Source organism: Podarcis gaigeae (genome assembly GCF_964106915.1).
Source record: "Podarcis gaigeae genome assembly, chromosome: 12".
NCBI classification, from domain to species: domain Eukaryota; kingdom Metazoa; phylum Chordata; class Lepidosauria; order Squamata; family Lacertidae; genus Podarcis; species Podarcis gaigeae.
The window spans coordinates 4,834,358-4,948,932 of record NC_139688.1 but is presented as its reverse complement, the minus strand read 5'-3'; the positions used below and the strand labels follow the sequence as shown (position 1 = coordinate 4,948,932).

Sequence of the window (114,575 nt, the reverse complement as noted above, 5' to 3'; positions counted from 1 at the left end):
AGGTGCTACAGAGCAGTGGCATAGCGTGGGGGATGCAGGGGGGGGCTGGTCGCACCGGGCGCAACATCGGGGGGGGCACTCGCAGTGCTAAAATCAGTGCTAAAATCCACGGGTTAGGGGGCGCAAATTACTTGCCTTGCCCCAGGTGCTGACAACCCACGCTACGCCACTGCTACAGAGACATCACCTTGCCAACATGGGTCCATATAGTTAAAGCTATGGTTTTCCCAGTAGTGATGTATGGAAGTGAGAGCTGGACCATAAAGAAGGCTGATCGCCGCAGAATGGATGCTTTTGAATTCTGGTGCTGGAGGAGACTCTTGAGAGTCCCATGGACTGCAAGAAGATCAAACCTCTCCATTCTGAAGGAAATCAGCCCTGAGTGCTCACTGGAAGGACAGATCCTGAAGCTGAGGCTCCAATACTTTGGCCACCTCATGAGAAGAGAAGACTCCCTGGAAAAGACCCTGATGTTGGGAAAGATGGAGGGCGCAAGGAGAAGGGAACGACAGAGAGGAGATGGTGGGACAGTGTTCTCGAAGCTACCAGCATGAGTTTGACCAAACTGCGGGAGGCAGTGGAAGACAGGAGTGCCTGGCGTGCTCTGGTCCAGGGGGTCACGAAGAGTCGGACACGACTAACCGACTAAACAACAACAACAACAAAGGTGCTACTGGAAGGAATTTATTTATTTTGTTTCGACTACGGCAGACCTACCTGTAACTTTGTTATTCCTGTTATATCTTCCGCACTGAGCAAATGTGTGGCAGCCAGAAGCAGGTGGTGGTTGTTAAATAGACTGACATCTTGAAATCTCTTTGGTTTTGTGGACTTGGGGGGCTGGGAGCCCTACGCACTCACCCCGTTTCCCCAAGAACACACCCACCCCTTCTGAACAGGCAGCTTTGGAAAGATGTAAGGGCGAGAAAAGATGTTAAAATATACATTTGTAAAGCAACCAGAGACCTTTCTTTTAGGAATTACAGGGAATGAAATCAGAAGAAAAGACTGTAAACTTTTTCAATATGCAGCCGCAGCAGCAAGAATCCTACTGGCCCAGAAATGGAAACAAGAGGAAATACTGACAATAGAAGAATGGAGACGGAAGCTGACTGACTATGCAGAATTGGACAGATTAACCGGGAAAATTAGATATCTCCAAGACCAAAAGTTCATCGAGGACTGGGGGAAATTTGTTGAATATCTGAAAAGAACATGTGATGTGCAAACAACACTGGTGGGATTTCAAGAAGCACTGTGAAAGCAGAGATATATTGTTAAAAAAACAAATAGGAGTGGGAGGGAAGTTTAATGGCAATATAAACAGAGGAATGCGTAAACTGAGAAGTAATTATGGATGATTGTCAGAGAAGCCGAAGGAAGTCTAAAAAGAATCAAATTTGTGAAAATTTGACAGAATTGTATATTTGTGTTGGAAAATAATAAAAATTATTTATATATATATATATAAAAGGAAAGATGTAAGGGCGAGGGAGAGCACTGGCTGTGTGAGGGTCGTAACACAAAGATTCCGGGACTTTAAAGGGATCCAGCCAGGGGATCATAAAATTCTAGGGCCCTCTCCTTCCCGGTGGGGGGGGGGGCTGACCACACAGCTGCCTGCCTCTGAACTTTCTCAATGACCCTCCTTTGAAGTGCCTGAACAACTCCTGCCTATTCTTCCCACCAGCGGAAAAATATATACCATTTGTTAATCCTGCGGGTTGGAATCGGGGGGGGGGGGGGCTCGGCAGGTACCTGGGAAGCACTTGGGGGGGCATTGGAAAAGAGGGTCTACGAGGAAACAAGAAACCCACCTTGCTTCGTACTACAGTGGTACCTCAGGTTAAGTACTTAATTCGTTCTGGAGGTCCATATTTAACCTGAAACTGTTCTTAACCTGAAGCACCACTTTAGCTAATGGGGCCTCCCGCTGCCGCCGCGCCGCCGGAGCACGATTTCTGTTCTTATTCCGAAGCAAAGTTCTTAACCTGAAGCACTATTTCTGGGTTAGTGGAGTCTGTAACCTGAAGAGTATGTAACCTGAGGTACCACTGTACTTTTTTTTTTTTGGAATATTTTTTATTAAGAATTTCAGCATAACAAATGATCAAAAATACATCATCCTCGTTCATTCCCCCCCTCCCCATTTCCCCCTCCCCCTTCCCAAAAAAGAAAAACCCCACCCTTCCACACACACACCCCAGACTTCCCTCAGCTCCTCTCTCTGGTTTTTCAGAATTTGTTATTCTCTGCATGTCACAGAATTGTTTGTTGTTGTTGTTGTTTAGTCATTTAGTCATGTCCGGCTCTCCGTGACCCCCTGGACCAGAGCACGCCAGGCACTCCTGTCTTCCATTGCCTCCCGCAGTTTGGTCAAACTCATGCTGGTAGCTTCGAGAACACTGTCCAACCATCTCGTCCTCTGTCGTCCCCTTCTCCTTGTGCCCTCCATCTTTCCCAACATCAGGGTCTTTTCCAGGGAGTCTTCTCTTCTCATGTGGTGGCCAAAGTATTGGAGCCTCAGCTTCAGGATCTGTCCTTCCAGTGAGCACTCAGGGCTGATTTCCTTCAGAATGGAGAGGTTGGATCTTCTTGCAGTCCATGGGACTCTCAAGAGTCTCCTCCAGCACCATAATTCAAAAGCAGGTTCAATCCCAGAATGGAACACCTGCATCTTCCTGCATCGTGGGGGCTTGGACTAGATGATCCTCTGGTTCCCCTTCCAACTCGAGAATTCAAACCGGCGACCATGGCTACATCTTGTGGTGGCACATTCCACCGACTGGGGTTTTTTGTTTTGTTTCGCGATTTCTGAACTAGAATGTATGTACCGCTCGATTGCAAACAGGACCACTAAGCAGTTTGCAGAAATATAAAATATAAAAATGAAAACTAAGTTTATCAATAAAAGACCAGAGTTTTTTTTAAAAAAAGAGGAATTAAAATTCCCCAATATGATTAAAAACAAGAAAAAGGTAAAAAGGCTTCTTCTTTTTTTAAGAAACCACAACACTCTTGCAGGCCAGGGCAAAGTGCATCATTTAAATTTGTGTTTGGAAGATGCACGCCTTATCTTGCAGAAGGCATCGTTTCCAAGAGGCTTTCTTCCAATGCGAGGGGGGGGCGCCTCTTCTATTACCTGTGGCTTGGCTCAGAACTTGCATGAATATATAATATACAGAGAGAGAGACAGACAGACAGACAGACAGACAGACAGACACAGAATGCTTTCTTTCCTTAAAAAATGTTTAGGGCTTTTGACACAAGAAAATCACCATTTTCTAGTTCAAATTGGGGGAAATAAATACAGTAAATGGAGAAAGGTGCAAAGATCCACAAAATGTTTAGGAGTATATGTAGCCCTGTGTCCCCCCCCCCCCCGAAAAAAGCCACTCTGTGTGTGTGTGTGTTCCAGTTAATTTTAATTTTTATCACCTACAATACTGTCTTATTTATTTTTATGGTACAGTACACTGATTATCGCTTTCATTTTACGGATCAATGGTTTCGTTAAATCCATGTTAAATTGCTGTTTTAGGGGTTGTTTTTTTAAAGTCTGGAACGGATTAATCCGTTTTGCATTGCTTTGTATGGGAAAGCGCACTTTGGTTTTGGAACAGACTTCCGGAACAAATTAAGTCTGAGAACCAAGGTACCACATTCTCTCTCTCTCTCTCTCTCTGTGTGTGTGTGTGTGTGTGTGTGTGTATGCTTTCTTCACCGAAAAAACAGCTATGATATGAATTAGGAAACCCTTTAAGTGCACAAGAGGTGCTGTGGTGTAGTGGTTAGAGCATCAGACTAGGATCTGGTGGGAGCTCCGGGTTCGAATCCCAACTCAGCTCATTGGGTGCCCCTTGGCTAGTCACTCACTCTCAGCCTAACCCACCTCACAGGGTCGTCGTGGGCATTAAATGAGGGTGGGGGGGAGGGAAAACATGGTTAGCCACCTTTTTGCTCGATGGAGGCTGGATATAAAAGCAACAAACCCTTAATAATAACGTCTAAACAGACGTTATTATGGGTAGGCAAATTAAGGCCCGGGGGCCGGATCCGGGCCCAATCGCCTTCTAAATCTGGTCCGCAGATGGACCTGGAATCAGCATGTTTTCACATGAGTAGAATGTGTCCTTTTATTTTAAATGCATCTTTGGGTTATTTGTGGGGCATAGGAATTTGCTCAGGTTTTTCCCCTCCAAAATATAGTCCGGCCCCGCTGGTTTAAATGATTCCTGTCGTTTAAAACTCTTCTCAGAATGGTGGTCTTGGAAGTGTTGGAAAACCCAAAACCTACTCCCAGGCAGGTTCCTACAAAAGATGGGTTTGGGGGGGGGGGGTTTGGCCCTGAATAGACCAGGATAGTGTATTTGGAGAGAGCGGAGGCTTGCAAGGGGTATAATTTTGGGGCACCCCACAAGCTGTTTGCTGAGCAGGCCTGTTATCTAAATACCACTCATTTAGATAAAAGGGGGCTTGTTCATTCTTCCTCTTCCTCCCACTCTTTGGAATCTGCCAGGCTAAGGGGGTCTATTAACCCTGCCAGATGAACAGTAGCAGAGGCTGGTGCCTTTGATCTTGCTGGTATCCCAGCTGGATTTTAAAGAGCAGGAAACAGGCAGAACAGCCCCCCCCCCTCACCCCCTCCGCCCCCAGGCAATGTTGCTCAGAGAGCTCAGAGATGCCCAGGCAACTTGCAGTTCTTCGGTGAGGACGTCCCCTTCGCTTATTAATCCTTTCTGACTGTCTAGGTCGCTCTTCTGAATTTTGCAAGGCAGACTTGTCCGTCCGGAATGCATCTATTGCAGGGAAAGGACGCAAAAATATGGGGAAACAGCGAGAAATGACATCCAACATGCAAAGGGAAAATCTCTTGCGAAAAAAGAGAGAAGTATATTAGTCACACACAAATGTGTTTATTGTTAGGATCGTCCTACTCTCGTGTAGGACCCGGGCAGAGAAATCCACACTGGATGAATTTTCATGAGCGCTTTAAAAAATAAAATAGGGAGAACTAATTTGGGGGAGAAACTGAGGACCTGTGACAATCGATTCCAACCCTATAGTTATTTGATTCTATGAGATTTCCTGTGCAATAATGATGATAATAGTAATAATTCATTTCATTTATTCCCCGCCCACTCTGGGCGGCTTCCAACAAAAGATTAAAAATACATTAAAACATCAGTCATTAAAAACTTCCCTAAACAGGGCTACCTTCAGATGTCTTCTAAATGTCAGATAGTTGTTTATTTCTTTGACATCTGATGGGAGGGTGTTCCACAGGACGGGGGCCACTACCAAGAAGGCCCTCTGCCTCGTTCCCTGTAACCTCACTTCTCGCAGGGAGGGAACTGCCAAAAGGCCCTCGGAGCTGGACCTCAGTGTCTGGGCAGAACGATGGGGGTGGAGACGCTCCTTCAGGTACGCAGGGCCAAGGCTGTTTAGGGCTTGAAAGGTCAGCACCAACACTTTGAATTGTGCTTGGAAACATACTGGGAGCCAATGTGGGTCTTTCAAGACTGGTGTTATGTGGTCCCGGCGGCCGCTCCCAGTCACCAGTCTAGCTGCCGCATTCTGGATTAGTTGTAGTTTCCAGGTCACCTTCAAAGGTAGCCCCACGTAGAACGCATGGCAGTAGTCTAAGCGGGAGATAACCAGAGCATGCACCACTCTGGCATGACAGTCTGCGGGCAGGTAGGGTCTCATCCTGCATACCAGATGGAGCTGATAAACACTGCCCTGGACACAGAATTGACCTGCCCCTCCATGGACAGCTGTGAGTCCAAAATGACTCCCAGGCTGCACATCTGGCCCTTCAGGGGCACAGTTACCCCATTCTGGACCAGGGAGTCCTTCACACCCGTCTACCCCGTCTCCCAACAACATTCTCTCCGCCTTGTCAGGATTCATCCTCAAGTCCCAGGAAGCTTGTGTGTAGCAACGACAGTGTTAAGGACCCTTGTGTGTGCCTCTTGTTTTCCATGTTACTTTGGTGGTCCACCCTAATCCCCAAATACCTGATTCTCCTGTTTTGCAGACCTGCTCTGATTTTGCAGGGGCCGCCAGCTGGGTGTGTGTATTTGCATGGTTGCACTCTGAACGCGGCTTCATCCCCCAAAAAGTTCTCAGGTGATGGGGAACCTGCTTCAAAGCCTGAAGAACCAGTTGCCTCCCGGGGGTCACCACAAATTGACGATGAGCGTTCTGCAAACTCAGCAGTTGGGGCTGGAGAAAATTGTCGCGGATCTTGTAAGAGACAGGTGCCTGCTCTGGCCAAATCTTATTTTGGGATTTAGGGCGGGGGTGGGTAACCTCCCAGGAGGACCACATGTCAGAGGTGGGCGGGGCCAAAAGGAAAAAGTAGGTGGAGCACCAGATATGACTCTTCCCTTTGTATGGCAGGCTTTGTTATGGCTACCCGAAAGCTAAGCCTCTTAAGACCACAACCACATCACCACTCTGGTTAACAACAATCCTATTATTCTGGGTAGATTACAGAAGGGCCATGCAATAAATAGGGAAATCCAAACTTTATCAGTGGTATTCTGGTTTTTTAAAAAACAGCATTTTTAGAGCTGGTTATTTTACTAAATGCATGTGTGCTTCCTGAAGAAATCCCGGAGCCTGGATGGCCAACTGTCATGGATACTTTGGTTGAGATCCCTCCTTCATGGCCGGGGGTTGGTCTAGATGACCATTGAGGTCCCTTTCCACTGTACAATTCTATGATTCTGTGAAACGCAGCCCTGGATGGTGGCTCACTTACAAAGGCAGATTCTGTACTTGTGGCCAATATCAAGCAGAAGACATATTCCCCTGTCTGCTAATCTGCCCTAATACAGTGATCCAAGAGAGATTTCTGAAATCTTTGTTGACACACAGAAGGAATACCTTGGTAGAAACAGCACAGTTCTTTTTCTTGGGTGAAACAGGTGGCTTTGTGAGGAAGTGCCTGAAATATACTCAGAGTCGCAAAGTGATTTCATGCTCTTTATTCAGCTCATAGTGGTGAGGAGGAATGAATGAATGTCCCCTCAAAGTATCTGCTTTATATACATTATTTACACAATGGGCTGCACATGATTGGCTAATTCTGGAATTCTACTGTAAGCCAATCAGGTTGTGGATTCACTTCTATCTGGAGCATGATTGGGTGGTTCCTGCCAACCAATCATACTGCTGCATTGTTCTAAGACCAATCAGACTGCTGCATTCTGAATCCTATTGTTCTCGGACCAATCAGACTGCTGCCTTTTGGATCCTATTCAATTCAGTACATTACAGTGCCTCTCCTTGCAAAGGCTGCAAAGAAGATTAGAGATAGATACATAGCGTTGCTGCAAAGTGTTTCAGAGGATCATAGCACTGCAAAGTTGGAAGGGACCCAGAGTCTCATCGGGTCCAACCCACTACACTGCAGGAATCGCAGCGAAAGTTTTTGTGACTCTGGGGTTTAATGTGAAGTCATGTTAAGCGGGAAGCATATGAGGTGCTAGGGAATGTGACTATTCTGGATCCAATTCTGGATCCACACGTCCTTCCACAGTGGGGACATTGGTTTCCAGGTGGGAGTTGACCACGGTGTGGATTTGCCAAGCGTGCCTTCCTCTTAGCACGTTTCTCCCTTGCGTCCTGAGTTCGAGTGTCTTCAAAGCCCATGACACCTTCGGTCAAGGCTGTTCTCCAACTGGAGCACTCGCAGGCCAGTGTTTCCCAATTGTTGGTGTTTATACTGCATTTTTTCAGATTTGCCTTGAGAGAGTCTTTAAACCTCTCTTGTTGACCACCAGCATTACGCTTTCCATTTTTAAGTTTGGAATACAGTAGATCCTTTGGAAGACGATCATCAGGCACCCGCACAACATGACCAGTCCAACGAAGTTGATGTTGAAGAATCATTGCTTCAACACTGGTGATCTTTGCTTCTTCCAGTACACTGGTACAGTCATACCTCAGGTTACAGAAGCTTCAGGTTGTGTTTTTTCAGCTTACGGACCCAGAAGTACCGGGTTACTTCCAGGTTCCGGGGTTGTGCATGTGCAGAAGCGCTAAACCACGCTATGCGCAGAAGTACCGAATCGCAACCTGCGCATGCGGAGACGCAACACTGCGGGTTGCGAATGTGCATCCCACACGGATCACGTTCGCAACCCGAGTGTCCACTGTATTAGTTTGCCTGTCTTCCCAAGTGCTGTGTAACATTTTTTGGAGACACCATTGATGGCATCTTTTGAGGAGCTGGAGGTGGCGTTTATAAGTGGTCCATGTTTCACAAGCACACAGTAAGGTTGGTATAGCACAACAAGCATTTTGGTTTCTCTGCGAATGTCTCGGTCCTCAAACACTCACCTAAGGCCTCTCCGAGATTTGGGGTTTAACATTAAGGACAATCAAAAAGACCGGCAGAGAGGAATTGAGAGAGAATTAAGAGCCTCGGATGTGAGATCTCCAGGCTAAACAGTATATTGAGACTGATGGACATTTCTTGGGGACTGAAACCGGGAAAAGGGTGGGTGGAACCTGGGAATCCAAAGGGTATATAATTATAATTTGTGCTGTTTTTATTTGGTTCTGCTATTTTTATGGAAATTGGGAAAGTCGTGGAAGGGAAATTTTGGTCGACTTTAGGAAAAATATTTAAGAATGAATAATGAGGTATAAGTATTGATGTTGAAATTTGGATAAGTCAAAATTGGTTTTTAAAACGGTCTAAATTAAATGACAATAAGGTTTGCAAAATAAATTGAGGAAATGGAAGAAAGAAGAAAAGTAAAATAACAATATGTTAGAATAAATTATTAAGTTAAACTGGAGAAATAAGTTAAGCACTTGCTGAGCTGATAATTTAAATTGGAATACAAGAAGGCGAGGTGTGAGGAGGTCTGAGAAACAAGTTAAAAGAAAATAAGTAATTGAAATTTTATGTGTTTTTAAACTGTTTTTAAGTTTTGGGTTTTTGTTATTTTTTGTCTATTTTTGTTTTTGTGTGGTTTTTGAAAATGCTAATAAATATTCATTAAAAAAAAACAACACTCACCCAAGAAGGGAGACAGAATTGCCATCCTCTCACTCTTCCTATCAGCCCTAGCCCAGTTGTTATTGATTTCAGAGAGGCTAACTTTGATCGAGGCTGAGAAGCCCAGAGCCCGCAGTTCAAAACAATTAAAACCAGAAAGGAGATTGGGACACCCCCACTGCTTGGGTTTATTGCAAGGAGGGGAAGGGAGGGGGAGAGGGGAGGACATAAACTTGCCCTGGCCCCAGGGAGCTGACCTAACAGGTCTTTCTTTTCCATCCCTTGATCTCTGGAAACCCCCCCCCCCGGCCCCTTCCCCCCAGTCCAGGAAGGGCCTTGTCTGCATACATCCCTCCTGACAAAAGCGACAGCGGGATGCAGAGTCAATAACCATTTTTACAAGCTGACTGTGAATGTAGAGATACTGTTGAAAGGGGTGGGGGTTGGGGTGGGAAGATGGCATTGGCAAGAGAAAAAGAGGGGTTTTTTTGGGGGGGGACGTCTGCCAAAATTGTATATGGCGTGCTATCGGGTTTTTCTGGAAAAATAATAATAATAATAATAATAATAATAATAATAATAATAATAATAATAATAATGAAGTTTTTAATGTTTGATGTTTTTAGTATTCTGTTGGGTGCTTCCCAGAGTGGCTGGGGAAACCCAGCCAGATGGGCAGGGTATAAATAATATATTATTATTATTATTATTATTATTATTACGGTGATTCCAACTTTTCATTTCCTTTTTCCCACAACTGAGACCTTTTTCACTGTTTCTAAGCAAAGGTTCATCCCTTTATGATACAGGAAATTGTGTTCTTTTCAAGAAGAAAAAAGTTATAATATTAATATTATTAATAATAATTTATTATTTATACCCCGCCCATCTGGCTGGGTTTCCCCAGCCACTCTGGGCGGCTTCCAACAAAGTATTAAAATACAGTAGTCTGTTAAACATTGAAAGCTTCCCTAAACAGGGCTGCCTTCAGATGTCTTCTAAAAGTCTGGTAGTTGTTTTTCTCTTTGACATCTGGTGGGAGGGTGTTCCATAGGGCGGGTGCCACTAACCAAGAAGGCCCTCTGCCTGGTTCCCTGTAACTTGGCTTCGTGCAGGGTGGGAACCGCCAGAAGGCCCTCGGAGCTGGACCTCAGTGTCCGGGCAGAACGATGGAGGTGGAGACGCTCCTTCAGGTATACTGGACTGAGGCCTTTTAGGACTTTAAAGGTCAGCACCAACCGCTTTTCACAATGCTGTTCTCCGCAAGTGCCATTGAAATGAATGGAGCTGCGCTGAGCCACTGCTGCACTCCCACTCATCGCAAAGGGCAAGGAGAGATCCCCGTGACGGATCTCTGCCATCAGTTCTCCCCACTTTGCGGAGAAATCCGTCACCTGCCTATTTTTAACCTGGTTTGCCGAAACGCAACATTTCTCCAATGGAAATTGGGACGGCCAAATGGTCAGGGGTTCCTTTACCTTTACCTGGGAAGACAGCAAACTAATACAGCGGACACTCGGGTTGCGAACATGATCTGTGCGGGATGCACGTTCACAACTCGCAGCGTTCGCAACCCACAACGGCACATCTGTGTACGCGCGGGTTGCTATTCGGTGCTTTTGCGCATGTGCAAAGCATGACTGAGCGCTTTGCGCATGTGCGACCCCTGGAACCCAGAAGTAACCCATTCCGGTACTTCTGGATTTCGGTGGGTCTGTAAGCTGAAAAAACACAACCTGAAGCGTCTCTAACCTGAGGTATGACTATACCAGTGTACTGGAAGAAGCGAAGATCACCAGTGTGGAAGCAAGGGTTGCGGCGCTCATCTCGCTTTACTGGCCAAGGGAGCCGGCGTACAGCTTCCGGGTCATGTGGCCAGCATGCCTAAGCCGCTTCTGGCGAACCAGAGCAGCACATGGAAACACCGTTTACCTATTTATCTACTTGCACTTTGACGTGCTTTCGAACTGCTGGGTTGGCAGGAGCAGGGACCGAGCAACGGGAGCTCACCCCGTCGCGGGTATTCGAACCGGCAACCTTCTGATTGGCAAGTTCTAGGCTCTGTGGTTTAACCCACAGCGCCACCCGCGTCCCTTTCCCCTCCCCTACGCCCCTTTAAATTTCAATACATCCATTGAAAACTTTTATTTCTTCCACAGACCGCTGTCAATCTTGTGATTTTATTCTGCCCCTAGTAAAACCTGCTCTTTGCGTTTCGCTGTCTTCCTGGGGTCTCGAACCCTCCACGGTTTCAGAGATTATTCAGCGCTGCTGCGTTTTAATTTTGCAAGCTGTTTTGTGCGCCTCCAGGGAAAGAGGGGCAAGATTATTATTTATTTTTTTAAAGAGAACGTCTTCGTGGCCAAGCACCGAGCGAGAAAACAAAGCGCCGTCTTCGATTCTCCTTATTGGCTTGCTTAAGTGATGAATCGCTTTCCCACGGAGATGCCTCGAAGCGATTAGCAATTAAAAAAAAAGAACGCCGAAAATTAAAAACACGCACATCAGCAATAAAAGCAAGCAGCAGTTTCAAACCCAGTACAAATACTGGCTGCGATTAAAATCTCCCTGGTTGGGAAAAAGGAAGGTGCCCTAGAGGCGACGAACTGTCTACAACATTGAGAAGTCGGTCTCACTGATCAGAGGGCCTTACTCCCAGGAAAGCAGGTATATTGGGTTGCAGGCTTGCAATGCCTGCTCTTGAAAAACCCCACTTACCTGGGAGTTAAGTCCCTCTGGATTCAATAGGACTGACTCACTTCTTTCTCCATCGCAGGGGGTTGGAATAGATGATCGCGGGGTACCCCTTCCATCCCTACATTTCTATGATTTGATTGCACTGTAAGGCTGCGCTCCAATACTGACTTACTTAGGAGCAAGCCCCATTGAACTCAGTCGGATAGACTTCTGAGTAGACCATTATCGGATGACATGGAAAGGCAATCCTACCCCTTCTCCAGGGAGCTTGCTTCTGAGTAGGCTTCCTGAGAATCAGGCCCCATAGAGCAGGGGTAGGCAACCTAAGGCCCGGGGGCCAGATCCGGCCCAATCGCCTTCTGTCTTTTTTTAAAAAATATTTTTGATTGAATGATTTTATGTTACAAAAAAACATTACAACCATACAGTGGTACCTCGGGTTACATACGCTTCAGGTTACAAACGCTTCAGGTTACAGACTCTGCTAACCCAGAAATAGTGCTTCAGGTTAAGAACTTTGCTTCAGGATGAGAACAGAAATCGTGCTCCGGCAGCACAGCAGCAGCAAGAGGCCCCATTAGCTAAAGTGGTGGTTCAGGTTAAGAATAGTTTCAGGTTAAGAACGGACCTCCGGAACAAATTAAGTACTTAACCTGAGGTACCACTGTACTACCACAAAATATAATTGAGAATTGAAAATTACATACATCAATATTTGTTATTTACCATCTTATCTCCTGCCAAACATTCCATACAAAGCACACACACGCAAAATAATAATAATAATGATGATAATAATAATGAAAATAAATATTTTCCCCCTTTTATCTTACACCACTTCTCAATCCTGCCCGCAGACGGTCCGGGAATCAGTGTGTTTTTACATGAGTAGAATATGTCCTTTTATTTAAAATGCATCCCTGGGTTATTTGTGGGGCATAGGAATTCATTCATATTTCCCCCCAAAATTATAGTCCGGCCCCCCACAAGGTCTGAGGGACCGGCTCCCTGCTGAAAAAGTTTGCTGACCCCTGCCATAGAGCTTGGTGAGGTTTACTTAGGAGTAGGCAGATTGTACTGCGAGTGGCGCACAAACACATACACACACGCCTTTGGAAAGCAGCCATCGCTCTAATTTGTTAACACCTCTTAATAACTGTGCCATCTTCAAAGAGATTTAAAACACAGAATCATAAATCTAGCAGAAGAGAGGCAAATTCGGCTCCTGATGTTTTTGGCTTTCTTTGTTGTTGTTGTTTAGTCGTATCCGACTCTGTGACCCCCTGGACCAGATCACGCCAGGCACTCCTGTCTTCCACTGCCTCCCGCAGTTTGGTCAAACTCATGCTGGTAGCTTTGAGAACACTGTCCAACCATCTCGTCCTCTGCCGTCCCCTTCTCCTTGTGCCCTCCATCTTTCCCAACATCAGGGTCTTTTCCAGGGAGTCTTCTCACGAGGTGGCCAAAGTATTGGAGACTCAGCTTCAGTATCTATCCTGCCAGTGAGCACTCAGGGCTGATTTACTTCAGAATGGAGAGGTTTGATCTTCTTGCAGTCCATGGGACTCTCTCCTCCAGCACCATAATTCAAAAGCATCCATTCTTCCGCGATCAGCCTGCTTTATGGTCCAGCTCTCACTTCCAGACATCACTACTGGGGAAACCATAGCTTTAACTATACGGACCTTTGTTGGCAAGGTGATGTCTCTGCTTTTTAAGATGCTGTCTAGGTTAGTCATTGCTTTTCTCCCAAGAAGCAGGCATCTTTTAATTTTGTGGCTGCTGTCACCGTCTGCATTGATCATGGAGCCCAAGAAAATAAAATCTCTCACTGCCTCCATTTCATCCCCTTCTATTTGCCAGGAGGTGATGGGACCAGTGGCCATGATCTTCATTTTTTTGATGTTGAGCTTCAAACCATATTTTGCGCTTTCCTCTTTCACCCTCAGAATTGCAGAGTTGGAAGGGACTTTTTTCTAAAAAAAAATGTTTAGGGCATGTATCCCCAAACTCGGCCCTCCAGATATTTTGGGACTACAATTCCCATCATCCCTGACCACTGGTCCTATTGGCTACGGATGATGGGAGTTGTAGTCCCAAAACAGCTAGAGGGCTGAGTTTGGGGATGCCTGGTTTAGGGGTACTCTCATTTTCCTACTCATATGGAAATACTGCCCCTCAATGAGGCCAGATTTAGATTCACAAAATGTTTTGGGGTATGCGTAACCCCAGAAAAAAAGCACTGCTTTTGCCCACCGTGGGGCTCAAACACACAACCCTGAGATTAAGAGCACTTTACATTAACCCAGTAATCTTCACTGCTGCTACTATTGCCTCTCACGGCGATGAACACATTTCTACGTCAATAAATTTAAATAAAATCCTACTGGGGGCCACCACAGGAACGGCCCTGCTCCTAATAGATGGACAGGGAACCCACATCAGTCCGAGGGCTGCATTTTTCTTCTGGGGTCCAGAAGTAAAACCGGGAACAGCAACAAATGTGCTTACCTTTGTACAGTAGGCTGGTTTCTCCCTGTTTCCTTCGTCTAGGTACACAAGAGGTGCTGTCAGAGTTCAAGGACATATTCAGACAAGGAAAAACACCCAAGGAGGTTGTGCGGAGGACGACTGGCAAGGGAGGTGGCCTGGAGACAGTCCCAAGGGCCACAGAGATAATTATGGAGGGCCACATTTGGAAACCCCCCTCCCAACCTGAGGTTCCTCACCTCTGCGGTAGATGGAAACATAGGAATCGGTTTTAAAATGCATCAAGGAAAGTTGGTCCATCTAGGGGTGATAATGCCTGCACTGGCTGGCAGCTGCTGTTCCAGACATTCTGTACTGCTCCCTCGCACTTTTTGCATTTGTACATCTGTTATTTTTATCGTATTGATTTGAACTTCAATAAAAAGTGTGTGTGTGTGTGTGTGTGTGGAGGGCAGGGAGAAAGAGGACAGAAGATGAGAGAGAGAGAGAGAGAGAGAGAGAGAGAGAAGAAAGTCAAGCAGGGCCTACGGAACTCCCTGCCACAGGAGGCAGTGATGGCTGCCAAGTGGTTTCCTTAAGTTCTGATGGAACCTCCAGTTTAGAGGCAGTGGTGCTGTGGGTTAAACCACTGAGCCTAGGACTTGCCGATCAGAAGGTCGGCGTTTCGAATCCCCGCGACCGGGTGAGCTCCCGTTGCTCGGTCCCTGCTCCTGCCAACCTAGCAGTTCGAAAGCACGTCAAAGTGCAAGTAGATAAATAGGTACCACTCCAGTGGGAAGGGAAACGGCATTTCTGTGCACTGCTCTGGTTCGCCAGAAGCGGCTTAGTCATGCTGGCACATGACCCGGAAGCTGTACGCTGGCTCCCTCAGCCAATAAAGCGAGATGAGCGCCCCAGCCCCAGAGTCGGCCATGACTGGACCTAATGGTCAGGGGTCCCTTTACCTTTACCTGCATTCCTAAGTCCTTGGGGGCAGGGGTGCCAGGTGAATGCACACTATCTGAGTGGCAATGCCCATCAACTGTGGCCATCAAATGTGGGCCCCCTCAAATATTTTATTGGGGAGGCCCCTTGGCCCCTCGGAGTTGGCTCCTAGGCTTGGGGTATTTGGCCACTGAGAGAACAGGATGCTGAGTTTCCTCATGGGCATGGGGGGGCAGACCCACAAACATTACTGAAAAGCATTGAAAGTACTCAATTATCAACAACTTTGGCGGCTCCCCTCCCGGTTGTGGGCTCAGTGGCAGAAAACCTGTTTTCCAGGGCCGGATTTAGGTTTGATGAGGCCCTAAGTCACTGAAGGTAAAGGGGGCCTTTATAAAGTTTTTGATTTGAGTTTCTACTGAAATGAGGCCGCATTTTAATGTTGTATTTTAATCTTGTTTTAAAGTTGTATTTCAATTAATTGTTTTTATACCTGGTGTCAGCCGCCCTGAGCCCGGTCTTGGTTGGGGAGGGCAGGGTATAGATAACATTTATTATTATTATTATTAGTCCAGCTGTCTTTTGTCAACAACAAATTGTGACTGCTTTTTTGTCTTGAATATATGCTATACAGTGGTACCTCGGGTTAAGTACTTAATTCGTTCCGGAGGTCCGTTCTTAACCTGAAAATGTTTTCTTAACCTGAAGCACCACTTTAGCTAATGGGGCCTCCTGCTGCCGCTGTGCCGTCTGAACAAACTGTGGGAGGCAGTGGAAGACAGGAGTGCCTGGCGTGCTCTGGTCCAGGGGTCATGAAGAGTCGGACACAACTAAACAACTACAACAACAATTTATGGACCTAACACAACACAAAACACTCTTGCTGTATGTAGGTTTTATTATAATTGTTTTTTTATGTTATATTTTGGAAATGTGCATCCAGGTTTTCTCCCCTTTAATTTTTTTGAGGGCCCCCAAGAGAGTGGGGCCCTAAGCTATAGCTTGTTTAGCTTATAGTAAATACGGCACTGCTGCTTTCACACACATATTGATGGAACCTCCCGTTTAGAGGCAGTCTACCTGCATCCCTACGTTCTTGAAGGATGCTGGCCTAGAAGCGCAATTGCCCTGATCCTGAAGTGCTGTCCTTATGTTTCCTGAGGTTTTAAAAAATTATAATAATTTAGGGAGGTGGGAGAGAAAGGAAGGAAGGAAGGAAGAGAGAGGCAGGAGGGGGAAAAGAGGGAGGAGAAGGAGGCGAGACCGGGCGCGCCCACCTCTGGGAGGAGACGGGCGAGTCAGCCGCCAGGGAGCGCATGTTGGGGAAGAGGCGCGTCCCCGGCCGTTGCAGCAGCTGCTCGCGAGGAGGAGGCGGAGAAGGAGAAGAAGAAGAAGCAGGAGCCGGGAAGGAAGCAGAGAGGAACCCCACTCGCAGCCTCGCCAGCCCCGGGCGAACTTTTCCACGGTGCCAGAGAGATCCGGGGAAGGAAAATACTGCGCAACGCCCAGCGAGGGATCCAGCGAGCGGCTCTGCGCCCTTTTGTCTCTCCTCCTTTTTTTTGCAAAACTGCAAACCCTTCCTCCTCGGGGAAGAAAGAGGCTCGGCTCCTCCTGCGCGCGCCGACGCCTCTGGAGCAACATCTGGAGCGACTTTCCGGGCCCTCCAGATGCCAAACGCAGCTCCGCACTCGCTCTCCCCAGGGGCCGCTTCGTTTTAGCAGTTGGGTTGCCTTTTTTTTTTTAATCGGGAGAGAGAGAGAGAAAGAAAGAAAGAAAGAAAGAAAGAAAGAAAGAAAGAAAGAAAGAAAGAAAGAAAGAAAGAAAGAAAGAAAGAAAGAAAGAAAGAAAGAGGGACAGGAAGGGACAAATCTGTACTCCTCTTTGGGGAGAAAAGTGTGCCCAGTTTCCCTGCGATTGCAGAGCGCGCTCTCTACCCAAATTTTTGGACCGCGAGAAGCGCTTGGTGGTTGGTAACTGTTAAGTAGTGGGCGGGAGGGGGCTCTGTATTTATTTATTTGTTTATTTATCCCCCCCCCCGGCAAAAAAAAAAACCCTTCAAGAAAAGAGAGGTTGTGCATTCGGATCGAAGCATTCCTGGCTTGCATTAAAAAAGAAAAAAGAAATATATATATAATTGAGGGGCGTGCAAGATGCATTTCCAAGGAGGAGACTCTGGTGAAACGGACGTGAATGTGACCAGAGCCACCCTTACCTGCCTTCTTCTGCTACTCCAATCCCTCCCTGCTCAGGTGAGTCTTGCCTTTGTCTTCCTATTACTAACGCAGCTTTCGTCTTCCACGCGGTTCCTGCGTTGTTGCAAGCGGGGGTTGGGCTGGATGATCCTTGGGTGCTCCTTTGCCGCTTCGCAATTCTAGGATCCTGCTCTCTTCTCCCTCGGAGCTTATTCCCTCCCCCCCAAAAAAAATTAATTCCGTGCCATTTCGACCCGGGAAACTGGAAACTTGGATATTTGGGGGGCGGAGATCTCTGCGCGCCCTTCGCTCCTTGGAAAACAACCACCTCTTGGATTTGAAAGTTGCGCGTCGATCTCTCCAAAGGAAATGAGCGGAGACTTGCGCGCTTTCTCGGGAGTAAGTCGCGCTCTTCCAAGGATCTCCGTCTTCAAGAAAGGGCGTGGCTGGGGTGTGTCCGGACAGGGACTTGACGATGAGTTTAAATTTGGCTGGTGCAGTTGGTCCCTTGGGTTTTTATATATATATATATTTGTGTGTCTGTGGGCGTTTGTTTAAAGTGCACGAGTTTGGAGGAATAGTTTTTTGGAGCAGCAGCGCGCTAGAGTGCCTCTGAGCATAAAGAGTGCCTCTGAGCATAAATAAGAGCGCGTTGCTCTCAGCCTGGAGTAGCGCGCATCAAACGCCTCACCTGACGCCCATAACTGGGGCTGGGTGTTTAAAATGCGAGAGTACTGCTTAATCTCTCTAATCGCATAAAATTTATGTACTGCTTGATTGTTGAAAAAATAATCTCAAAGCTGTTTACAAAAAAACCCTCCAAAAAAGCAGCAACAGTAATTTAAAGCTAAAGTATAACAATAGACTAAAAACAGATGAGGGGAAAAAACAAATTCTGATTGGTGGCATTCATTTCCCTAGCACTTACTGTGCAGATTTTGTTTTGCCATCCACCAAGTTATTTTGTATTGTTTTAGTATTATTTATTAAGAAGAAGAAGAGTTTGGATTTGATATCCCGCATTTCACTCCCATTCAGGAGTCTCAAAGCGGCTAACATTCTCCTTTCCCTTCCTCCCCCACAACAAACACTCTGATTACAGTGGTACCTCGGGTTACATACGCTTCAGGTTACAGACTCCGCTAACCCAGAAATAGTGCTTCAGGTTAAGAACTTTGCTTCAGGATGAGAACAGAAATCGTGCTCCGGCGGCAGGAGGAGGCCCCATTAGCTAAAGTGGTGCTTCAGGTTAAGAACAGTTTCGGGTTAAGAACGGACCTCCGGAATGAATTAAGTACTTAACCTGAGGTATCACTGTAGATATATATATACCACCCTTCTTCAAAAGATATCACAAGATTTAAAAAAAGGGGAGGGCAAAGTACAACAGCCCTGTGAGGCGGGCCAGGCTTGCAGCTGGCTCTGAAGCTTGGGCAAATAATTTCACTGCCCCACACCTTCTGGAAAAAGGGCGATACTGTAAGGTCTCAGCTCTCCAGAACTGCTTGAATTCTTCAGAACTGCTGGCTTCTAAAGGACTTGTCACCAGTTGGAGGAGTCGGAGAGTTAGAGTGCTAAAAACACATTCACCAGACTCTTTACTTGAGATCTCAAAATATAAAATAGTTGCCCTTTAAATTACCCAGTCAGCTTTGCTTTTGGGGGTGATGGGAAGTAAAAGAGGGGCCCTTCCTTTTCTCTGTCCCCACTTTTGCATAGATGAGGCTGTTTCGCAGGCATTGCGTGGGGATGTGTGTTCGAGAAGGAACAGAGATTTACCTCTGGAAGGCGTTTTTGCTGTGCATTTTGCAGTTTTTATGTTGTGATTTTGCGTCGTGAACCTCCCTGAGATCCGCGGACGAAGGGTGGCATGCAAATTTAATGCATAATAATAATAATATTTCGTATGCAATGTGGTTAATGCATTTCTAGGTATGATTGCTCCTGGTGCTTTTTAGTGACAGCAAACGCAAGGAGCCGAAATTTCGGCCCTTGACAGAAAGGTCTACAATTGCACAAACTCTGCACTCATACGATTCTGTGCAGTTCTACGATTCCCCAGTAAAACGGGGAAGGGCTAGGGGGGAAACAAGATCAAGAGTTCGAATTCCCAACTTCACCTTGGACTTCCAGCTCGCTGCAGCTCAGACTTGGTTCGCCTGTTGTGAAATGTGAACAGCAGTGGCCTACCTCACAGGGTTATTGTGAGACTCGAGGCTGCAATTTTATTTACGCTTAACCTAGCCGTAAAGCCCATTCGTGGGGCTTTAGTTCTGCAGTGATATTTAGGGGGTTGTGCTACGGATTAAATAGCATGTTAAAGTCCTAAGCATTCTTTTTGGGAGCAAATCCTGTCGTTTCTTCTCTGTATATGTGATTGAAATCGGTCTGTACAAGTGTATGAGCATCAAGGAATCTGGGGCAAAGAGCCTGCAATCTTTTCAGCTGCCCAGTATCTTCGGCTCGCCTTCGTCTTACTTATTGGTTAATTGGTTATAGCAGGCACATCCAACTCACAAGATTATTATTATTATTATTATTATTTATTTGTACCCCACCCATCTGGCTGGGTTTCCCCAGCCACTCTGGGCGGCTTCCAACAAAGATTAAAAATACAATAAAACATCAAACTTTTAAAAACTTCCCTAAACAGGGCTGCCTTCAGACGTCTTCTAAAAGTCAGAGAGTTGTTTATTTCCTTGACATCTGATGGGAGGGCGCCACCACCAAGAAGGCCCTGTGCCTAGTTCCCTGTAACTGCATTTCTCGCAGGGAGGGAACCGCCAGAAGGCCCTCGGACCTGGACCTCAGTGTCCGGGCAAAACGATGGGGAGACTATGATCTATATAAATCTGTATTTAAAAAATGGCAGTGACCTACCCAGAGTGGTGGAGCTTTTTTTGAGGGGGGTGGAGGGTGGATACATTCATTCCACATCTTCTTTAATCACGAGATCAACCGCAATCTCCAGGGAATCTACCTGTCAACCAGTTGGGTTATAGTACCGTATTTTTCGCTCCATAAGACACACCTGATCATAAGACACACTTAGTTTTTAAAGGAGGAAAACAAGGGGAAAAAATATTCTGAACGAAACAGTGGATGTTTGATTTTTGTGGTTCATGTGTGGCAGCCTCCTTTATTGCTAGAGTCCCTTATCTCCCCTCCCGATCACTTGCCGATCAGCTGCTCAGCGGCTTTGTTTCAACACCCCCTTCCCTCTTTCTAAAAATAAAGAGCACGATCTGCTTTTCGCCCCTGGACAATTTGGCTCCAGGGACCACGCATTTACTTCATAAGACGCACAGACATTTCCCCTTACTTTTTAGGAGGAAAAAAGTGTGTCGTATGGAGCAAAAAATACAGTATTTCACGCAGTAATGGCTCTTGACAGCAGTGTTACGAACTCATATACCGTATATAAGCTAGGTGCCAAATGGCCCCTTAAACCAAGGTTTGCAGTCGCCAAAATGGAAGGTCCAATTGCCATTTTGGGGCAAGACAGCTCTCAGCTCTTCTTTTTCAAAGGATGGACTGACAGTGATTGATCTCAGTTAAACATCTGGCTCAGTTCTTTATTTATATCTTTATTGTCATTGTCCCATACAGAACAATGAAATTGAAAAATCTACATAAGTCATTCAAAAACCCCTAAAAACTCTGAAACCCCATTTTAAAATACAGTGGTACCTCGGGTTACATACGCTTCAGGTTACAGACTCCGCTAACCCAGAAATAGTGCTTCAGGTTAAGAACTTTGCTTCAGGATAAGAACAGAAATCTTGCTCCGGCGGCGCAGCAGCAGCAGGAGGCCCCATTAGCTAAAGTGGTGCTTCAAGTTAAGAACAGTTTCAGGTTAAGTACAGATCAAATACAACCGATGGAATTCTACAGGATGTGGCATTAGGGTTTGAAAACATCCAAGGATACCCAGATGGAGGAGACATCAGTTACCATCCTGTCTCCCAGGCATCTTGACTCGGCCGAGAGCCAGGTTCAAAAGGCGCCTGGCGAATTTCGAACCCAGTGCTGGACTACATGGGCCGCTGGCCTGGTCCGGCAGGAAATGAGAAGGGAGATGAGGGAAGAATGACGCAGTTATGACCATTCTTTATCCCATGTGTTTGGTGCCATAGTTAGGTAAAAGACACATAAGTCTCTGCTTCCTAGGAGCTTACAGTGTAAACGGTAATGGAAGAACAGGCGTGACGAAGGAGGGGTTTTTCTTAGAACTGCAGTGGTACCTTGGTTCTCAAACGCCCAAAACCCGGTAGTAAATGTTCCAGTTTTCTTTTCTTTTTTTAAAGATATTTATTAAAGTTTTCAATATTAATACAGTAAAAATCAAAAAGAAAAAATAACAAAAATACAAAAATAAAAATAATTAAAAACACACAAAGTTTCCATAACTTATTTTCCATTAACTTATTTCCCAGACCTCCTCATACCTCCCTTTTTTGTATTCCAATTCAGATTGTTAGTTCAGCAAATCCTTATCAATAAGTTTTAACCTGCTTCTAAACCTTTTTTTCCATATTCTCTAAAAATATTACAGCTGGAAACCACTTAATTTCTATCCGACATCGTTCTAACATTCATTAATTTTACAATATTTCTGTAAATAGTCTTTAAATTTCTTCCAGTCTTCTTCCGCCGACTCTTCTCCCTGGTCTCGGATTCTGCCGGTCATTTCTGCCAGTCCCATATAGTCCATCACCTTCATCTGCCATTCATCCAGAGTGGGTAGATCCTGTGTCTTCCAGTACTTTGCAATGAGTATTCTTGCTGCTGTTGTAGCATACATAAAGAAAGTTCTATCCTTCTTTGACACCAGTTGGCCGACCATGCCCAGGAGAAAGGCCTCTGGTTTCTGTAAATGTTCCAGTTTTCAAACGTTTTTCGGAAACCGAACATCCGATGTGGCTGTTGGCTATTGTTTCCAGGGCGCCTGCACCAATCAGAGGCTGCACCTTGGCTTTTGAACATTTCGGAAGTCAAACGGACTTTCGGAACGGTTTAAGTTTGGCACTTTTGTTTTTGCTATTTATTTTGCCCTTTTGTTTTTGAGGATTTTTCAGTTAATTTGTTTTTGTGACTGTGTGGAACCCAGTTCAGCTACCGACTGATTGATTGTGTAACTTTGGAAATGGATTAAAAAACAACCCCATCCAAACAATGACTATTATCAGTGCAGGTCCGAAAAAATATAAATTTTTATTTTTATCATCTACAATACTGTCTTATTTATTTTATAGTACAGTACATTGACTCTTGCTTTCGTTTTATAGATCAGTGGTCTCGTTAGATAGTAAAATCCATGTGAAATTGCTGTTTCAGGGGTTGTTTTTAAAAGTCTGGAACGGATTAATCCGCTTTGCATTACTTCCTATGGGAAAGCGCGCCTTGGTTTTGGAACGCTTTGGTTTTGGAACAGACTTCCGGAACGGATTAAGTTTGAGAACCAAGGTACCACTGTAGCAAAGTTGGCTGAGGTTATTTTATTAACTCCACTTGATCTCTCTGAAGATCTTCCAGCTTTGACAAGGGTGCATTTAGTAGCGCCAGGTTTTTAGCAAACACAGAGAGCTGTGTTAGGCCGCAGATACAAGACCTTGAACGTGTGGAGCCAAGTCTGCTGGTGTTTCTTTGACGCTGGCTAGCTGCCTCTGCTTTTGCTCAGGGCTACAAGCCTCTGTGAGGTATAGGACTGTGGACTTTGCCTCAGGGTGTTTTCCCTTAAATGGCTCTGGAGAGATATTTGGAATTTTTGAGGGCGATGTGATCTAAATCTTCCCTCAAGCGCTTATTAAGCAGTACAAAAGACGGGGGAATGTGAATTTTAGTGAAACATGATGGGGGAGTACGGAAATACCCACAATTTAAGGGAAACCAAACATTGCCTCCCATTGATGTTAATTTACAGGCAAACACACAACATTTAAAGCATTAAACTGTATTTTGCTTGTTGGGTTTGGGTCTGTACTTTGTGAAGGAGGGTCCCCGAGAAAATAGATTTAAAAAGGCTATTAAACTTCAACTTCGTAGGGCACAATCGAAAGGCGAGTTCAGTTACAAAAGTCCCACTGAAGTGAATGGGGACTGAGAATAATCGCATTCATGTGAATGAGACTTGTGCCCCCAATAGTGTTTGTGAATCCAGGGGGTTAACTCCAGTAAGTACAAATCTGTTTTCCCTAAAATTGTGGGGTTTTTCTTTCTAAGTATTATTCATGTGAAAATCTGTGGTCAATCAAGGCTTGAAGACAGGCGTGTCTGGGCTGTGGGGCTGACTTTTCTCAGAAGTAACACAGAGCAGGTCCCAGATTTTCCTTACCGCTGTTTAGATTGTAAAAACGTGGAGTTTTGAACCTGGAACAGATGTGAAATAATCTAGGATGCCATTTTCATCTCTTGCAATGTTCTTAAACTAGGATAATTTCATGCCTAAATAATAATACTAATACTACTAATAAAAAAAATAAATTATTTATACCCCGCCCTCCCCAGCCAAGGCCGGGCTCAGGGCGGCTAACAAGCAATAATAAAAACAAGTTGAATGGATACAACTTAAAAACAAGATTAAAATACAACATCAAAACACTGAAACATTAAAATGCAGCCTCATCACAGGAGGAGAAAGGAAAAAAGAAAGAGGGGGAGGGAATCAAATTGACAGAATAGGTTGCATTTATGATTTTCTGAAGTGCCAATATGGCGTGGCAGGCGGCGGAATCCAATCCTTTGTCTACTCAGAAGTAAGCCCCCGTGGGTTCAATGGGGCTTACTCCTAGGTAACTATCCTGTGTAGGACTGCAGCCTGTCTCATGCAATGCATGGAATAATCTTTTTGCATGCATGCAGGTTGGCCGGAGGAGAAACTGCCTCTGAGCATGCGCAGAGAGATATTTCCTTACCAGAACCAACTTCCTATGCCTGTTTTTGATTATTCCATGCACCAGGAATTCTGTGTGCATGAGCCCTTGTGGGTTTGCATCCTGCATAATTCTTTGCCATGGCTTCTAAAGGCAGAAATAATTATGCAAAGGACAAAGAAATAAAAAAACAACCACAATGCAGTCACTGCAGATTTTTCCGTTGTCGTCTTTCGTTTTTAAAATGTGGAATACACAGAGGCCACATTAGGCAGGTCTTTTGCACACAGAGAATATGAAAGACGAAAGATGACTCTTGGGTTGGGTACACACCGTACAATTAAAGCAGAAACTTCTCTCCCCTGGGAACTGTAGTTTAAAGGCGCTGGGAATTGTAGTTCTAATTTAGGGCACTGCCTGAAGCTGTTGCCTCACTTTGCCTAATGGCAGAGCTGGCCGTATTGCTGAGCAGTAAAGAGAGTCAACTTCTATGTGTCCGATGGTCAGGCATGCTAGAGGTTTCGCCGTCTGCGCTAGGTCAACCTGAGCTGCAATTGCAGGGGGTTGGGCTAGATGACCTTTGGGTCCCTTTCAACTAGGTATCCCAAAAAGTTATTGAAGAGGCACCAAATGCCTAGTTCTTAGGGTCCGTGTAAGGCTAGCATGCCCTGCATCAGGTGAAATGGGCTGCCGTCCACGATAATGAATTTATTAGCCTTTTGCATGGGACACTTCTTAATAATAATAATAATAATAATAATAATAATAATAATAATAATAATAATTTATTTATACCCCACCCATCTGTCTGGGTTTCCCCAGCCACTCTGGGCGGCTTCCAACAAAATATTAAAATACAGTGGTCTGTTAAAAGCTTCCCTAAACAGGGCTGCCTTCAGATGTCTTCTAAAAGTCTGGTAGTTGTTCTTCTCTTTCACATCTGATGGGAGGGTGTTCCACAGGGCAGGCGCCACCACTGAGAAGGCCCTTTGCCTGGTTCCCTGTAACTTGGCTTCTCGCAATGAGGGAACCGCCAGAAGGCCCTCACAGCTGGACCTCCGTGTCCAGGCAGAACGATGGGGGTGGAGACGCTTCTTCAGGTATACTGGGCTGAGGCCGTTTAGGGCTTTAAAGGTCAGCACCAACACTTTGAATTGTGCTCGGAAACATACTGGGAGTCAGTGTAGGTCTTTCAAGACTGGTGTTATGCGGTCCTGCAGCTGCTCCCAGTCACCAGTCTAGCTGCCGCATTCTGGATTAGTTGTAGTTTCTGGGTCACCTTCAAAGGTAGCCCCACGTAGAGCGCATGGCAGTAGTCCAAGCGGGAGATAACCAGAGCATGCACCACTCTGGCAAGACAGTCTGTGGGCAGGGAGGGTCTCATCCTGCGCACCAGATGGAGCTGGTAGACAGCCACCCTGGACACAGAACTGACCTGCGCCTCCATGGACAGCTGTGAGTCCAGAATGACTCCCAGGCTGCGCACCTGGTCCTTCAGGGGCACAGTTACCCCATTTAGGACCAGGGAGTCCTCCACACCTGCCCACCTCCAGTCCCCCCAAAACAGTACTTCTGTCTTGTCAGGATTCAACCTCAATTAGCCGCCATCCATCCTCCAACCACCTCCAGGCACTCACACAGGATACCGGTACTTCTTCTACCGGTATTTTCCACGCATTGTGGGCTAACCTCAGTGGCAGAAAACCTGCTTTCACACGCAAAGCGTCCCTTTTTCCGGAACCAGTGTTTCCAAGTTTTTTTGGGGGGGAAAAGGATCAGTAAGTGTGCTATGTGCCCGAGACCCTGGAGGGCAGCTGCCAGTCATCATAGAGTTGGAAGGGACCCCAAGGGTCACCTAGTCCAAAGCAGGAATCTTTTGCCCAACGTAGGACTCGAATTCACCACCCTGAGGTTAAGCATCTCAAGATCTGATGACTGAGCTATCTCCATTCAGCGCAGGCAGCGCTGATGGACAAATAGTCTGAACTGGGATAAAACAGCGTATTATGAGACTGGGGTATGTCTTTTGTGGATTTTATCGCGGCTTTGGAATCTGAGGTCTGAACAGGGAAATGAGCCTTTTCCTTAGGAGCCATTTTTCTTATCAAGATGGCCCCTCGGGGAACAAGATACCAAGATAAAGAGATCATGGAAGGGGCAATAATGGTGGGGTTTTTTAGGCCCAAAGGGCAAGAGATAAGCAGTTCGGGTGATCCAGATTGCAATTCCTGCTGCTGCTTTATGCTTAAAAAACAATTCTTGAGTTAAAAGAGAGATTATGAGGAGTCGCCACGTACAGTTTGGAATCTGTGGGTGAGGCAGCCTCACTGAGGACTAGAGCGGGGTCAGCAAACTTTTTCATCAAGGGGCCGGTCCACTGTCCCTCAGATCTTGTGGGGGGCCGGACTATATTTTGAAAAATATAAATACAGTGGTACCTGTTTCCGGAGCCCCGTTTGCAACCTGAAAGGAACGCAACCTGTGTATGTGCACGCGCGGGTCACGATTTGCCGCTTTGCAAATTCCTGGAGGAGGAATGCACTCTGCACGCGCTCAGGAGCGCATCTCGGCACCGCCCACTCACCAGCGTTGTTGACTAGCAGCTGGCCCGACCCTGTGGAGCTCCCAGGTGGCGTGCATCATGCGCTGCGGCACGTCGTCCGAGGTCATGCACACAGAGCGCCGTGCAACTTGCCCTCCAGCTGCTCCAGCGCGGCCGCCGAGCGTGCCACCAGTACAGCACTGAGCCAGGGGCAGCAGGCGCGCCAAGCTCTGTGACGCACCTATCACGATGCCCATGGTGCTGTTGGGATGCGTTCAGGGAGACGGGGGCATTTCGCCGGCCCCCAGCTGGCTCCAGCCACCAGCCGTTCAAGTCCTCAACTCTCCGGAGCAGGAGAAAACAAGCTTGTTCCCTCTCCAGTGCGACAGCCCTTGAGATATTTGAAGATGGCTCTCACATGTATCTCCTCTCACTCTCCTCTTTCACCAGGCTAAACATTCCCAGCTCCTTCAACTGTTCCTCATCAGGCTTGCTTTCCCGACCCTCAATCATAGAATCATAGAGTTGGAAGAGACCACAAGGGCCATCGAGTCCAACCCCCTGCCAAGCAGGAAACACCATCAGAGCACTCCTGACATATGGTTGTCAAGCCTCTGCTTAAAGACCTCCAAAGAAGGAGACTCCACCACACGCCTTGGCAGCAAATTCCACTGTCGAACAGCTCTTACTGTCAGGAAGTTCTTCCTAATGTTTAGGTGGAATCTTCTTTCTTGTAGTTTGGAACCATTGCTCCGTGTCCGCTTCTCTGGAGCAGCAGAAAACAACCTTTCTCCCTCCTCTATGTGACATCCTTTTATATATTTGAACATGGCTATCATATCACCCCTTAACCTCCTCTTCTCCGGGATAAACATGCCCAGCTCCCTTAGCCGTTCCTCATAAGGCATCATTTCCAGGCCTTTGACCATTTTGGTTGCCCTCCTCTGGACACGTTCCAGTTTGTCAGTGTCCTTCTTGAACTGTGGTGCCCAGAACTGGACACAGTACTCCAGGTGAGGTCTGACCATAGCAGAATACAGTGGCACTATTACTTCCCTTGATCTAGATGCTATACTCCTATTGATGCAGCCCAGAATTGCATTGGCTTTTTTAGCTGCCACGTCACACTGTTGGCTCATGTCAAGTTTGTGGTCAACCAAGACTCCTAGATCCTTTTCACATGTACTGCTCTCAAGCCAGGTGTCACCCATCTTGTATTTGTGCCTCTCATTTTTTTTTTGCCCAAGTGCAGTACTTTACATTTCTCCCTGTTAAAATTAATCTTGTTTGTTTTGGCCCAGTTTCTCTAATCTGTCAAGGTCGTTTTGAAGTGTGATCATCTCAGCCACTTTCCTCTGCACACCTTCCAGCTTGTCAACATCCTTCTTAAATTGTGGTACCCAGTATTCCAGGTGTGTCCTCACCAAGCTAGAATAGAGTGGTACTATGACTTTGCTTCGTTGACCTGGAACAGGGGTCAGCAAACTTTTTCAGCAGGGGGCCGGTCCACTGTCCCTCAGACCTTGTGGGGGGCTAGACTATATTTTTTTGGGGGGGGGAAACAAATGAACGAATTTCTATGCCCCACAAATAACTCAGAGATGCATTTTAAATAAAAGGACACATTCTACTTCATGTAAAAACACACTGATTCCTGGACCGTCCGCGGGCTGGATTGAGAAGGCGATTGGGCCGGATCTGACCCCCGGGCCTTAGTTTGCCTACCCATGACCTGGAAGCTAGAGTTGATGCAGCCTAGAATAAAGATAAAGGAAAAGGGACCCCTGACCATTAGGTGCAGTCGTGACCGACTCTGGGGTTGCGCGCTCATCCTGCTCTATAGGTTGAGGGAGCTAGCGTTTGTTCGCAGACAGCTTCCAGGTCATGTGGCCAGCATGACTAAGCCACTTCTGGCGAACCATAGCAGCGCAGGGAAACGCCGTTTACTTTCCCGCCAGAGCGGTACCTATTTATCTACTTGCACTTTGACATGCTTTCGAACTGCTAGGTTGGCAGGAGCAGGGACCGAGCAACGGGAGCTCACCCTGTCACGTGGATTTGAACCGCCGATCTTCTGATTGGCAAGTCCTAGGCTCTGTGGTTTAACCCACAGCGACACCTGCGTCCCTTTTAGCCTAGAATAGCACCAGCCTTTTTTGCTGCTGCATCACACTGTGGGCTCATGTTCGGCTTGCGGTCCACCAAGACCCCTAGATCCTATTCACAAATACTGTCGTCTCCTCCATCTTCTTAGATGCTGACGGCTGCAGCAACACATCCCTGCATCTCAGCCAAGATGCTCTCAAAAGCTTTCGCTTTCACTAAGGTTCCGGTTGATGTGATGAAAGAGATCATAGCGCAAGTCGTGACTCAGTGACGGCCCATCTTTTCTGGCACCTTCAGGTACGGCTTGGGAAAACCCCTGCCTGAACCCCCTGCCAGCTGCTGCCAGCCAGTGTAGACAATATTGAGGTCGCTGGACCAATGGTCTGACTCTGATTTGTGCAGTTCTGAGGCTGAGGCCTGGTTCAAATTAAGCACCGACGATGGTTCTCATGTCAGAAGAGAGGCAGCTAAAGCCGTGTGTCCCTCCGTTCACTATTTCCAGCAAATTTCACGTCAGGGCTAATGTGAAACACATTTCCCCTGGTCTGGTATTAACATTTTTTCCCAGGCAGCCCCTGTAATTACGCGGTCAGACCGTATAAAAGCTGCCTTTATCCCTTGTACTTCCTGGGGAAGCTAATTAATGTTGCACAGCTTAATATTCTCTAGTCTTATTAAGTTGCAACTTTGGGTGGTGGCGCTCAGGCTCGGGGCGTTATTTAGATTTTTTTTTTAGATGGGATGGCAAAAAACGTAACGAATGCAGGAGTGGGATGGGGGTTGGAGGAAAGCTGATTTGGGTTCTTTGTTTCAACCCCAAATGTTTCAGGGTGAAATTAACTTTGTAGGAGTTTTGGGTTTCCTAGATTGTTTGAAGAGAGTAAGAAGGACATTGTCTTAAATAAAGGTAAAGGGTAAAGGGACCCCTGACCATTAGGTCCAGTCGTGACCGACTCTGGGGTTGCGGCGCTCATCTCGCTTTACTGGCCAAGGGAGCCGGCGTACAGCTTCCGGGTCATGCGGCCAGCATGACTAAGCCGCTTCTGGCGAACCAGAGCAGTGCACGGAAATGCCATTTACCTTCCCACCAGAGCGGTACCTATTTATCTACTTGCACTTTGAGGTGCTTTCGACCTGCTAGGTTGGCAGGAGCAGGGACCGAGCAACAGGAGCTCACCCCTTCGCGGGGATTCGAACCACCGACCTTCTGATCGGCAATTCCTAGACTCTGTGGTTTAACCCACAGCGCCACCCGCGTCCCTATTGTCTTAAATACCCTTCTGCAATTCATGGGCATTCCTGTGTTCCTATAAACACCCCTGTTCTCATGCCAAATATTGTTTCCCCAACCCTACCCCCCAAAAAAACCATTATATATCTTTGAAGGCTCTTCCCCTGTTGATAAACTGAACAGCCACAGTGGACAGAGAAAATGTTTTTTTCTCTCTCTCTCATATTTGTGGGCATCGAAGGAAGAAAAATGTTGGAAGTTACAGGACAGGGAGAAGGAAGTCCTTCTTTACACAGCACGTAGTTAGACTGCGGAACTGCCTGCCACAGGAGGCGGCGATGTCCACCAACCTTGTTGTTTAGTCGTTTAGTCGTGTCTGACTCTTCGTGACCCCCTGGACCAGAGCACACCAGGCACTCCTGTCTTCCACTGCCTCCCGCAGTTTGGTCAAACTCATGCTGGTAGCTTTGAGAACACTGTCCAACCACCTCGTCCTCTGTGATCCCCTTCTCCTTGTGCCCTCCATCTTTCCCAACATCAGGGTCTTTTCCAGGGAGTCTTCTCTTCTCATGAGGGGGCCAAAGTATTGGAGCCTCAGCTTCAGGATCTGTCCTTCCAGTGAGCACTCAGGGCTGATTTCCTTCAGAATGGAGAGGTTTGATCTTCTTGCAGTCCATGGGACTCTCAAGAGTCTCCTCCAGCACCAGAATTCAAAAGCATCCATTCTTTGGCAATCAGCCTTCTTTATGGTCCAGCTCTCACTTCCATACATCACTCCTGGGAAAACCATAGCTTTAACTATACGGACCTTTGTCGGCAAGGTGATGTCTCTGCTTTTTAAGATGCTGTCTAGGTTTGTCATTGCTTTTCTCCCAAGAAGCAGGCGTCTTTTAATTTTGTGGCTGCTGTCCACCAACCTAGGTAAAGGTAAAGGGACCCCTGACCATTAAGTCCAGTCGCACATGACTCTGGGGTTGCGGCGCGCATCTCGCTTTATTGGCCGAGGAAGCCGGTGTATAGCTTCCAGGTCATGTGGCCAGCATAACTAAGCCACTTCTGGCGAACCAGAGCAGCGCACGGAAACACTGCTTACCTTCCTGCCAATGTGGTACCTCTTTATCTACTCGCACTGGTGTGCTTTCAAACTGCTAGGTTGGCAGGAGCAGGGACCACGGAGCTCACCCCGTCGCGGGGATTTGAACCGCCGACCTTCTGATCGGCAAGCCCTAGGGTCTGTGGTTTAACCCACAGCGCCACCCGCGTCCAGTCCACCATCCTAGCTGCCTTTAAAAGAAGATTCTACAAATACATGGTTAGCGCTATTGACTAGTTCAAATCTTCCTTGCTGCCCATCTGAATCCCTTCCACCTCTTCTATCTCTCTTCCCCTTTCTCTGGGCATGTCCACACAGAGCTGACTGTGTATTGCAGAAATATTTCTCTCCCCCCCCCTTTTTTTTGCTGCATTCCAGGTGAGCGTTGTTGCTCTCACTCCATCCCTCCAGGCAGCTAGGGGGCCGGAGCTTCCCTGCCATTCATCCAGCCTCTGAGAGTTCATTCATCTCCCAGACGCCCTACCTTACCCTGAGGGGATAGCAAAGAGTGATTTGAGCTCTCTGGAAATCAGGAACCCAGGAGGGAGGAGGAGGAAAACAAGGGAGAAACCTTTGGGTTGAAAATGCAGCCCTTTGTTTGCTTGTCGAGACTCCGCTTTGCAACAACTGTCCCTTAAATTGCCTTCTTTGCAGAGGTTTTTGGCTCCCAAATCCCATCAGCCAGATGAAACACCTGGAGCAAAATGTGGCTCACTGGACATCACTGTACCAGAGGTATTCAACCTTTTTGGGTCCTCAGCTCCCTTGGCCAACTACAGTGGTTCCTTGGTTGTCAAACTTAATCCGTTCCAGAAGTCTGTTCCAAAACCAAAGCGTTCCAAAACCAAGGCACGCTTTCCCATAGAAAGTAATGTAAAGCAGATTAATCCGTTCCAGACTTTTAAAAACAACCCATAAAACAGCAATTTCACATGGATTTTACTCTCTAACAAGACCATTGATCCATAAAATGAAAGCAATAATCACTGTAAAGTACCCCTGACCATTAGGTCCAGTTGCGGGCGACTCTAGGGTTGCAGCGCTCATCTATAGGCTGAGAATAATGACTGTACTGTACTATAAAACAAATGATAGTACAGTGGTACCTCTGGTTACATACACTTCATGTTACAGACTCTGCTAACCCAGAAATAGTACCTTGGGCTAAGAACTTTGCTTCAGGATGAGAACAGAAATCATGCGGCGGCGGTGAGAGGCCTCATTAGCTAAATTGGTGCTTCAGGTTAAGAACACTTTCAGGTTAAGAATGGACCCCTGGAACGGATTAAGTACTTAACCCAAGGTACCACTGTATTGTAGATGATAAAAATTAAAAATATATATTTTTTCTTACCTGAACTGATGATAGTCATTGTTTGGATGGGGGGCTTTTATCAATTTCCGCAGCCCCAAAATCAATCCATCAGTAGCTGAACTGGGTTCCACACAGTCAGAAAAACAAACTGAGAAAGCCTCAAAAACAAAAATGCAAAATAAAGAGCAAAAACAGAAGCGCCAAACTCAATCCGTTCCAGAAGTCCGTTTGACTACCGAAATGTTTGAGAACCAAGGTGCGGCCTCTGATTGGTGCAGGCGCCCCAGAAACAATAGCCAACAGCCGCATCGGACGTTCAGCTTCCGAAAAACGTTCGAAAACTGGAACACACACTTCCGGGTTTTCGGCGTTTGGGAACCAAGGTTTTTGACTTACCAAGTTACCACTGTATATTCTTTCTGCGGCACCCCTGGGGGCATGTGGAGTCCAGTTAGTTCACCCCTTGCCTGCAGAGCTGGCAGCCTCTCGCCCTTTTTCGAACACGCTCCCTTATGGTATCCTCAGCCTCCTCCCTTCTCCCTTCTCCCATCTCCTTTGGAATCCTTTGCCCCCGGTCTCTGAGCTGCCCCTCCTGTCCCACAGACAGGTGCCTCCTCACACTGCCCCACAGGGACTGGAAAGAGGGTGCCCCCAGGCTTAGTGGCTCAACAGAGACAGGGCAAAGGTGAACGTGAGGCTAGCGCCTTACCTTGGCAGGTGGCAGTGGGCACTGCTGGGCCTGCATGGCAGAAAAGCTCTCCTTCAGCACCGGGCACTCACCTCCCAGACAGGCCTTGCACACACGAAAAAGACTATTATTATTGTTGTTGTTGGTGGCGCTGTGGGTTAAAGCCTCAGCGCCTAGGACTTGCCGATCGAAAGGTCGGCGGTTCGAATCCCTGTGGTGGGGTGCGCTCCCGCTGCTCGGTCCCAGCGCCTGCCAACCTAGCAGTTCGAAAGCACCTCCGGGTGCAAGTAGATAAATAGGGACCGCTTACCAGCGGGAAGGTAAACGGCGTTTCCGTGTGCGGCTCTGGCTCGCCAGATGCAGCTTGTCACGCTGGCCACGTGACCCGGAAGTGTCTCCGGACAGCGTTGGCCCCTGGCCTCTTAAGTGAGATGGGCGCACAACCCCAGAGTCTGTCAAGACTGGCCTGTACGGGCAGGGGTACCTTTACCTTTACCTTTACCCTGCCCATCCGGCTGGGCCTCCCCAGCCACTCTGGGCGGCTTCCAACAAAGATTAAAAATACATTAAAATGTCACACTTTAAAAACTTCCCTGAACAGGGCTGCCTTCAGATGTCTTCTAAATGTCAGGTACCGTATTTTTTGCTCTATATTGACTCACTTTTTCCCTCCTAAAAAGTAAGGGGGGATGTGTGTACGTCTTATGGAGCGAATGCAGGCTGCGCAGCTATCCCAGAAGCCAGAACAGCAAGAGGGATTGCTGCTTTCACTGCGCAGCGATCCCTCTTGCTGCTCTGGCTTCTGAGATTCAGAATATATTTTTTTTCTTGTTTTCCTCCTCCAAAAACTAGGTGCGTCTTGTGGTCTGGTGCGTCTTATAGAGCAAAAAATACGGAAGCTTCTTCTTTAGCGATCCCTCGTAGCCGAGTAAGATTGTCTTCCATAAACACGGTTTTAACAGTGAGTCCATAAATGATTGTGGAGGCCAATTCTGGATCCACACGTCCTTCCACAGTAGGGACATTGGTTTCCGGGCAGGAGTTGATCACTGTGAGGGTTTGCCAAGCATGCCTTCCTCTTAGCACGTTTCTCCCTTGCGTCCTGAGTTCGAGTGTCTTCAAAGCCCATGACACCTTTGGTAAAGGCCATAGGCGCCGACTCCATGGGGCCTGAGGGGGCCCGAGCCCCCTCAAAAATTCGTTTGGGTGGGCTCTGCCCCCCCAATAATTTAAGAAAATTATTAGTTATATTATGCTTTGTAAAATCACAAAATTATGTTGGTATTTTTTATTTTCCTTGTTTGACGATAGTAACCTTTTAAAATACATTCAGTAATGAGTTAAAACAAAGCCACTCCCGATCTAGAGAGGGGGTGGGGTTGCGGGCTCTCGACCCATCAACAATCTCGCGGGGCTGGCGTCAGCCCCGCGAGAAGCGGGGATTCCCCCTAGCTCATTAATATTCACCGCCAATTGGCTGCCGCAAAGGGCGGGCCCTCACAGGTTCACTTAAGGTCAGGGCAGCCCGGGGCTCGCCCCTTTCGTTCCCCCAGCAGCAGCGGTTTGGAGGTCTTGGGCCCCCCCAATATTTTTTAGAAGTCGGTATGGGCCCCCGCCCCCCCAATTTTTTTTATAAGTCGGTGCCCCTGGTAAAGGCTGTTCTCCAACTGGAGCGTTCGCAGGCCAGTGTTTCCCAATTGTTGGTGTTTATACTACATTTTTGGAAATTTCCCTTGAGACCGTCTTTAAAACTCTTTTGTTGACCACCAACATTACGCTTTCCATTTTTAAGTTTTAATAGAGTACAGTGGTACCTCTGGTTGCGAACGGGATCCGTTCCGGAGCCCCGTTCGTAACATGAGCAGAACGCCGCGTGCACGAGTCGCGATTCGCCGCTTCTGCACATGCGTGTGACGTCATTTTGAGTGCATGCGCGAGCGGCGAAACCCAGAAGTAACCCGTTCCGTTACTTCTGGGTCGCCGCGGGACGTATCCTGAAAGAACGTAACCTGAACCGAACTTAACAAGAGGTGTGACTGTAGTTGCTTTGGAAGACGATAATCAACATGACCAGTCCAACAAAGTTGATGTTGAAGAATCATTGCTTCCAGACTGGGGATCTTTGCTTCTACTAGTACACTGATATTAGTTCTCCTGTCTTCCCAGGTGATGTGTAAATTTCATCAGAGACAGCGTTAATGGAATCTTTCAAGGACTTGGAGATTTCTCCAGGCAACCAGCACCCCCTGGCCAGCGTCAGAGACGCCATTCGCCTGTGGCGCTTGTAGCCAGGGCTGCTGCAACAAACAGCTGTGCAAGCCTTTGGGAGGGAAATGAACAAATTCCTATGCCCCACAAATAATCCAGAGATGCATTTTTAATGAAAGCACACATTCTACTCATGTAAAAACACCAGGCAGGCCCCACAAATAACCCAGAGATGCATTTGAAATAAAAGGACACATTCTACTCATTTAAAAACACGCAGATTCCGGGACCATCCACAGGCCGGATTGAGAAGGCGATCGGGCCGGATCCGGCCCCCGGGCCTTAGTGTGCCCGCCCGTGGAGTTACCCTTTCCTTCACCTTTCTCAGTTTAGACTGGAGCCCCCTCGGGGCAGAGCCCTTCCCCTTTCTGCTTAGGCGAGGCTGCAAATTGCTGAATAGACTGACGGAACCCAGGGAAATGGAGACAAGAGCAATCTTATTCCAGCCTCTTCTTTCTCCTCAGGGAGCAATGGCCACCCCACAGCGTCTGATTTCTTGCACCCAGATTTATAAGGGTGAGTCAGCTGGAAACACTCCCGCAGAATAGGAGGGTGCAGCCTCTTTGCAAAACATTTTTATGAGTTGCAAAATGGGCGAGATAGCCTCTATGGATCTAAGACTATTTCGGTTGATTTTATACTTGACTCCCATATATCATTTGTTCCCCGAACTCTTCACTCAATTTTTGTCTTATCATATTCTAAATCATATTTCTTCCTGTTGAGTAGGGTTTTATATAGTGCAACTGTAGAGTTTTTTGCCCGCAAACCAGACTTTGGGAAATAGATTTTTGCTTGTTCGTTTCTGCTTTTCACATCCAAGCTTTGCAGAACAACTGCGGAGGTTAAGGCTCCGTGTCCGTTCCCAAACATTTAGCTGACCTTGAATTGAGTTTTATTTACTTACACCAGCCTCTTGCCAACCTGCCGCCCTAGAGACTTGCAACTCCCATCCGTTGCCAGACATCTGGGGGGCACCTGGTGGGCGAACGCCGACTTACGTGGCACCGTCCAGGCAACAAAAGTGCCATAGGTTCATGATAAAGGTAAAGGGACCCCTGACCACTAGGTCCAGTCATGGCCGACTGTGGGGTTGTGGCGCTCATCTCGCTTTATTGGCCAAGGGAGCCGGCATACAGCTTCCGGGTCATGTGACCAGCATGACAGAGCCGCTTCTGGCGAACCAAAGCAGCGCACGGAAACTCCGTTTACCTTCCCGCCAGAGTGGTACCTATTTATCTACTTGCACTTTGATGTGCTTTCGAACTGCTAGGTTGGCAGGAGCAGGGACCGAGCAACAGGAGCTCACCCCGTCGTGGGGATTCGAACCGCCGACCTTCCGATCGGCAAGCCCAAGGCTCAGTGGTTTAACCCACAGCGCCACCCGCGTCCTAGGTTCCTGATACCACTGAGCAAAATTAAGAGCAATAATTCACTTGGTTTGTAGTTTGACAGCGCAACGGATCCCCTTGAAAGGTGGAGAGCTCTCCTTCCTGCGCTGTTTTCCAACAGAGCTTGGACGGCCGTTCTTGCGCTGCGATTCCTGCACTGGAGGGGTTGGACTAGAAGACCCCTCCAACTCTGTGAGTCTGTGATTTTTACACCAAGAATGTTCCAGCAGTGGACTGGGAAAGACTTACTGTCAAAAGCAGAGGTCAGCAAACTTAGTCAGTCACACGGAGGGCGGGGGAGCCATGCCCATACACGTGCACACATGCTATTTCCAGCGCACTTCCGTGCACGGGCCTCCTCCAACCCGGATGTGCACAGGAAATAACACTTGCACAAGTATTGGAGCCTCAGCTTCGGGATCTGTCCTTCCAGTGAGCACTCAGGGCTGATTTCCTTCAGAATGGAGAGGTTTGATCTTCTTGCAGTCCATGGGACTCTCAAGAGTCTCCTCCAGCACCAGAATTCAAAAGCATCCATTTTTCGGCGATCAGCCTTCTTTATGGTCCAGCTCTCACTTCCATACATCACGACTGGGAAAACCATAGCTTGAACTATACAGACCTTTGTCGGCAAGGTGATGTCTCTGCTTTTTAAGATGCTGTCTAGGTTTGTCATTGCTTTTCTCCCAAGAAGCAGGCGTCTTTTAATTTCGTGACTGCTGTCACCATCTGCCGTGATCATGGAGCCCAAGAAAGTAAAATCTCTCACTGCCTCCATTTCCTCCACTTCTATTTGCCAGGAGGTAATGGGACCAGTGGCCACGATCTTCGTTTTTTTGATGTTAACCTTCAAACCATATTTTACACTCTCTTCTTTCACCCTCATTAAAAGGTTCTTTTAATTCCTCCTCACTTTCTGCCATCAAAGGAGCCGTTTGGCGCCTAGCTTATACAGTGGTATCTTGGTTTATGAACTTAATCCGTTCTGGAAGTCCATTCTTAAACCAAAGCATTCTTAAACCAAGGCGTGCTTTCCCATAGCAGCGGGGCACTCGATTTACAAATGGAACACACTCAACACATTCTGCTTCCAAGGCAAAGTTCACAAACCAAAACACCACCTTCTCGGGTTGCAGCGTTATTAATCCAAGTTGTTCATAAACTAAGCCGTTCTTAAACCAAGGTACCACTGTATATCTGAGTTTCTCACACTGCATAGGATCATTGTAGGGATTAACATGAACCATTTACCCCTTGGAGAAAAAGATGGGAGATTAATGCAATTAATCGGCGAATTTCTAACCCTGATTGCAACGTGGTGTGCTTGGCATTTACAAAGACCTGGACTACAGCATGCAAGGTGGTCTTAAGGCTCATATCTCTTTAAGGCTCCCCAGCCAGTTGCTTTATCCCAGGTTAGCTTAAGGTCACAGTCTTGTGCTTCCTCAAACTTTACCAGCCTGCCAGAAGGAAAAAAAGAAAGAACCGGGAGCCAGCAAACCAAAGGTTAACAGTCAAAGTCTGAACACCTGGTTGCAGAGAGGTGGGAATTGCAGAGACCTGTCTGGAGCTAATCTGCTTGGAACAGGGCCGCCTTCTGTTTTGCAAACTCCTCCGAAACATGCAAGCTGTTAGGAGAGGGAGCAGACCCCCCAAAACCACCTCACAAACACACACACAAAACATGCTGGAGAACAGGATTCCTGTCCCCTGCCTCCTTGTAATTTTCTGCTCTGCCTTTAAGAGAGGGCCTTGCAATAATTAAGTATCTCCAGATGTAAGGCTAGCCAATTAATTTTCTTTGTTCTTGGCTGGGGGGGCAGAGGGGAGGAGATATTTCCACGAGAGCCTCTTGCTGTTCGAGAGAGATGGAGGAGAGATTGGGGGGGGGGTCTCTCCACCCACCCACTCCTCCCCCCAACTCTGCGTTGTGCAAAAAAAGTATGGATCCGAGGATTCCTTGTAACATTATTCGTCTAACTCCGAAAACAGACGGGAGTGACAGGGCAGGTTTCGGCTTAATTGGAACAGGATTATATTTTATTTTTATTTTCATTTTTTATTCCAAAGCAGGCGGGGCGTTCCGGAATGGGGGCAGGATGCTTCCGCAGAGCAAAGAACACAGGGGTGTTTTTGTTCCACACTCTCTCTTTGGGATGGAAAAAAGTTTGGCATCTGCCAGCTGTGAGCCTTCGCATTTGCAACCGCCCAGTTCTGGTCTGAGAGAGGTGTGTCGGTGTGTAACATGCCTGCATTCCAAAGTTTATTAATAGAGACCCTCCGGGGGGGGGGGGAAGCCTAGGAAGAAGAATTGCCCCACAGTCTCCAAAGTTCAGGGGTTGGAGCCTGGCTCTGCCAGCAGGCCAAAGGGTACGCGGCGAGATCGGTTAATCCTCCCAGCAGATCGAGGAATCAGCAAATTCCTGGATCCCAGGAAACTAGGGTCTTGCTAAAAAAAAAAAGTTGGGTTTGGAAGTTATTTTCCTGCAACTTTTTTTGCACGCCGCATAGTTAAACTGTGTTATCTGCAAGAGGTGTACAGTGGTACCTCGGGTTAAGAACTTAATTCGTTCCGGAGGTCCGTTCTTAACCTGAAACTGTTCTTAACCTGAGGTACCACTTTAGCTAATGGGGCTGGCTGCTCGCGCCGCCACTGTGCAATTTCTGTTCTCATCCTGAAGCAAAGTTCTTAACCCGAGGTAATATTTCTGGGTTAGCGGAGTCTGTAACCTGAGGTGTCTGTAACCTGAAGCGTTTGTAACCCGAGGTACCACTGTACCGTGGTCACCAACTGGAAAGGTTTTTTTTAAAAAGGGGCATAATAATAATAATAATAATTTGTGCCCCGCCCATCTGGCTGGGTTTCCCCAGCCACTCTGGGCGGCTTCCACAAAGACCAAAAATACACTAATATATCATACATAAAAAACTTCCCTGAACAGGGCTGCCTTAAGATGTCTTCTGATTGTCAGATAGTTGTTTATCTCTTTGACATCTGAAGGGAGGGCGTTCCACAGGGAATGTGCCACCACCGAGAAGGCCCTCTGGCTGGTTCCCTGTAGCTTTGCTTCTCGCAATGAGGGAACCGCCAGAAGGCCCTCGGCACTGGACCTCAGCGTCCGGGCAGAATGATGGGGGTGGAGATGCTCCTTCAGGTATACTGGGCCGAGGCTGTTTAGGGCTTTAAAGGTCAACACCAACGCTTTGACTTGTGCTCGGAAACGTACTATAGAAACACATGGAGAATAATAAGCTAGATGACCATGAGACTTTTAATCTCAAGATTGTGGGTTCAAGCCTCAAATTGGGCAAAGAGATGTCTGGGTTGCAGCGGGTTTGACCGATGTGATCGCTTCCAGTTCTATGATTCTACCATTTAGGAGGCAGCTAACACAATAGGGACGCAGGTGGCGCTGTGGGTTAAACCACAGAGCCTAGGACTTGCCGATCAGAAGGTCGGCGGTTCGAATCCCAGCGACGGGGTGAGCTCCCTTTGCTCGGAAAAGCACTTGTTTCTGGTGGAAAATTGCAGCGCAAAATGGCGGCGCCCAAAAATGGCCACCGTCCTCTTGTGAGAAAAAAACGGGGTGTCCTGATTTTACTGGGACAATTGCGGGGGGTATGTCTTTGTGCTGTGGAGATGGCGGCCCGGCTCATCACATCCGTGCATCTCGCTTTCTACCCTATCCAGGTTTGGGCCCGCCAGCGATGCGAAAACGGGCGCTTCACCTCCGCCGGAGATTGCTGCGACCTTTGCCCCCCAGGTTTCGGGGTGGCCGCTCCTTGCGGGAGCACCAACACCAAGTGCGAGCCATGTCAAGAAAGTAAGTGGCAGAGGAATAATAATAATTATTATTATTTATTATTTATACCCCGCCCATCTGGCTGGGTTTCCACAGCCGCTCTGGGCAGCTTCCAGCAAAATATTAAAATATTCACCAAATATTAAAAGCTTCCCTAAACAGGGCTGCCTTCAGATGTCTTCTAAAAGTCAGAGAGTTGTTTATTTCCTTGACATCTGATGGGAGGGTGCCACCACCAAGAAGGTCCTGTGCTTGGTTCCCTGTAACCTCACTTCTCCCAAGGAGGGAATTGCCAGAAGACCCTCGGAGCTGGACCTCAGTGTCTGAGAGAGCTAAGCCTTCTGCAATGAGCCAACTAGATAAATCAATATGGGGAAAGCAAAATGTCCCTTAGAGAAGGACCTGATTTATTTCACTTGAAACTTGATTCTGTTTTACCTGATGTTTTAATGTGTTGTAAACAGGGTGGATTTGATTTAAATCAATTTGATTTAAAGCACAATTTAAATCACTAGTCAGTAAGATTTCATTTAAATCACTAGTCAGTAAGACTCGATTTAAATCATTTTAATTTTTTTACAGAAAGACTCTTTCTTGCTTGTATAATCTTAATATTTTACAAGCAGAGATTACAAACTCATAAAGATATGTACAGTGGAGCCCCGCAAGACGAATGCCTCGCAAGATGAAAAACCCGCTAGATGAAAGGGTTTTCCATTTTTCGAGGCGCTTCGCAAGACGAATTTCCCTATGGGCTTGCTTCGCAAGACGAAAACGTCTTGCAAGTCTTGTGAGTTTTCCCCCCTTCCCCCCCTTTTTCTAAGCCGCTAATAGCCGCTTAGCCGCTAATAGCGCTAATCTGCTAAGATGCTAATAGGGATGCTTCGCAAGACGAAAAAACCGCTAGACGAAGAGACTCGCGGAACAGATTCTTTTCGTCTTGCGAGGCACCACTGTATATAACACAATGATCCGTTACAAAGATATTCTCTTTTTCACTCGACAATAGTGTTGATCCTTATAACATATCAGCTTGCAGATGGAGACTCAGTTTCAGTCCTAGAGCAGGAGTCAATTGTGAATTAGAAGCCAGGTTTGTAATCTCTGTTGGGATCTGTAATCTTTATTTGAGTTTGTAATCCATGTCAGAATACATACTTTTGAATGGGTTCGTTTTTGTTACTATTGACTTGTGAGTAGGGACCACTCCCACTACTGAAACTTTCATTGGCCTGAGTTCTTGGTGTGCTTTTTTCTTGGTATGTTCACCATATTTTTCGCTCTATAAGATGCACCAGACTACAAGACGCACCTAGTTTTTGGAGGAGGAAAACAAGAAAAAAAACATTCTGAATCTCAGAAGCCGGAACAGCAAGAGGGATCGCTGCGCAGTGAAAGCAGCAATCCCTCTTGCTGTTCTGGCTTCTGGGATAGCTGCGCAGCCTGCATTCGCTCCATAAGAGCCAGTGTGGTGTAGTGGTTAAGAGCGGTAGTCTCGTAATCTGGTGAACCGGGTTCACGTCTCCGCTCCTCCACATGCAGCTGCTGGGTGACCTTGGGCCAGTCACACTTCTCTGAAGTCTCTCAGCCCCACTCACCTCACAGAGTGTTTGTTGTGGGGGAGGAAGGGAAAGGAGGTTGTTAGCCGCTTTGAGACTCCTTAAAGGGAGTGAAAGGCAGGATATCAAATCCAAACTCCTCTTCTTCATAAGACACACAAACATTTCCCCTTACTTTTTAGGAGGGAAAAAGTTATAGATAGGTAGCCGTGTTGGTCTGCCATAGTCAAAACAAAATAAAAAAATTCCTTCCAGTAGCACCTTAAAGACCAACTAAGTTAGTTCTTGGTATGAGCTTTCGTGTGCATGAAGTATCTGTGTATCTCAAGAAGTGTGCATGCACACGAAAGCTCATACCAAGAACTAACTTAGTTGGTCTTTAAGGTGCTACTGGAAGGAATTTTTTTATTTTGTTTTGACTAGGAGGGAAAAAGTGAGTCTTATAGAGCAAAAAAATACGGTAATAACAAGAACTCCTACTTATTTAACGTTAGCCTTCCTCTCTCCGCCACAGGTGTGACGTTCTCCTCCGTCGCTAGCGCCACGAAGCCTTGCCAGCCTTGCTCCATGTGTCCGGGCCACGCGCTCCTGTTGGATGCCTGCACCCCTGCCCACGACACGGTCTGCACCGCCAGCTGCCCGCGGGGGCATTACCTCCCTGCTGGAAACTGGAGCCAGGGCATTGGGCAGTGCCTCCCTTGCCAGGTTTGCCCCGAAGGCTATGGAGCCGCCAAGCCCTGTGGCCCCAGCAACGACGCTGTGTGCCAGAGGTGCCCGGACGGCTATTATTCGGAGTCGAAGAGCTCTCTGGAAGCCTGCCAGCCCTGCCGGCAAGCGTGTGGCAAAAACGAGGTCATGATCCAGGCCTGCACTCCTCTCTCCGACACGCTGTGCATGGGTAGGTAGGCGCGACCATAGCTGTCAAGCGTCCCTTATTTGGTGGGAAACTCCCTTATCCCAGCGCTGTGTCCCGCTGCTGTCCCTTATTGATGATGCCCCTTAAATTTCCCGGGTTTCAAAGGAAGCAGCTCCTCTCCCTCCCTCCGTGCCAGTCAGGGAGGAGGGAGGTTCCAACTGTGTTGCTTGGCTGCGTTGCTCACCCAATAAGGAGTCTGAGAACGACTGGGGGGTGGAGCTTGCATGCCTTGTGCCGATCAAATCGGCCGCGTTGCCTGGGGACTCGCCTTTGCTCAGCCCTTCCCAGCGGAGAGGGGACGGTGGTTTTCCTTGCTGCATCCCCTTTGCCTGGTTGCTGCGCTGTGGGAACCACCGCTTGAGGCTTTTTTGGCTGCTGGTTGACTAAAATCTCTTATTTTGGCTGCTGATCCCTTATTTTCGAGGCTGCTGTTCCCTTATTTTCAAATCTGTAAGTTGACAGCTATGGGCGCGATGGGAGAAAGGTCAAGCTGGTTTTATTTTATTTAGGGTGCCTCTCTGCACTCCGGGACACGGGTGGCGCTGTGGGTTAAACCACAGAGCCTAGGACTTGCCGATCGGAAGATCGGCGGTTCAAATCCCCGTGACGGGGTGAGCTCCCGTTTTTCGGTTCCTGCTCCTGCCAACCTAGCAGTTCGAAAGCACGTCAAAGTGCAAGTAGATAAATAGGTACCACTCCAGCTCACCCCCATCCCATCATTTGCACAGTGGCTGTCCAAAAGCCTCTTCTTGGAAGCACAAAAACTGGGGAGCAAGGCAGCTTCTCTCACACACAAAAACTTAGAATGGCATTTGTGCATTTTGCCTCACATCTCAGGTTCTACAGATGCTTATAACTTTTAAGAAACAAAAGCTGAGGATCTGGGTATTACTAATATTCCAGCTAGTAGAGCAATCTCCCCGCTGCCCCAAATGCACATACATTAAAGATTATTTTATAGAGAAGATTGCACTTTTATCAGCCAAACTTGCTCCCCCAAAATGAGGTTCTTATTCTGAGTATTGTCATTTCTGGATACCTGTTTATTAAAGGTCTTTCCTACTTCCTCTCTAAAGAAGCCTAGGGCTGTAGGCAGCAAAACCATACAGGTTGGGGGGGGGGTTGAAGGCAAATTGAAACTTTGAAAACATTGTAAAATGTTTGGAATGCCTAAATATTTTTTAAATGATCCTGTACACTCGGTTAATGATGTCGAAGGTTTGCCAGGAACATTTATCACTCAGCCGGAACAAGAACACAAAAAGCGCCTTCTTCTTCTTTTATATAAAAATTTATTTAATTTTCAAATTTACAAACAATCCTCAAGCAACCCAAAACAAAAAGAAGAATTCCATGATTTCCCATGAACTTCTCTCCTCACCTCGTGGATCAGGCTGGTGTCCCATCCTGTTCTGACAGGGGCCAAGCAGGATTCTGAAAATCAGGATTCGAACACAGGACCCCTTTTCCGTTCTGCGGTTTCCAGCAACTCCCACCAAGAAGCATTGCTGCTTTCAACCGTGGAGGTAGAAAATTGCCATTCTGGCTAGTAGCTTTCAATAGGCCTCTCTTCCATGAATTTCTTATTCAAATCCTTGGGGCTACAACTGCCATCAGCCGGCCATCGTCCCAAACACCTGGAGGGCGTTAAGTTGGGGAAAGCTCCCCGTGGAAGATTTGTACTGTTTTGGGGGGACGGGGGGTGGGCGGGTGTGGGGGTTTCCCTGGTCCTGAATGGGGTAACTGCCCCTGAAGGACCAGGTGCGCAGCCTGGGAGTCATTTTGGACTCACCGCTGTCCATGGAGGCACAGGTCAATTCTGTGTCCAGAGCAGCTGCTTACCAGCTCCATCTGGTATGCAGGATGAGACCCTATCTGCCGGCAGGCTGTCGCGCCAGCGTGGTGCATGCTCTGGTTATCTCCCGCTTGGACTACTGCAATGCACTCTATGTGGGGCTACCTTTGAAGGTGAGCCGAAAACTGCAACTAATCCAGAATGCGGCAGCTAGACTGGTGATTGGGAGCGGCCGCCGAGACCATATAACACCGGTCCTGAATGGTCTACATTGGCTCCCAGTACATTTCCGAGCACAATTCAAAGTGTTGGTTCTGACCCTGAAAGTGCTAAACAGCCTCGGTCCTGTATACGTGAAGGAGTATCTCTACCCACATTGTTCTGCCCGGACACTGAGGTCCAGATCCGAGGGCCTTCTGGCTGTTCCCTCCCTGCGAGAAGCGAGTTTACAGGCAACCAGGCAGAGGGCCTTCTCGGTAGTGGCGCCCGCCCTGTGGAGTGCCCTCCTGTCAGATGTCAAGGAAATACAGTGGTACCTCTGGTTAAGTACTAAATTCGTTCCGTAGGTCCGTTCTTAACCTGAAACTGTTCTTAACCTGAAGCACCACTTTAGCTAATGGGGCCTCCTGCTCCTCCGCGCCGCCGGAGCACGATTTCTGTTCTCATCCTGAAGCAAAGTTCTTAACCTGAGATACTATTTCTGGGTTAGCGGAGTCTGTAACCTGAAGCCTCTGTAACCCGAGGTACCACTGTAAACAACTGTCTGACTCTTAGAAGATGTCTGAAGGCAGATTCCCTGTTTAGGGAAGAGCCAGTGTGGTGCAGTGGTTAAGAGCAGTAGTCTTGTAATCTGGGGAACCGGGTTCGAGTCTCCGCTCCTCCACATGCAGCTGCTGGGTGACCTTGGGCCAGTCACACTTCTTTGAAGTCTCTCAGCCCCACTCACCTCACAGAGTGTTTGTTGTGGGGGAGGAAGGGAAAGGAGAATGTTAGCCGCTTTGAGACTCCTGAAGGGGAGTGAAAGGCGGGATATCAAATCCAAACTCTTCTTCTTCTTCTTCTAGGGAAGTTTTTAATGTTTGATGTTTTATCGTGTTTTTAATATTCTGTTGGGAGCCGCCCAGAGTGCTGGGGAAACCTAGCCAGATGTGTGGTGTAGAAATAATAGATGATGATGATGATGACGATGATGATGATGATGGTGACTTTGCTGATTTGGGTATCCATCTTGCTGCTCCTGTAGAAAAACTTTCCCCTGAGGGAGGAGCGCTTGTGTCCACCGCCGCCGTGAACTTCGCTGCTCTCGCTCTCCTGCAAGGCCTTTCAAGCTTTGTTTCAGAGCTACAGTTGCGGGTTTTTGTCTGCGAGAACAGAGTCTCCCTGGGTTGCGGCTAATCCACCTTTTGTCCGCAGCTCCTGCCCCTAATCCTACTCTGGCTGTCTCTCTCTCACATCTTCCTTGCTCAATTCACCCTCCCTGAGCACCCTGCTGTCCTGAGAAGGCTGCGATCCCTCACAGCGTGCGGATGGGAGAGTTTTGGTGGGGTGGGGGCCTCCGTGGCAAGGCCGCGGAGGTTTCCACGGCGGACCCCCCCTCCCTCTGCGTGTTCGTTCAGTCTTTCGCTCCTTAATGTTCGCCGCCTTTTGGAATGGCGTCTCTCTCCTAGCCGTGGGGCTGGGGGCGGTTTTGTGTGTGGTTTGGTGGGGAGGAGGGGGGGAAAACGGGGCTGTGAACGAGTCCCCGAATGAGACAGGACCCTTGTGGGATTTGCCGGGAGGACAGAAAAGAACAGCAGGGGGAACGAGTCTCCTATCGACAATATTGTAGGAATTATCCCTGTCGTTCCCTCACCCCGATATTTATTCAGTTTTTCGACAGCGTCTCTGCAAACCCCCTCCCCGGATTTTCTGTCCTCTCCAACTCAGCCCTGGTTTTCTCACTCCCCTAAACTTGAAATTTATTGACGGCATTGAAAGAGGCTTTGCAACCAAGCTGGAATCCAGTGATTCAGGGACACAACCCAAATTCGCAGAACAGCTGCGTTGAATGCAGAAGGCCCCAGGCTAAGCCTTGGGTGTCTCCCTGTTGTTGTTGTTGTTTAGTCATTTAGTTGTGTCCGCCTCTTTGTGACCCCCTGGACCAGAGCACGCCAGGCACTCCTGTCTTCCACTGCCTCCCGCAGTTTGGTCAAACTCATGCTGGTAGCTTCAAGAACACTGTCCAACCATCTCGTCCTCTGTGGTCCCCTTCTCCTTGTGCCCTCCATCTTTCCCAACATCAGGGTCTTTTCCAGGGAGTCTTCTCTTCTCATGAGGTGGCCAAAGTATTGGAGCCTCAGCTTCAGGATCTGTCCTTCCAGTGAGCATTCAGGGCTGATTTCCTTCAGAATGGAGAGGTTTGATCTTCTTGCAGTCCATGGGACTCTCAAGAGTCTCCTCCAGCACCAGAATTCAAAAGCATCCATTCTTCGGCGATCAGCCTTCTTTATGGTCCAGCTCTCACTTCCATACATCATGACTAGGAAAACCATAGCTTTTACTATACGGACCTTTGTCGGCAAGGTGATGTCTCTGCTTTTTAAGATGCTGTCTAGGGTGTCTCCCTAACAGCTGGGAAAGCCTCGCGGTCTGAAAGCCTGGGCCTTTGGCGCTGGTGCCAGTCACTACAATACTGGGTTGGATAGACTAAGGGTTTGAGTTACTTTTAAGCTGTCTTCCTGGGGGCTGCTGTGAGGATATTTTTTGAGTTAGATCCTTAGCAAACCACACATTATCAGACACCGTATGCAAATTGTGCAAAATATGAACTCAACGTAACAAGGTTTGTCTCCAGAGAAAAACAATTTGCATAAATAATGCAATACAGCACTACCGAATCCCCAATCAATTAAGAACCCCTAATTCTGCGTCTCTGGGACGCAGGTGGCGCTGTGGGTTAAAGCCTCAGCGCCTAGGACTTGCCGATCGAAAGGTCGGCGGTTCGAATCCCTGCGGCGGGGTGCGCTCCCGCTGCTCGGTCCCTGCCAACCTAGCAGTTCGAAAGCACCTCCGGGTGCAAGTAGATAAATAGGGACCGCTTACCAGCAGGAAGGTAAACGACGTTTCCGTGTGCGGCTCTGGCTCGCCAGGTGCAGCTTTGTCACGCTGGCCACGTGACCCGGAAGTGTCTCCGGACAGCGCTGGCCCCTGGCCTCTTGAGTGAGATGGGCGCACAACCCCAGAGTCTGTCAAGACTGGCCCGTACGGGCAGGGGTACCTTTACCTTTACCTTTTTAATTCTCTTTATAATGGCTCAGTCTTTCTACACGGACAGCACTAAAAAATCCAGCCACTATTAAAGTAATTTGATCATTCCTGTCCGAAAGCAGGTCCTGAACCGTTGGTAGCATAGAAATCTGCCTATTAAGTTGTAAGGCCTCTAATAATTTTCTTCTGGCATAAATGTCAAAATCACAGGAAAAGAAAATATGCTCCAAAGTGTCAGGTTCCTGTTTACTACATTTGCAGAGACGCTCTGATTCTGGGAGAGCTAAATATCTCGCTGTGAGGATATTCAAACCAGGAATTGGCTCTGATACCAGTTGCTTAGTGGAAGGGCAGCTGCCTTGCATGTAGAATGTTCCAGGTTCAAAACTTTGTATCTCTTAAGTAGAAGAATGTCAGCTGGTAGTGCCGGCGAATACTTTTTTGGGGGGTGAGGGCCTTAGATCAGTTGCAGAGCGGCACTTCCTTGCCTGCAGGTAAAGGTAAAGGGACCCCTGAACATTAGGTCCAGTCGTGACCGACTCTGGGGTTGCGGCGCTCATCTCGCTTTACTGGCCGAGGGAGCCGGCGTACAGCTTCTGGGTCATGTGGCCTCAATGACTAAGCCGCTTCTGGCAAACCAGAGCAGCGCACGGAAACGCCGTTTACCTTCCCGCCGGAGCGGTACTTATTTATCTACTTGGACTTTGACGTGCTTTTGAACTGCTAGGTGGGCAGGAGCAGGGACCGAGCAATGGGAGCTCACCCCGTCATGGGGATTCGAACCGCTGACCTTCTGATCTGCAAGTCCTAGGCTCTGTGGTTTAACCCACAGTGCCACCCGCGTCCTTGCCTGCAGAACACCCCAAATTCAATCCCTGGCCTCTGCAGGCAAGGCTCGCAATGTCCTCTGCCTCTCAAACATTTCCCAGGACGTGGGATCTTTGGTCAAAATCATCTTTTCACTTTCCCGGTGAGTAGACCCAAAGTTACTTCTGCAAAGGTGCGGCGATGCAGAAGTCCTTCTAGATCCCAAGACCCTGAATTCTGGCGTATGTATCAACCATAGAATCCTAGAGGATTTGGAAGGGACCCTCAAGGATCATCTAGTCTAACCCGCCGGCAGTGCAGGAATCGTAGCTTAAGGATCCCTGACAAATGGCTGTCTAACCTTTGTTTGGAAAGCTCCGATGAAGGAGAGCCTTCCCAGGTTACGAGGTTCTTCCCTCAGATGGAAAATCCTCTGTCCTGCTTTCTAAATTACTATGACATTCATACCCCACATTTCCTCTTAAGTAGCTCAAGGCGGTATACTTTGTCCCCTTCTGCATTTTATTCTTACAACAACCCTGCGAGGTAGAAAAGATTGATCGGCTCAAGGTCACATGGTGAGCTTGAGCGGAGATTTGAACCCAGGTCTCCCAGCGCCCTAACCACATTGGTGTAACCTCACCACCGCTTGCTTTAGACGGCAAATCTTGCTTATTCTTGCAAAGAAAAAGAAAAACTCGCCTGCTACATTTTGGGAAGCTGGCATTAAACTCTTGCTCAGAATGAGAAGAAAATGTCTGAAAGCTACTATACAAGAGAGCTTCTTATATTCTGAGAGAATAGCCCGAGCTTTACAGCAATCCCCCCCCTCCGATCCCCCAAAATGCTTTCATTTTCTCCTTTCTCTGCAAGAGAGAACAGATTCCCTTTCTTCACTTCGCTTTGGCAGAGACAACCGTCAAGATCGTCTCCTTTGGCTGTGAACGTTGAGAGCAAAGTGTGCTACACAGAGGCAGAAGAAGCGAGGCCAGATGGCTTTGAACGCTGGACTCTTGCCTTTCATACTGTAGATTTTGGGATATACGCATAGCTGTCAACCGTCCCTTATTTGGTGGGAAAGTCCCTTATCCCAGCGCTGTGTCCCGCTGCTGTCCCTTATTGATGATATCCCTTAAATTTCCCGGGTTTCAAAGGAAGCAGCTCCCCTCCCTCCCTCCCAGGGAGGAGGGAGGCTCCAACTGTGTTGCTTGGCTGCGTTGCTCACCCAATAAGAAGTCTAAGAACGACTGGGGGGTGGAGCTTGCATGCCTTGTGCCAATCAAATTGGCCGTGTTGCCTGGGGACTCGCCTTTGCTCAGCGCTTCCCAGCGGAGAGGTGACAGTGGTTTTCCTTGCTGCATTCGCTTTGCTGGGTTGCTGCACTGTGGGAACCACCGCTTGAGGCTTCGTTTGGCTGCTGGCCGGGCTTTCTGCCTTTGGCTCAGAGGGGCTCAGAAGTTGAACATACCTGTGTTCGGAAAATCCCTTATTTTGGCTGCTGATCCCTTATTTTTGAGGCTGCTGGTCCCTTATTTACAAATCTGTAAGTTGACAGCTATGGATATACAGAATAACAGCCACACTCAAAGCCGAGCTGAGGAACCTGTTCCCCCTGTCCTGGGCATCTCTGGACTACAACTCCGATCATCATGCTGATTTTGGGATAATGGCAGAGCTGGCCCTACCACTAGGTTCCCGCAAAGCTATTTTTCGACCATCCGGACAGGTTTAGATCAGGATCACACAAGAAATCCCTATTGGAGAAAACACAGGGACGTTAGTGCGCCTCCAGGGGTTGAGTCAAACCGCTGTGATAGTGGCAGCCAAGCAACCTCCAAGGGGTGCAAGTCTGGGCAGTGAGTCTGGAGGTCCTGGGCTGCCCAGATGACAAGACCACCCTCCATAGCTGCTAAATGTCTCGGAGCAGCGCTGGACGATGGGAGTCGGAGTCCCAACAATGTCCGGGAGGCCGCAGGTTTCCCATCTCTGCTTTCGGAATCGCAAGTCAGCTCAGGAGACCAATGTAATATTTCCCCAATTAGCAAAGCCTCCGAGGTCCGCAGAGCTCATTCTTAACGCTTCGTCATGCTTAAAGATGCAGAGGAATTTATTCTACACGCCTCCACCCCCCCTTGATTTCCCATCTCTGCGCATATCGCCTCCTTTCATCTCCACAACTCGAGTCAGACTTTCCGCTGGAAAGTGGCAGAAAGGAATTATCAGCGAGTTTTGCACATAGTGTTCCTGTTACTTTAGAGTCGAGACTCTTTTGCACTTCCTATGTCACGCCGAAATCAGGACCTCTTAGGATGTAACAGATTTTGGGGGACAGGAGGTGGGCAGGTGTGGAGGACTCCCTGGTCCTGAATGGGGTAACTGTGCCCCTGAAGGACCAGGTGTGCAGCCTGGGAGTCATTTTGGACTCACAGCTGTCCATGGAGGTGCAGGTCAGTTCTGTGTCCAGGGCAGCTGTCTACCAGCTCCATCTGGTACGCAGGATGAGGCCCTGCCTGCCTGCACATTGTCTCACCAGAGTGGTGCATGCTCTAGTTATTTCCCGCTTGGACTACTGCAATGCACTCTACGTGGGGCTACCTTTGAAGGTGACTCGGAAACTACAACTAATCCAGAATGCGGCAGCTGGACTGGTGACTGGGAGCAGCCGCCGAGACCACATAACACCGGTCTTGAAAGACCTACACTGGCTCCCAGGACGTTTCCGAGCACAATTCAAAGTGTTGGTGTTGACCTTTAAAGCCCTCAACGTCCTCGGTCCAGTATACCTGAAGGAGCGTCTCCACCCCCATCGTTCAGCCCGGACACTGAGATCCAGCTCCGAGGGCCTTCTGGTGGTTCCCTCATTGCAAGAAGCTGAGGTTACAGGGAACCAGGCAAAGGGCCTTCTCGGTGGTGGCACCCGCCCTGTGGAACTCCCTCCCACCAGATGTCAAAGAGAACAACAACTACCAGACTTTTAGAAGACATCTGAAGGCAGCCCTGTTTAGGGAAGCTTTTAATGTTTAATAGGTTATTGTATTTTAGTGTTCTGTTGGAAGCCGCCCAGAGTGGGCGGGGTATAAATAATAATTATTATTATTATTATTATTATTATTATTATTATTATTATTATTATTCTTCACACCTGGAGTTCGTGCTTCTCATGATGGAAAGGTGTGGCCAAACATCTGTTTTACAAACTAAATCCCAAATTGATCTCCTGGCACTGTCAGCCAGTGCCAGCAATACTGAGCTGAACTGGACAATGGGGTCGCATTCCAGACTGTCGCTATTTTGCAGGAAGCATTCAAATACATGCTGCAATTTTAGATTATAACAATTAAAAGTGGGTTAAAGCACTCTGTTGCAACAAATCCACTTTAAGGGGGGAAGGTATATATATTTCCCTTGATCCATAACCGGTAGAGAAGGTAGGAAGAAAACAGCGCACACAGTATAATACCATTAAATACACTATTAAATGTAGAATTAAAAGCAATGTAGAATACAAAAAGTGAGAAACACAAAATAATCACATTAAAATGATTTTTAAAAAGCAATGTAAGGTAGGGTTACCATATTCCCAAAAGTGAAAATCTGGACACAGTTGAGTGTTTTTTGTCTTCCTTGCCAAAAGTTTTTTGAGCTTTCTTTGGGAACATCTTAAAAAATCCCAAAAAACACCATTTGGGGGCTTTTTTTGAACTTTTTAAGCATATATATATACACAGTGCTTTTTTATGTGAGGATGCAAAGGTACACAACATACCCCTAAACGTTTTGTGAATCTTTGTGCTTTTGTCCATTTACCTTATTTAGTTTTCCCGATTTGAACTATAATATGGTGATTTTCTTGAATCAAAATGAGAGTACCCCGAACCAAAATGAGAGTACCCCGAACCAAAATGAGAGTACCCCGAACCACTGTGTGTGTGTGTGTGTGTGTGTGTGTGTGTTTGTGTGTGTTTTGCCCTACTTGCCATATGTCTGGCTTTTCCTGGACATTTTGCCGATTCAGCCAAAATCTGCCTGAGGTACCACTGTACACAGGTAATTGTTTCATATTTGAATTCTTTTGTAGTTACGCTGAAGAAGGTTCCGGCGAAACAGTCAGATTATCCGGGATCACTGTCCGTTGTTATTCACCTACTACTTCGGCACCATGAACGCCTAAAAAAAGTTTTATTGCTTAGCCCACAGGATAGCATTCTATTATTTTATTTCAACCATAGAATTATTAGAGTGGTACCTCAGGTTAACTACTTAATTCGTTCCAGAGATCCGTTCTTAACCTGAAACTGTTTTTAACCTGAAGCACCACTTTTTAAAAAATAATAATAAATTTTATTAGTATTTTCCAAACAACAACAATGCGAAAGATATCAAAAAATAACAATACACAACACACAAAAATCAACATTCAAAAACTAAAGAAAGCAACAACAAAAACAAAAAACAAATCCATATCTTACAAGTTAATATTATAAACACTAAAACACTAAAACAACAAGACATTGACTTCCACCAATCCCACAGCACCTCCTTTAATCTCTCATTGTGTTTTCCTGTTTTCTTTATCATTTCTATCCTATATAAATCCTTCTTTCATATCCTTTCACTTCACAAGGTTATTCCAGACTCAGCCAGATTTCTGCCCTCGAACCTTGACTTTTGAAGTATTCATTTAGCAACTCCCATTCTTTTTTTACTTCACTTTTTGGTTTTTGGCTCTCAGAATACTTAGAATTAGCCAAATTAACAGACATAATAAGACAAAAACCAAAAACTGAAGCACCACTTTAGCTAATGGGGCCTCCAGCTGCTGCGCCGCCGCTTCTGCACGATTTCTGTTCTCATCCTGAAGCAAAGTTCTTAACCCGAGGTAATATTTCTGGGTTAGCAGAGTCTGTAACCTGAAGCGTATGTAACCCGAGGTACCACTGTATACTTCTACGGACTTTCAAAGATTGACAGACGTGTGTTCATTCATTTCAAATATACAGTGGTACCTCGCAAGACGAATGCCTCTGAAGACGAAAAACTCGCAAAACGAAAGGGTTTTTCATTTTTTGAGTTGCTTCGCAAGACGGATTTCCCTATGGGCTTGCTTTGCAAGACGGAAACGTCTTGCAAGTTTGTTTCCTTTGTCTTGCAAGTTTGTTTCCTTTTTCTTAAAACCGTGCATTCACTTCGAGGAGCAACTCATAGCACGCGGTGCGGTAGCCTTTTTTGAGGTTTTTGAAGACTTTGGTATTTTTGAAGCTTTTCCAAAGTCCGTGCTTCGCAAGACGAAAAAATCGCAAGACGAAAAAACTCGCGGAACGAATTAATTTCGTCTTGCGAGGCACCACTGTATTAGAGAATTTACAAGTGTACGCATTGTGCTTTTTGTTGTACTAAATCATGTATATCATGCAGTCCTATCTAGTATACTGGTCTTTATGTTCCTTGTGTTGTTTGTTGTCCCCAAAGATTCCTGCAGACCCCAGTTTTTCCAAACGCAACCTTTGTCTACATGGTTGGCGCACATGGCACGAGATTGGCAGTGTCCCCAAGCGATGTGGTTCTTCTTGATCAACCTAGCCAAGGCCTCCACACTTAATAACTTTTGCGCTTCTTTTTCCAGATAAAGAGCTTCAGATCCTGAAACGCAGCGGAGGCGAGGCCCGCAATGAGTTCCCCAAAAAGACGCCGCTCCTGGATTCAGAAAGCAGCCTCGCTCCCAATGCGTCCTCTTCGGAGTTCGTGCCACCGTTGGCCGAGGACAACAGCAAGAACATCATCCCCGTCTACTGCTCCATCCTGGCGGCCGTTGTAGTGGGACTCCTTGCCTACGTGGCTTTCAAATCGTAGGTCTGGGACGCTCAGGGTGGGACGGGCGTATATAGGGGATTTTGGCAAGCAATGTGCCTTTGCGGCTGTGCAGGCTAGTGGTTGGAGCACACTTGGAGTGCAGAGCAAGTAGGAGTGTTTGCACAGTTTATTATTATTATTATTATTATTATTATTATTATTATTTAGATTTAAGATGGGGCTTTTGGGGCACAGCAGCTCAAAGCAACTTGCAGCATTGGAAACGATAATAATAATGATGATGATGATAATAATAATAATAACAACAACAACAACAATAACAATAACAACAACAACAACAACAAAAATAGCAACAACAACAGCAATTATTATTCCCCGGTTCTGAAGGGGAGCCATAATAATAATAATAATAATAATAATAATAATAATAATAATAATTAGCAACAACAGCAGCAGCAGCAATTATTATTATTATTATTATTATTATTATTATTATTATTATTATTATTATTATGGCTCCCCTTCAGAACCGGGCACTCAACTCCCAGGCAGGCCTTGCACACAGCAAACACGAAAAAGACAACAACAACAGCATCATCATCAACAACAACAACAATTTATTATTTATACCCCGCCCATCTGGCTGAGTTTCCCGAGCCACTCTGAGCAGACATTAAAACCAGCATTTAAAAAAATCCTATAATAATAATAATATTTTATTTATATCCCGCCCTCCCCGGCCGAAGCACGGCTCAGAGCGGCTAACCACAGTAAAAATAACACAGCTTACATAGAATCACCATCAATTAATTGAAATTCATTCTAAAATCAATTCATCCATTTATATATTTTAAAGCTATGTTAAAACATCACGCCCACGCAAAAAAAGGCCATTGGTTAAAAGCCGGAAGGCCTGACCAGTTGGTAGAGTATGAGATTCTTAGTCTCTGGGTTGTGGGTTCGACTGCTGCATTGAGCGAAAGATTGGACTAGATGATCATCCTGGTCCCTTCCAACTTTGTGATTCTGTGACAATTAAAAACAAACGATTTGCCTAATCCTCTTTTAAAGCCATCAAAGTTGGTGCCTCACCTACTGTTTCCTGTGGGAGGTAGTTCCGCAGATTAACTGTGTCAAGAAGGACTTCTTTTCCTCTCTCCCGAATCCTCCATCTTCCACCATTTCTAGCGCTATGAGAGAGGGAGAAAAACTGTTCTCTGGATTGGATCGGCTATCGGAAAGTACCACTTAGGCTGAGCCGGACCAGTTCCTTCCAGTAACACCAACACGGACTGGCAGCATCTCTGCAGGGCTTCAGGAAGAGGACGTTCCCAGCCCTACCATCGGGGGTTGAGCCACGGACCAACTCAGGTTGCGGCGCTCATCTCGCTTTACTGGCCGAGGGAGCCGGCGTACAGCTTCCAGGTCATGTGGCCAGCATGACTAAGCTGCTTCTGGCGAACCAGAGCAGTGCATGGAAACGCTGTTTACCTTCCCACCGGAGCGGTACCTATTTATCTACTTGCACTTTGACGTGCTTTCGAACTGCTAGGTGGGCAGGAGCAGGGACCGGGCAATGGGAGCTCACCCCGTCGCGGGGATTCGAACTGCCGACCTTCTGATCAGCAAGTCCTAGGCGCTGTGGTTTAACCCACATCACCACCCAAATCCCTTCATAATAATAATAATAATAATTTTTATTTATACCCCACCCTCCCCGGCCAGAGCATCTAACACCAATAAAATAAAATCACAGTAAAAACATAATAGGGGAGAAAGAGAGGGAGAAAAAACCCCCAATTTAAAATACAATTTAAAAAGCAGCCTCATTTTAAAATAGCTGATAAATCAAGACCATAAGGGGAGGGAAACATAAGGGTCAGACTGAGTCCAAACCAAAGGCCAGGCGGAACAGCTCTGTCTTGCAGGCCCTGCGGAAAGATGTCAAGTCCCGCAGGGCCCTGGTCTCTTGTGACAGAGCGTTCCACCAAGTCGGGGCCAGTACCGAAAAGGCCCTGGCCCTAGTTGAGACCAATCTAACCACCTTGAGGCTCGGGACCACCAAAGTGTTGTTAGGGGAGGGCAGGACTCGAACCCGTGGCTTCAAGTTACAAGGAAGGAGATTCCGACTCAACATCAGGAATAACCTTCTGACAGGGAGAGCTGTTCAGCAGTGGAACAGTCTCCCTTGGGTGGTGATGGACTCTCCTTCCTTGGAGGTTTTTAAGCAGAGGTTTGATGGCCAACTGTCGTGGATGCTTTCGCTGAGATTCCTGCATTGCAGCGGGTTGGACTTCCAACTATATGATTCCAGTATTCTACCCACTAAGATCTGGCCCCAATAAGCTCCAGATAATAATAATAATAATAATAATAATAATAATAATAATAATAATAATAATATATTATTATACTGGCCTCAGTCCAGTATACCTGAAGGAGCGTCTCCACCTCCATCGTCCAGCCCGGACACTGAGGTCCAGCTCCGAGGGCCTTCCGGCGGTTCCCTCCCTGCGAGAAGTGAAGTTACAGGGAACCAGGCAGAGGGCCTTCTTGGTGGTGGCACCTGCCCTGTGGAACGTCCTCCCACCAGATGTCAAAGAGAAAAACAACTACCAGACTTTTAGAAGACATCTGAAGGCAGCCCTGTTTAGGGAAGCTTTCAATGTTTAATAGGTTATTGTATTTTAGTGTTCTGTTGGAAGCCGCCCAGAGTGGCTGGGGAAACCCAGCCAGATGTTGTTGTTGTTGTTTAGTCGTTTAGTCATGTCCGACTCTTCGTGACCCCCTGGACCAGATCACGCCAGGCACTCCTGTCTTCCACTGCCTCCCACAGTTTGGTCAAACTCATGCTGGTAGCTTCGAGAACACTGTCCAACCATCTCGTCCTCTGCCGTCCCCTTCTCCTTGTGCCCTCCATCTTTCCCAACATCAGGGTCTTTTCCAGAGAGTCTTCTCTTCTCATGATGGGCCAAAGTCTTGGAGCCTCAGCTTCAGGATCTGTCCTTCCAGGGAGCACTCAGGGCTGATTTCCTTCAGAATGGAGAGGTTTGATCTTCTTGCTGTCCATGGGACTCTCAAGAGTCTCCTCCAGCACCAGAATTCAAAAGCATCCATTCTTCGGCGATCAGCCTTCTTTATGGTCCAGCTCTCACTTCCATACATCACTGCTGGGAAAACCAGAGCTTGAACTATACGGACCTTTGTCAGCAAGGTGATGTCTCTGCTTTTTAAGATGCTGTCTAGGTTTGTCATTGCTTTTCTCCCAAGAAGCAGGCGGCTTCTAATTTTGTGGCTGCTGTCATTATCTGCAGCCAGATGGGCTGGGTAATAATAATAATAATAATAATAATAATAATAATAATAATAATAATAATTTATTATTTATACCCCTCCCATCTGGCTGGGCTTCCCTAGCCACTCTGGGCGGCTTCCAACAAAATACAGTAATGCAACAAACATTAAAAGCTTCCCTAAACATTTCCTCCCATTTTCAGCTTTGCGCAGGTGCTCTGTTGAGTCCTGGCCACAATAGGGTTGCAAAAAGACACACACACACACACCAACGGGAGCCGCGGCATTATCCGAAAATGTGGGGAAAGGCTGTCCTCCCCGCTGGGCCGGGTCTCGCCGCTGGGGCCTGTCTCCTGAATAGGATTAAGCTGGGATGCTCAGGTCCAGATTAGGCCAGTCTCTTTTCTCGCCAGCCGGGGAGGCTGAGATTAATGGAGCCTGGCTGAAAAGAAGCCCAGCCACTTGCTGTTCTATTGGGAACGGGCAAAACTCCTCCTTTGTGCCGGCTTTTGGGGCCGATTTATTTCCCTCCGAGCCGCCTCACCCCCTTGCGGGGCTCCCGCTCTTTATACATTCCTCTCACACCGTCGGACCCCCGAGTCCAGGCCCCTCCTGCTGCTGGGGGCTCTATAGATTTGGCTGCGGCCGACGGCCCCACAACTGCTCTCCCCTGGCTCCCCAAATCCTCCTTCCGCTTCTGATTTTCCCTCATAAATTTAGTGCGAGGCGAAGCCGTCAGCCCCCCTCTCTTTGGGGAGGAGAGGAGCCAGTCTTTTCCCACGCAGCGGTCCGTTTCCGAGCCGTTTCCTCCGGCCCTCTCTGCACCCCGCTTCCTGGCATCACCCTGTTGGACCACCCCCCCCCAAAAAGCACACACACACAATGTTGCAGTGCAAATGTTTGCAGTTTTGCAGCAATGTCCGCCAGCTCTCCACATGGCAGGGGGTTCCTCTTGCAAATTTGCTTGGTGGTCTGTTATCAGTTTAAAAAATCTGGGGTGCGTTTGGGACACTGCGTGTCCCAAGTTCTGATCGCCTCGTCTCAAAGCGGAGTTGGAAGAGGTTGGGAGAAGATGAAGGGGATGGATTGAATCCTGTTGCGAGGAAAAGGACCGCAGAGAAAAGGGAAGGAAGGGGAGAGGCGTGAGATTATGCCTGGCCTGGCGATAGTTGATAAGAGAAAAGCTTTCTTATGGCAGTAGAACTCGTGGGATGAAGCTGAACGTTGGAAGGTTTAGGGCAGAGAAAAGAAAACCCTTTGTCATGCAGCATAGAGTTAGCCTGTGGAACTCCCTGCCACAGGCCACCAACCTATCTGACTTTAAAAGAGGATTGGACAAAGTGATGGAGGGCTATAGATGGCTAAGCTCAGCCTCCGCAGTCAGAAGCATGGTCGGAAACCACAGAAGGAGAGAGAGCTCTTACGCACGAATCCTGCTTACGGGTGCCCCATTCTTTTGGGACTAGTTTAGAAAAGAATTTTTTAAAAGCTTCCGTTCCGTTCTTCCAAGATTATGTTCTCCATTCCTCCCTGCTCATCCCTCCCCACCCCCCACCCCCCGTTTTAAGTAAGATTCCCAAAAGTATTACAGTGGTAACTCAGGTTACATATGCTTCAGGTTACAGACTCCGCTAACCCAGAAATAAGTGCTTCAGGTTAAGAACTTTGCTTCAGGATAAGAACAGAAATCGTGCTCCGGCGGTAGCAGGAGGCCCCATTAGCTAAAGTGGTGCTTCAGGTTAAGAACCATTTCAGGTTAAGAACGGACCTCCGGAACAAATTAAGTGCTTTACCCAAGGTATCACTGTACAGAGATGCCAGGAAAGAACAAAGAGGAAGAAAGAAAGGATTAAATGAAAAAGTAAAACTGAGAGCAAGAACATGGATGTTCCCCAACCTTAGTGGGCTTCCCTCCTCTATCTATGTCTATGTGTGTGTGGAGAGAGAGAGAGAGATTCCTTTTTAATTAAATCCATACGGAATAGCACCATGCAGGCAAGTGATCAGATGTTGTTGTTGTTTAGTGGTGTCCGCCTCTTTGTGACCCCCTGGACCAGAGCACGCCAGGCACTCCTGTCTTCCACTGCCTCCCGCAGTTTGGTCAAACTCATGTTCGTAGCTTCGAGAACACTGTCCCACCATCTCGTCCTCCGTCATCCCCTTCTCCTTGTGCCCTCCATCTTTCCCAACATCAGGGTCTTTTCCAGGGAGTCTTCTCTTCTCATGAGGTGGCCCAATTATTGGAGCCTCAGCTTCAGGATCTGTCCTTCCAGTGAGCACTCAGGGCTGATTTCCTTCAGAATGGAGAGGTTTGATCTTCTTGCAGTCCATGGGACTCTCAAGAGTCTCCTCCAGCACCAGAATTCAAAAGCATCCATTCTTCGGCGATCAGCCTTCTTTATGGTCCAGCTCTCACTTCCATACATCACTACAGTGGTACCTCGGGTTAAGTACTTAATTCGTTCCGGAGGTCTGTTCTTAACCTGAAACTGTTCTTAACCTGAAGCACCACTTTAGCTAATCGGAGCACGATTTCTGTTCTCATCCTGAAGCAAAGTTCTTAACCTGAGGTACTATTTCTGGGTTAGCGTAGTCTGTAACCTGAAGCGTATGTAACCCGAGGTACCGCTGTACTGGGAAAAGGCTCCCCTAACCCAGATTCTGGCATTGAGAGAATAAAGCAAGGGGTTCTTACCCCAGATGACTATTTGTATAGAAGGTGGCGATTGCCAAAGAAGAAGAAGAAGAAGACAACAACAGAGGATGGTCTAAACTGGCGGGGGGGGGGGGCTGCACGTTCATCTGCCAGCAGAGCCGGTGTCAGTGGCCGGGGAGGGGGGTCGCGAGAAGCCCTTGCTTTCCTCTCCACAGGCCCTCCAAGTCTGGGATAATAAGCCTGCATCAATTCTCCCCTGCTGGCATCTGAAGACAGATGGCCCAGAAAATGCTAGCGGAAAGAGAAGGGGCTGCCAGGAGGAATTTTGCGGTGGCAGAGTGGGAAACAGCTGGCTCAGGAAGGAGGAGAAGGGGATGGGGGATCTGGCAGGAAAGGAGGAAAGAGGGAGAAGAAACCGGCTGGTGGGTGTGCAGAAGGATGGAAAGGGAGATAAAGGGGAAGTTCAGCTCAAGGTACCGTATTTTTCGCTCTATAAGACGCACCAGACCACAAGACGCACCTAGTTTTTGGAGGAGGAAAACAAGAAAAAAAATATTCTGAATCTCAGAAGCCAGAGCAGCAAGAGGGATCGCTGCGCAGTGAAAGCAGGAATCCCTCTTGCTGTTCTGGCTTCTGGGATAGCTGCGCAGCCTGCATGCGCTCCATAAGATGCACAGACATTTCCCCTTACTTTTTAGGAGGGAAAAAGTGAGTCTTATGGAGCAAAAAATACGGTAATTTGGGGCATAGTTGCAACGGTTCATAGAAGGCAGGGAGTGTCCTCTGTGTTAATTTCTATGCACATAATAAGGGGATTCTTGCCCCCCCCATAATAAGACTTGTGAGGTTTAATAAGTTGACTGTTTATATTTGGGCAACTTTTCTGCTGTACTTCATTGGAAGGAGAAAAAACAATCATTTCCTCAATAACAATTTAAACAATTTATTTAACTAAAACAATAACAATATAGCATACGTATCCATGTTTGTTAACTGATGTGGTTAAACGGGTTTTTAAAATACAACAGGCTGAGTTTTATCACACATGAAATCCTCATTGCCTGATGAATAGCCTTTGACCTAAAATGTAACTTAAATAGAAAACTATCTTTAGAAAGATTTTTCCTCCAAAAGCATTTGATTTTAAAAATCCGATTGAAAGAAAATAAAACCTATCAATCAATCAAATTTATTTATTTATTTATTTATTTATTTAATCATTGATATTTTTAAAAAATCATTTTTATTAGTTTTTTTAACATATTAATTCCAACATTCATATAGAATAATTTCTCATCTTATACAATATTTTTGGACTTCCGTCAACACCTCTGACGATTTTCCGTTCTTTACCACTTCTTGTGCATTTCTTAATTTCATATTACCTTTCGTTATCCTTAACCAATCATTCTCCTCCTTATCTTTTTTTTTGCAATACACCTCTTGCAAACCTAACGAGCATCATTTGTTCATCACAATTGCTTTTCAAATAGTCCGTAAATTTACTCCGGTCTTTATTTTTATCCACCCCAAGTCAGATTCTCCCCCACTGAGCCACAGTGCTTTCCTGGTTGGGGTCTTCAGGGCAAGGCAGAAGCGATTGGTGTAGCATTCATGGGGGGAACGGGTTTGGGGGGAGATTCTGGGGTTCACCTCTTCCTGCTCTGCGCCCCTCGCTGACGTCCGTGTGTCCCCTTCCATCCTTTTTGGCACAATTGCAGCTGGACCACATGCAAGCAGAAGAAACAGCTGGCAAAGGCCCGGGCGGGCGAACTGGTGACGTCCCCGGAGGGTGAGAAACTTCACAGCGACAGCGGGGTCTTCCTTGACACCCACAGCTTGCAGGATCAGCACCTTCCTAAGAAGGGTAACAATAATAATAATAATAATAATAATAATAATAATAATAATAATAATAATTTATTATTTGTACCCTGCCCATCTGCCTGGGTTTCCCCAGCCACTCTGGGCGGCTTCCACAAGGACAAAAAATACACTAAGATGTCACACATTAAAAACTTCCCTGAACAGGGCTGCCTTAAGATGTCATCTGAATGTCAGGTTTATCTCTTTGACATCTGATGGGAGGGCATTCCACAGGGCGGGTGCCACTACCGAGAAGGCCCTCTGCCTGGTTCCCTATAACTTGGCTTCTCATAGCGAGGGAACCGCCATAAGGCCTTTGGTGCTGGACCTCAGTGTCCGGGCAGGACAGTGGGGATGGAGACGCTCCTTCAGGTATACTGGGCCGAGGCCGTTTAGGGCTTTCAAGGTCAGCACCAACATTTTTAATTGTGCTCAGAAACGTACTGGGAGCCAATATAGGTCCTTCAGGACTGGTGTTATGTGGTCTTGGCGGCCGCTCCCAGTCACCAGTCTAGCTGCCGCATTCTGGATTAGTTGCAGTTTCTGGGTCACCTTCAAAGGTAGCCCCACGTAGAGCGCATGGCAGTAGTCCAAGCGGGACATAACTAGAGCATGCACCACTCTGGTAAAGCAAGGTTTGTGCCCCCAGGGTTTTCCCAAGCACAGACGGGGCGGCGTGATTTGTGGCTGGCGCACCCTGGTGCAGGCAGTGGCGTAGTGAGGTGAGGTGGTACCCGGTGCAGAAATTTTTTTTGTCACACACACCCTACACATAAATTGATGGCTCGGGGTAGGCTTCAGAGTCACGAACGGTGCGTTGAACATCACCCCCCCAGGCCAGTGCCAGATTTACGTTGAAGCTAAACAAGCTATAGCTTAGGGGCCCCCCCAAAAAAATTAAAGGAGAAAAAACTGGATGTACGTTTCCAAAATACAGTGGTGCCTCGCAAGACGAAAAGAATCCGTTCCTCAAGTCTCTTCGTCTAGCGGTTTTTTCGTCTTGCAAAGCAAGCCCATTGACGGATTAGCGCTATTAGCGGTTTAGCGGCTTAGCAGCTTAGAAAAAGGGGGGGAAAGGGAAAAAACCCTGCAGGAACTCGCAAGACATTTTCGTCTTGCGAAGCAAGCCCATAGGAAATTCGTTTTGCGAAGCACCTCCAAAACGGAAAACCCTTTCGTCTAGCGAGTTTCCCGTCTTGCGAGGCATTCGTTTTGCGGGGCACCACTGTATAAGATGAAAAACAAATAAAATAAAACCTACATACAAAATGAACCTCTTTGTACAGCAGCATTTGTCATCAAAGAGATGCACAGCTTAGCTGAGACTGGTTGTTTTTAGATTAATATTTTTATTTTTTATTTTGTTTCATTTTTTTTTAATGTTTGAATTACAAGTCACTTTGAATTTGCATCTTGTTTGTTTTTTTAAAGACACAAATAAGTCCAATAGGTTTTGTTTCTTTCATGAAATTTTTATACTTCTGGATTGTAACAGACCTCGGAATCAAACAATATTTTTTGGGGGGGTGAAAACAGTTAAAAGCGGCTATTTAAAGCATTCAAAACATAAAATCAGCAAGAAACCGAAAGCGGATCAAAATGCAAATCAGCGTTTCTGAGCACCTGAGTTGGCTTGCTTAAATAAACATGTTTTTAAAGGTAAAGGTAAAGGGACCCCTGACCATTAGGTCCAGTCGTGACCGACTCTGGGGTTGCGGCGCTCATCTCGCTTTATTGGCCAAGGGAGCCAGCGTACAGCTTCCGGGTCATGGGGCCAGCATGACTAAGCCGCTTCTGGCAAACCAGAGTAGTGCACGGAAACGCCGTTTACCTTCCCGCCAGACTGGTACCTATTTATCTACTTGCACTTTGACGTGCTTTCGAACTGCCAGGATGGCAGGAGCAGGGACTGAGCAACGGGAGCTCACCCCGTTGCGGGGATTCGAACCACCGACCTTCTGACTGGCAAGTCCTAGGCTCTGTGGTTTAACCCACAGCGCCACCCGCGTCCCAACATGTTTTTAGCAGGTGCCAAAAAGGGTACAGTGAATGTCAATAGGCAGGGAGTTTCAAAGTTTAGTTGCTGCCACAATCTTGGAACAGGTATTACGTGGCGCCTGCAATGGTGCCCATTCCGCAGATCAAAGCGGGCAAGGGGGCGTATATTCGTGATATCCTCTCTGACCTTCCCTTCTCTTTCTCCACGCAAAACAGGGCACAGGATTGAACCCCGCCTATACATGAACCTGCCACCCCACAAGCAGGAAGAGGTGGAGCAGCTGCTGGAAGCCCCCGCCCACGGCAAAGACTGGCGCTGCCTGGCCAACTACCTGGGCTATGAGGAAGAGACCATCGATGCCTTCGGCCGGGGGGAGGCCCCCGCCCACACCCTGCTCTCCGATTGGTCGGCCAAGGAAGGGGCCACGCTGGAGTCCCTCTGCATGGCCCTGGCGGCCATCGAGAGGGTGGACGTGGCAGAGAACTTGAGCGCCCCCGCCGAGGTCAGCTCCGTGGTGTGATGGGGGAACGGACCTGCTGGCCCGGCAGGTGGACTGACTTAGGGTTACGTTTGTGGGTTTGGGTTTTTACTAAAATTGGGGGGTGGGGTGGGAGGGGACGGGAAGAAGAAGGGGCAAGTCAGGGATTGGGACGTTGGTTTTACTGTAAAGGGATTTCTTTAAACACATGGGAACTTGAGCAAACGGCAGTGGACATCATTGCGGCGCATGAACACCGATGGATAATGATAATACTTTTACGATTGGTACCCCACACGTCTGACTGGGTTGTCCCAGATGACCTGCAGATACAAGGAAGAGGGGAAATAGCTTTGTGCTTCCTTGTTTGGGGTCCTCCAGGGTCTACACTGTGTTTTTGTGCTGGGGGCGAAGCAGGCATGTGTGGTTTTCCCTTTCAGCAAAAGATTGGACTCAAAGGGGTTTTCGTACTCTCTGCACCTGCTACGCATTTCTATTTCAGGTGAGCTGGACCCCATTTCCGTACGTCTTGCAGGTGTTGCGTTTTTAGAGTGCAGGGACGGTCCTCAGAAATCGTGTCCTTTTAAAAATAATAATAACAACCCCCAAACTTTTACTATTTCAGTTGTTTTGGTTTACTGTGTTGAATAATAAACAATGAAATGTTTTAAATCGTGATGGATGTGGAAGAGTTCCAGGAGGAGGTGGTCTGGAGGATGGCAGTCTCACCGTACCCACTGTTTTTTATGCTTTTTATTAAGTTTTCGTTTCAAATACACCACCACCACCAAAATACACAAATATTTCAAATCTTTTTACATCTGTCTTACTTTACGCACCACAGAGCAGTTGACTTCCCTCCTTCCCTTCCGCAGGTTTTCTTATTCCAATCCCTAATCCACCGTTCCTTAATAATAACTAAAGCATGACATAAGATTTCATAGAATCATAGAATCATAGAGTTGGAAGAGACCACAAGGGCCATCGAGTCCAACCCCCTGCCAAGCAGGAAACACCATCAGAGCACTCCTGACATATGGTTGTCAAGCCTCTGCTTAAAGACCTCCAAAGAAGGAGACTCCACCACACTCCTTGGCAGCAAATTCCACTGTCAAACAGCTCTTACTGTCAGATTTATTTCAGCCCTGCTAACATCTTCAAATTTCTACAGTTCTCACTTATATAGAACATAAATTTACTCCATTCTTTTTGGTACTTTGTTTCCTCCTGATTACTAATCAGTGGGTCAGTTTTGCTAATTCCGTGTACTCGACCAACTTTGTCTGCCACTCCTTCACAGTTGGAAATTCCATTGTTTTCCATTTTGGGGCTATCAAAACTCTGGCAGCTGTCGTAGCATACATATATAATCTTTTGTCCATCTTCTTAATATCCTCTCCTATCAAACCTAGCAATAGTTCTTCAGGCGTTTTTGGGAATGTATATTTAAGCATATTTTTAAATTCATTATAGATCCTCACCGTACCCACTTTTATCCTGATGAGAGTGGTAGCCCAAATTAGCTGGAGGGCACCAGCTTGGCAAACGCTGCTTCTACCTATGGGATGTAGACAAGGTGGTTGTATGTTGGCACTGAGCAGGCAGCTGAGCGGATTCCGAAGGGACGCTGAGAGCTGGTTGCAGAATTGAACAGTGCATCATGCAGGAAGGAACATACAACCAATGCACAGGCCAGATCATGGGTCCTTCCAGGTCAATATTGTGTACTCTGACCGGCAACAGCTTGCCAGGGTTTCAGGCAGGGGACTTGCCCGGTCTTACTAGGAAATGGTGGTGATCTGAATGCAAACCAGGCCGCTGAGCCACAACGCTTGCCGTTTGCTCTTGTTGTTTAGTCGTTTAGTCATGTCCGCCTCTTCGTGACCCCATGGACCAGATCACGCCAAGCACTCCTGTCTTCCAATGCCTCACGCAGTTTGGTCAAACTCATGCTGGTAGCTTCGCGAACACTGTCCAACCATCTCATCCTCTGTCCTCCCCTTCTCCTTGTGCCCTCCATCTTTCCCAACATCAGGGTCTTTTCCAGGGAGTCTTCTCTTCTCAGGAGGTGGCCAAAGTATTGGAGCCTCAGTTTCAGGATCTGTCCTTCCAGTGAGCACTCAGGGCTGATTTCCTTCAGAATGGATCGGTTTGATCTTCTTGCAGTTCATGGGACTCTCAAGAGTCTCCTCCAGCACCAGAATTCAAAAGCATCCATTCTTCGGCGATCAGCTTTCTTTATGATCCAGCTCTCACTTCCATACATCACTACTGGGGAAACCATGGCTTTAACTGTACGGACCTTTGTTGGCAAGGTGATGTCTCTGCTTTTTAAGATGCTGTCTAGGTTTGTCATTGCTTTTCTCCCAAGAAGCAGGCGTCTTTCAATTTTGTGACTGCTCATGATAGCAGCTTGGATTGAGGTATAATTGGGGGGGGGGCTGCTTCTCCTTGAAAAATGGCCTGTCCGTGGGATCTAAGGGGGGAGGCAACCAGCTCTCAAGAGGCTCTTATGGGACTGTCCTTAGATGGGTGAAAAGTGTCCAGTGGGAACCCATATTTATGTCTCCAAACTGGACAGCATTGCAGGAGTGCGCAGTTAAGACTTCAACCTGGAATACCCCCCCACACACTTGCAACTTCAGCCCCCACCCCAGTTAAGACCCCCATGTCCACGTGGTCCTTCTGTGTCCGGAGTCCATTTTTATCCACAGGTTTAGATGCCTTCTTTTTCTTTTTTCCTTTTTTAAATTTTTTATTTTTTTACCAACCACCAAAACACAAAAAATAAAAACAAAACAGTGAAAGCCCCCAGGCGGCTGATACATTGGGTATACATAATCAGTAATAACATATTCAAATCAACCATATGTACAATTCTATATACCTTTACACTCCTCCCTCCACAAGGTTTATTTAACTTTTAACATTTTAATTGCCCCAAATTGTTCAAACCGGCCCAAATAATTCAACATCTTCTCAATCCAATCCTCCTCCTTCTCACTGACCTTAAACCCTTTCATTTTATGTATCTTCCCAGTTAGATATTCTAAGATTATAATATTTTCATTTTTCCCTCCATTGGTTCACCTCTAGCTATTCTGCATTTTTCCAATTACTTGCTATAACCTGTCTGGCTGCAATTACCATCAATTTTACCCATTTACATTCCTCTCTTGTTTCTTTTTTTTTTAATATATTTTTTATTAAGGTTTTTGAACATAAATGCAAAGAAAAAGAACAATATAACATATATCATAACATATTTTCTTAACTACTTAGGACTCCCTCACGTCTCCCGCTCCCATTTACATCGCTGTCAATTCTTACCCGTAATTTATCATCTTGTTTGCAATCTTATGTCACATTCATTTAACAATAATCTATTAATTCTCTAATAAATTTATAATCTAACCTCAATTTACTTATCATCATAATTTCATCTAATTTAGTGGTGCACAATTATTTGTGATCTAGCATCCTTTCTTAACACTCAGCCAAATTGCAATTTTTTTTAAGTAACTCTTAAATTTCTTCCAGTCTTCTTCAACCCTCTCTTCTCCTCTTCTCTTCTCCCCTCTCTTGTTTCTAACTCTGTGCTACTCAGGCTAATAAGAACCATTAATTTAAATATTTCCACCTTCCTACCCACAATTCCTGATATTTCTATACCAATCTGTTTCCAAAATTCATTAACTAATGGACAATCCCGCCACATATGACTGTACGTTCCCATCACTCCACATTTCCTCCAACAATTCTTCCTTCCAGATTTTGTAATATGATATAACCTTACAGGTCTGTAATACCATTTTTGTACCAACAACAACCCTTGTTCCTGGATTATCCTACAAGTCGCAACAAAGAGTGGTTGCCGAAAGATTCTTTCCCAAATCTTCATCTAAAATCTGTTCCTGAATATCTAGCTTCCAATATTCTTCCAAACTTTACTTTGGTGATTTCTCTTTGTATAATAACACCTTATACAATTTTGAAACTATTTTGGCCCTATGTGTCCTATATCCTTTCACTACCTTTTGAAAGGGCTACCTTTGAAGGTGTCCCGGAAACTGCAATTAATCCAGAATGCGGCAGCTAGACTTGAGACCTGGAGCAGCCGCCAAGACCACATAACACCGGTCCTGAGAAATCTGCATTGGCTCCCAGTACGTTTCCAAGCATAATTCAAAGTGTTGGTGCTGACCTTGAAAGCCCTAAATGGCCTCGGTCCTGTATACCCAAAGGAGCGTCTCCACCTCCATCGTCCAGCCCAGACACTGAGGTCCAGCTCTGAGGGCCTTCTGGCGGTTCCCTCCCTGCGAGAAGCGAGGCTACAGGGAACCAGGCAGAGGGCCTTCTCGGTGGTGGTGCCCACCCTGTGGAACGCCCTCCCATCAGATGTCAAAGAGATAAACAACTACCTGACATTCAGAAGACATCTTAAGGCAGCCCTGTTCAGGGATGTTTTTAATATTTAATGCTGTACTGTTTTTAACACTTGATTGGGAGCCGCCCAGAGTGGCTGGGGAAACTCAGCCAGATGGGCAGGGTATAAATAATGAATTAGTATTTGTCAGAGCCACCCGAGGTCCCAGCTCACAAGAGACCAAAATCCAGTCCAAGTTATATACAAAAGGTTTTATTGAAGAACATTGTTGTCGTTACATCCAAGCTCCGTGGCTCAGCATCTGTTACCCTTAGATGTTAGAAGTCCCCTCTGAGTCAGTCCCGCCCCTGCACCAGCTTAAGAGGCTTGTACTGCTCCACCTTTTCCTCTCCTTCCTTTTCCGCAGGGTCTTCCTGCCCCCCTGTGCTCCCTCCCTTCGGGACTCCCCCGAGGCTGAGTCTTCTGACGCCTGCTCCCCCCTCCTTCGTGCTTTGGGACCAGGCTCCTCCTCAGGGCTCTCCTCATTTCCGCGCGCCTCCACATTTGAACTTGGCGCGCGTACGTTGCCTCTGATCTTCCTTTCGACCGTTACGCTACTCTCGGTACTACACTCCTCCCCTTCCGGCAGGACGTTCTGCTCCGAACTCCTTCCCCTCTCTGCTTCCTGTTCTGCTCTTTCTGACACACTGGCAACTCCACCCCCTTCACTCCGTTCCGACGGAGAGGCCGGTCCCGATCTCCAGCCCCCACTGGGGATTCCCTCTTCGTTCCCCTGCTTCTGACTGCTTCCCTCTCTACTGCCCCTTGGCCTGACCAGGGGGGCTCCCTTTTGGGAATCCTCGGATTCACTTGACGGACTCACTGACAACCTCGGGTCATCGTCGTCCTCTTCCTCGTCACCCTGGGACCCCTCCCCCTCGCTCTCTGTCCCTGAAACCCTGACAGTATTATTTTTATTATTACTAATTCTTCGAAGGGTGTAATAATTCTTTTTCCACATTTTTTTAAACTTCTTGCCTTCTTGCAATTCTCACTGCTGGAGGATATTGAGAAGGTCTGCTTCTGTTATTCTCTGCGGATGTCGGGGGGCTGAGCGAGGGTGGCACCACCCTAAGCCCACAGCTGCCCAACTTGGGGAGATGGCCTGGCAGCATTTTCCACCAGTGAGCCTTGAGAACGCCTCTGGCCGTGCGCTTAACCTTGTCTGCCTCGTGGGGTCCAGAAAATATGTGCCACCTTCGCCAGCCTTCCCAGTGCAGAGAGAAAGCAGACAATTCCTTAGCGTCGCCTCGGCGTTTGGGCTTCTTTTACAGAACAAATCTAACCTTGCATTTCTTGCCTTGCTCTCTGTGGATAAAAAAACTCACCACCAGCTCCCAGATATCCATCACTTAGGTACAGGTAAAGGGACCCCTGACCATTATGTCCAGTCGTGGACGACTCTGGGGTTGTGGCGCTCATCTCGCTTTATTGGCCGAGGGAGCCGGCGTACAGCTTCTGGGTCATGTGGCCAGCATGACTAAGCCGCTTCTGGTGAACCAGAGCAGCGCACGGAAACGCTGTTTACCTTCCCGCCAGAGTGGTACCTATTTATCTACTTGCACTTAGTATTCTTTCGAACTGCTAGGTTGGCAGGAGCTGGGACTGAGCAACGGGAGCTCACCCCGTCACGGGGATTCAAACCGCTGACCTTTTGTTCGGCAAGTCCTAGGCTCTGTGCTTTAACCCACAGCGCCACCCGTGTCCCTATCCAACACTTAGGAAATGCTAAAAAATATTCTATTTTTGGTCTTGCACTGGCACCCCCAAGATTGTCAGGCCAGTTCTATGTTGCTGACCTGTTTGCAGGACTAAAGATTGGGTTTTTCAGACCTGACGCTCGCCAGATTATTTGGACGCAAACCTCGCAGGGGCTGATGGGAGTTGTAGTCCGGAGGGCACAATGTTAAGGAAAACTAGTATAGATTTTGGAGAAGGAAGAGACATTTTGTGGGGACTGGGGGCTTGTAACTGCCTGAACCTCTTACAGATACAGAACCACAAACTCGGTGAAAGAGGAGTTGTGAAAGGACTTGTCGCTGGCTCTGTGCAAAGGGCAGAAATTTGTTCATTTCTAATGTGCTTTGCTTCACACAGCAAGCGTTCAGCAGAGACTCGGCTGGCTTCAGTTTTGAGCTTTCGCTCTCCTCGGACATCACAGGAAAATCAGACTCCATCAAGACTTGTCATGATCCTAGTCTTCAGTGAGGTGGACAACTTGTTCCTGGAATCTGTCAGTTATTAGACTGTCAAGTGATTTTTTGTCAAATCAGTGGAAAAACAACCCTCCTCTAATGAAACCAGATATGTTTCTAGACTTAACTTGTGTGTGGATTTTATTTTAGTACGGAAGAGGATTCAGTCACATAAGCTCCCACCGTAGTTGAAAGTGGTACGAGCTCAAACGCAGGTTGACCACTGCTCATGTTTATAGACGCTGTTAATGCACTGCAACCTCATTTTCCTCCTGTAAATGTGTAATATACGTTATTTCCTTCCATCCTCTTGTAAGGAATGTGTTTTTCGCTTGGGTCTTTCTCCACCCACGGCATTTGTGTGTGTGTAACTAATTTCACCATTTTATTTCATTTACTTCCGGGGTTGGTTGATCTCTGTTGTGGTCAAATTCTGCCACGTTTTATTGAACAGAAAGAAGAGTCTCACTTTCTTCCATACCAAACAAATGCATTAAACACGATTTTGGTTAAAAGGCATTCTTTGCTTTTGTGGGGATGGCAGATGGGGATTTTCGCAGCCACCTCTCTGACTTCTGCTTTTGTACACAGTTTTCAAGCACATCTTCACAGCCACGAGGTCTGGAAACATCAGTGTTTTTTCCCTTTTAAAAAGAAACTTGATAATCACAGAATCTGAATTGTATACAGTGGACGCTCGGGTTGTGAATGTGATCCGTGCGGGATGCACGTTCACAACCCACAGCCTTCGCCACCCGCAGCAGCGCATCTGCGCACGCACAGGGTGCGATTTGGCACTTCTGCGCATGCGCAAAGCTTGATTTAGCGCTTTTGCGCATGTGCAACCTCCAACCCACAGCCTTCGCCACCCGCAGCAGCGCATCTGCGCACGCACAGGGTGCGATTTGGCACTTCTGCGCATGCGCAAAGCGTGATTTAGCGCTTTTGCGCATGTGCAACCTCCAAAACCCGAAAGTAACCCGTTCCAGTACTTCTGGGTTTTGGAGGGTCTGTAACCTGAAGAAACGAAACCTGCAGCGTCTGTAACCCGAGGTATGACTGTGTTGAGCGCCACATTCTGCACAGTAAGGAATAGAAACTTCATTTGGTTAATTTAAAACCATCGCAAAATCATATGAACTAGAAACTCCCTTTAAAAAAGAAAAGAAAGCTGGGATTGAATGCACTCAACTCCACAGAGTGGGTGCTTTTATGCCACTGCCATCTTCGTGCAAAATTGCAGAGGGAATGCAAGCCCGGGCAAAACAAATTTCTGGAAGCCCAGGATGGTTTATTGCATTGTACAAAATTCCTGAGCCGGACAAAGTTCCACCAGGGCCCCTTGCTCTGGCTGGTCACATCAACCCTTACATTTCCCAGATGTCCAACAGATGTTGCATTTTTTAATTTACTTATTTGAGACGGGGAGAGAGAGAGAGAGAGAGCTCACATCCAAGCACCACGTTCTGGAGCTGGGTCACTTTAATCATTTGCAGAAAGTCTGCATTTATTATGCCAGAGAAAATCCAGAGAGACTTTTGATGCATATATTGAACACACCAGCGAATGAGGGAAAACCCTGGCGGTCAGTGGAAATGCCCGACAGAGTGCCAGCTTGGCCCCGCGACCATGGGTGCCCAGGGCCTGTGTGCTGGTCCCATGGGTTTCCGTGAGGCGAGGTCCGAGTCCAGTCCGAGGTCGAGGGAGCAGTATTGAAGCCGTCCGTCAAAGCTGAAGCTGGGTCCAAGGCAGGGAGTCAGGCGAGGTCAGGACAAGGGGCAGGCAGGAACTGGCTACCAACAACGTTGCTCCCGCAACATCGGACTGGGGCTCGCTGGCTTTTATCTGCCGGCAGCCCCGATTCAAGGTGACTCGCCTCTCCTGGCCTGGAGGCGAGCACTCCTCCTACGGGAACTTAGTTCCCTCCGCCTCTCTGCCCTGAGCCTCTGCAGCTCAGGAGAGGCTGGAGGGTTACCGGACCCAGAGGCAACTTCCTCTTCCCCTGATGGGGCTGAGAGTGGAGAACCTGCAGGCAATGGGTCCTCCATCACCTCAGGAGCCAGAGCAGACTCAGCTGGTGCCTGCACCTGAGGATCCAGCACAGGTGAGGACCCTTCAGGCTCAAGCCCCAGCCCCGGCTCAGCTGGTTCTGGAGGCAGGGACTCCTGTGCAGGCTGGGATTCCTCAGGTTCAGCCTCCGAGTCCGAATCCCAGGCCATCACACCCTGGATGGCATGCAGCGTGCCTGGCACCAAAATTTTTAGGTGTCCAACCCCTTCATGGGAAATTTTGTGGGTGCTTGGGCACCCAGGGAGCTGGCACCTATGGCTGCTGCCACAGAGATCAAGCGAAGGACAAACCCAGGTGGATTTGAGAGCATGGGTGCCCACCTCCTTAGCCCAGCCATCATCAAGTGGGTGCCTTCTAGATGTGTGGGGCTAGACTCCTATCAGCCCAGCATGGCTCAGCTGGCTGGAGTGATGGCAGCTATATAATCCTAAACATCTGGTGGGCACCAGGTTGGCAAAGGTTAACTTAGTCTTTTGCACTCTTCTCCCCCAAACCACTGGCCCCAATGCAAAATGATCCTACAGGTACGGTTGGCATATTTCTAGAAGTAAAATTCGGGACACAACAGTTGTTGAGCTTTCTTTTTCCAGGCCATCAACCTCAAACCCCGGACGCTATTTTTGCCAGTGAAATCCCAGATCATTGTAGCTCCACCCATTTAGCTCAGCGCCACTCCTTTTAAAAGAAGCATGGGCGAAATCAAATCTACCCAACATAGCAGATTAAATAACCTTGGGATTCCTAGTTCCACTCTCTTCTTTTTCCTATAATTTTTATTAAATTTTCTGTTTTACATTTTATAATACTCATTTGAACAACCTTAAAATACAGTGATTTCCCTTCTCTTTCTATGGTTCATTTTGCATAACATAAATCCCTTCATGTTTTACATAAACTAAACCATTCAGCCTTCCATTATTACATCTCGCAAAACTTACTTACACTGTTTAATTTATCTTAATTCTGCCAACGTTTTCAAGTGTACACATACCCACTTGAACATCCCACATATGTTCAATAATCATTTTCCAATCTTCTTTGAATGTATGTTCTTCGTGTCCTCTTATTCTATGTTAGGTCTGCAATCTGCATATATTCCATCAGTTTAAGTTGCCAATCTTCTTTGGTTGGGACCTCGCTCGTTTTCCATTTTTGGACTAACAAAACACGGGCCACAGCAGTAGCATACATAAATAACCTTTTTTGACACCTGGGAATTTCCGTCTGAATTATCCCCAACCAAAAGGACTGGTTTTTTGTTTGGTTTTTTTGAAAAGTACTTTTAAACATTTTTTTAAATTCATTATGAATTATTTCCCAATACAGTGGAACCTTTGTTGTCGAACATAATCTGTTCCGGAAGACCGTTCAACTTCTGAAACGTTTGACAACCGAGGCACAATTGCTGGTTGGCAATTTCAAAGGAGAAAAGTGAAAAACATGCCTCAGAAGCCATTCGACTTCCGAGGCACGTTTGAAAATGGAAGCATTCACTTCTGGGCTGTTGGTGTTCAAAAGCTGAAACGTTTGACTTCCAAAACGTGCAACAACCATGGTGCTGGAGGAGACTCTTGAGAGTCCCATGGACTGCAAGAAGATCAAACCTCTCCATTCTGAAGGAAATCAGCCCTGAGTGCTCACTGGAAGGACAGATCCTGAAGCTGAGGCTCCAATACTTTGGCCACCTCATGAGAAGAGAAGACTCCCTGGAAAAGACCCTGATGCTGGGAAAGATGGAGGGCACAAGGAGAAGGGGAGGACAGAAGACGAGATGGTTGGACAGTGTTCTGGAAGCTACCAGCATGAGTCTGACCAAACTGCGGGAGGCAGTGGAAGACAGGAGTGCCTGGCGTGCTCTGGTCCAGGGGGTCACGAAGAGTCGGACATGACTAAACGACTAAACAACAACAACAACACCCTCAGTCTCACTGCACCTAGTTCCAGTTTCCACTATGTAGGGCAGTTTCCCCCCCCCCCATACTGGAATTGCCCGTGCATTGGAAGGAAGCGCATACTGGGCGCCACAGGGCCCCTCGCGGCTGCTCCTCTTGCAAAGCGCACACATATGCTCTTGGCCTGCTCTTGCCTTTGAAATCTCCAGGGCCCGGGCCTTGAGGATCAAAGGCTGCGAAGGGGGAGCAGCTGGAAGAGGAAGCATCTGTTGCTAATGGGAGCCAGGCATGGAAACCGGATAGCGGGTGGCCGTGGCGCAGAGACCATTGCCAGCCGGAGGAGAGGGGGTAGAGAGAGACAAAGCGGAGGTCTCTGTGCACAGACACACATCCACACACACAGTGCACTGAAATTTGTGGAACAGGCTGGCTGTCGGCATGTCGACCCTTCAAACATGTATAATAATAATAATTTTTTATTTATACTCCGCCCTTCCCAGTTTAAAAACTGGGCTCAGGGCGACTAACAGCAAATATAAAACATTGATTAAAATGCGACTTAAAAACAGCATAAAATACAACATAAATGCAGCATCAATGTCAATAAAAATTCAGGAGTCATTTTTTTTGGGGGGGGGGGGAACCCAGTAAGTAGACATCAAATGATTGCCAGGGCTAACTGGCCAAGTTGGTCCTACTAAGGTCAGCGAGGAGACCAGGGAAGAATCTAAAAATGGGTCCCAGAAAGGGTTTGTTCAGAGAAGAGGAAAGGGGGAAAGGGAATAGAGGATCGGGCTAATTCAAATTGAAGGCCAGGCAGAATAGCTCTGTCTTACAGGCCCAAAGGAAGGAGGTTAAATCCTGCAGGGCCCTAGTCTCGTGGGACAGAGCATTCCACCAGGTCGGAGCCATCACTGAAAAGGCCCTGGCAAATGTCCTCGCCATTCCTTCCAGGATGATCAGAGAGGTGCCCATTTCTTTCTTTTTTCTTTTTTCCCAATCCAATCTTTATTGGTTTATAATCAACATAGACACACAAAGAAAACTTAGAAGAAGAAAAATCCAACAACACATCACTTACAAAAAAAAAGAAGAAAAATAGAAGAATACATCGCAAATACACAAAACTATTTCAGCCATCGACTTCCAACTTCCTTGAAACGGGTTCTTTTGTTTCCTTAATTACTTGCCTCTATCTTTCAACAAACGTAGCCTTTATTAAATCTTATTTGTGTTCTTTATACCTTAATTCAATTCCGAGAGTTATTCAAAGCATTCTGAAGTTTTAATATGGGGACAATGTTCTTTTAAATATTGTCTATAAATCTCCTATTCCTTTTTAAACTTTCAGGTTGATCAATCTCTGATCTTTTCTGTCATGTATACTAGTTCTATGTATTCAAGCAGTTTTACTTGCCACTCCTCTTTTGATGGAGTTTTATCTCCTTTCCATCCCTTGGCAAACAGCAATCATCCGTTTCTCGAGATATCTGATGTCATTATGTAGCACCCTGCTTGTGGTTAACGCTTAGCTGGAATGAAATATTCAACGCAGCAATAGAGAAATTAAAATAGTAATTTATTTGTCAGACAAATAAATGAGAGGCACAGTGGTATATGGTTACCAAGCTCTGGCCTGGCCTCCTGCCATTCTGGCCAGCACTTATATTTCCTTAATCCAGCCCCCTTGCTCCTCCTGTGGCTGCCTCTGTCCAATCAGCCTGGTTGAAATTCCTATTGGCTGTTTGCTAGAACCAATCACAAAAGATACACCCATTTCCTTCTGTCCTTTTATGGAAAAAAAAGCTATATATTCTTCTATCTATAAATAACAAATAAGTAGTAATATATCTTACATGTGTCTCAACAAGGAATCTTAATTACCAGCTCACCTCTTGCCCTCCTTGCCCTATTGCCTTCCAAAACAGATGGTTAATCTTAACTTTTTATCTTAAACTTTTGTCAAGGATCTTGAGTTCACATCAACATTGAAAGATCTCCTTCATTTGGAGGTTTCTAAACAAAAGGCCTGACAACCATATATCAGGAGTGCTCGATGGCGTCTCCTGTCTGGCAGGGGGGCTGGGCTGGTGGCTGACTTAATTTCAGGATAGTTACAACTCTTACAACTATATGAAATAAGAATCTAGCATAAGGATTTAATAGTTCTTAGTTTCTAAATCCTTTACATAATTACATTTAAGCCAATATATTTAATACATAAATAACCTTTTAAAAGGAAAATAAATCTTAAAAGGATCTCAGTTTAAGAAAGAAACAGCTTTAGAAAATACTTCCCAAAAATGCTCTCTTTCTGCCAGCCAGACCAGTTGCTTTTCAATTTGCTCTTGACCTTTCAACCTTAGGAAAATATGGCTCAAGTTTTAATGGGAGGCACATGGTGTTATTTTACTATTTACCAACCCTTAATTTGTAGGGTCAGTGTAACCTTGGCTCTCAGCCTGTAATTCCCTTTTTACGACTTTGAGAATTGTTTTCTGCTATAAATCAGGGGGCCCCCTTGTCTAGGAGGAAAAACATCTTGCCAAGGTTTTTTAGTCTTCTGCCTGGCATGAAACATTTGAAAATCTTTAAGCTCATTTTAATATACAGGCCCTGATCGAAATATATAAGCTCTGATAAAAATGCAGGCTTATGATTAGATGCCTCAATTATGCCTAAGAGGAAGGCTTCAGGTTTTTTGATCAATGTTATTTTGAACATTTCTTAAAAATTCATTATATACAAGTTCCCAAAAGCTCTTAATTTTTTTAAATTTTTTTTGCAACCCCACCACATGTGCTATGTTGTTCCCTCTAACTCTCTATACCTCCGGCATAAATTTGAGTTGGTTTTGTGCATTTTAGACAGGTTGCTCGGGGTGAGGTACCACCTAAATAGCATCTTCATAAAGTTTTCTTTTATAGTGAAGCAAGCCGTGTCCATTTCATAGAATTGCAGAATTGCAGACCCCCGAAGTTCATCTACCTCAACCCCCTGCGATGCGGGAATCTCAAGACACAGTGCCTAATTTGAAACTGTACCAGAAGCCCCCGCTTTGCTTTGCAAATGTCCTGGCAGTTTTATTGCTGCGGCACTTTTTTTTGTAAAAGGGCAACAAGTTAGGCAAACCGGATGGAATAACTAGGAGACCAGAGAAGAATGGCGAATTAAACTGCTGGACCATGCCAAAAACACAAAGCTCAGGAACCAAGAAGATAAAAATCTACCGAAGAATGGGGGAAATTTATAATTTATCTTGGAGACAACAGTATGCCGATGGAAACATCAGCAGGATTGCAATAACATTTGTAATGTAGCGAGTAGTATGGAGACAATGGAGTGATATAAAATATGGATATTACCGTAGACTATTATCAGGAACACTTGCTGGCACAACTGACGGATGGATGGTTGGAAGTCACTTTTATTTATCTTTCTCTATTTTGCTATTCTCATCTTTCTCTCTATTGGTATTCTATTATCATTTCTATAATTATTTTATCTTACTGTATTTGGGTAAGAATTGCTTGTGGATGAAGTCTGAAGGACCTTGATGCGAGAGACGGGAGAGGAGAGGGGGTACTCCCAGGTGAGAGCTTCACAAAAGTTAAAAGGCGTCTCTGAGAGAAGATTCTGTATTTACCAATCCTTTCTATCTTTCCTTTGTTCTTTAATTCTTTTTATGTAATTAGTTTGTCTTTTACTTTAATGTGAAAGCTGTTCATAGAACGTTTGCCTTGGACGTTGGCAGTGGCGTAGCGTGGGTTGTCAGCACCCGGGGCAAGGCAAGTAATTTGCACCCCCTAACCCGTGGATTTGTGCCCCCTAACCCTAACCCCCAGATGTTGTGCCCGGTGCGGCCGGGCCCCCCTGCACCCCCCCCACTACGCCACTGGACGTTGGCGATTATTGTTCAGGAGAAATGAAGGAGGGAAGGAAGGAAGGAAGGAAGGAAGGAAGGAAGGAAGGAAGGAAGGAAGGAAGGAAGGAATCACAGAATGTTAGAATTGGAAGGGAACCTGCGGGTCATCTACTCCAACCCCCAGCAATGAAGGAATCTTTCACCCAACTTGGGACTTGAACCCAGGACCCTTAGGCTGAGAGTCTCGTGATCTACTGACTGAACTGTCCTCTGGGCAAGGGTTCTGTGTTGGCCACGAGGAAAGAAAGGAAGCAAATTTGGGCAGGTGCTCAGAACAGAAAAAAGAAAAACCTAAGAGCTCAGATTTCAGAATTGGGATGGAGGGAGATGAGGCTTAATAATAATAATAATAATTTTTATTTATACCCCGCCCTCCCCAGCTAAGACCGGGTTCAGGGCGGCTAACACCAAATGTAAAAAGAATTGATTAGAATACAGCTTAAAAAACAACATTAAAATACATTAAAACATTAAAATGCAGCCTCATTTCAGCGGAACTCAATCAAAAACTTTTGGGGGGGATAAAAACATCAAGTCTTCACCAAGGCTAACTATCCAGACTGGCCTTATCCAGGATGGCGGCTGCATTTGGCAAGCCTGGACCTTTTGCTCAGTAGAGGAGACCACCGGCTTCTGGAGGCTTCAGGAGGACTTTAATAATCCAGACATCACCCACGGGGGAACATGACAGCCCAAAACAGGTGTCAGGAGCCACAGGCCGAGGCAGGAGGCCGCCAGTTTGACAGGGATGGGATCAGGTTGTCAGAGACTGTTGTTTCAAGCAAAGTAAGCCGTCAAAATCGTGACAGGCTAGGTGGGGAGGTGGCGGGGGGGAGAGGAGACCTGCCTGGAGGAGCAACAGCTGAAGCATTAAGAAGGATGAGGGCATCCGTTCCCCTGCTTTTGTCCTGAGGGCTGAGCCTCCGAAAATGGGTGTCCCATCCCCCATGGAACAGAAAATATGAGAGGAAAAAGCTTTGCCTGCTTATCTCAGCACTTTGGCTGCCAATCCGGAGCTTCAACCAAATTAACTTTGCTTTTCCTAGCGCAGTGATGGAAACCGACACGGAGGTCCAGCTCCGAGGGCCTTCTGGCGGTTCCCTCCCTGCGAGAAGTGAGGTTACAGGGAACCAGGCAGAGGGCCTTCTTGGTGGTGGCGCCCGCCCTGTGGAACGCCCTCCCGCCAGATGTCAAGGAAATACCGTATTTTTCGATCTATAGGACGCACCTGACCATAGGACGCACATTGTTTTAGAGGTGGGGAACAAGAAAAAAAATTCTCCCCCTCTCTGATCAGCGCCCCTTCAGCGAAGCAGCAGGAGAAACGGAGCCCCTTCCATTTCTCCTCCCGCTTAGCTGAAGGGGCACCTACCCTTCAGTAAAGGCAACCCAAAGCCTCCGGAGCGCAGCGGGAGCTCCCGGAGGCTTCGGGTTCCTTTTGCTGAAGCCAGGAGAGGAGGCCGCTTCAGTGCTGCTACCCCAGTGGTTTGACTTCACCCCTGGAGGCACACTCCATTGTCTCTCAAGACACAAGGGTGGCAACAATATGCAGCCCTGATAGTCAAAGATGCACTGCGCATCGGAGAGGCATTCCACGAGCATGTTGAACAGAACAGCCTCTTTTCTTTCGCATAAGGTGGCACTTTTTCCATCTCTGCCGTATTAAGTAGTTGGCTCCTTACCTCTCTCACCCTGATCTGGCCACTGTGATCCACGCGACGGTCACCTCCAGGCTTGATTATTGTAACTCGCTCTACGCAGGGCTGCCCTTGAAGATGACCCAGAAACTCCAGCGGGTGCAGAATGCCGCAGTGAGACTCCTTACGGGGTCCTCGCCGCAGGATCACATTCATCCAGTGCTTTACAAACTGCACTGGCTCCCGGTGGAGTACAGGGTCAGGTTTAAGGTGCTGGTTTTGACCTTTAAAGCCCTAGGACCCTCGTACCTATGGGACTGCCTCTCCTGGTATGCCCCATGGAGGACCTTAAGGTCCACAAATGACAACATTTTGAGGTCCCAAGTCACAAGGTGGTTAGATTGGTCTCAACTAGGGCCAGGGCCTTTTCAGTACTGGCCCCGACTTGGTGGAACGCTCTGTCACAAGAGACCAGGGCCCTGCGGGACTTGACATCTTTCCGCAGGGCCTGCAAGACAGAGCTGTTCTGCCAGGCCTTTGGTTTGGACTCAGTCTGACCCTTATGTTTCCCTCCCCTTATGGTTTTGATCTATGGGCTACTTTTAAAATGGGGCTGCATTTTAAAATGCATTTTAACCTGTATTTTAAATTAGTTTCTTTTCCTATTATGTTTCTACTGTTATCTTACTGGTGTTAGCTGCCCTGAGCCTGGCTCTGGCTGGGGAGGGTGGGGTATAAATACAATTTATTATTATTATTATTATTATTATTATTATTATTATACTTGCACAACTGCCATGACAGGCTGGAAAGGAACAGAGCAGCCGCAGATTTGCTCATCGGTGCATGCTGCTACAAACATGTCAGGTTGGAGAGGCGCATGCTATGTGCATGGATGCATGGTTGCGGCACGCACATTCCGAAATTCAATGGGCACGGGAAGAAATCAGGAGAGGCAACTCTTCCATTTTCCTTGGAATAAGAATTTCATTCTTGCAGCACCACCTGCTGCCCATCACTGGCATTACAGGCAGCAACAGAGAACAGGACAGAGCTTGATAAAATCATGCAAGAGAAAATGCGAATATGGCCAGTCTTTGTTTTCGTGTGTGAGTGGGTGTTTTGGATCAGGTTAGCCATATTGATTTATATGCTGTTGGTGGGTTTTTGTCGTTGTCTTGTTGGGCTGTGTATGTGATAAAGGGGAGCCATACCGGGGTGAAGGCATCTTCTTCTATTTGTCCCCGTGTCAGTTTAAGTTTTAGGGACACGGAGCTTAGGACTTGCCGATCAGAAGGTCGGCGGTTCGAATCCCCACGATGGGGTGAGCTCCAGTTGCCCGGTCCCTGCTCCTGCCCACCTAGCAGTTCGAAAGGACGTCAAAGTGCAAGTAGATAAATAGGTACCGCTCTGGCGGGAAGGTAAACGGCGTTTCCGTGCGCTGCTCTGGTTTGCCAGAAGCGGCTCAGTCATGCTGGCCACATGACCCGGAAGCCGTACGCCGGCTCCCTCGGCCAATAAAGCGAGATGAGCACCGCAACCCCAGAGTCGGCCATGGCTGGACCTAATGGTCAGGGGTCCCTTTACCTTTACTTTACCAGTTTCAGTTTATTGGTTAATTTTTCTAGTAGGGCTGTTTCCCATACTATTTGGTACCATTGGTCCATGCTTACTCCTGACAGGTCTCTCCAGTGTCTGGTTATGGTGTTTCTGGCTGCTGAAAGTAGGTGGGTTATGAGTTCTTTGTGGTGTAAATGGGCATTGTTGTCTTGGAAGATGTTTAGTAGGGCCAATTCTGGGGTGGTTTCTAATACTTGCTTAGTTATTCTAGATATTTCTCATATGGCTGTTGCCAATCACAAACAAACAACCACACCCTCGGCCAACCCCAACCTCTCTCACCACCAAAGGAACACAAGCGAACAGCTAAGAACGTGCACAAGCAACGCTGACACAAAACCCCACATATATTAAGTATAATAGAAGCATCGCCACCCGACCCCACCCCCGCCCATCTTCCCCTTCTTCTTCTGAATGTCTAAACAAATGAAGCTGATCTGTAAAAAATGTTACTTGGAGGAAAAAAAGAGAGAAAGAGAGACATTGCACATACTTTTGTAAACTAAGAAAATCTTTAATAAGATTATATATATATATATATGCCTGTTGTCTTTGTCCATGGAGTTTTCTTGGCAGGGATACCGGAGTGGCTTGCCAGTTCCTGCTCCAGGCAGCATCTTAAAAAGCAGAGACATCACCTTGCCGACAAAGGTCTGTATAGTTCAAGCTCTGGTTTTCCCAGTAGTGATGTATGGAAGTGAGAGCTGGACCATAAAGAAGGCTGATAGCTGAAGAATGGATGCTTTTGAATTCTGGTGCTGGAGGAGACTCTTGAGAGTCCCATGGACTGCAAGAAGATCAAACCTCTCCATTCTGAAGGAAATCAGCCCTGAGTGCTCACTGGAAGGACAGATCTTGAAGCTGAGGCTCCAATACTTGAGCCACCTCATGAGAAGAGAAGACTCCCTGGAAAAGACCCTGATGTTGGGAAAGATGGAGGGCACAAGGAGAAGGGGACGACAGAGGACGAGATGGTGGGACAGTGTTCTCGAAGCTACCAGCATGAGTTTGACCCAACCCAACTGTGGGAGGCAGTGGAAGACGAGTGCTTGCCGTGCTCTGGTCCAGGGGGTCACAAAGAGGTGGACACAACTAAACAACTAAACAACAACAACAACATATATAAATACCGTATTTTTTGCTCTATAACACGCACCCGACCATAACACACACATAGTTTTTAGAGGAGAAAAATCCGTAGGCATGCCACCCATAGGCATTCCCTCCATAACACGCACAGACATTTCCCCTTACTTTTTAGGAGGGAAAAAGTGAGTGTTATGGTGCAAAAAATACGGTATATATGGCCAGAGGGAGCATTGGTCCCAAATCCCGCTTGCTGGAAACCGCAGAAGCGGAGAGTTGGTCTTGCGCTCAGATCCTGCTTGTGAATTCCCCATGATGTGTATCTGCTGGCCCCTGCGAGAAAAGGAGGGGAACAATTCGAGCTTGCCAGGGGAGTAGATGCATCTGGTGCATCTGCCTCCAACCATAGAGCTACATAAGAAGAGTATGCTGGATGAGGCCATTGCCCCACCTAGTCCAGCATCTTGTCCAGCCAGATGCCCCAACGGGAAACCTGCACGCAGGATTCGAACCCAGCACAAAGGGTTTTCTTTCCTCTGTGCTGAATCTTCCAACCTTCAACACCATTGGACGTCCAGGAGTTGTGGTGAGAGGGAGCTCTTATTTTTATTTTGATGGTTATTTAAAAAGACATTTATTCAAAATAATAATAATAATTTATTATTTATACCCCGCCCATCTGGCTGAGCTTCCCCAGACAAAAGTTACCTTACAGCTCCAATCCTCAATCCCTCATCCCTAACGTTGGAAAATGTTGATCACTTCTCTTGCCTGGGCAGTTATCTTTCCACAAGGGCCGACATTGATGCCGAAATCCAGCATCGCCTGAGCTCTGGAAGTGCGGCTTTCTCTCAATTGAAGTGCAGAGTGTTTGAGGACCGGGACATTCGCAGGGAAACCAAAATGCTTGTTTACAAAACTATCGTACTACCAACCTTATTGTATGCTTGTGAAACATGGACCACTTATAAACGCCGTCTCCAACTCCTCGAAAGATTCCATCAACGGCGTCTCCGAAAAATTTTACACATCATTTGGGAAGACAGGCAAACTAATACCAGTGTACTGGAAGAAGCAAAGATCACCAGTGTTGAAGCAACGATTCTTCAACATCAGCTTTGTTGGACTGGTCATGTTGTGCGGGTGCCTGATGATCGTCTTCCAAATCAACTACTCTATTCCGAACTTAAAAATGGAAAGCGTAATGCTGGTGGTCAACAAAAGAGGTTTGAAGACTGTCTCGGACTACATGGAACAGGCGGAAATGACTGGCAGAATCCGAGACCAGGGAGAAGAGTCGGTGGAAGAAGATTGGAAGAAATTTAAAGTTTATTTACAGAAACATTGTAAAATTATGGAATGTTAGAAGGATGTTGGAATGAAGTTACATGGATTTAGCAGAAATGTTATAAAAGATTAAGTAAAAATAGATTGTTAATTGGTGAGAATGTAAAGTTACATTATATGAAGATAAATTATTAGGATATAAACAAAGATGGAAAGGATTTGCTGAAATAGCTAATTGAACTAGAATACAAAAAGGGAGGTGTGAGGAGGTCAAGGAAACAAGCAAATGTTTTTGTTTTTTCCTTAATTGTTTTTATTTCTCTGTGTTTTTGCTTTTTTTCTTTTCTTTTTTAAAATTTTGTAACCTTTCAAAACCTTAATAAATATTATTTAAAAAAAAGAAGACTGTCTCAAGGCAAATCTTAAAAAATGTAGTATAAAGACTGACAACTGGGAAACACTGGCCTGTGAGCGCTCCAGTTGGAGAACAGCCTTTTCCAAAGGTGTCATGGGCTTTGAAGATGCTTGAACTCGGGACGCAAGGGAGAAACGTGCTAAGAGGAAGGAACGCTTGGCAAATCCAGACCATGATCAACTTCCATCCGGAAACCTGTGTCCCCACTGTGGAAGAACGTGTGGATCCAGAATTGGCCTCCACAGTCACTTACGGATTTATTGTTAAAACCGTGTTTATAGAAGACAATCTTACTTGGCTACAAGGAATCGCAAAAGAAGAAGATACCAATAAAGGCTTGGATTAATGACATCTTTTATTCTCAGCTCAGAGACATTGCTGCGCTCGTTTCCAAGAACTGCGGCAGAGGCAGCAAGGGGATGAAAAACCCTGATCCAGATTTGGTGCGAAACCTCCTTCAAGCTCTCAGTCTCGCCCTAAATACACCGGCACAAGCCCTTTTGTGAGAGAGGAGGATCAGAGCGGCTCAAAATCCTGTCTCAGGCCGAGGCAAAAGAAGGCCTCGTAATCCGTTGGCCCAACGAGGCATTTCTGGGAGACGGCTTTCTGACTCACAAAGGCTGGAGACACGGATTAATTCCCCCCCCCCTTTCCTGCTCGCCCGAGGCCAAAACATTTGCTCTCTAGCGTCGCTCTGGCTACAAGTGTTAGTTATTAGAAAGTGCCCCCGCCTCTTCTCCCTTTCATTCGACTTAATAGCACAGGGCAAGAGGCTAGCAATTTTAAGCAGCTGAAAGTTTCCAGAACCTGTTTTATTTTTTGGGGGGTGGTGGTAGGAAGGAGTTCAGAGGCAGCCCGAGAAATTGTGTTGTTGTTTAGTCGTTTAGTCGTGGCCGCCTCTTCATGACCCCCTGGACCAGAGCATACCAGGCACTCCTGTCTTCCACTGCCTCCCACAGTTTGGTCAAACTCATGCTGGTAGCTTCGAGAACACGGTCCCACCATCTCGTCCTCTGTCGTCCCCTTCTCCTTGTGCCCTCCATCTTTCCCAACATCAGGGTCTTTTCCAGGGAGTCTTCTCTTCTCATGAGGTGGCCAAAGTCTTGGAGCCTCAGTTTCAGGATCTGTCCTTCCAGTGAGCACTCAGGGCTGATTTCCTTCAGAATGGAGAGGTTTGATCTTCTTGCAGTCCATGGGACTCTCAAGAGTCTCCGCCAGCACCATAATTCAAAAGCATCCATTCTTCAGCGATCAGCCTTCTTTATGGTCCAGCTCTCACTTCCATACATCACTACTGGGGAAACCATGGCTTTAACTGTACGGACCTTTGTCGGCAAGGTCTTCGTTTTTTTGATGTTGAGCTTCAGACCATATTTTGTGCTCTCCTCTTTCACCCTCATTAAAAGGTTCTTTAATTCCTCCTCACTTTCTGCCATCAAGGTTGTGTCATCTGCATATCTGAGGTTGTTGATATTTCTTCCGGCAATCTTAATTGGTGATGTTATACTCCCTGAATTTGCTTAATCCTCTTAAAGCAAACTTGGCCCTCCAGCTGTTTTGGGACTACAATTCCCATCATCCCTGACCACTGGTTCTGTTAGCTTGGGGTGATGGGAGTTGTAGTCCCAAAAAGCTGGAGGGCCAAGTTTGGCCATGCCTAGTTGTTGGTCATCAAAGCCTCCTGTACATTGTATAGTACAATGTGCAATGTATAGTACAAACTATACATTGCATTGGGGGGGGGGGGGTTGGCTGTCCTGGCTGAAACAGGAATATCAAGAGACCTGCTTCCTGCAGCGACTCTCAGTGAACATTGCCTACCCTGCTCATAGAATCAGTATCGTGGAATTGGAAGGGACACAAAGGTCATCCAAAATAAGAGGTTGCTGGATCAGACCAATGACCCATTAGTCCAGCATCCTGATGGGTCATTGGCCAGCCTGATGCCCATCATGGGAAACCTACAAGCAGGATTCGAACACAGAGCACACACTACCCTCCTGCAGTTCCCAGCTACTGGTCTTCAGAAGCATTGCTGCGTGAAGGGAGAGCGCAGTCATTCTGGCTAGTAGCCATGGAATTCATCCAATCCAAAGTTCTTAACCCAAGGTACTATTTCTTGGGTTAGTAGAGTGTGTAACCTGAAGCATCTGTAACCCGAGGTACCACTGTACCATTTTACTTATTTTATAGTAAGGTAAAGGTAAAGGGACCCCTGACCATTAGAGTTGTGGACGACTCTGGGGTTGTGGTACTCATCTCGCTTTATTGGCCGAGGGAGCCGGCGTACAGCTTCCGGGTCATGTGGCCAGCAGGACTAAGCCGCTTCTGGTGAACCAGAGCAGCACACAGAAACGCCGTTTACCTTCCCGCCGGAGTGGTACCTATTAATCTACTTGCACTTTGACGTGCTTTCGAATTGCTAGGTTGGTAGGAGCAGGGACCGAGCAACGGGAGCTCACCCTGTCACAGGGATTCGAACTGCCGACCTTCTGATCAGCAAGCCCTAGGCTGTGTGGTTTAACCCACAGCACCACCCATACCGTGCATTTATTATTGCTTTCATTTTATGGATCAATGGTCTCATGTGAAATTGCTGTTTTAGGGACAGATAGGTAGCCGTGTTGGTCTGCCATAGTCAAAACAAAACAAAGTTCCTTCCAGTAGCACCTTAAAGACCAACTAAGTTAGTTCTTGGTATCTGAAGAAGTGTGCATGCACACGAAAGCTCATACCAAGAACTAACTTAGTTGGTCTTTAAGGTGCTACTGGAAGGAATTTTTTTTTTTTTTTGCTGTTTTAGGGGTTCTCTTTAAAAGTCTGGAACAGATTAATCTGTTTTGCATTACTTTCTATGGAAAAGAGCGCCTTGATTTTGGAACGGACTTCCAGAACGGATTGTTTGAGAACCAAGGTACCACTGTAAAGTGCCACCTGGGACCTCTCCCCCCCCCCCCCCGAATTTCACTGCCACCGTTTCTCATCCCCAGAAAGAATTGGAGCAGGTTCTGGGGGGGGGGGTAGAATTAGCCACTGATGTTCCTCCTTTCCTCCTGGAGCTTTCTCCGTTCAAAGAAGGGGCGGCAAAAGGCCTTAAAATCGCAACGATTAAATCCAACCTGGGGGCTGTGCCAGAAGTTGGGGTGCCAAGGAGTAAATCGGGGGTGTCTCCTTAATTACTGCTCCAGGAGCCAATTAAAATAAGTACAATTTCTTGGATATGGATATGGAACAACTGACTGGTTCAAAATTGGGAAAGGAGTACGGCAAGGCTGTATATTGTCTCCCTGCTTATTTAATTTATATGCAGAATTCATCATGCGAAAGGCTGGGCTAGATGAATCCCAAACCGGAATTAAGATCGCCGGAAGAATTATCAACAATTCAGATATGCAGATGACACAACCTTGATGGCAGAAAGTGAGGAGGAATTAAAGAATCTTTTAATGAGGGTGAAATAGGAGAGCGCAAAATATGGTCTGAAGCTCAACATCAAAAAAATGAAGATCATGGCCACTGGTCCCATCACCTCCTGGCAAATAGAAGGGGAAGAAATGGAGGTAGTGAGAGATTTTACTTTCTTGGGCTCCAGATGGTGACAGCAGCCACGAAATTAAAAGACGCCTGCTTCTTGGGAGAAGGGCAATGACAGGCCTAGACAGCATCTTGAGAAGTAGAGACATCACCTTGCCAACAAAGGTTCGTATAGTTAAAGCTATGGTTTTCCCAGTAGTGATGTATGGAAGTGAGAGCTGGACCATAAAGAAGGCTGATTACCAAAGAATGGATGCTTTTGAATTATGGTGCTGGAGGAGACTCTTGAGAGTCCAATGAACTGCATCAGTTGCTTGCTGGTGGGAATTGTGCAGTGCCACAATTCCCATCAGCAAGCAACAGTTCCTAGGAATGTAGCACGAGGACTAGGACTAGAAGCCTAGGGTGGAATCTGACGTCTGGTTATGTTGAATGCCCCATCTGTACAAGCATATTTCAGTTTGCCAGACAGAATGACAACCTTCCCATCACAAACTGTACTGGGGGAATTCTCCCGACAGCCCCAGAACCATAGATGTCAACTTACAGATTTGAAAATAAGGGACCACCAGCCTCGAAAATAAGGGATCAGCAGCCAAAATGAGGGATTTTCAGAGCACAGGTATGTTCGACTTCTGAGCCCCTCCGAGCCAAAGGCAGAAAACCCAGCCAGCAGCCAAACGAAGCCTCAAGCGGTGGTTCCCATAGCGCAGCAACCCGGCAAAGGGGATGCAGCAAGGAAAGCCACCGTCACCTCTCCGCTGGGAAGCGCTGAGCAACGGCGAGTCCCCAGGCAACGTGGCCAATTTTATCGGCACAAGGCATGCAAGCTCCACTCCCCAGTCGTTTTTAAGACTCCTTATTGGGTGAGCAACGCAGCCAAGCAACACAGTTGGAGCCTCCCTCCCTCCCTGACTGGCACGGAGGGAGGGAGAGGAGCTGCTTCCTTTGAAACCCGGGAAATTTAAGGGACATCATCAGTAAGGGACAGCAGCAGGACACAGCGCTGGGATAAGGGACTTTCCCACCAAATAAGGGACGGTTGACAGCTATGCCCAGAACCTATTTCAGGGGGGTGGAACAGCTTTGCTGTGGAAGTGCTCAACACAGGGCATTCGCTGGTGAATCTTGCCTCCTATTTTCTTTAAGAGAAAGGCTAAGGTAAAAGCCATCTCAAGGATCATAAACTTCCACTGTGGAAAAAGACATCGCTTTCCCCCCGAACGGCGCACGAAAACCCAAGAGCAGCCATCATTCTTTCATTGCCGTTTTATTTAATTTTTTAATTTTTTTCTTTTACATAAAAACTTCAGTAAAAATTGGATAAAGTAAAATGATTTAAGCAGTAAAATCAATCTTATCAACATAGCACGCGGCTTGCCAGAAACCCTGAGGCAGCCTGTTCGCAAATATTTACATGATAACAGAGTAACCTTGCAGAGAACGAAAAAAAGAAAGGAAAACGGAAACAAACAAACAAAACAAAAAAACCCCACCCCTTTCTCAAAACTATTCTTACAAAGTGTTCCCATGATATCAACACGTTTCGGGCTAAAGGGGGGCGGGCGGGAGTGGGAGAACTCAATATATTCACATATACGTTAAAATATGATACAGATCTCGCGGGGGAGAGACGAGACGCGCTTTCGAGTTTGTTGCGCTAAAACAGCACCAAACGGACCGGAAGTTCCGGCTTTCCTTGCAGAGAGGGAACGAACGATGGGGTGAGTGAGTCACAACTGTACCATGGGGTGGGTGTGTTTGTGCGAGTTAGTCCCCCTCCCTACACACACACTGCAGTTTCTGCCTGGCCTCCTCAAACCCAACTTGGAAAGATCGAGAGAGAGAGAGATTGAGAGCCGGAAATCCTGTGGAAAACAAAAGGAAAATAAGAAATGTCCTTGTTAGGGGAGCTCGTAGAGTGGAAGCAAAGATGTCTTTCCTGCCGCAACTGCTACTCCAAGTCCGTGTCCTCTTTGGGCTTGTAAACGGACCCAAATTTCTGCATGTACTTCTTGATGTACTCCTTCGTCTTGTGTTTCACGTTCTCGTTGCACTCGAGGTCTTCGGGGTTTTTGCAGTACTTCAGCTCCTTGTTCATGACTCCGTGGGTCAGCTGCAGGAGAGGAGAGGAAACAGACAGAGAGGGCGGGTTAAGGAGATTGTAGTGAAGGAACAAGTTACCCAAACCTGATTGTGCAGCCACCCGAACCGGGCCCCAAAATTCCCAAATTCCTTCTTCAAGGATCCATGAACTAAAATCCATTAGCTTGAGCTGTATAACCCAAACCCAGCTGTATAAACAGAGCCTTCTCCTTTATCAGTCCATGAAGGCTTGATGGATGGCCTTGTCAGTTCCGAGTGGAGACGGGATGGCAGATCTGGGTCTTGTCTTATAGGTTGTAACTCTCCTGACCACGCCGACACACAGACCTTGCAAGACAGGCTATCAGCCCCCGCGCCCGGGGATGTCGCCAGGAGTACTCCTATAGTTGGGTGACTTTCTTACCCAAAGATAAGAGTACAGAAACAGGAATTTCTGTTCATGCTCAAGGATGTAACTTACGTGTACAAACTCATGAGGCTGGATTTCTGGGGAGGGGGAAAGGGGACCTGAAGGGGATATAAGCTGTATGTAACTGCTCTTTAAGTGTGCTTGCTGTGAATGATCACGCAGTGCCTTTCTGCTATCTGGAGAGCAGAAATAAACTCTTTCTCTGAACCAACCCTCGGTGTCTATTGACTCCTTCCTCCCTCCCGGGAGCAACGCACATCCAACCATTGGGGAAAGTCTGAAAGGCTGCAGTAGGAATTCACTGGTGAAAGTGAGGGGGCAGCTCTCTGCAAAGGCGGAATTGTGCTGGGGAGGGAGAATCAAGGAAAAACAAGGCCCCTCGCTCAAGGGGTGCTTCGGAAAACCTGCTCCCTTTCGTGCCACCCAGGTTCAAGGGGAAAAGCTCCGTCAGCTGAGTCTCATCAGTGGGAGCGAGATTTTAGAAAGAAAAAGAGCGTTGGGCGTTTGTACGGATGTTGCATCTGAGGAACAGAACTCTAGTCTGTGAAAGCTTAATTTAAAGTGCCACAAGTCCCTGTTGTTAAGGCGGCTGACTCGCCTTTGCTGGAGGTTTGTAAAACAGAGGTTGGATGGCCAGCTGCCAGGGATTATTAAACTGTGACTCCTGCATTGCAGGGGGCTAGACTGGATGACCTTTGGGGGTTCATTTCAACGACACGATTCCAAGTTTCTATGAAAGCTGAGAAGCAAACATTAGCATTACGGAGCACAGGATGTGCTTAATAATAATAATAATAATAATAATAAATTTTTATTTATACCCTGCCCTTCCTGGTTCAAAAACCAGGCTCAGGGCGGCTAACAACAAATCTAAAACACTTAATTGTAAAAGCAGCATAAAATACAGTATAAAAAATGAATAACAATAAAATTCAGAAATCAATTTGGGGAAAATCCATCTAATAAGCATTAGATAATCCCCAGGGCTAGCTGGCTGAATTAGTCCCACTTGGGCCAGCGAGGAGGCCAGGGGAGAATTAGCTGTGGGGTCTCAGAGCGGGAGATCTTCATAAAAGGGGGGGGGGAGGGAAGAGAAGGGAAATAAAAGATCAGGCTGAATTCAAATTAAAGGCCAGGCGGAATAGCTCTGTCTTACAGGCCCGACGGAAGGAGATTAAATCCTGAAGGGCCCTAGTCTCATGGGTCAGAGCATTCCACCAGGTCGGAGCCATCACTGAAAAGGGTGCTGCCAGGGATGCTCACAACACGCCTAGCAAAAGGGGTTCTTTCCCCACTGCTGATGGGACACAGAACGGGGCCTTCTTGGTGCTGGCACCCCTCTTGTGGCTCAAAAACATCTGCCAAGCCACCTGCACACTTGGGTCTTCTACCAACAGGGTAGAGAATCCTTCCTGTTTTAATCTTTCTTCTTCCTGATTATCCGTACTGCTGCAGTGCCTTTAGCACCAGTCATAACTCAGAGCAGCCCCACAGAAATAAATGAAATTAATTCACCTAGTTTCAATGGGTCTACTCTGAGCAGGACTGATGTTGGGCATCACCCACTTCTTAAAAAACAATAGCCCTTTGTGCTGGTTTTTTAGAAGTTCTTTTGCACTCCTTTTTTGTAAGCTGCTTTGTGTGTGTCCCAATTTTTTAAAAGTGCAAGAAGTGTGGTCCTCCTCAGAGCCAGCTTAGGGTCAAGGTCCCAGCTCTAACCAGGGGGAAAGAAATCAGAAAATGCTCAATTATTGATTGATTGATTGATTGATTGCATTTATACTGTTTGGCTGTTTTTGTTAATTTAGTCTACCAGTTAATTTTTATTATTAATTTTATTACATTTATCTATCACCTTTTTCTTCCAAAGGAGCTCAGGGTGGTGTACTGTATTTTTCGCTCCATAAGACGCACCTAGTTTTTAGAGGAGGAAAGGCGGAAAGCCCCGTTTTTGGGGGGGTCAGCTCACAGTTGTGCAGCTTCTTTTGCAAAGGGGAAAAGTCCCTTTTTTTGAGGATCAGCTCAGAGTTGTTGGGCTTACTTTGCAAAGGGGAAAAATCCTGTTTTTATGGGGTTCAACTCACAGTTCTGCAGCTTCTTTAGGAAAGGAAAGGGAGCCGTTTCTACAGTTTCCAGACAGATAATCTAACCAGCCAGTCACATGTCGCTGGGGAAACAAACAGCCTCCGTCTGCAGAACATTCAGCAATGGAGGGCTGGGCAAAGGAGCCAGCGACCGACCACACATTTGCCCCATAAGACGCACAGACATTTCCCTTTACTTTTCAGGAGGAAAAAAGTTAGTCTTATGGAGCGGAAAATACGGTATGCGGTCCCTGTTGCCCCCATTTTATCCTTGCAACAACTGTGCAAGGTAGGTTAGGCTGAGAGATGGTGACTGGCCCAATACTACCCAGCGACTTTCAGGGCTGAGTGAAGATTTGAATCCTGGGTCAGTGGCGGAGCCTCATGCTCCGGCACCGGGTGTGTGTGTGTGTGTGGGAGAGGCAGGCGGGGGCGTGGTGCTCGTCCTGGGGGCATGGAGTGCCACCCATAGGGGCATGGCGCCCAGCACAGACGGGCACCCGCGATGGCACCGTGCTGGGATTGTGCTGGCAGGGGTGGTGTGCTCCCGCCGCATGCCTCTTCCTCCGCCAGTGCCTTGGGTCTCCCAGGTCTTAGCCCAACCACTATGCCACACTGCCTCTCATTGCTTGATGGCTGGCAGGACCTTCTCTGCCATTTCCCCCTTCCAGAGCAGGAGCCTGACAGTCGCAAGCCAAGCCAGACGCTTTGGTCAGCAGCAGGAGAGGCTGCGGTCAAATGCAGGGCACCAACTGCCCGGGGTATCTTCAACACCACCCTGGGGCTGCTGGCACTGGGAACAGAGGTGCTGGCTGAGCGAGAGAGCGCAAGAGATCAGTGCTCAGAAGACAGAGGGCCTCGTGCGGGTCCTCTTACAGAAGAGGAAACTTGGCACGGGCTTCAAAGGCAGCACTTTGTCTCCAAATGGTGCTGCTGGCACACATAGTTCCCATTTCCCACTCTTCAAGGCACATCGAGTTTCTTTCCCCTCTCTCCGGCCCCCACACATAAGGCACTTTTCCGCCCGCCTGCCCCGGCTTTTTCCATCCCATCCGCAACTCAAGCCTCAGCAAGCGAGTTTCTGCAACCATCTGGCTTTGCAAGCTGCCAGGTGGATTCCTGCAAATGGCTCTTGGCTTGGAAACGATTCCCACCCTTCGCAAATCGGGGAGAAACGGAATCGCTTTCTGAGCCAGAGGAGTTTCATCGGCGGTAGCTCCTCCCGACGCAAACTCACAAAGATGCTCCTCACTGATTTGTCTAGGGACATGGTCTTCAAGAGATACCCCTGGGGGAAATGGGAGCAAATGTCCGATCCCGTGGGCACTCCTGAAGCAAGAAGGTCCCTCCAGTATTCCCAAGGTCAGGCCTTCAAAGGAAGGATAATCCAGGAAATTTTCCGCTTTTAACCCAGGTTTTTTTCCCCGTCCAGGCTTCCTTCCCCTTAAAGCTCATTTCCTGGCCTCAGCTTGGCCGGCGTCACCGGCAGCTCGAGTGCAAACGGAGATGAAGAAGAGTTTGAATCTGATATCCTGCTTTATCACTACCCAAAGGAGTCTCAAAGCGGCTAACATTCTCCTTTCCCTTCCTCCCCCACAACAAACGCCCTGTGAGGTGAGTGGGGCTGAGAGACTTTAAAGAAGTGTGACTGGCCCAAGGTCACCCAGCAGCTGCATGTGGAGGAATGGGGAATCGAACCTGGTTCCCCAGATTACGAATCTACTGCTCTTAACCACTACACCACACTGGCTCTCGAGGAAAAGGCTTGCCATACCTTCCGTGCAAGGTGTTTGAAATCTTCGGTTGTGGTTATCCGCCCAACTTTGCAGTCTGGTTTGCGGTAGGGGTTGAGGCATTGCACGATGAACTGAGACATCTGGAAAAAAAGGAGAGGAATGTTAAATGACAATCCTTAGTTAGAGCCACTGACAATTTCTCCCTAATTCAGCAAGAGAAGGGGGGGCTGGACTGGGGGAGGGATGGAGGGAGAAAGTGTGTGCAGGAGCTGTTGGGACGCATGAGCAAAAACCTTCTGGAAACATCTTCTCAGTAATAATGATAAAAAATAATAATAATAAAATTTTATTTATATCCCGCCCACCCCAGCCAAAGCCAGGCTCAGAGCGGCTAACAACAATAAAATAATACAGCATTCTAAAAGCAGTTCAAAACAAATTGATGGCAACCATTGGGCTAGAGTTCTGTGAAGAATTACCAAAGGAGGGGGTCAGGCTGTGCCTTGGCCAAAGGCCAGGCGGAACAGCTCTGTCTTGCAGGCCCTGCGGAAAGATGTCAGGTCCTGCAGGGCCAGGTCTCTTGTGACAGAGCGTTCCACCAGATCGGGGCCACGGCTGAAAAAGCCCTGGCTCTGGTCCAGCCATATCTTGGTTTTCGATCAGAATGCGAAGTCCGCTCAACTTCTGAAACATTCTGAAACCAAGGCGCAGCTCCCAATTGTGCAGGAGCACCGAAAAAAATAGAAGAAGCTGCATCGGACGTTCGGCTTCCAAAAAACCATTCAAAAACCACTTCCGGGTTTCCATCGTTTGGGAGCTGAAACGTACAAGTACCAAGGCATTCAACAACCAAGGCACAACTGTGTAACACTTGGAAACTTGGTCCAGGACAAGTTGCTAACCACTGCAAGAATAAAAAAAATTCCTTCCAGTAGCACCTTAAAGACCAACTAAGTCAGTTCTTGGTATGAGCTTTCGTGTGCATGCACACTTCTTCAGATACCTGAAGAAGTGGTATCTGAAGAAGTGTGCATGCACACGAAAGCTCATACCAAGAACTGACTTAGTTGGTCTTTAAGGTGCTACTGGAAGGAATTTTTTTTTGTTTTCACTGCAAGAATGTTTGGGTGGTATCAAACCAAGTGTTACTCAGAGTAGACCCACTGCGATTAACAGCCCTTAGTCATGTTTACTAATTTCAACTGGCCTACTCAAAGCAAAACTTCGTTGACTACCACCCCTTAATCTGGCACTACTCTGGATCTTTCTCAAACACCCACTAATTCAAAGGGTGCTAGAGGAACCCACCCAATGCAGCACCAGTAACTCAGCCCAGAGGAGGAGCAAAAAATTTGCCCACTCCAAAGCTGGACCTTACCTCCTTTCGAAAAACTTCCTTGCTCTTCTTTGCCAGCTCACTGGAAGTGTCTGCTTCTGCCGTTTTGGGTTTTTTGGAAGACTGCAAAGAGACAGAAAGGATAGAAAATTCATTTTTGGAGGTGCCGGTTTCATTTCACGGAGAGAATGAAATGCATGTGGTGTCCCTGTGTGTTCTTTCCCTTCTTAGCCTAGGCAGCAAAAGACTGGAGCAGATCTCTGTTACATGTCAGCTGAGACAGAGAGAAATTTGGAGACACCTGCCCTGGGAATTCAGAGCATTCAGACTCACACTTTGCATGATGAGGTCGCATTATTTTAGGGGAGCATGTTGAGAAGAGGGTGCAGCTCAGACCTCCCTTGCCAGATCTGTCATACTGGATTGGATCCCAGGTTATGAAAGATTAGCAGCTGGTGGGATCAGAGCTGGTTTGAGGGGCCCGGTGACAGAAAACAAGGTGCTGACTCAAAGCACAGACTTTTAACAAATGCACAGATAATTTTGCTACTCGGCACTGACGAGAGGAATGAATTCTGCTTAATTTAAGGTGCTTTAATTTATTCTACAATTATGTATCTGTGGACAGCCTTACATTGCCACCAGGCATGCAAATATGTTTCTCACATATTTACACGGCACCAGCTGAGTCCACGGCATCTTGCAAAGTTGCATAGGCAAAGGCAGACAAGTCCTTGCCACCAAGCAGCTTGCAGTCAAAAATAGACAGCAGGGAAAACAAACAGATGTAAGGGGAGTAATTTGGTTTGTTTCAGCTGCACGGCATTCTTGCCAAGTTTGGGGAGCAAAAAGTCTTAGAGCAGTTTCTCAAGAGTCTGAAGTAGTGCCTTTTGCTGAAACGGGTCCAAAATAGACTCTACAAATTTGAGATTTGAAATGCTTATTGAATTCCGCAGGAAACCTTTCAGTTTCCTAGTGATTTCCCATTTAATACATTTGCTTTTTCTGGATCGTCAGGTTTAAACTATTCCACAACAAAAGGTTTTTTTCCCAGTTCTTCTGAACATTTTGGTGTTTTATCAATACAGAATCATATAGTCGCAATGGATCCCAAAGACGACCTGACTCAGCCTCCTCCAACCTCGTCTCCCTCCAGCAGCTTTCGATTACAACTCTCACGAGCCAAAGCAAGCATGTCCCATAGCTAGGAACGATGGGAGCTTTCAACCAAAGCTGCTGAAGGGCATCGGTTTAGGGAAAGCCAATTTAGTCCACCTGACGCCCCCTCCTTGTTCGTTATTTACTATCACTTTCAGAAGGTCTTTCTCAACATCTTATGCTATCAATCTTGTAAATAAATGGAGTGGACTAGAGGCTGAGAGAGGTGCAAGCCTGTGGCTGCGTTCAAAGTGGGTCCTGGTCTCCGGCCTCCAGCACTTTGCTCATAGGTCAGACAAGCCCTTGAACCACAAAACTGAAACCGGATCTCCAGGACTCTATTAACTGCTCAATGAAAAGGAAGCTTAATTCCCGCCCCCCCAAAGTTGGTGTCCCATTGAGGAGCGAGAGCACTTTCCTGAGAAATTGGTTCTGCACTAAGGCTTTGTTAGCATTTGGGTCCATGCCCCATATTGCTACTCCATAGAGCATTTGGGAAACCACGTTACTGGCGAAGATTTTCAGCACAGGTTCTAATAACTGGCCACCCAGCATAAAAGAGAATTTCATTAGTGCCCCACAAGCTTTCTGCGCTTTGAGTTTCACAACCTCGATGTGTCCCTTCCATGATAGTGTCTCAGTGAAAAGAACACCCAGATATCTAAAGGAGCGTATCTGCTCCAGATTCTACTGGTCCATTTTCCACTTACAGTGGTAACCTCGGGTTACATACGCTTCAGGTTACAGACTCCGCTAACCCAGAAAGAGTGCTTCAGGTTAAGAACTTTGCTTCAGGATGAGAACAGAAATCGTGTGGCCGCAGCAGGAGGCCCCATTAACTAAAGTGGTGCTTCAGGTTAAGAACAGTTTCAGGTTAAGTACGGACCTCCAGAACGAATCAAGTACTTAACCCGAGGTACCACTGTATATCTGGGGCTACGCTTCCCAAAGACCCAAATTTTGGTCTTGGAGTAATTCACACCAAGCTCTTCTCGCGTGCAATACGAGCTAAAAGCTGTGAGCAGATTTTTAAGACCTAATCAAGAGAGTGATAGGAGCACCACATCACTGGTGTACAGCAGACAGGATATCTTCCTATTACTAACTGATGGAGCGGAGGATTGCACTTGTGTTAGATGTGGCACCATATCCTAAAAGTTAAAAAGTGTGGGAGCCAATATGCAGCCTTGTTTCATGCCTTTTGATGTCTTGAATGGTTCTGATAAGCTTTCCCTTAAGCCCACTCTAACTCTTGTTTTGGTGCCACGATACAATTCGCGAACTAATAATAAGAGTCATTTTCCCACATTCTATTACCATAAATCTCCATACCTTTAAGTCGTAAATAAATAATCTTCTACTTTTCTAATATGACTTCTGTCTACCTCACTACGGCTCCTTTCTTCCTTGTTCTTTTTCACCTTATCAATCATCAGCATTATATACATTACATTATCCATCTGTCTTGCAATTTGCAAAAATTAATCGAAGCACACCAAGTATTTTATTTGGGAGCAATGTCTTTTTTTTAAGTACCCTCCATAGCATTCCCACGCTTTAATTTTTTTTGGGGGGAGGGTTGTTTGATTCCTGATTATTTCTCTAATTTTCCATTCATTCAGCGCTCCAGCCTCCTGGTGCAGAGGCTGTCAGAGCGGAAGCAACAGCACCATGGCTTGCAGGTGTACCTCTAGCCACGAGCAGATTCTGGTTTGCCACCTGAGAACCAACAGGGCCCGACACATTACAATTATCAAGTGCAACTATAGTTCTATACTACCTTTTGTCTGGAGGTTTATGCAACCGGTCTGGGCAGATCAGCTCTGTGGCCTATTAGAAAGCTTAAATTCATTTTCCATGTCTGGAGGAGATAAATCACCTTTTCAGCTAGGAACCTATACTTATCCTTAGTTTGCTAGGAACAAGCCGAGTTACTACTATGCAGGTAGTTTCACCCGCCAGTCAGGTGAACTCACCTTCATGGGGTTTTCGTCGTAAGTTGGGGTTCCAAGATCCATTTCAGCTTCGTGCTCAAGGCTGGCATCATCTTCCGGACTGTCCCAGTTTGGAGGGTCCCACTGGGTTTGCCTATAATAATAATAATAATAATAATAATAATAATAATAATAATAATAATAATAGTTTATTATTTATACCCCGCCCATCTGGCTGAGTTTCCCCAGCCACTCTGGGCAGTTCCCAATCGAGTGTCAAAAACAATACAGCATTAAATATTAAAAACTTCCCTAAACAGGGCTGCCTTCAGATGTCTTCTAAAGACAAGATAGCTGCTCATTTCCTTCACATCTGAAGGGAGGGCGTTCCACAGGCGGGTGCCACTACCGAGAAGGCCCTCTGCCTGGTTCCCTGTAACCTCACTTCTTGCAATGAGGGAACCACCAGAAGGCCCTTGGAGCTGGATCTTAGTGTCCAGGCAGAACAATGGGGGTGGAGACGCTCCTTCAGGTATACAGGACCAAAGCCATTTAGGGCTTTCAAGGTCAGCACCAACACTTTGAATTGTGCTCGGAAACGTACTGGGAGCCAATGCAGATCTCTCAGGACCGGTGTTATGTGGTCCTGGTGGCCGCTCCCAGTCACCAGTCTAGCTGCCGCATTCTGGATTAGTTGCAGTTTCCGGGTCACCTTCAAAGGTAGCCCCACGTAGAGCGCATTGCAGTAGTCCAAGCGGGAGATAACCAGAGCATGCACCACTCTGGCAAGACAGTGGTGCCTACAGACCATGATCCATGAACAAGAAAAACTTCTCTGACCCCAAAGACAATCAGGATGCCACAGCAAAGGTGTAGAATGGGCAGGGCCAGGGGAGCTGTTGCCCAGGTCGCATTTTGCTCCTCATGCAGGCTTTGCGGGTCTGATCCTACACTCCAGCCTCGCAAAGCAGCATGAAGAGGACGCAGCAGCCCTGCACCCTTCCAAGAACTCCAATCAGAGGGATTGGAAGGGTGCGTGCCTGCCCTGCTGCATCACCCTCACATCCCCCTTCCAGCCCGCACAAAGCGAGGGCGAGGCTGAGATCGAAGGGCCCGAGGCTGCTGCATCCTTCTCACGCCACCCTCCCAGAGCTGCTGGTGAATGCCCCATCGCACATGTACCCGCCCTGAGCGCCATGATGACACCCTCCATCACTGGTTGCCAGCTGTAAGGATCAGCCAAGGTTTGAATTCTCAATGGAAATCCTGTCCCGAAGGGGTTTCTGGAGGAGCTCGGAAGTGCTCTTTCCTACAACGGCTCCTCAAAGCATAAAAAGCTAGCTAGCACTAGATGTCTGAATATCTGGTTTCTCTTAATGCACATGTTCAACAGTGGTTAGCACCAATTCTAAGGGAAGAAGTGGCCTAAGGAACAAAATACAGTGGATGCTCGGGTTGCGAACAAGATCCGTGCGGCACGCATGTTTGCAACCCACAGTGTTCACAATTCAGCGCTTCTGCGCATGCGCAGAGAGCGGTTTAGTGCTTCTGCGCAACCAATGAAATCCGGAAGTAACCCGTTCCAGTACTTCTGGGTTTCAGCAGTCTGTAACCTGAAGCGTCTGTAACCTGAGGTATGACTGTAAAGTCGTCGGTGAATACTAGCCTTGAAGCCAGCTGCCTCTCAGCAAGGTGACCTGTAGTGGGATGTGAATGCTGCTGTAAGGAAGGTTTCTGATTAAAGCTTCAGGTCTCTGACCTAAAAAAATGTATCTGTATCTGAGCACAGCAGGCCAAAAGATAGTGAGGCAAGTACTTAAAAAAAGGGGAGTTCTAATGCTCTTAATTTGGCCGAACAAACCAGACACCTTGCACTTCCTGCCACAAAGGTTGCGCTGACCCCACCATCAATGCTGTGTGCACTACAGAACAGGCAGGGGCAAAGACACAGGTGCCTGTGGGTTGAGGGGCTCCAAGGTCAACAGGCTGCGGGTTTCCTCCTCCTTGCCTCTGTGATAGGAATTTTGAGGTCTTAGATATATGTTAAATGTTCATAAGTGTACCAACCAAGCACGTACATAGATCAGCACAGGAAGACCGACCTGGAACCATTTTTGATTCCTAAACTGAGCAAATGTTTTCTCTGCAAGGTCAAAGGAAAATGGAAAAGCCTCCCCATTGTCTTTTCCTTCACAAATCCTGTCTTAAGGGCAGATTTAAGATATGAATAGGGTGTGAGCCTGTGACCTGGCCCAGGAACTAAGTATTTATCATTACAAAAGACTGACCAGGCTCCCCAGGCAATCCAGTCAAGTAACCTGCCAGACAGGAGATAAACAACATTCAAATTTCTGTTTTAGATGGCCTTTTCTGTGATGTAGTTATGATGTATCTGGGGGGTGGTCTTGAGCTCCAGGGCAGGGAATTAAAAATGTCTATATACGGCCTTGCGCACCATTGTTCTGGGTTCCTCCTCCTTTCCTGCATTGTGGTGAGTGGGGACCCTGTTGCAACAGATCAATAAGCTTACTAGCTGCTTTGCTTCTCAATATTCTCTGGTTGGCCTCTGTTATTTTCTCCTACCAATAGAGAACCTACGTAAGGACTCTATATGGGTTCTTGGATACCCCATAAGGGAAAAAGAGCAGATTTTTGTTTTACAACACCTCAAAGCCACCGTATACAATGTGCCTTACGTTCTCAAATGATAGTGTTTCACTGAGCTGAGCGTTTCATTCAGAAAGTGATTCCCTATCCACTCAGTTCGCTCAGCTCAGGTTTCTGTGCACCCAGATCCTTCCCATCATGTGAAATATCCAAAACAACAAACATTTTATAGGCATAAATAGCAGAACAAACAGGCATAAATAGCAGAACAAACATGAAGAGGTCGCTAACCTGGTGGCCACATGATAGTAGTAGATCTTTCCCTCAGGATCCCGGGCGGTTTTCCAGTTCGGAGGGAGGACAATGGTTTTGGGTTTGGGAGGAGATGGTGGGGGCAGGTCCAAGAGGTTGTTGGTGACCACCAGCTCCGGCTGGAAGGGGAGAGACAAGGAGAGAAAACATGAAAAATACTGATCTGTAGCAACAGAACTGAAAGAGGGCCAAACACATCAAGAAAAAGGAGAGAAGTGGAGCATTTTCCTAAGTGAGGTAAGGACCACAATCCATTCCTGAATAACCTTGAATCTTCTGCTATTGTCCTGTCCGATAATTTTTCAGAACATTTGTATATTTAAAAAATCCCCTCTTTGAATAGTGATACTCTAATGATCCAGAAATAGTGACATTGATGTGAAGCGCTATATTTGAGAACAAACTGGCCATAATCTTTCAACTCACTGCCTTCCTCTTACTTTTATAAAACAGAGTTAGAGCCACTAGGCTGCACCCTTCCTATGCAGAAAGCATTTTGATTAGGAAAACGCAGGAAATCGCACACACAAGTCATTCACAAGCCAATTTTTATGCATCTTCTTCTACTTTTGGTAATTAAATCTGCTAAAGTTTTTAAACACACGCCCAGAGAAAGATTGTGTTATATTGGAGAAAACAGATCACAGGGCCAAGACACTGAGAACTGCGTTTTTCATTCCTGCATTGCACAAATGATGTCAGATTTTCAAATAGGCATTTCATTTGAACAACTGGACCTAATCTCTTTCATCTGCAACTTGTGAGAGCAGAAGGTTTTGCGAAGGTTCATTCTGATCGGCTAAGAGGAGGCCCTTCTACAAGTCCAAGAAGACCACACTCCCTAAACCTTACCTGCTGTATAGGCGGGGGCTGTCCTGTGGCTACAATAGTTGTCACTGCCGTCGTAGGCTGCACCACAACGCCCTGGGGATGAGCAGTGTAAATCTGCTGCCCCTGGATATACTGGAGACCTGGCTGCGCGTAGCTCTAGGGAGAAAACAAGAGAGCAGTGGGAAAATTACTTGGAGAACCCCACTAGTGCTTCTGAAGGAGGGGAGGAGAAAACAACAGCTTCTTCGAGACGAACAGCTGGGTGTCTTCCATACTGCACTGTAACAATTTCTATTGATTTATTATTATAATATTATTATTAATTGATTTCATATTCATATTCATTAATTGAATTCACCCTATACCTGGAGGTCTCAGGGTGGTTCACAGAAAAGATTAACATAAAAACCACAATATAATCAAAATAAAAACAACCCAATAACATCGCCTCCGTCAAAAAAAGAAAGAGTAGTCCTGTGTTTCCACTAGAAAGATTTAACAGATACTTGGCAGATCTGCATTCCACCTTTTTTTAGCATCAGCAGCTACAATCTCAGGCGCTGTTGTGACAAGGATACTAAATCAGAAAAGCTAAATAGTTTGAGGTCAAATTAAGCATGTGCAAAATGCTTACCCATCACTGAGTAACAGCAACCAGCCATTACAAAGAGAGAGTTGGAGCAGGACTTCCAGGGCAGAGGAAATGGCTTCTAGGCAACACATTGTAGCTCTTGCATTGAGAAACTGAGCATTGCAAAGCCCAAGAAGCTACAATGCTTGTGCAGACCAGACACCCAAATCTATTGTCCTTTTATGCTGTAGACAGCATAAGGCAAAACAGATATTTCAGATTAATAGAAGTCAGTTGCCACAGTCAGTTGCTGAGGCTGAAGTTCTATCCCATTGCAATTATATAGTTACTATGCTTCTTGCACCCTAGAAGTTCCTGATGAACCTATTAAACTGCAGGCACATAGGCTTACTAAGGTGCCAGGTGGACAGAGAGGCTATGGGCTCGCAGATCTCTTCCCCTGCCAATTTCCACTTCTCTCTGCCAGGCGGGCAGTAGATATTTGTTTATTTATTTCATAAAATTTATATACCGTATTTTTCGCTCCATAGGGCGCACCGGGCCATAGGGCGCACCTAGTTCTTGGGGGGGGGGGATAAAGGGGAAAAAATTATTTCCCCCCCCCAGCCCCAAAGAGCAAAGAAACCAAGACAGCCAGCGGGATCCATCTTTAGCCACGCACAACCTCTCCAGCCGGGAGAGGCTGCGCGCAGCATTGGCAGACGCCAAAGATTCGATTTTTCATTCGACGTCTTGGATTCGACGTCTTGGATTCGATTTTAGCCGCGGGGCTGGGAAAGCCCGAGCTTTTCCCTGACCCCAGAACAGGTCCAGGAGCGGCGGCAAGGTTGCACGCAGCCTTGCTGCCGCTCTCGGAGCTTGCAGGCTGGGGGAGCACTCCAAAGGTTTGCGGATAGCTGCCTGAAGCCCGGGGAGCGCAGCGGGACTTGGCACTGCGCTCCCCGGGCTTCAGGCTGCTATCCGCAAGCCTTCGGAGCGCGGGGGGAACCGACCCCTCTCACTCTCCAGGCTTCAGCGAAAGCCTGCATTCGCCCCATAGGACGCACACACATTTCCCCTTCATTTTTGGAGGGGAAAAGTGCGCCCTATAGAGCGAAAAATACGGTACCACTTGTCCGTAAAGAAACCTCAAAGTGGATTACGAAGGACAAACAGTAAAATCAAGGGGTGTGTGTGTGTGTGAAATCCACAATCATATTTTAAAACATACAAAAGTTAAGATACTAAAGCAGATTAAAATGACACCAACTTTCTAAGCATCTGGGTAGGCTTGCCTAAACAACATTTTTAGCAGATGCCAAAAGCAGAACAGCGTTCTCAATAACTGTGCTCTCAATAGACAAGGAGTTCTCAATACGCAGGCAGCGCCACACTAAAAGGCTGAATTCTTACAAACTCAGAACGAGTATTATGTGGCACACATAGCAGTGCCAATTCTGCTGGGCACTTGTGGTAAACCGGTCCCAAGTTCTTAAGGGCTTTATATACCAACAGTAATATCTTGAATTTGGCATGGTAGCAAATTGGCTACAAGTGCAGATCTCCGAGCAGAGGTATGATGAGCTGACAAGGCCTCGCTCCTGCCAGCAATTGTGCTGCAGCATTCTGCACCAACTGCAGTTTCTGGATCAAGTGCAAGGAGACAAAAAACCTCTGCCCAACTTTACTGAGTAGTGAGTATGGAATGGAGCATCTTAAAAAACAACAACTCTTGTTTCCCAAAATGCAATGGACCACTGTACTTCTTAAGCCTTGGAGAGCACACCTTTGTGAAGGTTGTGTCAAAAAAACCCCAAAATCACTTGGGGCCATTGCACACTGCGCGATTTACCTGCACGATGGGTGGCGTGGTCTGCGAGTAGGGCGACGCAACTCCGTAAACAGCCTGGCAGGCCTGCCCTTGGTAGTAGATGGCCGGCTGGGACTGGGCTGGAGAATAGGGTGGCTGCACTGCTACGGTCTGCTGGCTGGAATCCCAGACTCCATAGCTCTGTCCTTGCACCGGGGCCGGCACCGGCAAGACCGCGACGCTCTGCTCCTGGTGGACCACTGGGTCGCCCTGCGTTACGTACTGCGGAGCGGACACCTCCAGGGTGCCTGCTGCTACGTGCTGGACGACAGGCACCGGCTGAGGGGCAGCCAGGGCCGGCTCGATCGTGTGCCCGACCAAAGTCTGAGGGTGCTCGTAGGCAGCCGGGGAGCACATGGGGTCCATGCTTGGGGTGGGGAGAAGCACCTTTCCGGCATTGGGGTTGCTGGGGTCCACGTAGGCCTGCATGGGGTAGCCGGGCGGGTAGCCCATGAAGGTCTGGTGTGCAACGCTGTAGCCCAGGGAGTCGTAGGGAAGAGGGGAGGCCATCCCAAGGGTCTGCAACTGCTGCTGCTGCTGCTTCTGGGCCTCGCGCTGCGCAACCTCCTGCTCAAAGAGCTTCCGCCGTTCCTCCGTGGACAGCTTGTTGCGGTCCTTGATCCGGACTTTCTTCTTGGAGGTGGTGGCTGGTGTGTCGTATCTGGGGGAGAGGAGACGAAGGGAGTGTCAAACAATCCTAGCCTCCACGTACCTAATGGTCTCCTGGTCTGCCCCGCAGAGGACCTTAAGGTCCATGAATAACCATAGTTTAGAGGTCCCGGGTCCTAAGGAGGTCAGACTATCCTCCACCAGGGCCAGGGCCTTCTCAGTGGTGGCTCCGATCTGGTGGAATGCTCTGTTCCATGAGACCAGGGCCCTGCAGGACTTAACCTCCTTCCGCCGGGCCTGTAAGACAGAGCTATTCCACCTGGCTTTCAATTTGAACTTAGCCTGATCTCTTATTCCCCTTCCGCCCCTCCCTCTCCCCTTTTTATGAAGACCACTCGCTCTGAAACCCCACAGCTAATTTTCCCCTGGCCTCCTCGCTGGCCCAAGTAGGACTAATTCAGTCAGCTAGCCCTGGGGATTATCTAATGCTTATTAGATGGATTTCCCCTAAATTGATTTCTGAAATTTGAATTTTATTGTTATTCATGTTTTTATACTGTATTTTATGCTACTTTTACAATTAAGTGTTTTAGATTTGTTGTTAGCCGCCCTGAGCCTGGTTTTTAAACCGGAAGGGCGGGGTATAAATAAATAATTACTACTACTACTACTACTACTATTATTATTATTATTAGCTGCCACTGCTATGATCCCATGGCTATTAGCCTGGGGTAAGCAGGGAAATGCCAGCAGGCATTGTGGCTGGCTGTGAATTCTTCTCCATCATCATCATTATCATTATCATTATCATTACTATTATTATTATTATTAAAGTTTGCCTACTGCCCTTCATCCGAGGATCTCAGGGCAGTTGGCAGCATAGAAATAGAAGTTAAAAACACAAAATGCATAATAAAAGCAAGAACAAACCAAACCAATAACCCCCTGCCCAACACACACAGCTGAGGATTGGGGCCTTAGGCAAGACTTTAGGCTGCTGGATAAAGCCAAAGGGCCCGTCTAGTCTTGCATCATGTTCTTACAGTGGGTGCCTTGGTGTCTATGGGAAGCCTGAAATCAGGAACTGGCATCCTTTGGGAGTGTCAGGGAACTGACATCGGAGCCAGAAGTGGAGGCAGAGCTCCCAAGCGATGCCAGAGAAGGGCCAAGCAGGGAGAGAGGGAACTCATCGGCTGGGGAAGGAAATCAGCGTAACACCAGGGATAAAGGGGGGCGGATGGGGGAATCGGAGAGGGGTCTCCAGGACTCTTCGGGGAGAGCACAGGTCCTCCTCTGCCCACACCCACCCTGCGCAGAAGACTTCCGCGCAGGGAAAGTAGGCGTAGACTTGGCGTCAAAGAGCTTCTGTGCTGGAAGAAGTTTAAGAAACGCCCACTGACGGATTCTGCTAGCGACTGAAACAGCCACGAAGTGAAGGGCTGTCCAGTCAGGAAAGGTTTAACCAGGCAACCTAGCCAGGAGTGGCGGCAACTTACGCACGAGCAACCCCTATACAACCATTACAGGGAGGAAGAACAACATCATCACCATCACCACCATCATACCTGGCTTTCAGGTGCTGAAATGAAACCAACTGCAGGAACAGGGACCTAGCCACTTTTAACTGCATTGTTCAGATTCAATTTCACATTCATTTTTAATTGTCTTGTTACCTCCCTAAGCCTTGCAGAGGAGTGGAAAAATGGGAGGGATGGAGGAGATTCTCCCCTAATGTCTTTGCTGCAGCCCAGCCCAGGCAGAGATTCATTTTGCTCCTTGCCCTCTTCCGCTCAACTTGAAAATGGGTTCTCTTTTGCTACCAGAAACGCAAAGCAACCACGACCGATGCCAAAACAAACCCCAAACCAAATCACAAGTTCTTCATTTTCACTTCAACTTGGTGGGAAAACAAGCATTAAGCCAAGGAAAAGCACACTAAATGGCATTATTTGGAAAATGTGAGGACTTTTGTATAGTCATTGGCTTCTTAATCAGTTCCACTTGCTTTGCATTTCTGTTCAGGGAAGTTTTTAATGTGTGACATTTTAATGTATTTTTAATCTTTGTTGGAAGCCGCCCAGAGTGGCAGGGGAAACCCAGCCAGATGGGCGGGGTACAAATAATAAATTATTATTATTATTTTAAAACGTCTGTTTATATTTCAAAAAGTATGTTGCAGAGACAATGGGACTGCCATAAATATTCTTCTAGGCTTATGGAGACTCAGTAGTAAAAAACAACAACTTTGGCCTTAAAAGAGAATGTAATGACAACGATGTACGGGTGGTATTTGACACCAGTGAAACTGGCCAAAATGTATAGGATGAGGAATAAACTACGTTGGAAATGTCAAGAGAAAGACGGAGATTTTTATCATATGGGGTGGGAATGTGATAAAGTAAAAGCATTTTGGGAACTGACCTATAATGAGTTGAAAAAGATGTTCAGATATACCTTCCCCAAAAAAACCAGAAGCATTTTTGCTGGGTTTGATGGGAGAAGAAATTGAAAAGAAGATCAAAGACTATTTATGTACGGCACAACGGCGGCAAGAACTTTATTAGCCCAAAGGTGGAAAATACAGGAACTACCAATGATTGAGGAGTAGCAGACGAAGATGATGGAATATGCGGAATTAGCCAAACTGACAGGCAGAGTCTGGAACCAAGACGACCAAAAATTTCAAAGCGACTGGTGTAAATTTATTGAGTATATGAGTAATTATTGCAAAAATGTGAAGACACTAGCGGGATTGAAATAAATCCTGCAACGAAAAACTTGAAAACTTTCTAGACCAATGAGATAAGGATAAAAAGGTCAGAGGTTGAAGATAGAAAGTGTGATATAAAGACTTGAAAACAAAATACTAGCTGAAGGGATGGAGGGAAGTCACGAGCTCAGTAGAGCAAAGAGGCTTTTTTTGTTTGTTATTGATATGTTGGAAATATTGTGTTAAAAAAGAAATTAATAAAAATTATATGGGGGGGGGGGAGATTGAGGGAGCCTCCATGCGTGGTGGAGTTATGAAAAGGCTGACATGTAGAGTTTGATGGTACATGACACCAGTCAAGCTTGCAAAAATACATCATTTGCCTGATAATAAATGCTGGAAATGTAAAGAGACTGAAGGTACATTCTTTCACCTTTGGTGGACGTGCCCAAGGATTAAGGCTTTCTGGGAGATGATCTATAATGAAATGAAAAAGGTATTTAAATATACCTTTCTGAAGAAACCAGAGGCCTTTCTCCTGGGCATGGTCGGCCAATCGGTGTTAAAGAAGGACAGAATTTTTTTTATGTATGCTACAACAGCAGCAAGAATACTTATCGCAAAGTATTGGAAGACACAAGATCTACCCACCCGGGAAGAATGGCAGATGAAGGTGATGGATTACATGGAACTGGCGGAAATGACTGGCAGAATCCAAGACCAGGGAGAAGAGTCGGTAGAAGAAGATTGGAAGAAATTTAAAGTTTATCTACAGAAACATTGTAAAATTAAGGAATGTTAGAAGGATGCTGGAATGAAGTTATGTGGTTTTAGCAGTAATGTTATAAAGGATTAAGTAAAAATGGATTGTTAATTATTGAGGATGTAAAGTTAAAATATATTAAGATAAATTATTAAGACAAAAACAAAGATGGAAAGGATTTGCTGAAATAGCTAATTGAACTAGAACGCAAAAAAGGGAGGTGTGAGGAGGTCAAGGAAACAAGCAAATGAAAGATAAGTCATGGAAAGATTGACTTGTTTTTAATTGTTTCTATTTTTCTGTTTCTTCTGTTTTCTTTTTCTTTATTTTTGTGATTTTTGGAAATCTCAATAAATATTATTTTTTTAAAAAAGACATGTAGAGTTTGAAAAACCATAGTTTGAAAAGCCACATCAGACATCGCTGACCAATGTCTAGAATGGATCTTCAAACAAGATATTGCACAAAACAAGAGATAAGCTTTGTTCATCAAGGCTGGGCTCTATGTGAGCCATTATTGATAGTCTTTGGAGAAGACTATCTAATTAAACCTCTCTCTGTTATTATCACTTGATGATTTCAAACCAGGAAGCTCAGAACCTCAAGCCTTTATCTGGAGACGTTTAAAAGGAAGAAAAGAACTTGCCTGTCATCTGGTCGTTTGGTGCCTCGTTCATATGCCGACGGGGGTGACAAAGAATCTCTGCGTTTTTTCTTTTCCTTGCTCTGACTTTGCCTTTCGGGGTCTCGTTCTCTGCTCAGGTTTTTTGGGGTAGCAGCTGGGTCTCGGCTTGCTGATTCTCTCCCACGATCCGCTGTCAAAAACAGGCAGAAGTTGTTAGCGTGGCTTATATGTCAACCACCAGTGACGAAAGATCTGCCCGGAAAAAAAGATTTCCTAGATAAGATTTCCTAGCCACTTCAAGAAAGTTATCTGTACTGGGTATGATCCAGCCAAACCTAAGCCATTTTAAGTGCCAATTATTTCAGAATGCTAAACTCTTCTTTGAATGAACTTTGTGCAATACTGAAGTGCGTAACACTGGGTGGATTGTTCCTGTTAGTATTTTAGATCTACAAGAGGTTTTGATTTATTTATTTTTAAATCCTCATAATACAGCTCTACTTTTAAAATTTCTGTTTACCTGCTTAAGAAAACGACTGTGGTTCAGACATCATGATAAACCACAGCAAGCCTCGGGCTCACCTCATTCTCCTTTGGTGTAGCCACAAGGAGTTTGAAGGCTTTTGCTTCTGTTCTTGAATAACCTCAGCTTATCGTTTTGTCCGTTTGAAGTGGGTTTGTTTGAAACAAACCATAGTTGAGATTTAGAGCAGCTTGTCAAGTAAGGACAAAAGGAGAAGCTGCAGTTAAATCTTTAAAAAGCTTACAAATGCCTTGCAGCTACATTGAAAAGGAACAGCACAGGCTTTAGCAAGTCTGAGGCTTGCTTCAGCTTGTTTCTATTATGATAAAACCATGGTTTTGTGGTCAATTGATACTATAAAATACAGTGGTGCCTCGCAAGACGAAAAGAATCCGTTCCGCGATTCTCTTCGTCTAGCGGGTTTTCCGTCTTGCGAGGCGTTCGTCTTGCGGGGGCACCACTGTATTTTGTTTTAACTCAAGTGTGATTCTCAGGCTCCTGCCTCCATTTAGGCCACGAAGCCTCAACTTTTTGGGCAGAACTTGCAGATCTGAAGCTGCGATAAACTGGAGGTGCGCTTAAAGTATTTCTTTGTTGTTGTTGTTGTTTAGTTGTTTAGTCGTGTCTGACTCTTCGTGACCCCCTGGACCAGAGCACACCAGGCACTCCTGTCTTCCACTGCCTCCCGCAGTTTGGTCAAACTCATGTTTGTAGCTTCGAGGACACCGTCCAACCATCTCGTCCTCTGTTATCCCCTTCTCCTTGTGCCCTCCATCTTTCCCAACATCAGGGTCTTTTCCAGGGAGTCTTCTGTTCTCATGAGGTGGCCAAAGTACTGGAGCCTCAGCTTCAGGATCTGTCCTTCCAGTGAGCACTCAGGGCTGATTTCCTTCAGAATGGAGAGGTTTTATCTTCTTGCAGTCCATCGGACTCTCAAGAGTCTCCTCCAGCGCCAGAATTCAAAAGCATCCATTCTTCGGCGATCAGCCTTCTTTATGGTCCAGCTCTCACTTCCATACATCACCGCTGGGAAAACCATGGCTTTAACTATATGGACCTTTGTTGGCAAGCAGTATTTCTGATCCTGGCCAAATTACAGACTATGCAGAAAGTCTCTAAACCTGGGGAATTCAACACTATGCCATTTACTTCTCTGCCCCAAATAATCATTTGTAGACTGGTAGCCCTCATGGACCTGTACTCCAAAGTAGAATATTGTTCTCAGTGTGGAGAAGCGAGAAATGTATGTGTGTGGGAGAGACAGCAACCAACCCAAGGAACTCGCAGAGCAATTCTGTGCACGTCAATAATCCAGATGTCGAGAATATTTAGTTCCAAGTAAAGGGGCAAAGGATTGAGCAAGGATTTTAACAATCAACACACACTTCGTTGGCTCTTGGGAGTTGCTTCACCCACAACAGTTTTCTTTATTAAGAGACTGAGTTATGAAATCAGGAAGTCCCTGGTGCAAATGTCACCTCCGCTGTGAATTCACTATGTGACCTTCGGGCAAGTCATAGCTTTTGTTCCCCTCCTTGACCCCCCTGAATCTCATCTGAAACATGGAGATAATACTGATCTACCATACAGAAGTGAGCCAAAAGAATCACACTAAGGTAATTTATATGGAGTGCTTTCAACACCGTCAATCATAAATCATTATTTAAGTCTCGTCTGTACACCTGAAGGCAAGCTACGTTAGCTCATGTATTTAAATATCTAACAAAATGTATATACCATTTGATTGTACAGAAACCCCTAAATGGATTACAAAATGCAAAAGACAAAGTTAAAAAGTTTTTTTTTAAAAAAAAATATGATAACCAAGAATTGGCTAAAAATCGGTTAAAATACTTGCCAAATTCTACGTAGCTGCATAGGCTTGCCTAAACAAAGATCTTTTTAGGTCCAAAAATAGAGTACAGAGAAGATACCGGACTGATGCTGATATCTTTTATTTAACAAAATCTATATAAGGATTTATGGGACGTGGGTGGAACTGTGGTCTAAACCACAGAGCCTAGGGCTTGCCGATCAGAAGGTTGGCGGTTCAAATCCCCATAACGGGGTGAGCTCCCATTGCTCGGTCCCTGCTCCTGCCCACCTAGCAGTTCGAAAGCACGTCAAAGTGCAAGTAGATAAATAGGTACCACTCCAGCGGGAAGGTAAACAGCGTTTCCGTGCGCTGCTCTGATTCGCCAATGCAGCTTAGTCATGCTGGCCACATGACCCGGGAGCTGTCTGCGGACAAACGGCAGCTCCCTCGGCCTATAGAGCGAGGTGAGCGCCACAACCCCAGAGTCATTCGCGACTGGACCTGATGGTCAGGCGTACCTTTACCTTTATATAAGGATTTATATTAAAATGTAGGGAGATCTTGACGTGCAAGGAACTCTGAGAAAAGGCAATTACTTTTTGCTCCTGCTAAGGAACAAGTTCTGATTAACACCAGAGCTTGAACCACCTCTAAACCTGTCCTCTTCCCAGGTCTCAGAGAAATCTTCTGTGGTCGAGCAAGGCTATGCTGTTTCAGCGTCTCCACCCCCATCATTCTACCCGGACGCTGAGGTCCAGCGCCGAGGGCCTTCTGGCGGTTCCCTCATTGCGAGAAGCAAAGCTACAGGGAACCAGGCAGAGGGCTTTCTCGGTAGTGGCGCCCGCCCTGTGGAACGCCCTCCCATCAGATGTCAAAGCGATAAATAACTACCTGACATTTAGAAGACATCTTAAGGCAGCCTTGTTCAGGGAAGTTTTTAATCTGTGATATTTTACTGTATTTTTGGTTTCTATGGAAGCCGCCCAGAGTGGCTGGGGAAACCCAGCCAGATGGGCGGGGTACAAATAAATTATTATTATTATTATTATTATTATTATTATTATTATTATTATTATTATTATTGTAGAGCCACAGAAAGAGAGCAACGAAGGAAGAGAAGGATAGAACAAAGGAGCATCCCTAAAAAGTCATGCAGCGCTACTGAATCACAGAGTGCTTTTAAGGAAGTTCTACTCAAGAGTCCCAGAGGATGATGCTCTGACGGGGGCTGGCTTTCAGTGCAATGTTTTTGTAATCAATGGCCTTCTTCTCAACCTGATCAATACCCAAAGGAGGGCATCCACAAGTACTTACCAGTGGTCTCCTTTTCCGCTTGGCTCTTCTTCGGGATCCTGTACACCTCCTGCAAAAACAAGTCACAGAAACTAAGTCAGGTACGGTGGCTGACTTAGGCCAAATTCATACACACA

General features: G+C 46.8%; 2 protein-coding genes across 3 annotated transcripts in view; one reads left to right on the top strand and one right to left on the bottom strand.

Annotated features, from left to right (window-relative positions):
- Nucleotides 1-16,498: 16,498 nt before the first annotated feature.
- Nucleotides 16,499-65,174, top strand: LOC310827802 (tumor necrosis factor receptor superfamily member 16-like). The gene is made up of 6 exons (XM_083704264.1): nucleotides 16,499-17,379; nucleotides 40,520-40,652; nucleotides 42,705-43,088; nucleotides 54,578-54,800; nucleotides 62,437-62,582; nucleotides 64,796-65,174. Exons 1-6 carry the CDS (start codon nucleotides 17,281-17,283, stop codon nucleotides 65,098-65,100), a joined length of 1,290 nt encoding a protein of 429 aa, XP_083560390.1. The 5' UTR covers nucleotides 16,499-17,280; the 3' UTR covers nucleotides 65,101-65,174.
- A 25,225-nt stretch (nucleotides 65,175-90,399) lies between these two features.
- SETD2 (SET domain containing 2, histone lysine methyltransferase) overlaps nucleotides 90,400-114,575 on the bottom strand; it is a 90,232-nt gene continuing 66,056 nt past the window's right edge. Inside the window, exons 14-22 of one of the 2 annotated variants that reach the window (XM_083703872.1) lie at nucleotides 114,460-114,508; nucleotides 110,828-110,996; nucleotides 106,082-106,760; nucleotides 103,680-103,814; nucleotides 102,807-102,946; nucleotides 99,951-100,062; nucleotides 96,859-96,939; nucleotides 95,519-95,620; nucleotides 90,400-91,261 (exon numbers count right to left, since the gene is read on the bottom strand). In XM_083703872.1, coding sequence (XP_083559998.1) covers nucleotides 91,100-91,261; nucleotides 95,519-95,620; nucleotides 96,859-96,939; nucleotides 99,951-100,062; nucleotides 102,807-102,946; nucleotides 103,680-103,814; nucleotides 106,082-106,760; nucleotides 110,828-110,996; nucleotides 114,460-114,508 — 1,629 coding nt within the window. In that variant the 3' untranslated portion in view covers nucleotides 90,400-91,099. Of the gene's footprint in view, nucleotides 91,262-95,518; nucleotides 95,621-96,858; nucleotides 96,940-99,950; nucleotides 100,063-102,806; nucleotides 102,947-103,679; nucleotides 103,815-106,081; nucleotides 106,761-110,827; nucleotides 110,997-114,459; nucleotides 114,509-114,575 lie in introns of those variants that run through there. The other variant, XR_014556474.1, reaches the window with a different exon arrangement.

Coding starts and splice junctions, on each gene's coding strand:
- LOC310827802 (XM_083704264.1), top strand. CDS start 17,281: ATGCATTTCCAAGGAGGAGACTCTGGTGAAACGGACGTGAATGTGACC. Junction 40,653..42,704: donor GTGCGAGCCATGTCAAGAAA/GTAAGTGGCAGA, acceptor TCTCCGCCACAG/GTGTGACGTTCTCCTCCGTC. Junction 43,089..54,577: donor CTCCGACACGCTGTGCATGG/GTAGGTAGGCGC, acceptor TTCTTTTTCCAG/ATAAAGAGCTTCAGATCCTG.